General features: G+C 39.2%; 15 protein-coding genes and 1 long non-coding RNA gene across 17 annotated transcripts; 9 read left to right on the top strand and 7 right to left on the bottom strand.

Annotated features, from left to right (window-relative positions):
• The first annotated feature begins 38,677 nt into the window (after positions 1-38,677).
• Positions 38,678-39,655, top strand: LOC129738303 (uncharacterized). The gene has a single exon (XM_055729488.1). It carries the CDS (start codon positions 38,678-38,680, stop codon positions 39,653-39,655), a length of 978 nt encoding a protein of 325 aa, XP_055585463.1.
• Positions 39,656-47,322: 7,667 nt separating this feature from the next.
• On the bottom strand, positions 47,323-48,432 carry LOC129739694 (glutaredoxin 3). Its single transcript, XM_055731192.1, has 3 exons — positions 48,191-48,432; positions 47,708-48,124; positions 47,323-47,631 (listed from the first exon to the last, which is right to left on the bottom strand). The coding sequence occupies exons 1-3, from the start codon at positions 48,238-48,240 to the stop codon at positions 47,451-47,453; spliced, it is 648 nt and encodes a 215-aa protein (XP_055587167.1). The 5' UTR covers positions 48,241-48,432; the 3' UTR covers positions 47,323-47,450.
• Positions 48,433-50,040: 1,608 nt separating this feature from the next.
• On the top strand, positions 50,041-50,531 carry LOC129744316 (40S ribosomal protein S28). Its single transcript, XM_055736798.1, has 2 exons — positions 50,041-50,383; positions 50,447-50,531. Exon 1 carries the CDS (start codon positions 50,122-50,124, stop codon positions 50,317-50,319), a length of 198 nt encoding a protein of 65 aa, XP_055592773.1. The 5' UTR covers positions 50,041-50,121; the 3' UTR covers positions 50,320-50,383; positions 50,447-50,531.
• A 231-nt stretch (positions 50,532-50,762) lies between these two features.
• Positions 50,763-53,725, bottom strand: LOC129744303 (uncharacterized). Its single transcript, XM_055736773.1, has 4 exons — positions 53,235-53,725; positions 52,999-53,168; positions 52,564-52,908; positions 50,763-52,494 (listed from the first exon to the last, which is right to left on the bottom strand). The coding sequence occupies exons 1-4, from the start codon at positions 53,246-53,248 to the stop codon at positions 51,218-51,220; spliced, it is 1,806 nt and encodes a 601-aa protein (XP_055592748.1). The 5' UTR covers positions 53,249-53,725; the 3' UTR covers positions 50,763-51,217.
• Positions 53,726-65,197: 11,472 nt separating this feature from the next.
• Positions 65,198-66,066, bottom strand: LOC129744325 (uncharacterized). Its single transcript, XR_008736890.1, has 3 exons — positions 65,743-66,066; positions 65,435-65,684; positions 65,198-65,372 (listed from the first exon to the last, which is right to left on the bottom strand). It is a non-coding gene; the product is annotated as an uncharacterized LOC129744325 (long non-coding RNA).
• A 311-nt stretch (positions 66,067-66,377) lies between these two features.
• On the top strand, positions 66,378-69,266 carry LOC129744297 (uncharacterized). Its single transcript, XM_055736760.1, has 4 exons — positions 66,378-66,478; positions 66,549-67,158; positions 67,258-67,647; positions 67,704-69,266. The coding sequence occupies exons 1-4, from the start codon at positions 66,465-66,467 to the stop codon at positions 68,919-68,921; spliced, it is 2,232 nt and encodes a 743-aa protein (XP_055592735.1). The 5' UTR covers positions 66,378-66,464; the 3' UTR covers positions 68,922-69,266.
• LOC129744310 (uncharacterized) lies at positions 69,257-71,482 on the bottom strand. Its single transcript, XM_055736785.1, has 4 exons — positions 71,322-71,482; positions 70,723-71,151; positions 70,084-70,639; positions 69,257-70,020 (listed from the first exon to the last, which is right to left on the bottom strand). The coding sequence occupies exons 2-4, from the start codon at positions 70,931-70,933 to the stop codon at positions 69,540-69,542; spliced, it is 1,248 nt and encodes a 415-aa protein (XP_055592760.1). The 5' UTR covers positions 70,934-71,151; positions 71,322-71,482; the 3' UTR covers positions 69,257-69,539.
• An 872-nt stretch (positions 71,483-72,354) lies between these two features.
• LOC129744284 (kelch-like ECH-associated protein 1B) lies at positions 72,355-87,724 on the top strand. Its single transcript, XM_055736735.1, has 5 exons — positions 72,355-72,512; positions 84,376-84,763; positions 84,834-85,091; positions 85,149-85,831; positions 85,947-87,724. The coding sequence occupies exons 2-5, from the start codon at positions 84,428-84,430 to the stop codon at positions 87,253-87,255; spliced, it is 2,586 nt and encodes an 861-aa protein (XP_055592710.1). The 5' UTR covers positions 72,355-72,512; positions 84,376-84,427; the 3' UTR covers positions 87,256-87,724.
• A 324-nt stretch (positions 87,725-88,048) lies between these two features.
• Positions 88,049-89,057, bottom strand: LOC129744290 (28S ribosomal protein S11, mitochondrial). The gene is made up of 4 exons (XM_055736747.1): positions 88,734-89,057; positions 88,430-88,661; positions 88,299-88,364; positions 88,049-88,237 (listed from the first exon to the last, which is right to left on the bottom strand). The coding sequence occupies exons 1-4, from the start codon at positions 88,919-88,921 to the stop codon at positions 88,130-88,132; spliced, it is 594 nt and encodes a 197-aa protein (XP_055592722.1). The 5' UTR covers positions 88,922-89,057; the 3' UTR covers positions 88,049-88,129.
• A 1,934-nt stretch (positions 89,058-90,991) lies between these two features.
• On the top strand, positions 90,992-96,304 carry LOC129739693 (BTB/POZ domain-containing protein KCTD3). 2 transcript variants are annotated; one of them, XM_055731189.1, is made up of 7 exons: positions 90,992-91,311; positions 91,677-92,002; positions 92,065-93,033; positions 93,092-93,211; positions 93,737-93,754; positions 95,029-95,297; positions 95,358-96,304. In XM_055731189.1, exons 1-7 carry the CDS (start codon positions 91,256-91,258, stop codon positions 95,931-95,933), a joined length of 2,334 nt encoding a protein of 777 aa, XP_055587164.1. In that variant the 5' UTR covers positions 90,992-91,255; the 3' UTR covers positions 95,934-96,304. The 2 variants fall into 2 exon arrangements, with proteins under 2 accessions (XP_055587164.1, XP_055587165.1); XM_055731190.1 differs by lacking the exon at positions 93,737-93,754.
• A 159-nt stretch (positions 96,305-96,463) lies between these two features.
• LOC129739692 (WD repeat-containing protein 36) lies at positions 96,464-99,640 on the bottom strand. Its single transcript, XM_055731188.1, has 3 exons — positions 99,157-99,640; positions 97,834-99,089; positions 96,464-97,694 (listed from the first exon to the last, which is right to left on the bottom strand). Exons 1-3 carry the CDS (start codon positions 99,441-99,443, stop codon positions 96,502-96,504), a joined length of 2,736 nt encoding a protein of 911 aa, XP_055587163.1. The 5' UTR covers positions 99,444-99,640; the 3' UTR covers positions 96,464-96,501.
• Positions 99,641-102,539: 2,899 nt separating this feature from the next.
• Positions 102,540-106,757, top strand: LOC129744270 (uncharacterized). Its single transcript, XM_055736711.1, has 2 exons — positions 102,540-103,424; positions 103,497-106,757. Exons 1-2 carry the CDS (start codon positions 102,687-102,689, stop codon positions 106,755-106,757), a joined length of 3,999 nt encoding a protein of 1,332 aa, XP_055592686.1. The 5' UTR covers positions 102,540-102,686.
• Positions 106,758-111,330: 4,573 nt separating this feature from the next.
• Positions 111,331-112,539, top strand: LOC129744276 (pre-mRNA-splicing factor ISY1 homolog). Its single transcript, XM_055736723.1, has 4 exons — positions 111,331-111,455; positions 111,517-111,539; positions 111,642-111,802; positions 111,860-112,539. Exons 1-4 carry the CDS (start codon positions 111,453-111,455, stop codon positions 112,486-112,488), a joined length of 816 nt encoding a protein of 271 aa, XP_055592698.1. The 5' UTR covers positions 111,331-111,452; the 3' UTR covers positions 112,489-112,539.
• A 60-nt stretch (positions 112,540-112,599) lies between these two features.
• Positions 112,600-115,719, bottom strand: LOC129739690 (protein phosphatase 1 regulatory subunit 21). The gene is made up of 6 exons (XM_055731187.1): positions 115,114-115,719; positions 113,873-114,385; positions 113,527-113,813; positions 113,320-113,461; positions 113,138-113,245; positions 112,600-113,073 (listed from the first exon to the last, which is right to left on the bottom strand). Exons 1-6 carry the CDS (start codon positions 115,165-115,167, stop codon positions 112,984-112,986), a joined length of 1,194 nt encoding a protein of 397 aa, XP_055587162.1. The 5' UTR covers positions 115,168-115,719; the 3' UTR covers positions 112,600-112,983.
• A 4,618-nt stretch (positions 115,720-120,337) lies between these two features.
• LOC129740265 (uncharacterized) lies at positions 120,338-120,865 on the top strand. Its single transcript, XM_055731872.1, has 2 exons — positions 120,338-120,548; positions 120,616-120,865. Exons 1-2 carry the CDS (start codon positions 120,436-120,438, stop codon positions 120,839-120,841), a joined length of 339 nt encoding a protein of 112 aa, XP_055587847.1. The 5' UTR covers positions 120,338-120,435; the 3' UTR covers positions 120,842-120,865.
• Positions 120,866-122,047: 1,182 nt separating this feature from the next.
• LOC129739689 (ADP-ribosylation factor-like protein 8) lies at positions 122,048-126,556 on the top strand. The gene is made up of 4 exons (XM_055731186.1): positions 122,048-122,622; positions 124,259-124,413; positions 124,488-124,649; positions 124,714-126,556. The coding sequence occupies exons 1-4, from the start codon at positions 122,500-122,502 to the stop codon at positions 124,832-124,834; spliced, it is 561 nt and encodes a 186-aa protein (XP_055587161.1). The 5' UTR covers positions 122,048-122,499; the 3' UTR covers positions 124,835-126,556.
• The last annotated feature ends 14,282 nt before the right edge of the window (positions 126,557-140,838 follow it).

The raw sequence follows: 140,838 nt of genomic DNA, 5'->3' as shown, positions 1-140,838 counted from the left end.
AGATCTCAAGAGCAGAAAAAATGTAGGTATCTCAAAAACAAAAAAAAAGGCAAAACGACGCAAAAAGATTCATCGATCATTGGATTGTCGTTTCGCAGGAGGACCACAAAAGGCCGAGGTACCGTTCCGGGACGCATGGCAACGCCGTAGACAAACGGGCATCGCAGGACCGACATCAAAAGGATCCAACCCAACCACATTTCTCGGTCGGCGAAAAATCCTTCAAAACGCAATAAAATCATAATTCGTATCGAATACACGAACGGCTATCCTAGAATCCTAGCTAAAGCCGGAGGCGAGCGGTCTGCAAATTCGGTCAGTTCAAAAAGGGGATATTTTTTTTTCCAAAATCCGAAATCTAGATGGTGATCGATCATTTATTTTTTGGATTTGGAACGCGCGCGTTTTTTTTTTTTTATCTCGTCTTCTAGAAAGTGTTTGCAATTATGGTGAGTATTGTGGAATCACTCGTAATCCGTCACAATTAGATGCAGTCTGTGAAGTGTACATCGGAATTGAATCGTGATTGCGAAATAATGCTACGCCCGAATGCCTACCGACCACGCCACACTCCATAACCTACTCAAAAGACGAATCATCAGCAAGATGGATAGAATAGGTACGTCATGGAGTTGAATGATGGATTCCTTTAACGTTTTGCTAGGTCTACGAACACCTTCATCAGATCTTAAGAATTGAATGTGTTGCATTTTTCAATTGTGTTCTTTGAGTCTTTGAGTCGAGAAGAAAATTATTTCGCCTTATATTCCGATCAATAGTTTGCTTTCCGAGAGAAAAAAAATTATCACAAAATAATACTTTTGAGACATTCTTATTTTAGAATGGAAAGCTTGGTTTTTTTAAATTTTAGGTACTCGTTTAAGGCTTTTAAAAATAGTGAAAACCAACGTTTTTGAAACGGATATTGTTTTTTCCACAGTAGCAGATTACAGGCATATCATGATTTTTTTGCAAAGATTTGGCAAATACATAGTTTAATATGCTAGGGACCTTGTTACGAGCAGGAACGTTACAGGATGCAACAGATGCATTTTGTTTGAAATTGTTTTTTTTTACAAGTTTTGTTATTTGTAACTTTAGTTTAGATTTTAATGCATACCCAGTGAATTTTTGCCTCTGCAGCTGCCCCGATAAATACCGAATTCCAGCACGGTTTCGTTAAGAAAAGATCGACTGTGACAAACCTGATGTGCTATGTCAATGAATTATACACTGCAACTGCAAAGTGGATTCGGTATACATCGACTTCGCCAAAGCCTTCGATACAGGTTCCCCACAGCATTGCGGAGAAGAAACTAGAGCGCTATGGTTTTTCTACATGGGCAACCAGATGGCTGCACTCGAAGGAGTAGGCGTTGAGCCGTGGGGAACGCACGCGTTTTTCTTCGCTCGCGAATTTTTTTTTCTAATTTTTAGTTTTTCTTGTGATAAATACAAGAAAAAGTTTTGAAAAATATAACCGAAATACAGTTGAAAACGGTCTGAGTCACAATGTGAACAAAACTACCAGTCGAAGAAGGATTTTTTGGTTCTATCATGGTTTTTAATTTGTGCTTTCCGTTCGGAAACCATTTCACAGCAAAAGTGATGCAAACCTTCGTTGGTGCTCCCCATTTCAGTGCGATTGTTGAGATCAGCAAAATTCCTTGAAAGAGATATGAGTGTTGGGTGTGTTGGAATAGTTTAAAGGTTCTATAAAAGAAGAATATTTGAACATTTTGGTGGAAAAAAGATTTCATGTTGGAGCTCGAAGAAAATTTTCCAGATGTTTTCATAGTCAGTTATCTCAAAGACGCGACGATTGTTTTTAGCTTACTGTGATCTGGGAAAAATCTGCTACATACGTAGTAAAGTGGTCACAAAGAATCGGTACCTATGTATGTATGTATGTATGTATGATTCCCCCATCGGTAGCAAGGTCCTGCCTATGTCTGTGTGGCTTGGCCTTTGAATTGACTTCTCGGGCTTCCACGGCCGATGGTTCGTCGAGAGAAGGCATCCAACCCTCAGAAACCTACAATGGTTGGCAATCCACTCCGCTTGCAATAATTGCTTTGGGTTATCCCCAGATGCATTCCCTCTAGTTCCCAATCCCCGATATGAAAATATAATTCAAATACAAAATAATATTCTACATATATATAACATGAAAATTACCTGATACCTGAAAAAGAAATAATAGTTAACTTGAAGGGCAGTAAGTTTTATGTGAAAAATACTTTTAGGTTAAAAAATTTAAATTTAAAACAAAAAGTTTGAATAGTAGTTTGCAGTATTAAAAAACATAAAAAGTTTACAAAGAAAAATCAACGCTGTTTGCTGTCTTTTTGAAATCAGATTCAATAATTTCGATGAAATAAAAAATGTGTTTCAATAGTTTTTTTTTATTAAACAACATAAAAAATCTTTTCTCTTATTTAAGATGAATAAAAATGGAGGTTTCAAAACAAGGAGAAATTTTTTAACTATTGACATAACTAATAATTATTAGTTAAACTTCTATTCTACCAAACAAAAAAAAAGGAAAACATTTGAACTTATGACATCACTAATTATTAAAAATAAAACAATATTATTTAAAACTTTTTATTGTTGAATAGGATATAATATTCGTTTTACCTAAAAATTTCGCTTAAATTTGCACAAATTATGTAAAAATCTGAAATGTAAAAGTTTTTATAATCCATCAACTTTTATCTGATGATTGTGATAAATTTTTTGTTAATATTTACACATTTTAAAACGTAATATTTTAGCTAGACCCTTAGCTTTACAGCATTAAGTTTTAAATAATTTGAATGACAATCGACAATCAATCTAATTTTTTTCTTGCGTTTCAGCTATATCTTGACTCTTGGGTAGGGAAATGATAAATCATTTTAGATAGTAGAAAAACCAAAAAGCTAGTGTAATTTCTCGCTTTACAAACATTTGATTTTAATTTTTTTTCTAACAATTGCAATAAAAAAAAATCAACAAAAGAAAATTTTGATGCTAGATTGGCTACGTCATATAATTGCCTCAACTTATGAGGTGAACAATAAAGTAAAATAGATGGAACGCTCTCACCAGTTTCGAGCTTTCCTTCGTTGGAAATTTCCCGCTTGCTGCGATGGATTCGAACACGTTCTGGGCTGGGTTTATGTAGCGCACTCACTTCACCTAAAAACGCAAACGGTTCGAAAAAAAAACATCAAAGCAATCCGCGCTTAGCTACCGCTTCGTCATAGCAGCAAAATCGAAATTACACACGCGAACGTGCGGAGTCCATTTTTCGAAACCGCATTCTATTTCATTCTCAGAACGAACACGAAAACATTTTCTTTTTTGATTCTAATATTGTAGAACTTTGTCACACTCATCAATCTTCGCACAACATATTTATAATCGAACAACACAATCTGACTTCCGAAGCTACCCAAATTAATAACACAACAGCCGACCTGGCAGTAACGAAAAAACGAACCGTACGCGACAAGACCACGATTGCGTCTGTCACAAAGAATCGGTACCTATACCTACAGAAAAAAAAGTTGAAGATTGCTGCCTGTCGGTAGTGATATTCAAAGCTGGCGAAAGTTTTTTAAATAATTTATATGAAACGGGAAGTGAAATGCTCTTGTCGTTTTCATCTACATATGACGCTGTGTTTTGCTGTTGACACTTTTCCAGTTTTTTAATCTCATGTATCCTACGGAGAACATCACAAAGATAGGTATCAATGAAAATTTCTATAATCATACACTTTAAAATGATGTTTAAGATTTTAAATAGATTTATTTTAAACTGAAGTTTTGATTTTTCATAGTAAAAATCTATCGACTGGTTGGAATAAATTGATTTTCAATTTATTTGTTTTAATTTTTCGTTCATTTTGAGAAGCTTAGTTTTACAACATAATGTGTTGTTTTTAATTTAATTAATGATGACAAATGTAGAGAGACAAATATTTCTATCATGTAAATGTGTGTTCATATGTGTATGTATTCTTTTTGGCGCTGAAATCTTTAGAATGGAAAAATTCTAAGGATTTCGATGCTGTATTAATAATTTCTCTGCTCTTTCAAATCTTTTCAAAAGCGAGCAATGGCGCTATAACCATGGTCGATGACCTGAGATGAAGGTACAGGGATCCAAAATTAAACAGTGTATGATGGTTAAAGAAGAATTTCTTTAATTATTGTATTGTTAAACTTTGAACTTCATGTAGAAAAACCTCATTTCCATCCCCTGAAGGAAGAATAGCAAGGCCCTACACCAAGGAGCATAAAAATATCTTAGCATTAAGGTTCCAACGAATTAATATCAAATAAACATGGGAACGTATGGTACTGTTGTCCACGTTTCTTCCTCCCCTGGTTCCAGTCGTCTCTGCGTCCAATACTGCACAGTGAGCCCGGCCTAGATAAGATGAATAGTGAATGTATTTTTACTATTCACCGGGATGCTGACAAGATCTGGCTGTGTACGTATCATAAGCATAAGCATGGGCAACCAGATGGCTGCACTCGTACCTGATGAATCGTCGAGGCTTCATAAACTTCCGTGGCACACATTCATCGGTGTTTGATATGCCGTCTGGAGTCCCACATGGAAGTCATTTAGGCCCGCTTATCTTTGTGCTTTTTGTAAACGACTTGGCAACCCGTCTTATATCTTCAAAGCTTTTTAATGTTGATGATCTGAAATTCTACAGAGTAATTGACTCAATTGTGGATTGCGCAGCGCTTCAAGAGGATATAAAAAGGATATTGCTCTGGTGTGAAAGAAATGGAATGAATGTTTTTTTTTTGTTTCGATTATAGTCGTTTTACCAAAGGAATGAAAGTGAATGCCGAAAAGTGTAAATGTATAAGCTTTCTCAGAACGAGAGCTTCAGTTGCCTTTGACTTTTGACTATTCGTTCCGCAACACTACACTAGAAAAAACGACCGAGAAAAAAGATCTTGGAGTAACATTCGATCAAAAGCTCTCTTTCGCTCAGCATATGACAACAACAACAGCAAAGGCTTTTGCTTTGTTCGGATTGCTTCGCCGAAATTCTTCGAGCATTAACGGCCCTTATGCTCTAAAAACTGTATTCTGCTCGCTCGTACACAGTGTCTTGGAATACGCCGCACCAGTTTGGACACCTTATCATAATGTTCACATTGAAAGAATTGACACGGTCCAGAAAAGATTTCTCCGTTTCGTATTGCGTCATCTGCCTTGGCGAGATCCCGTTCGATTGCCACCGCACTCCGATAGATGTCGCTGAGCCAGAGGAGAACTTATCTACAACGAATGTTCGTCTATGATAACATTACGAATGCTATCGATTGTCCGCAACTGCTTCACTTTTTGAACCTACACGCACACAACCAAAATCATCCACTACAGTACAACGATGCTGCCAAGTGTTTGATGAAGTTTCTTATTTGTTCGACTTCAATGTATCCAAAGCAAAATTTAAATGTTTGATTCGTGAAGTAACCTGATTTTAAGCCAATTTTATAACCTTATTTATGATCAAGTTAAAACTTATTGTCAGTGTTGAAGAGCCTGTAATAAAAACAAAAGAGACGCAATCTGATCCTTTTAAGAATAAATCATCTAGCAACCCCGCTTTCATTTGAGCGCAGCACTGCTTTGCTTCAAACTTCACATGACTTCAATTTTTGTTGCGTTTACTTTTTTCGGAAGTGGTTTTTGGTCTAGTCTGCTGTTTTACCAAGCTATTTTTTGATATTGTCATCAATTAAAAAAGTGCAATCATGGAGTGTTTGGCAAAAAAATTGTTCTAACAAAACCTGCCCCGGATTTAAAAATATATTTTTCTTCCGGTTCCCGACTGAGCCAAAAAAACGGGATAAATTGCTCGCATTCTGCCATCTTTCGGAGTATTCTATACTGGAATCCGCAACTCTCATTGGTAAACTCCGCTGATTCGGGAACATCTTGTGCAGTCAATGAAAACTCAAAATTAAAAAAAAAATATCCTACATATTTATCATTAAATAAAATCATAACTTACCAATTAAGTACCAAGAAATAAGTCCTTGAGAATCTAGCTTGTAATTGAAATAGAGCATCCAAAAACTGTGTTTTGATTACCCTTTGTTTAGAGATATGAATGATAATACTTTCGCTACCGCCGCTTTCACAATTCCAAATTTCCCAGTTTGACAAGTCTTTTGCTCGATTGGAATGACACTGACAGGAAATCGAAAATTCCAATCGTGACATTTCGTCTCTTTTGTTTATAGAGGCTCGTTAGTCAGTATGACAACACAGTCAAAGACATGAAATAAAAATAAAAGGTGTGTTCAACAGAACTCAATCGAAATCAATTGAAATGGATTGACAGTTGATCAGCTGTTTTTCCAATTGACTTCGATCGATTTCTATCAGGCTGCTGAATGAAGCCAGACACCAATGCAAATGCGCTTAGTTTGTTTTCATTTTTTATTCGGCTGCGCGCTTCAAGCATTCGTTCACAAATTTTGCGGACAGCAAACGCTGAGGCTGAGATGCGACGTCGTGATCGCAACCGGAATTCATCTAGACGATCGGGAACTTTTCTACGAAAAGTATGACGATGACGATTATGTGCTCCGAGCCAAGCGGCTGAGAAAGCTGCTGAAGGAGTGGCAGAAAACTTGGAAGATACCAAGGGCCAAGGATCAAAGCAAGAAGGAATGGGTTTCTATGTTGGGTTCACGTACCGAAATCGCTAACCGATTTAACAGCAAGGCCAGTATGTCTATCGCGATAAAGTCCGACGGATGTGCGAACAGAACAAATCGAGTTTTGTTGTTGCTTATCCGGATTTGGCGAACAACCAGCATGTTTTGGACTATTTTCTTCCAGAAACACCTTTTCAAATATTGGAAATTAATGATAAAGTTGTCAGGGAAATGGTGTTGAGCATCTATCCCACATACAAACATTATATTAAATATGTCATCATGATAAAAATAAGTTGCCGAAATGTCATTTTTACCGGTTCACCGGTTATTTTTCAAAAATGTGTACCTCCATAATTATAAGTACACTGTATATAGAAAACTCGACCCTGGCAGATTAATTCTAGAATAGAAATAGATAGAAAGTTTCGAGGAATAACTATATGCAAATATCGTCCCTTCCCGTGTCAACAGCAATTAAAAATAAATTTCTTCTGATGTTCAAAATATGTATTTGTGCGACTTCGATAGCCACACGAAATCACCCACCGGTAACTAATCCGCTCCGATACAGACTGATGACTGTGCTGTAGCTCGTGCGCATACTATTGTAAGTCGCCAATGAGGGAGATTCTTATGCCTACCCTGAGAGAATATGCTTATGCATTCATTCGTCCATAGGCGTTCCACACAGTATTCAGTATTCATTTTAATCTTATCATATTAAATTTCACTTTTACTTCGGTGCAGAAACTGCACTGAATAATGCTACTAAAACTGCATCACTGACATAGCACCTCTGGTTCATCACCGCAGACGAGACATAGACCGACACCACTTTCACTAGCACCTGCACGGCCCACAGAAACGAAACACAAAATCAGTTGTTTTTGTCCCTAGCAATTCCCAAGCAACCAAAAGTCGCGTTTTTACTCAACTCCGAACTCCGAAGTTCACATTTGGCTGAAAAAATGTATTACGGGAACTTCAGGTGACTCTTGTCGCGTAAAAGTTACTCAGGAACTTCCATCGCCCTTTGAAAGGTTAAACTATCGATAACGGAACTTCTAAGCGCTTTTAATGGAACTTCTTTCAAGAAGGTCGATAACGTTCGCGTTACATTCCAAAACGCACCATTAAGATACTTGAAGGTGTTTTAAAGAACCTATATGGGAAATCTAAGCGACATGTCAAAAATGATTTTCAAGAAGGTCGATAACGTTCGCGTTACATTCTAAAGCGCACCATTAAGATACTTGAAGGTGTTTTAAAGAACCTATATGAGAATTCTAAGCGACATGTCAAAAATGATTTTCAAGAAGGTCGATAACGTTCGCGTAACATTCTAAAGCGCACCATTAAGATACTTGAAGGTGTGTTAAAGAACCTATATGGGAATTCTAAGCGACATGTCAAAAATGTCTGTCAATTTCTTGTCATGGTATTTGTTTTGTTTATATCTGTACTGATATTTACAAATGGAATTCAAGATTTTTTCGAATTTTTCTTATAAATGTTAAATAAGATATTCGAATAAATTTTTGATGATGCGAATTTTTGTTATGATTCATATTGTGTACTGAAAGTCCTTTGAACGAAATAAGGTACCTTCTATTGACCAACCCACTCAATCATCTCAAATGACATTAAGTTTAAATACTAATCATTACAGTGGCAATTAGCTATTGCTGGATTGGTCGAGAGGCTGGCGAGTTTCATTGCAACCTAGAGAGCAGCGGTTCAATTCTCTAGGCGTGTAAGCAGCTTTTGTAATCAAAACAATATAATTAAAATCAATGAGATAGACCATGATAGACCGGCAACCTAGCAATCTGACATGTGGTTGTCAGAGCAATCTGTCAATTGGATTTTTTTTTTCGGCGCATAGAAGTTTCTTGACATTCTCTTAGAAGCTGAATAGCGTTCTCTACAGCCCCCTAAACGAACTTGAAAGTAGCTTTAAGAACTTAAATTTTGGGCTGATTAGCATTCTCTTCAGACACAAACGAGAGCTGATTAAGCTTCTATGGAACCTTTTTAAGGGAATTCTGGTTGCTTGGGTTACCACCCAAGCAACCAAAAGTCGCATACTTACTTTACATGGCATTCAGAAGTTCACAATTGGCTGAGAAAAAAGCTCTAGGAGACCTTTAGGTACCCATGTCCCTTTAAAGTTGCAAAGAAGCCTTTAGCAACTTTTGAAAGATAAAGATAATGATAACGGAACTTCTAAGCGAATTCAACGCAACTTCTTTCAAGAAGTTCCTTTATGTTCGCTCAGCACATTCTTATGGACCATTGATGGTTCTTCCAGGGAGTTTAAAAAAACTTGTGCGACTTTTAAGCTACTTGTCAAATTTTTCTGTCAAAATTCATGGTGATGTTTACGTAAGGAAATCGGAATAACAATCTCCGAAGAAGACAAAATGGAAGGGGATTTTAGTTAATTTAAATATTCGCCAGGGGCTATTCGGATTACACTCGCACTCTCCCGGAGGCCCAGCCAACTGTTGTTGGCAAGAAAGTTAATTTTGATCCCCGAACGACGGCATTTGTGTGTTTCAAAAACGATTGTTAGTTTTCCTAATGAGATTTAATAAAAAGCTGATGATGAGGAACTTTTCTAACATTTTTTAACCCACCGAAAGTCCCATAAAAATAGAACAAAATAAATGAAATATCCTGAAAACTCATTCACAAGCGAGCTATGGAATATTCCCTGGTAGTGTAATTTAAATATAACTTTAAACAGTAGAGTAGAGGATGAGAAGGTTTGGTCAAGTGGTTGACAGGGAGGTTCCTTTGCAACCTAGAGGGCAGCGGATCGATTCTCAAAGGGAGACAACTACAATTGTGATAATAAAAAAGTAAACATTTAAAATCAACGAAATAAACGGCTAGACCGACAATCTAGCCATCTGTCATCTGGTTTTCAGAGCAATCTGTCAACCGTGATTTTTTTTTTCATCACCTAGAAGGTCTTTGATTAAGGGTTGCATAGAATTCTCTTCAGCAACTGAAACGAACTTGGAAGTCTCTTTAAGAACTTAGATTTAAGGCTGATTAGCATTCTCTAGGACCACCTGCAGAAGCTGATTCTATGGTACCTCTTTAGAGAACTTTTGGTTGCTTGGGCAGACACCATTCCAACACTAAACTACCGACACAGCACGACTGGCAGCACCACCGACTTAGCACGAGTGGCACAGCACCACCGACTCAGCACCCGACAGAAAACACCGAACCAAATGACACCACACCACTAACACGCACCACCAGCACAGCACCTCTGGCACAACATCACTGGCACGGCACCACCGACGCTGCACCGATTGGTTCCAGTTTCACTTGCACGAATCATGCTAACAAAAGTTGAAAACAAATCAAATAAGCTGTTTTTGACAATAAACAACTGCATTTGTGTTAGTGCGATAGATACCGATAGAAACGAATCCTGCTCTCGGGCTTGATCGATTTCGATTGGTTTCGATCGATTCCGATTGGCTTCATTGAACGTCAATTGGATTAGTTTCGACCAAAACATTGGTTGAGAGAACAACCATTTACCAATCGAAATCGATTGAAACCAATTTCAATTGGCTATTGAATGGGCCTAAAATAAACCTTGATTTCCAGCAAAAAAAAAATTGCTGGAAACGTCCAGCAATACAAATTTTTGCTGGAAACCAGCAAACATTCTCCGTCTTGCTGATTTTCCAGCACTTGATCTTCATTGCTGAAAAACCAGAAATCGATCTTTCAAACTCGAATTGGTTTTCGTTTTGTTTATTATTTTTCGTAGCGCGTTTACACCCACATTCCAGCAATGAAGCATTAAAGGTTTCAAATAAAGAATTTACAAAAAATAGTTTTTATTTTTATTTCAGATGCAGCATGATGTCCAATACTTGGCGATAAGCGTCCAACCAACTTAGATACTAAAAATATATTAAATTTTGTTATAAAAATTTAAATAAACGTCGCTCAAGAAAACTAAGCAAACAATTTTTTATTTCATAAACATGACTATCATGGAGGTTTAATATTGGAATTTAAATTTAAAATCCAATCTTGAATCCCAAAATTTCCGGTTAAATTTGGGAAGAAAAAGTAGGCGTGTGCTAAACCGGCAGCACGCGTTTTTTTTCGGCTGCAAATATTATTCCAAAATTGTAAAAAAATTTCATAGATTTTCGCAATTATCATTATCAAATTCGATTTTATTGATGTTGGTGAGCTAGTGAAGTCGTTTGTTTAAAAGTTGAATGTCAGAGATGTTATGAAAAAAGTGCTGTTATTCAAGAATCATCCGTTAATTTCAGCATTGGATTGTTGACAGACACTAGAAATTTGAAAAAAAAAATATGGTAGTGCTTCTAACATTTGCTGGTAAAAGTCAGAGAAGACAAACAGAAGATGTGATTCAAATCGTAGGATGAGTGCTTATTGGGATATGGACATGGCTTGAAGGATTACGACGGTGTCTTCAAAATTGACATCTCGGGGAAGCTCTGGCAGGATATAGTTGACGTACTGAGCGTGCGACGGTGTGTCCAACTTCCTCAGTAGCAATTGAACTTTGGCAGCATCGTCTAAGTTCTTGGCGTCCGATTCGAAGAGATCCGCATACCGGCTGTACCATTTGTCGAAAGTGATTCCATTTTCCGGGTCGAAGGAAAACTCGCTGATGTCCGTTGCCAAGTGTTTCCAGTGTTTGCTCTGGGCTGCTAGGTGGTGGGGTTGGCTGGGCTAGCTTCTGGAGGAGCGCCGCCATCTGGAGTATTGCTTCCCGAATATCTGCCATCGCTTCAGGTTCTTAAATCCTCGTCGCCAATTTGTTATGTCTGGACACAGAATGAAACTAGTTTATACTGTAAACTATTAGTTGTTACTTTATTGAGAACAAAACTTAGACTAACTAAGCTACTGACAATTTCAGGGGTTTTATATGCACCAGCTAGTAAACGATTGCTGTGATCAAACATAAAGGAAATTTAAATGTGTAATGATTGCCTTGATCTAACACATAGGACACTTGAAATGTGAAAAAATGTTAGTGCTTATAACATTTGCTGGTAAAAGTCAGAGAAGACGTACAGACGATGTGATTCAAATCGTGGGATGAGTGCTTATTGGGAGTGTTTGTTAGCTGATGCGGATTTTGCTGCTTAGATCCTGGTGAGCTTGTTCCTGGCACTATTTTTAATTACCATCTGTATTTCGGATTCCAAATTAATCTTTGTGAAATGAAAATTATGTAGAGAAATATATCAAATTTTCTATGTAAGTGAAAAAAATTCGAACTGGGAAACAAAGGAAAATAGTAGCAACTACTAGTATTGAGATTTTTTTTTTTGCAATAATGCTATACAACAGTCTAGTAACGCTAAGCTTGCTGCGGCTATATCAGTTCGTTTTTTTGCAATTTTTAGTATAGTGATTGTAGCCCAATGTGGTGGAAAGAAGGTGATGAAGAAACACGCACACTAAACAGAACTCGTTATTCAAGAAGTAAAAAGGTAAACAAAGCCTACGTCACTTGCCAGGATGTTTATGTATCCTAGGCGAGAATCGTAAACAGCAGTTGGCAATGATTTTTTCTCTATAGTTTTCGCTGTTGGTTGTTTGTTTGGAAATGCAACTGACGTCACGAATTGTCATGGTTTCAATGTTTACAAAAAAAAACTTTTACTAACACTTACCACGGGATTTCCATCGCCACCTGAGATGTGTATACAGGTTGATTGTAGCCTGCGATAAAATTATTAGAATGCTTCATTTTACGGTTAATTTAAATTTGAAAGACAATAGAATTGCGATTAATGTAAATGTAGACAGGCTTGATATGTTTTTCAGTTTTTGAAATTTATTATTATGTTTAATTGTTGTATCATATAAAAAGTCAATGATCTTTCAAGTACTATTCTTGTTAATGATGGAAAGTGTAGGGAGGAAAAATAATTCCATCATATAAATGTGTCTATGTATTCCTTTTCAGCGCCAAAATCTTTTAGAATGGAAAAATCCTAAGGTTTTCGGTGCTGTATTAATAATTTCTCTGCCCTTTCAAATCTTTTCAATAGCGATCAATGGCGCTATAGCAATGGTCGATGACCTGTGGTGAAAAAACAAGGATCCAGAATTAAACAGTGTATAATGGTTAAAGAATTTTCTTTAATTATAGTATTGTTAAATATTGGACTCTATGTAGAAAAACCTCATTTACATCCCTAAAAGAAAAAATCGCAAGGCCAACATCAAGGAGCATAGAAATATCTTAGCATCTATGCTCCCAACGAATAAATATCAAATGAACATAGAAAGTTATGGTACTGTTGTCCACGTTTCTTCCTCCCCTGATGGCTCCAGCCGTCTCTGCGTCAAATACTACACAGTGGGCCCGGCCTAGATAAGATGAATAGTAAATGCATTTTAACTATTCTCCGGAATGCTGACAAGATCTGGCTGTGTACGTATCATAAGCATAAGCATAATTTCCGGTTATTTTTGGTAAAAGAAAATGCTGATTGCCAGCAATTGACTTTGCTGGATTTTCCAGCAATCCAAATTGCTGGAACGCCAGTGCGACAAAATCCAACTTAATTGGGGAAGCCTAAATCATCCTTACCTCACATGAAATTCTTCCCTAATTACTTTGTCATCGATAACTATTCTGTACCAATTACTTAAAAAAAATGTCTTGGAAGAATCGTTTAATCATGTACGTGAGCTACCAATCGATCATTGGTCCTTTCAAATAACGAAATAAAAACCCTCAAAAAATCCTCCAGCCTCGTTACTGTTGTTGGATTAAAAAATCCACTCTCATCAATGTCGCCACCCAACTGGCAATCGAGGGAAAAGCATCTCAATCCGAAGGATTATCAACACCCTTTTCTCGGGGTGGCATTCTTCAATTAAACCTCTTGATGAATGAGTACCGTAACGGCACATTGTTGGCGGCAAAAGGACAACATTATGTAATCATTACAACTGAACATTTCATTCAGAAACAACTCAACGCGAGAGGGGAACAGTGCCCATCGAAGGTGAGCCTACCCGTAACTAATTCGATTTGGCTCACCAAAAGCAAAAGAGGTTACACTTAAACATCCCGCATACTAAAAAACTATAGCTCAAACAGTCTATACGATTCATGTACAGCTCCAGAAATAGTGATTGTCTCTGAAAAAGTAGCTGTTATATTAAACTTTACTTCGACAACGTTTAAAACGAAACATGAACGTTCATGTGAAATAGTGATGGTATCTGGGAAGGTGAACCAATGGTCTGAACGATTTATTTCAATTTTTCTCTAATTGTAAAAATGATCCCGAACCGTTATCCATAGCGTCCATGCTTTCTGTCAAACGCACGTCGAAAATGAACGGAATGCGTATCAGAGATGCCAAACGATTTTGCAAAAATTCAGTTGAAATTTATGAAATCATTAATTTTTTTTTATATTCTTATGCGACTGTATAGAGTAAATTCAACGACGTAAATCTCGGAAAAACTGACTGAGATGCTGAGATATGCCATAACATATTTATATTGCAAATATGTTCACGAAAACATTGCTGAAATTCTTTTTCCCACTTCCGTTGTCATTTTGAAAACTTTTTTTCCACCCTACAAAAAGCATTTTAAGCAGTATTTGATTGAGGTCGGGCAACATTGTCTGAATTTTAAGTCTATATTGATATGGCAGACTGCACTCCAAAAAAGTTATTTAATAAAATCAACTTTTTTTAGGCATTTTTACCTCGACTCAATACTTGCTTATCTTGTTTTAAACTCATGTATCTTTAACTAATATAAATTATGATTCAAAAAATCTTAATGATAAAAAATGTGTTTTTGAAAAATCTTTTCACTTGGCACCACTGATTGTTTGCAGCCCTTCGCCACGCCAGCCATGTTTGCCGCGGTTTTGTTTTGCTTCTCGACGGAAACAAAGTGACGAAATTTGCAAAGAAGTGCCATCAATTTCGGAGATTTCGCCGGTTAAATCTTCCGAATCCGTCTATTTTTCCAAACGATGATAAAATCAAGTAGCCAGGAGGCGGTTTTGGCGGTGCGATGCAGGTCAAAGTTTCAACACCGCGGCAAGGAGCATCGGGCTGTTTTTTTGTAACAGGTAGGTCATAAATTTCATTGTTTTTTCATCATTCCAACGAAACTATAGGTAGCAAAAACTAAATTAGTGAAAGTATCTTAGATATAGTAGAATATTGAGAACAATTTTATTTTTTCTTTCAGGCTATTGCTGCTATTGCTGCTAATTTCGGCACAAGTAAATGGACTGTGGAAGCGATCAGAAACGGACATCCGACCCCTGATGGAGGAATAAATTAATGTGTGGAATTTTCATTCATAATGTATAAGGTATGCAATAAGATAATGATTATGCAAATAAAATGATAACCCGGAAACTTTTAGTTTTTTTCAATCCGAAAACTCCAAAATGTGTTCATATGTGTGCGTGTTATTCACGTACGGTTCCGAATAACGTACGCATTACGTTGGACGATATTTACGACAAATCGTGTTACGACTTTTACTGAAAGTGTTTATTTATAAAATAACTTCAAGAATTACTTTAACATTTACAGTTTGAATATCAAATTATGGTTTCCATGATCGATTTTTGGACGATATCTAAACTGTTTGAAGAACGGTTCTTCCATACAAGTGTCTTAACAGTTCTTAACAATTACATAACCTAACGACATATTTAAAATAACATCAAATCAAAATTCACGATTCAAGGAATGTATTTTACTATATCAATAACCGTTTGCTAAACGTTTTTTTACGCTTCATCAAATCGTCGTTTGACTTCTTCAGGTAACGTTTGGTTATAATCATTGCTTATGCGGGATGTCCTCGTCGTTTGATTCCGATTTGATGGTCCTTCAGTTGTGGTCTAGAAAGCTATCTGATGACGTGGTGTGACCCATTAAAAATGTATTCCAAAATGTCGCAGAGCATTTCTATCGAGTAAGATATCCGTTTGTGAACAGAAATCTTAAAGAAGTGTTACTCCAGCGGAGCGAAAAATTTAATTAGTTACACCAACCCCCGGCTGAGGATCCTCGACAAGGAAGCTAGCCTAGCACCAGAAAGTGGTGCAATATTAAAGCTGGAAAATGCAATAAATTTCCCTCGCCGCAGCAGGAATTGATGCAGTTTTTGTTTGAACAAAATGACGTTTACCTCCACCAGGATTCATCCAGGTAGATTCTATTATCCTTTCCGGCTAGTTAATCTTGTGCTATCTTGACAGCCACCGAGTCGAGGGATGCTGAATGACGATGGTCTCAAACGGCGAGCTCGTTTATCTAATTTTTTCTGCTAAATTTCAGCTTGATAAATGTCGCGCGAGAAGATGATAAAAGTGAAAGCGACGACGGCGAGAACCTTCTTTCTGGTGCGGTTGCATTCGAAACCGCAGATCAACGCCACAATGCTAAATAGGCATCAGGCAGAAGGACCACTCGAACGAACGAAAGTCACAAAACCAGGATCCTATCCTTTTCAGGCGGAGCAAGAATGGGAAAATGTGGTTGTGGAATTGAGAAAACGGAAAGGGATTGTTGCGTTCTTACTTGCCTTCTTGAGTGAGGAAGATAAAGGCAAAAGGACCCAGCAAGAAAAGACGAGCGTCAGTCTGTCTGGCCAGGCGAATAATGCCATCAATGGATGGCATCGAGAGGTGTTGATTTCAATTTTATCGGATGGCCTACCTACTAGAAGCATCTTTCTTTCGTCTTTTTTGTTGGCTCGGATTAAAAGTTTTTGGGAGTCCTAATTAGAAATTTGCAAATTGAATTCAATGATTAAGAATTTTCCTGAATTTTAGTTCTTAATGTGAATTCTATTTCTGATTTTGATTGTAAATTTTGGTTCTTAAACCTGATCCAGATTCTGAATTTGATTCACTAATCACTAATCACTAATCGTACTTCCACAGCCAGAACTTATGTCCGAATCCCAAAGAATAATAAAAGTGAGTTACTATTCTTCTTGTCTTTGTTCATGCTTTTTATCATTTTAACATAAAAACATTAAAATGATGAAAAACATAAAATGGTTGGGCCTACCATGGAGCAGAGAACGCAGAGACATCTGGAACACAGGAACAGAAGAAACGAGGAACCAGTACCATACGTTTCGAAGGGCCATCGTTGGAAGCATGCTAAGAAAAATGCTTCTTGATGGAAAAACCATGCGTTATATGAAGTAACTCCACAAATCACAGGAGAGGAACCCAGTGGCTGGAAATGATCCATTTTGTACACAGAAATCACAAAACCCAAGAATACATGCAATTTATTGAAGTGTTGTAATAAATATAATGATTTTCAAATTCTTAGATTTTTTCATTTTCATTGAATTGTTTTGGATTTCGATGTACAATCATTTCTGGTCATCGACCAAGGATAAAGCGCCTTTACTCGCTCTTGAAAATAAAAAAGAGAATAGGAAAATATTAAAAGAACATAAACCTTTCGAGATCTGTTACGAACTCTAAAGGTTTTTTTTTTTAAATTAACCCTTATAATTTGTAACCGGTTGGTTACAAATCGTTTGATTTTTGTTTTAATTTTGTAGTTTTGTTTGTTTATCTCTAGAAAATTCATGTTCCTTGTCAAGTCTCACAACAAGATAGCACCACAGTAGGCTACATTTTACTGCTGGCTGCTGTCAACTAACAGAGGAGGAAAGGAGGAATACTTGGAAAATGAAATGAAAAAACCGAAAAGGAAGCTTGCTTCCGTTTTTCGATTTTCTTCTGTACCAGGCGTCCTTGAGTGTAGTCAAGTTTCTGTAAAGTGTTTGTGAACGTCCACGGAATTCACCCGAATACCGGTTTGATCTCTTCACGGTTCGGCCCGCAGACCCTTTGTGGTATCGCGCCTAATACGTAAAGGACCAGCATCTTCGTCCTCTGGTTCTGCGGATCCCTAATTATTTATTTATTTATTTATTGTCGTCAATCAATTGTAGACCGTTTCATTTACAAATACGTTTATAACTAGTTATATACTATGCCTAATTAATCCGGAAGAATTGTTTTTTAAGTTTATTTCTGTTCATTGTAACATCTAGATTTTCATAATACATCTTATAGCAGGACATCATTCTTAAGGAGGACTTCCCTTCTCGGCCTGCCCGGATACGGGGCACTCTCGTGGGCAGGCCGATTAATAGCCAACGAAGGAAGACGCCTGCAACGACCGAGTCCAGCAACGCCCGCTGGCGCCGACGGTTTCGGCCCCCCGTCGATACGCCCTTAAATCGACGGCCCTCCTGCTTCCGGAATTGGATTTCCGGAACTGCGACGTCGCGACAAAACAGCAACAGCAGATAACACGCCACAAGAAAACTTTAAATAAAAAAAACCATAGAAACATGAAATTTCCGATTTTCTGTGTTTTATCCGTAAAAGTCCTTGGTTACCCAGTAGCCAGCCGGCCCTGAGGTTCCGTACTCTTAGAGTACCTTGCCTTGGCTGGTCTAGCCGCTGCTAATTTATCAGTAACAAATTGAAATAAATAAACTATAATAATAATCTCCAAATTCAAAACTTTAAATTGGTTCAATTGTATCCTGGTCACCAAAGCTAAAAATTGAACTTCTTGGAAGAATTTTCAAACCAACCAGCAATTGGTAAAAATGAAGCATATAATATAACACACTCTACTATGAATGAACAAAATTCTGCAAATTGCTATGCCAGAAATCGATTCCCTGCAGTCGATAATATTGAAATGAAGCCTGAAGCTGGAGAATTAAGGGTGGAAACACTCAGAATCTACCCTTATTTAACTTCATGTAAGGTAAAATAAACATCATGGAATGAACTCACCAAATAAAAGTAAAAGATCTGGCCTGTGTTAATTGATGATGAATTCCTCTTTCCAGTCTGCTCTCAATGATTTCCAGTTCCGTGCAGTACTTTAGCGGAACGCGGCTCGAAATATTCATCCTGCCTTGACGATCACACTTACTCAACTATTAATGATTCAGACAACCATAATCAAACCACGCGGAAAACCAAATCGAAGAGCAAAGACGACGACCTGAAAGACGACAACACAAAAAAAACCGTCCTTTTTCGATCACCTTCGGATTTTCCATTGTCATCCAGTGGATGCACCCCAAGATTTGACTTGTCCACTTTAAGGCATCTTTTATCAACACTCCCAGAGCCTTATATTGTTAATTCTCAATATAATTTCACCAGAAACACTTAATTTTCTGAAAAAATCGACGGACGAGATTAAAAACGTGTGCACTGCGTTCAAGCCAAGGCCTACTCCTTCGTGATCCAGATTCTGAATTTGATCAAGTTTTTTTTTAATAATTTTTAATTCTGAGTCCAGAGGTCCCTGATACCCGAGGACTAATGGAACACAATATTAGCATACATCTTTCACAACTCCTAGATTGGCATCATTTTGTGTCCATTTCAGCTGCCGAGACGTCCTTCCTTAACAACCAGAAGCTAGGACAAATTATTCGCATGTCGATGAAAAAGAAAGCTGAACCCAATCGTTTCGTACCATATGTCCGTCGATTGTGTTATTATTTTTTGTATTCAAAACTGACGGACTCGGCAATAATTCTTCTCTACCATTTCCAACAAGTAGGTATGAATAAACACGTCATGACAAAGCAATTGAACTGAACCGAAGCAAATGCCGTTTTGACATTTGCCGTTTCGATTCGCTCTCTTTACAGTTGGGTTTGCTCGATTGTTTAATGTTGTCATTTTCGTTTTTGAAATGCAAAGTTTTTCCACATTTTTTCAGTCTCTGTTAGGTTTGTTTTTTTTTTTACTTCAAATTTTTGCAGCTCATTGGATCTCTAATCTGTAATCAGATTTGGCCTGTTTGCTTTCCCGATTTTCTTGTTTTTCATTCACACCTTGGGTGCCTTTTTTTCTCAAAAGTCGCCCCGATACTCTTTGATGTTTTAAGCTCCGCTTTTGGCATGATGTCGTCCATTGAAGGGCGGCGAAGCAATTGGATGAAGAGAGTGGACTAAATTAGGAGCCATAAAGTGTTTATTTATGAATGGGGATTATCTCGTCACCAGGATCAACCTCCTGCGGAGTGTTTTTTTTTTGGTCCTGAGTTAAGCTCCCATTCAACCTCTCGCTGGTGTCGGTCCGTTTCATTGACCGGTTGATTTGGAATTTCAGGGACCAAAATTGTCCTCATAGGTTGACGTGGAAGGTCTGGTTAATTTTTTTAAACAAGATTACCGATTTTTATGGGTCAATGCAAATTGAATGGAAACACATGTTTTGTGTTGTAAGGAAGCCTTCGTCATCTGAAGTCAATTAAGTCTTCAATTCTGAGCAGAGCACGTGGTCGTTGCAACGTTGATGTCTTATGAAATTGAATGCGTGTACATATTTTGAAAACGATTTATTTGATCGTCATACTTTCAAAGAAAGAAATACCTATGTACCTACCTATATGTATGTACCTAAGGGTCCGGCGTCGATTGTCCGACGCATAGGACCAACATAATAGATCTCCACTGCTGGCGTTCCGGATCCAGCGCCTTCACTTGCTGCCAGAGCTTCTGGACCTGCCTCTTAATCGATGCCCACGTGGATTCCAGTCAAGCACCTCCTAAAAATCTTATTTTCAGCAGAGAGCAGCGTGAGCCCAATCCATCTCCACTTACTTCCCGAATCTCGATTTCTAGTGCCTATTGATGACACCGGTGATGTAGTTCCATGTTTGAGATCCAGTGACCAGGCTACGAAGCGCGGATGATACTCCGCAGGCAGCAATTCTCAAAAAACTTGCATCTGGCTACCAAATTGCTAGAAGCACTCTACTTTCTCAATCTCTGGCCCAGCTACCACGAAATTGGAAGGATTTTCTGTGCTGATCTCCATCGTCTTGGTCTTTCCGACATTGACTTCAAGACCTGCTGCTTAGGAGCTTTTGGTGAGGTCATCGAGTTTGCTGTCTTTGGGCGATCAAAAAAATATCGTCTGTCAGGTTACGGTCGTTCAGTTACTCCGTTGTCTTAGGATTCCACGACAATTCTCGGTTTGGCCTACAGTTAATCGATCCAGTTAAGATCTCATCCATTATGATCAAAAAGAGTAGCGGTGATAAAATAATCCTTTGTGGCATTGTAATTTATTATTTGTGGCTATTTAGTTGTGAGCGTGTAGTGATTGTGTTAATTCGATCCAACATTCAATGTTTATAATTAAGAGCGTAATACCTGTCAAACGAAAACACATGTGTAAACGTAAACAAATAAAAAAAAACCGAAACAACAATATTTCACGTAATCAGTTGCATCCCGAAGCCGTAACCTATAAAGGACCGGGTCGTTCCGCGTCGGCTGGAGGTGAGCAAAAACAATTAGGATGAAAACGGATCGGATAAACATCCCTTCATTTCAACTCCCAGACAACGGTTAGCTCTACATCACGCTACAACATCCAGCCCCGAGGATGAACAGGTCAAACCAAGCAGAGCCGAAGGTTGCAGACTGTGCTGATAAATAGAATCGGTTGATAACGGATGATAACCGAGTGAATGACAAAATAGCGAAGGAAACCTTTGAGAAAATGAGATACATTTTTGTTTTCTACAAGGTCATTGTTTGGGATCTAAAATCACGTCACGTGAGTCGATCAGCTCAGCCGGAACAGATCCAACAGCCAAATCCGGGCCGGGTGATACTTCCGTGATACATAAACTAATCGCAACTTCCTTCCATTTAGATTATTTGTCACCTAGACAACATAAGGATTGTATCCAAAATAAGTTATAAATATTTTTTTTCATTGTATTGATGATTCAAACAAAGAAACAGTTCGTAAGTGTTTTAAAAAATTTATTTATACCGTTTATAAAGAAATACAAGTAAAAAAGTAATTATTGGTAATATTCTCGGACTTTCGACTTGACGCGTTTCATTAGGTTTTGTACAGCTGATTGATCACATTTCTTGGCCGCAGCATTGTTAGGGTTCATTTACGAAGATGTTCCCAACCGACGTCACTGATATTTCTTATACTTGCGGTTAGCTTAGCACACTTGGCCGGATGATCAACTTTTTGGGCTTCCGTTGAATCCGGGACACGAATTCGTAGTTTCTGTGAACTGCATTGCATGGCGGATGTTTTCGGTGAATGGCATTGCAGGGCGGATGTTTTCAGTCCCATTCCGGTTATCATAGGCTCTTGTCCGGCGTCCCGGCAGAGCCCACGATCAGCAGTTTGAGGTTGCCAATCGAGGCGACCTTCGCAAAGCCAGAGTGGTAAATCGGTCGGATGTAAGGTATTCAGATCGCTTTCTTCTGTCCGGATTGGCTTTCGGCTGCGTCGTGTGCTATTAAGCGAAAAATACAAAAAAGGCCCCTTTGGACCTGCCAAAATAGGTTATGATATCTGTGACGTCTTTTTAATATGCACGTGTTTTACAAATTTTTGTTTGTGTTTTTCATGTAACAATTTACCTTTGTATATCGTGTTTCGTCGAATTTTCTGTACACTGTACGTGGTCCTTGTACTTTTTACCACCTTTTACCTAATTTAACGTTTATTTATTAAGTTTTAATATGCTATCCTAATCTGACAACATTTATACCAACCGTACTTTTTATTTTTTTTATTTTCGATATTCTTTGTTAATTTGTAAGGTTTAATATTTCCTTACTTTATCTGTAAAAAGTAAAATAAGTTTTAAAACATTTACACCACACATTTTTGACTAAATTAATGTAACTTTACACGACGCGCAATTCTTTTCTCCAAAACGGTCACAGACAGAAAGAACGGCTATGCAAAACCGATATTTGAAAAAGCTTAGAGATTTTCGACCGACAAACCTACCACGATAAAATTACACGGATGTGTCGCTCTCCGGGTGATAACACTTCCTCGCGGTGGCACAGGAGTCTATCCAACGTCCATGAGCATCTCTCGCGAGAAAAGTGGCTGAATACTTGGTTTAGGAATCCGGTGTATAGAAGAAATCCCTGAGAGCCCTTGAGTGTCGTTGGCTTTGACATTTCTGAATTGAAGTCATAATTTTCAATGTGTCGAAGACATCTTTTAGATAGGCAACGAACGATTACTGAAAACTCTCTTGACGATAGCCCTATTTCGTTCTATGGGTCGAAGCTGGGGGCAGTTTGGTGGGTTAATATCTTTCTCAACGAAATCTACATCGTTATCCTCAAACCATCTAAGAGTGAAATCCGTAGTGGACTGACGCCAAATCCGGCCAAAACAATGGTGGAGTCGTATGTTTCTTATATAGTGGCAGCAACCTTTCCTGCAAACACTCCTTTTGGTAGATATCGGCATTTATTGTTCCTTTTGTAAAGAAACTCGCCGACTTCAATCCGCAGGAGCAGATTGCCTGCCACACAAGCACTTTCTGGCCAAATTTTTCCACCTCAATCGACTTCTCGTGGTCACTCACATCCTCCCCAATAGCTGCAGTGTAGAATTGTAGTCCCGGAAGAGTACTGGAATCCTCTTTTACTTAAGTTTCATCGTCCATGAGAATGCGCTCATCTGGCTTCCGCAAAATCCGATGATACAACTTCCGGGCTTTGGTTTTTACTCGTGATTTTTGTTCAGCTGTTTGTTTGGACACTTTCTGCTTCTTGTATGTCTTCAGGTTGTTCCGCTTCTTGATCCGCTGTATCATTCCGATCGATGGCCCAGCTTTTTTCGCCAAATCCCGTATGGACATCGATCGATTTCGGTTGGTGATGTTGATTACCTTACGGTCCAGATTTGGGTCAGATGGTCCTGGTTTTCTGCCTCTTCCTGGCAAATCATCGAACGTATAGTGTTCCCCGAACTTGTGGATGATGGATTTTACGCTCGCCGGATGAATGCCGAAACGTTTCGCCACTTCATTCATCGAGATGCCCTTCTCTCGCATCCAAGTGACACACACGAATTTGAACTTCTTTTTTAATTCGCGACATTTTGGGAGAAACGAATGTTTTAAATGTAAACAAAGCGCTGGTTCAATCTTGACAGATCAAGATGCTACATACAGATGAGCACAGTTGTGCGCGTTCACGCGTTAGTAAGTAGAAGGCTCAAATATGTATGTATGTATGTATGGATTTGATGTATTGGCCTAGAGTGTTATACTCTATAGGCCCGTTCAATAGCCAATTGAAATTGGTTTCAATCGATTTCGATTGGTAAATGGTTGTTCACTCAGCCAATGTTTTGGTCGAAACTAATCGAATTGACGTTCAATGAAGCCAATCGAAGTCGATAGAAACCAATCGAAATCGATCAAGCCCGAGAGCAGGATTCGTTTCCATCGGTTTCGATCACACTAACACACATGCAGTTGTTTACTGTCAAAAAACAACTGATTCTGTTTGTTTTCAATTTTCAAGTGTGAAAGTGATGGCAGTGGGCGGTGCGGTGTTGGTGGTGCTATGCCAATGGTGCTGTGTGAGAATTATGCAGTGTAAGTGGTGTCATGGTGTCGAAGCTAGTGTGTCAGTGCCGAAAACACCGTGCCCGCAATCACCGAGGAGGAAATAGTGCACAATAAGGCCATGAAGAAAACCGTCGGAGGAATGCACCCAAGCGGTAGAATGAAAGTGTAAATCAAATCAACTGCTTTCCGGCAGCGGAAAAGATGCCCTCAATCCAGTCAGTGGCGGAGGTGCCGTTGCTGCTGCTGTAAAAATCCCCACTGAGAAGAAAAGTAACAAAGTGATTTATGTAATGTGAAAAAATCCTATGATTTTTTTTATTATATGTTTTCAGAGCTTCCCACCGAGGGGAGAAATAAAAAATTTAGAATAATGATGAATTTTATTTTATTACATTGTGAAGAATCATGTTGCAGGTATTTGTTTTCCAATTGGATTAATTTGAGATTCACTCATAGGTGGAACTGATAGTTATTTCCTGGGTCCGGGCACTTCTTCAAGTCGAACGTTAAACTTTCTTATTTGTCATTTTCCGCTTGTATTGGTAAGAATTTGCCTTTGAAATATATTGCCAAAATGATAGATTAATTACAATTTGCTAGAGAAAACCGTCTTTTCAAATTCCGAACGAAGCTGATATAAAATGACATCTGAGAACACTGCGCCAGCACGTTAGTATTGGTTAGTGGCTGTTCAATCAACGGCCGGATAGAAATCGATTGAAGTCAATTGAAAAATCAGCTGTGCAACTGTCAATCCGTTTCAATTGATTTCGATTGAGTTTCGTTGAACACACCTTATATAACCACTGCACGAGAATAAGTCGAATCAGGTCGAATCCATGATGGCTCTAGTATGGTGATCTCATATGCCAAATCGCCATTCCGCCATATTGAAAAAAGTTTTGACAGCTGGCTGTAGTGTTTACGAAAAAAGGGGTCCAGGGATGCCAGGTGTTAGAGATAAAAAATCAGATGGCAAAAAAGTGTGTATGTGCACAAGCCAATCGTAAACGAAAGATCAAAAGATTTAAAACCGTACTGGGGTTTAGTTTATTTTATTGTATTTAAATTGAGTTTTCGGAAAAAAGCAATGATATGAGTATATTCAATGAATTAATTTGTATTCTAAACACTTTTTTATAATAAAATTTCAATACAGTTTGGTCTATCCGTATGTTCCGAAAAAGAAAATTTTTTCATTGACCGTTATGATAGAAAGGATCTTATTAAGGGTGGAACAAACAACCAAAACCCTAAACCGGATATTGCTTGTTCCTTATTCTTGTTACCTTATCCAAAGAGCTATTTTGTTTCCCTCCAATCGAAAAGTGTTGGATGAAAATAAAAGTAAATCGGTTCTGCTAAAGGAATGCTATAAATTCTGCTATTGATAATTTTCATGATTAAATGATAAACGATTTTATGATTCGAAATTTTATTTTCAAATAACTGTTGCATCATGTAAATACTGCTTAAGCCTTTTTCAATATACTACTTGAGTCAGTTCAGAGGCGGTTCCTGCGATACGCGCTTCCAAATTTACCATGGAATGAACCTCAGCGACTTCCCTCCTACCATGACCGATGTGGAATCTTGAATATCGAACCAATCGGCTCACGTGTTGTGCTGCTTCGTCGTTTGTTTATATTCGACGTCATATCCGGGAATATAGATAGTGCCAGTCTCATCGAAAGGATACCGTATCATGTCCCATCTCGTTCCCTAAGAAATTTCGAGCCGCTAAGATTAAACAATTATGGAAGAAATGAATTTTATAATCCATTTGACATCTCTTGTACATTGTTCAACCAAGTTTATGTGTATTTTGATTTTAATAAAAGTAAGGATAGTTTTAAGCGTAGTTTAAGTAACCAGTCTGTATGATATTAAGTTATCGAAGACCGTGAACAATAAATAAATAAATAAAATAAATAAATATTAACATATTCAGTTAATGTACCTTCACCACCACAAACGAGCAGCGCTGAGCTGGAGCTTTGCTGCACTTGAGGATGACTAGCAATTGGACAGCATCACCTGCAGAATCCTTCAGGGGCTCAATCCATTCCGGACAATCAACAGTCTGCAGTGGATCGAACTGATTCCCCAACCCACTCATCGGACTTATCGTCATGCTGCTCAGGCGCCTAACGTTGCGCCTATTTTCCTATTTCAGCTCATCGGTCCCACCATTCAAAAGTGCCAAAAACTTCATCTGATTTTCCCAAATGCTACCCATCAGATCCGGATTACTCGATTGGATCTTCTGGAGCAGCGATGGCAACAGACGGGGGTCCTCCTGAAGCAGCTTTTTCATCTCGATGAAGATCGGATGTTCCTGCAGGAGGGCGCTTCTCGGACGATGGAATGTAACGCCTCGCCATGTTACCATCCGATTCGATGACTTTCTGCTGCTTCTAGATAGCTCTTGAAAGAAAAAAGTGTTGGATAAGCATAAATTTGTCATAAGTAATGCAAAATTAATGTTACTAACCGCTACCGACAAAGCTGGCACCGTCGTTTATAGGTCCAACTTCTTCCAGCTTTGCTTACTAGCCCGGAGCTCAGCCGGAAGATTTTGTTTCTATTCTATGAATTATATTTGCAAAAATCAAGGCGAAATCTTTGTCTAAGCAATATCTTGGTGATTGGCAAAACTTCGTGTTTTACAAAAAATCAGAGCACCTGGCATCCCAGCCAGCCAGCAGCCAGCCGAACAGCCAGCTGTCAAATTTCGGCTCCTCCTCCGCATCCAACCCTCGTCTACTTTTTGCCAAAGAGAGACCACCATATCTAGAGGCATCATGGTCGAATCTATCTGATTATTCGAAGACACAGTGAGTCTAATACGAGTGATTTTTCATTAAATTGAAAATCTAGCTTTTTCTAGGAAGCTTATCACTTCTTTGATTCTTGATTCATCGAAGTTTTTTATCAGATCGAATAGATTATTACATCTTTCCCAATCGTAGTGGTTACGAATATGATTGTATTGTATTCAGTGGAAGGCTCAAATATGTTTATAGTTAATTTTCGATACACTCCTTATTCTATATATGTGAAAAACAAATTTTAAAGTTGTTTTGTGAACTTTTGCAGCAGTTTTCTGTGGATTCTTAAGATTTCATACGACGTAATGAAAGCTCACGCGAGAATTTTTTTTATCTTCGGCTCCACCACTACCCGTCACTTTGGCGGCGGCAGTGCACATCAGTTATTACCGTCGCATCTGGGCACTCTTCATACCCACTGAGGCCTTAACTAAAGTTATCTTGGCAGGTGGATCCTCGGTGAAAATCCTCTTTGTTGCGGGTTTTTGTTATGTCTTTTTGGTCTCATCCCACTTCTGAAATCTGCAGGATGCCACTCAATAGGATGACTGAAGTTGGATTCCGTTTCACGACTTTATTTGATCATGTTTCAAGAAGAACTGTCAAGATTATACCTAATATTTGATGGCCTACTTGTTTATGCCATAAATCCTAACTCCTACAGTATCCTGATGGCCAGTTCCTTTAAAAAACTTTATTTGCTTTATTGAGAACGAAATGAAGAATTCTTCAAATTGAATATTTTGAACTATGTTTTTATGAACGCCACTGTAAATCCACACACTAAATTGCTATATTAACGGAACTCTTTTAATTTTACTACCCTTTACTTTTCATAGCATATCATAGTTATCAGATATTTTTGAGATACCGAATGGCATAAAGTAATTTCGATTTATAATTATTAGTCTGTGTTATAATGTTCTATTTTTTACTTTTTTTTTCTACATTGTTGAAGACACCATATGACCATATGTCCTTAGCGTCTCCTCCCTGGATATTCTTCAAAAAATCCTTAACAACAGAAACAACCTTGTCACGGTCAACAAGGGCTTTGCCCACAGAATTGTACCACTCCATTTTAATTGATGTAAAACGGATCGAGCTCATCCCACCAAATCCCGGTGTATGCTTGCATCTTGCAACAACCCATCCGTCTGCTGCTCCTGAAATTGGAATGACGCATCATCATCATCACCAGAAGCTGCGTAGCACAGAAACTTGACCTATTGTTGAAAGAAATTAACTTTTCAATTTTGGTTCGTTTTGGCAGGAAGGCATCCCATGGCAAGAAGGCGGTCATGCAAAAAAAAAGAACCGAAACTAGAAACAAAACCAAACAGTCAACACAGAGAATGGAACTGCTTTGCTCAACACCCATTTTCACCTATTATCCGTCGTCTCGTCGGCAGAATTCGATTGTTAAACCGCCGCCGGATTGAATTGTTGCCGCCGCTTTGGCTGCGCAGTTTTTCATTGACGTTAATGTGAAATGTGGCAGTTTTCGGCAGAGAAATCGGCAACACACAACAATGGCGATGCCGCACCATCCGAGCAGAGGCGGCTCACTTCTCTGTGACACCTATGGGCCATATCAAAGGCCCTTCTCGTATCCCTGGAAAAAGGGCCAAACTGCTGAAGAGTATGATTATTACTTTCTTTTGTCACCTCAACCATGCTTCTGCCAACATCCCGAACGTCCGCCCATAAACGGTAGTGCACGCAATTGGCCAAGGAAAAAAAAAATTTCGGAAAAGTTCAAACAAGAACACGGCTCAGCTCCCCGCAGCGACCTGTCGTTATTTATGTTTGTTTTCTCAAACTTGGTAAAAAAAAATCTTAACGCTTTGTGCTGTTTGCAAAAATCACCTCCTGACCGGCACCTAAAACAAAATAATTGATGAAATTTTCTGACTGTTCACCGGACTTGACTTTGATGTGGTGGCGATTTTCCCGATTGATCTACCGACGATGAACCACATTTTAACTTTTTTTTACATAAATACTAGTTTTAGTCATTTTTATTCTTTGATGAAATTCGTGCTTTTGCGTAGTTGACAAACAGGCGTTGAGAAACCTATTCCGGTTCAACTGTACACTAATCGAAAAGTCTCGGTGGTCGATTGATTGATTCAGCACTACACTTTAATTTAAAGATCACATAGTAAATACATAAAATGTACAGTGAAAACTTATTCAAGTTTACAAAAAAAATAAGAGAATAAATTTAGTTTTCATTTGATATTTACAACATTTCCATAACGTTTGAAATCATTCCTCCATCATGCCCCCGAAGCATAAAACCCTACAAATCTGCTCTCCCTGCCCATTAGGCGCAACGAAATGGCCTCAACGGTTTTCCAGCATGGCTGCCGCCGTTCCCTGTTCGCAATGCATAAAAGACCAGAGGAACAAAAACCAACCCTCGACGACCAGTGGGTATGCCCAGCCGAAGTTCCGATAGCTCAAATCCGCTCCCAGAGAATTGGAAGGGATGAAAAAACAATCAACTCTCTTTCCGTTATTTTAGGGGCGCTTGATTCGCGTCTTCCCAGCAGCAATCAAAGGGAAACAAATGCCCGTTTGCCATCCGAATCAAAAATAATTGTTACCGCAAAAGCAAACCCTCGACAAATGTTTTCCAGCTAACCAAAAACCAAATCAAATGCTGGATCGATACTGGGAGCATCTTGATAGGGTAGGCATTAGAAATTTCCATTTCACATGCAGATAAATCACGGCAAGGCATCTTTTCGCCCTTTAGAGAGCGTCTTGGTGATCGGTTGATCAATAAACCGCAAAAGGGCAAACGGTTCTCGAAAACAAAAAACAAAGTAAGGGAGATGGTTGCAAATTAATTTCCTTTATCTCTTGTGGTGCTCAAACAGCATCCTACGGAAGGTTCATTAAGAATAGAGCCTTCCACGTTGGGTAAATTTCCTTTTTGCAAAAGAAATTACGTAAAAATCTGATTCTAAAAGGTACCATAAACAGTACCAAAAAGATTTTGCGTATAAACATGTGAATAGATAGGAGGAAGCCCCTATTACTCGCATTGGAGGAAATGTGCTTGACTTTTAGAACCCATGCGGCGCATCAAGCAGAGGAAAGGACATTTCCCACCGCTCTACCTCAGCGGGGCAGAATGTGTCCCATCGAGACATTTGTGTAACCGACTTACATCTAACTATAAACATTGCGTACGTACTACGCAAACGTGTGAAGCGCCCGCAAAGATAAAAGAAAAGCAAATGATTATTATTGGAAAAATTAGCTCGGGAAACAATTTGCCAAGCGCTCTGCATGAGACCGAAGCCCTCCGATGCGACCAAAAACTGATTTCTCTAAGCCCTAACCTTTCCAAATATAAACCATCAACACATTGAATATCCAATCGTCTTCAATCAAACATAGTACATACCTACAACATTATCAAATCTAAAGCTGAAGTTAAAAACTGATCCATCAAAACCGAATGTCGGTTTCGTTTCATTCTCTTTGTTCAACTCTTTCCCAATAAATAATTTTCAAGCTGTAGATAGACATATTACTACAAATGATCGATTCGATTACCTTGATACCCTTGCTCTGTTAAAATTGTAATTGTAATTGTAATTGTAATTGTTTCTTTATTCAGTGACGATAGCCTTTTTGTAAAATTACATTGTATCAGGTCAAGGAGATTTCAGTGGGAAAGCAAATAGTACAATGGAATGAATAAACACTATTTTTAGCTAACAATGAATATAAAACTAATCAAACAAAAACAAGTATTGGAGGTAATTTAAATTAACAAAGGAGACGAAAAGAAAAAAAAAAAAAGGTGACTATTGCAGCAAGAGTTTGTATGTGGTTTTGAATGTGTCATATGAGGGCTTTTCCTTGACGGAGATAGGCGTTCCATTCCAGAGCGACGCCCCAAAAACAAGCACGCTTTTCCTTCCAGATGTACCATGCCTCGGAATGATGAAACATTGGGTCCTCTCTTGACGTCCTCTTTGCAGATGTTGGGTAACATATTTTGGTATAATGTTGTGATAGGCTTGTCGCATAAAGCAGCATATTCGGAGTTGATAGTTGGAGTCCAGCTCGTGACCAAGGATGAGTTTCCGAACGCGTTGAGTCGAGTCTCTGCCCCGGAGGTTGAAAACAAACCGTACAGCTGACTTAAAACACATATTTAGTCGCTTCTTGAGAGCGGCTGTTAATCCAGGATAATAGATAATGTCGCAGTAAGTCAGCAAAGGGACTATCACGGATTGAACCAGTTTGAGGCGAGTAGGTCGAGATAGTACGGAAGAGAAACGACGAAAGGTTCTGAGGGTACCAAAAACCTTTGCTACGACGTTATTCACTTGCTGGGTCCATGAGAGGTTGACGTCCATGTAAATTCCAAGGTTCTTGACTGAGGTTGAAAGTGGTACAACTTCTCCTCTAAAAACTACTGCCACGTTCGGCACAATTGTTCCGGTTTTACTGAACACAATGGCTTGGGTCTTTTTCGGGTTCGGTACGAGACAGTTGTTATTGGACCATTCCACGATTCTTGTCAGATCTTGATTAACTTGCTCGATGAGGTGGTCTACTTCGCCAATAGAGCCAGAGATGTAGAGCTGTAAATCATCTGCGTAGAGATGGTATTGGCATTTCATCAAAGCGTTCGGTAGACTATTGATGTACAGGCAGAAAAGAAGCGCACTTAGACAAGAACCCTGTGGAGTGCCATCGATGAGCTCTCGGTCAGTTGACAGGCTCGTACCAAGACGTACAATTTGTGAACGACTGTTCAAAAAGGATGATATGAGGTCTGAAGCTTCGCTTGTAAAGAAAAACTCGTTTTCTAATTTACTTCTTAATAGGCGATGATTGACGCAGTTGAACGCCAAAGAGAAGTCGACAAGCACCATGACTGTACAATCTCCTTTATCTAGACCGCTATAAATGTCATGGGTAACCTTTGCGAGTGCGGTAGTGGTGCTGAAATTTTTTCTGTACCCAGACTGATGCTCAGCAAGAAGAGGAGGTGTAGAACAGTCAATATAATCAGTTATCTGGGAAAGCATGACTTTTTCGAAAATTTTCGATATTGCTGGTAACACACTGATAGGGCGATAGTCTTTGGGTTGCGCGGGAGCAGAAATCTTAGGGATAGGAGTAATAAGAGCCTTTTTCCAGATATCAGGGAATGATTTAGTATCGACTATGGAGTTGAAAAGTTCACAAAGGATGGGAAACACAAAAGGACACAGGAGTTTCACAAACGAAATAGGAATCTCGTCGGTACCAGTAGCGTTAGAATGTATGTCGTATATTTTGCGACTGATTTCACTAGCATTAGTGTGATGAAAGCTAAAAGTTGGTCTACGATCGACGTGGTTTTGTACCGGTGTAGGATGATAAGTACTGATAGGTGGTAGCATCTGTCTGTGACCTTCAGAGAAGAATGTATTCAGTTCTTCAACGTTCCCTTCGATACAGGAAGGGTTGTCTTTAGGGTTGTTATGTACACCTTCCCGTTTAAGATTACTCCATAAGGTTTTAGATGGAAGTTTGTGATCGAAGTTTTTATCTGCGTAGCTTTTTTTGGCAGTATATATCAACGACATGACTTTGTCACGGTGTCGCATGTATTCTTTCCATAGGCTATCATTTCTTGAGCGATTGGGATTTCTCTGATACAGAGAGTAGGCAAGGTTTCGGACTTTGATACATTGCTTTATCCTGTTAGTAATCCAGGGAGTGCGCTCATCACGCAGAGTAACGGGTCTTTCAGGAGCGTGTCGATCAAGGAGGCATCTAAGACTTGTCGCAAGAAATTGTGCTTTGGTGTTAGGGTCAGTCGAGGCATGAAAAGGTTCGAAGTCTAGAGCAAGAAAATCAGCGTGAAGTTGCGTATTGTCTATGTCGCGAAAACTTCTCAATAGTTTTGTTTGAGGTGGTGGTCTATGTGTTCTAATATCGGTGAGTAAAAATACTACCTCGTGATCTGAAACTGAGCTGCCTAGCAGAACTTTAGATTTGACGACGTGTTCAGGTGAGTCAGTTATCATGAGATCAATTGTAGTAGCACTAGATTCGGTGATACGTGTGTAATTAGTTGGAAGCACAGATAGATGGAAGGTAGAGTTAATTTGACGCAACGCTGATAGGTTAGCGGAAGGTTGTTGGGAAGATACGTTAATATTGAAGTCGCCAACTAAAAACAATCTGTCAAACTGGTGATCCATGAGATCAAGTAGCAGTTTCTCGTAGCTCTGGCTAAAAAGTTGATTTGAGCCTGATGGGTTATAAACCACAACGACACATATACACAGATCATTCACTTTGGCGAGCACGGCGAGGTATTCAACACGGCAACTGATGGCAACGTTATTATCGAAAACGGATTTAAGAATAGTTTTAGCCCTAATGCCTTTCTGAATGTAGATACCAATGCCACCACAGGTTTTTGAGCGTCCACGAGAAGCAGGAAGGCAGTGTTTGACAAAATTGTAGGACGGTATTCGGATAGGACCGACAGGAGAGGAAACTTTCATCAGTGTTTCGCTGACAGCAAAGAAATGGTAGTCATTTCGATCGAGCAGAATTTTCATGCCATCAATGTGATTTTCTAGACCACGAACATTTAGATGACCAATGCGTAGATTAGAGCGATTCATGGGGAGTGTTTAGGGGAATGTCAGGGGGTGAAGAGCTGTCATCATGAGAAGGGGAAGGGGGTCGGATTTCAGATTCAGCATCAAAGAAAACTGAAGACTCATCCTTAGATGAACGGTTTCCGATAAGTTCGGTGAGCTGTTCAGTACTATTGATTCTAGTATAACTCTGCATTTCTGGTAGTAAAATGGATACTCTGTCGTTTCGGACAAATATAGACTTGATGAGTTTTTTCTGTTTAAACCGGAGTGCAAGGTTTCTTATCAAGAACGAGTTATAAGACAGCATTTCATTTATAGTAAACCGATTCTCAAGAGGAAATCCGATCCGTAAGTTAGATAGTTTAGCTTCACTAAACTTCTTAAAATAGTTATGCAGGACTGTTTCCTTTGCAGCATGATCAGAAAAAATGACAATTATTGTTGGAGTTAACGTACGGTCAGTCCATTTCGACGGGGCACTTTTAATTCGGAAACAGTTAGATACGTTTGATGTAACATCTACACCAAGGATAGCAAAAACCCTCTCAACAATTAGGCGCACACTTTCTCCTTCACAGTATGGAATTTTGTTTATGGCAATTCTGTAGCAGTTCATCGCGTTGGAGCAGGCTCCCGCAAGTTTGACACCGGATTCAATTAGTTTTAACTTTTTACCGATGTTTTGAATCGGTTCATTGTGCGCTACAATGTTAGATGAACGAAGGGAGGCATTTAATTTACTCAGCAAACGATCACACTGCTTTTTATTGAGAGCACGAGAATCTTCAAGTTCTTTTTGTAGTTTTTCAAGTTGGTTAGCTAGCTCGAGAACTTTTTTCTTTACTAATTCCAGCTCATCACATAGCACAGTATCAGTCGAAGGCTTAGGAATCAGATTACCACGTATTGAACAGTTTTCACAAAAGAACCAAAAGTTCTTTAAATCGGAAACTTGGGAAACATTAATCTGCGTACAGATCAGGTGGAACCACCCTAAACAGCTGTCACAATTTATCCAGTGAATGACTTGCGCTGTACTTCCTTTCTTCTTTTTTCCTTTGGCTGGAATTGATGAACTTTTACACAGGCCACAAATTTAATCTTTTCCCATGATGAAACAGCTTCACACACTGACAAAATAATCGACGGAAACAGGTATCACAAACAACAGAGTCGGTCGATCAACAGTTAACACATATACATGTTCGAATCGCTTTTATAGTCAATGCACTAATACACTTTACGACCAACAACGGCCAAATGGCGTCTAGTAGCGGAAGAATTAGATTTTTTTTAAAGCCCTTTCCCAGACTATGCAGGCCTCGGACCGCTTCGCATCCACTTTAGAAGGAACGCCCCTATGGAAAAATTGTTTCACAACACTTTCCGATAACGGGAAAGTTGCAAAATACGTAATTAAACACGATTTACGCGGAGCTAAAAGTCGCGAACTGTATCAATACCAGTGCTGCCAATATGCTTCTAAAGCTAAACTAATTTTTGTCATTTTTGTCATTTTTGTCATTTTTGTCATTTTTTTCGATTTTTGTACTTTTTGTGATTTTTGTCATTTTTGTCATTTTTGTCATTTTGTCATTTTTGTCATTTTTGTCATTTTTGTCATTTTTGTCATTTTTGTCATTTTTGTCATTTTTGTCATTTTTGTCATTTTTTTTATTTTTGTCATTCTTGTCATTTTTGTCATTGTTGTCAAATTTGTCATTTTTGTCAATTTTGTCATTTTGTCATTTTTGTCATTTTTGTCATTTTCGTCATTTTCGTCATTTTTGTCATTTTTGTAATTTTGTGTCATTTTTGTCATTTTTGTCATTTTTGTCATTTTTGTCATTTTTGTCATTTTTGTCATTTTTGTCATTTTTGTCATTTTTGTCATTTTGTCATTTTTGTCATTTTCGTCATTTTCGTCATTTTCGTCATTTTTGTAATTTTTGTCATTTTGTCATTTTTGTCATTTTTGTCATTTTTGTCATTTTTGTCATTTTTGTCATTTTTGTCATTTTTGTCATTTTTGTCATTTTTGTCATTTTTGTCATTTTTGTCATTTTTGTCATTTTTGTCATTTTTGTCATTTTTTCTTTTTCGTCATTTTTGTCATTTTTGTCATTTTTGTCATTTTTGTCATTTTTGTCATTTTTGTCATTTTTGTCATTTTGTCATTTTTGTCATTTTTGTCATTTTCGTCATTTTTGTCATTTTTGTCATTTTTGTCATTTTTGTCATTTTTGTCATTTTTGTCATTTTTGTCATTTTTGTCATTTTTGTCATTTTTGTCATTTTTGTCATTTTTGTCATTTTTGTCATTTTTGTCATTTTTGTCATTTTTGTCATTTTTGTCATTTTTGTCATTTTTGTCATTTTGTCATTTTTGTCATTTTTGTCATTTTTGTCATTTTTGTCATTTTTGTCATTTTTGTCATTTTTTGTCATTTTTGTCATTTTTGTCATTTTTGTCATTTTTGTCATTTTTGTCATTTTGTCATTTTTGTCATTTTTGTCATTTTTGTCATTTTTGTCATTTTTGTCATTTTTGTCATTTTTGTCATTTTTGTCATTTTTGTCATTTTTTGTCATTTTTGTCATTTTTGTCATTTTTGTCATTTTTGTCATTTTTGTCATTTTTGTCATTTTTGTCATTTTTGTCATTTTTTGTCATTTTTGTCATTTTTGTCATTTTTGTCATTTTTGTCATTTTTGTCATTTTTGTCATTTTTGTCATTTTTGTCATTTTTGTCATTTTTGTCATTTTTTTATTTTTGTCATTCTTGTCATTTTTGTCATTGTTGTCAATTTTGTCATTTTTGTCATTTTTGTCATTTTTGTCATTTTTGTCATTTTTGTCATTTTTGTCATTTTTGTCATTTTTGTCATTTTTGTCATTTTTGTCATTTTTGTCATTTTTGTCATTTTTGTCATTTTTGTCATTTTCGTCATTTTCGTCATTTTTGTCATTTTTGTAATTTTTGTCATTTTTGTCATTTTTGTCATTTTTGTCATTTTTGTCATTTTTGTCATTTTTGTCATTTTTGTCATTTTTGTCATTTTTGCCATTTTTGTCATTTTTGTCATTTTTGTCATTTTTGTCATTTTTGTCATTTTTGTCATTTTTGTCATTTTTGTCATTTTTGTCATTTTTGTCATTTTTGTCATTTTTGTCATTTTTGTCATTTTTGTCATTTTTTGTCATTTTTGTCATTTTTGTCATTTTTGTCATTTTTGTCATTTTTGTCATTTTTGTCATTTTTGTCATTTTTGTCATTTTTGTCAATTATGTCATTTTTGTCATTTTTGTCGTTTTTTTTTTATTTTCGTCATTTTTGTAATTTTTGTCATTTTTGTCATTTTTGTCGTTTTTTTAAAATTTTCGTCATTTTTGTAATTTTTGTCATTTTTGTCATTTTTGTCATTTTTGTCTGAATCAAAGCAATCGAAAGATTCCTTTTAATTCAACCACGGTATACCGTGGTTGAATTAAAAGGAATCTTTCGATTGCTTTGATTCAGTTGAATCATTCAACCAAGTAGGCTCATACCACAACAGAGTCATTTTTGTCATTTTTGTCAATTTTGTCATTTTTGTCTTTTTTTTTTCATTTTTGTCATTTTTCCATTTTTGCCTTTTTGTTATTTTTTTCATTTTTGCATTTTTTGTCATTTTTGCCATTTTATCCATTTTTGCATTTTTGTCATTTTTATCATTTTAGTCAATTTTGTCACTTTTATCATTTTTGTCGTTTTTGTCGTCTTTTGTCATTTTTGTAATTTTTGTCGTTTTTGTAATTTTGGTATTTTTGTCATTTTTGTCATTTTTGTCATTTTCGTCATTTTTGTCATTTTTGTCATTTTTGTCATTTTTGTCATTTTTGTCATTTTTGTCATTTTTGTCATTTTTGTCATTTTTGTCATTTTTGTCATTTTTGTCATTTTTGTCATTTTTGTCATTTTTGTCATTTTTGTCTTTTTTGTCTTTTTTGTCATTTTTGTCATTTTTCTCATTTTTGTCATTTTTGTCATTTTTGTCATTTTTGTCGTTTTTTGAATTTTCGTCATTTTTGTCATTTTTGTCAATTGTGTCATTTTTGTCATGTTTGTCTTTTTTTCATTTTTGTCATTTTTCCATTTTTGTCTTTTTGTCATTTTTGTCATATTTGCATTTTTTGTCATTTTTGCAATTTTTGCCATTTTTGTCATTTTTGTCATTTTTGTCATTTTCGTCATTTTTGTCATTTTTGTCATTTTTTTTCATCAAGTCCCACTGTGCAATTTGATTGTTTATTGTGGTATAGATAAAACCTCTTACTTTGTATCGAATGTTAGCGTTGATCTTGATTTGGTTTAATACTGAATCCAGTCTTTTTCAATTTCGGAAAGTGTCGAGAACGTAAATTTTATCGGGGTTTCACAAGAAGTACACTACAAAGTGAAATATCTCTGAAACTTGTTCCGAATAGGAAAAATACACATCGCATTTAGAGTACGCCATATTGTCTGGCTGGCGCCACAGAAACTTGCACGCAAGTTGAAGGCGCAATCGATACTGATAAGGATTATAGCACAATATATGCACTTTTTGGGGTAGGTAGCAGGTGACTGCTACCACTAAGCTTAGCTCCTGTTTAATAGCCAAGCAGTGCAAAACTTACATATCGCAGAAAATCGAGCCACTAAGAAGAAATGGCCTCCGCCAGCGGAGGTCCCCTAGATGGACCTCTTGGAAGCAGGTTTCCATCGTTTATGGACCAGAACAGGGAATTCGGTCGAATTATCATCCTCCAAATGACTGGAATCGATGGGCATACTTTACCCAAAAACCCGTTTGTAATAGGCGAATCGGTCGAAAAGGCAGTTGGTAGTGTCGAATCCGCATATAGCGAAGCCTAAGGTACAAAATACACCATAAAGACGAGGAAACAAGAACAGGTTGACAAATTGCTGACTCTAAAATCTCTACTCGATGGCACTAAGATAACAGTTAACTATCACCCAACTTTAAACTTCTGCAAGTGCGTCATTTCATCGTTTGACCTAATCGAAATGAGCGTAAAGGACATTCAGGAACAACTTGCAAACCAAAATGTTTCAGACGTTCGCAGGATAACTCGTTCGCAAGACCGTTTAAAAATCAACACCCCCACACTTATTCTCACCTTCAAACAAACAACCTACCCCGAATACGTGAAGGTAGGACTGCTACGAGTCGCCACCAGAACATACTATCCCAATCCCATGTTGTGCTATCAATGCTTCGAGTATGGACACTCCTCTAAACATTGTAAAGGACCGAAACGTTGTTACAACTGCTCAACAGAACATCCGATTACAAAGACTGATGAAACTGATAGCACTACCGAACAGTCCGAATGCGATAACCCTCAATTTTGTCGCAATTGTAAAGGAGAACATAGACCAGGCAACAAAAAGTGTGAAGTTTATCAAAAAGAAGCCAAAATAATCAAAATTAGAATCGACTCCAACATCACCTACGCAGAAGCTCGAAAACGAGTCGAAAACGGGCAAAACAGTTACGCTCAAGCTACAGCTCAAAGCCGAATCGAATCAATTAAACTTGACGAACTTATCAAGGAAAACAGACGAAAGGATGAACTAATCTCAAATTTGACAATCAACAACAAACAACAGTCAATGCAAATCGAAAGGCTTCTTAATGAAATTAAAAATCTAAGAGAAGATTTAAATGTACGATACGGTAACAACAATACAGAAACCACAAAAGACAACCAGACTGTAAATAAAACTAGAAGCCGATCACGAACTATTAACCCTGATAAATTTGAGCAAAGAAACGAAATCAAACGAAACAGAGGAATCTCACAAAGACGAGTAGCTACCTCTATCAGCCCTCCAATGAAGAAGACTTCCCACATGGTTACTCAAGATCAAGAAAACATGGATACGGTTGCTCGGCAAACGGATATGTACGCATCTGACACGGAAACTCCTGAACTAACTGCTCGAACTCCTCATGGCGGACCAAACCGAAAAAACGATTAACGATCAACATAAAAATAAATTCCGTCAAACCGTCATCGATAATACTCTTACATCCAGCAATTCACACACCTACATGCCTATAAATACTCAACAACTACGTACGGAATGGCTTTTCGAAAGAAAATCCATCCGGGACGTCATACCCCAACCCGTAGATGGTGAATCTTTCAAACAGGCCAACCGAAACGAACCATCTGAATCACCAAAGCGTAGCCCAATTCTGACCCCGACCAGAGAAGTACCAGAAACACCTGAAGATCCTCTGGCGGTTGTCCGTTTAGGGCAACCTGCCAATACACAGGCAAGTACCGTATTATATTTTTCAACAGAACAAAATACCAGTGCACTCAATCTTTTAGACGAATCCAACAACGAAGATCAACCGGAAATCAGCTATGGTCCCGCAGCGAACTACTCCGACGGAGTCCTACTGCAGAACGAATCCAACCAACACAATGTCAAACGTCGACTGTGTCTACAATGGAACATCAACGGGCTGGCGAACAACCTAAATGACCTTGTACTTCTAACTGCTCAGAATTCCCCAATGGTCCTTGCACTCCAGGAAACTCATACCAACCCCACCGAAAATCTAAACTCTTGGTTAGGAGGACGTTATTGCTGGTACACCAAACATGGAAGTAATAGCTGGCAGAATGTCAGTATCGCCGTTCTTAAAACAATCCCTCATTCAGTGCTGAGATTGGAAACACCTTTACTGGCAACAGCAGTCAAATTAACCGTCAACAACATTACAATCGTCTCAGTATACGTTCCCACTTCAAACCATCAAACCGATTTCGAACAAACCTTCCGTGGTTTGATATCACAAATCTCAAGACCATATCTCATACTAGGAGACTTTAATGCTCATCATTCGGAATGGGGCTCTCCTAAAAACGACAACAGAGGTAATTCAATAGTACGAACGATCGAGGAAGAAAACGCAGTCGTGCTCAACGATGGAACAACGACTTTCCACCGGGGTAATCAATCTAGCCATATTGACCTCTCCATCGCTTCTTTCGACCTGCTGAACACTATTCGATGGGAGATCAGCTGGGACTCCCTTGGCAGCGATCACCATCCGATCGAAATCAAAACCAATGAAACTGTTCCTACAACCACTCGACGACAAAGATGGATGTATGGAGAAGCGGACTGGGAAAACTTTGAGTATGCCGTTATGGATTCACTTGATCCTTCCCACAATTACTCAATTGCAGATTTCACCGAACGAATTCAGCAAGCGGCAACTGCAAATATTCCCCGCACCAGTAGTAAACCCGGAGTAAAAGCTGTTCACTGGTGGAACAAGGAAGTAGAACAGGCAATCAAAACTCGACGGAAGGCTCTACGAAAACTTCAAAAAACACCTAAAGATGACCCAAGACGTATAGAATTTCTAGAACACTTCAAAAAGGCAAGAAACGCTGCTCGTAAATCTATGCAAGAGTCCAAGCAAAAGTCGTGGGAGGAGTTTTTAGATGGCATCAGCCCAGACAGTCCTATCTCAGAATTGTGGCGAAGAGTTAATTGCTTGAGCGGTAAAAAGCGATCACGAGGAATTACTTTGCAAATAAATGATAAATTGACTGACGATGCACCAACGATCGCGAACGAATTTGGCAAGTTTTTCCAATCGCTTTCCGCGAACGATAACTATAGCGAACAGTTTTTGAAATTAAAAAAAAAGGACCGAGTTTCAAATCAGCCCATTTCATATCGACAACAGCGATACTAAAGATTTCAATCAACCGTTTACCATACAAGAGCTTTATTATGCCTTAGAACACGTGAAAGGTTATTCCACAGGTTCTGACATCATAGGATACCCGATGCTCAAAAGGTTACCTTTCACCGGAAAAAAGGTTCTTCTGAACTGCATCAACGAAATCTGGACAACTGGGATTTTCCCTGACGATTGGCGTAAGAGCATCGTTATACCTATACCAAAAAATGGACAAGACCATGGTAAAGTAGAGGGATATCGTCCCATAAGCCTCACTAGTTGTATCGGTAAAATAGCAGAACGCATGGTAAATAGGAGATTGACTACCATTTTAGAAGAAAATGATTTACTCGATAATCGTCAATTCGCTTTTCGGAAAGGTCGTGGATGTGGTACCTATCTCGCTTGCCTAGGGGAAGTCCTAGATGACGCACGAGAATCAGGCCATCATATCGATATGGGAATTTTGGATCTATCCAAAGCATATAACCGCGTTTGGAGGGATGCCATCCTGAAACAACTGATAAAATGGGGACTTAACGGACGGTTATGTGTTTTTATAGAAAATTTCTTATCTAATCGCTCATTTCAAGTTGCAATCGGCGACTCACTCTCGCAATCTTTTTGCGAAGAAACTGGAGTCCCACAAGGGTCGGTTCTCTCGGTTACTATTTTCCTCATCGCCATGAACAACATTTTTGTTAATCTACCCAAGGACATGTATGCATTTTCTTATGCCGACGATATATTACTTATTACAATTGGGAAGTCTTATATAAAAACTCGTAGAAAACTACAGAACGCTATTCGCTCCGTATCTAAGTGGGCAGACGAAACCGGTTTCGTGATATCAGCCGAAAAAAGTTGCATCTTGCATTGTTGTAACTCGAATCACAGAGCACACGACCGTGTAGTAAAGATTAAACAAAATGTAATACCTTTTAGAAAGGCCGTTAAAATCTTAGGTGTTACTTTCGACAGATCATTGAGTTTCAATCGACATTTCGAAACAGTAAAGAACGAGTGCCAAAGCCGACTGAGATTGTTATCGGTAATAAGCAACCGACATCCAAATAACAATCGACACACAATAATTCGTATTGGAAATAGCATACTGACCTCGAAATTACTCTACGGTATTGAAATGACCTGTCGTGGTTTCGATCAGCTAGTCTCTACACTAGCTCCCATCTACAATACGATCATAAGAAAAGCATCAGGACATATGCCAAGCTCTCCTACCCACTCTTATGATCGAATCTGGATGCATACCGTTTATCCTGAAAGCAACCCAAACCTTAACGAACCGAACTGTTGGGTTTCTAGGGAAAACAAGCGGAGAAGAACCACATCTACTACAGCACACTAATAGCATACTCACAAAACAATTTGCAGTAAACTTGCCTGAGGTCGCTGAGACACCTAACGTACGTGACCGACTTTGGAATCACCCTCCACCTAGGATCGACTGGAGCATCAAAGAAAAAGTACGCGCTGGAGATAATCCCTCAAAAATTAAAATAATTTTCAATGAACTGATAAACCGAAAATACAAGAACCACGAACGAATTTTCACCGACGGATCAAAATCTGTAAACGGAGTTGGCGCTGGAGTTTTTTCCTCAACACACTCAATTTCTTCTAAGCTAGAAAATTCATGTTCGGTTTTCTCGGCTGAAGTTGCAGCTTTGGTTATTGCTGTAAACTCGATCCCCAATAATGAAATCAAAGAGTATGCTATATTTACCGATTCAGCAAGCGCGTTAAAAGCGTTTGAAACTGGCCGATCGAAACATCCATGGGTTAAAGAGCTTGAATCAAAAGACCTTTCGAAGATAACATTTATCTGGATCCCGGGACATAGCGGAATTTTGGGCAACGAAGAGGCCGATAAATTAGCTGGAGTCGGGCATAGTATGAGTTTCTGGAGAAGCAATGTTCCTGGGGAAGACCTAAAACTATGGATTGATAAAATTGTTAAAAGTTCTTGGGAATCAAGCTGGAACGAGGAGAGAAATTTGTTCACTCGAAAAATTAAAGGTACTACTTCAAAATGGAAAGACAGAGAAAAACGGAACGAACAGCGCGTGCTTTCGAGAATGCGTGTTGGGCATACGAGAATGACCCACTGTCACTACACAGGTGCAGGACCAAATCAACGACCCGAATGTGACAATTGTGGGACTTTCCTAACAGTCGAACACATATTAGCGGAATGTCCTATCTACGAGCATCAACGAATTGCAAATGATCTACCCAATGGAGTGCGAAACATATTAGCAAACGAACAAGGAATCGAAGACAAATTATTGGAATTTTTAAGAACAACGGAACTATTTAAGTGTATTTGATTTATGATTTTATTGATAGTTACTTAATTGTCTTTGCTCTATCTAAAAGAGGCGAATGAATTATAAATTTAAAGTCTCTTTAAAAATAAATAAAACAAACAAACAAACAAAACATTTTTTTCATTTTTGTCATTTTTGTCATTTTTTTCATTTTTGTCATTTTTGTCATTTTTGTCATTTTTGTCATTTTTCTCATTTTTGTCCATTTTGTCATTTTTGTCATTTTTGTCATTTTTGTCATTTTTGTAATTTTTGTCATTTTTGTCATTTTTGTCATTTTTGTCGTTTTTTTAATTTTCGTCATTTTCGTCATTTTTGTCATTTTTGTCAAGTTTGTCATTTTTGTCATTTTTGTCATTTTTGTCTTTTTTTTCATTTTTGTCATTTTTGTCATTTTTCCATTTTTGTCTTTTTGTTATTTTTGTCATTTTTGCATTTTTTGTCATTTTTGCAATTTTTGCCATTTTTGCATTTTTGTCATTTTTATCATTTTTGTCAATTTTGTCACTTTTATCATTTTTGTCGTCTTTTGTCATTTTTGTAATTTTTGTCGTTTTTGTAATTTTGGTATTTTTGCCATTTTTGGCATTTTTGTCATTTTTATCATTTTTGTCATTTTTGTAGTTTTTTTTTCCATTTTCTTCATTTGTAATTTTTTCGTTTTTGTCATTTTGGTCCCTTTTTTAATTTTTCTGTTTTTGTCATTTCAATCGTTCATGTCAGTTTCGTCATATTTTTTATTTTCGTCAAAATTGATAAATTTTGTCATTTCTTTAAAAGTTGCCAAGCTGAAGTAGGTACAGAAAAAAAAATCCAAGACATTGCCATCTTTTCTTCAAATATTTTATTTTGTTTGTTCACATGTTAAATTGACCAACTCACGCCAATGTGCTAGCTATACCAACGTGTGAATCGAAACCCTCAGGATCATAGAGCTCGAGTCTTGAAGTCTGCGATAGTCCTACACTACCGTTAGTTTAAGGATCATTCCTCAAATCTCAACACAATTCCGGATGGGATCAAAGCTGGACTCCAGGTGGAATATAAAGGAATAAAAACTTGTACATTAGACTGCCCCAAATGACACGACTTTTGAAAAAGTTATACGCTGCAGGCTGAAATTGATCCTGGGCCTAGTACAAGATCTCATGCCAAATTTGGGCCAGATCGGACCACGGGAAGGGGTCGCTCAACGAGCCTGAAGTTTGTATGGGATTTTGAGACATTTTGTTCGAGAGGAACATGAAAAACCAGTTTTTCGTCAATAACTTTTGTCTCCTTCGACCGATATCTTTCAAAAACGGGTTTTCTTAAAGCCTAAATTATGACAAATATTTCATCCGAAGGTTGCATTTCACTTAAACTAAAGATAAAAAAGTTATTAAGCTTCAAAAATTGGTTAACTTTTTTGAGGGTGATATTCATCACTGTTTTAATGAGGCGAAAAAAGTTCGACCAGAACACTCAATGTGAAATGCATGCCGTTTCGTCAAATAATGACCGATTATAACCATTGTTGTTGCGCTCAATTGCAATTTTTGATGTTTTCATAATATTTGAGTTTGAATGATATTTACTTGATAGTTCGGAAAGAAGTAGGAGCGGAAAATGCTTGACAATTAAAAAAAATATTGCATAACCACAGGGGCTTGGGAACATGACCGGAAGATTTGTGATGCCAATAAAAAAAAATTTCGAAAAACAGTCACATTTACAGTCTTTTCACGTTTTTCTATAATTTTAGCTGTAGTTAAAACCAAGTACTTTATTTGGTTTAGAGGGTTTTTATATAACAAAAAATAATGAGGTTGACACGTGAAGTTATTCAAAATCTTTTTTTTATTCAAAGAGTAATTAACAAAATTCAAATTTTAAGCACAACATTTCAGATACAATAATTTTTATTGGAGATTTGAAGTTTTTTCGATGTGCTTCAACTACCTTCAATAAAAATTGCAGTTGTTCTTAATTTTTGGTTATTTTACCATTAAATTCCGAAATCAATGCAGCACCTCTTTCGGCACAGTCGTTCACTACGGTTACCATCTTTAAAATCTCTCTGGTTTCTACATAGCCTCGGTTTTGATCCCAATTGCTGGGATTTTCTTTTAAAAAGTCTTTTGATAAACCAGTGATTTAAAAAAAACTGCTTTTTTGAGAAAAAAAAAGATCCCAAGTTAGGTAGAAAAGATGAAACATAAACCCCGCCCAAAGGCGAAAATATGTACAATAGACTGCCCCAAATTTGAATGGGAGCTAAAACCTATGAAATATTATGCGCTGCAGGTTAAAATTGATTCTAGTTCTATTAAAAGATCTCATGCCAAATTTAGGACAGATCGGACCACGGGAAGGGGTCGCTCAACGAGCCTGAAAAATCTATGGGATTTTGAGACATTTTGCTTGGAAGAAACATGATCAACCTGTTTTGCATCAATAACTTTGGTTCCCGTTGGCCGATTTTTTTCAAAATCGGTTTTTCTTAAAGGATGGTATTTATCACTGTTAATGAGACGGGGTGGTCGAACATATTGACGCCTCATTAACGGTAATGAATACCACCGTAAAAAAGTTAGCCCATTTTTGAAGCCTAATAACTTTATTTATCTTAACTCTTATCGAAATGCAGTCTTCAGACGAAATATTTGTCATAATTTAGGATTTAAGAAAAACCAATTTTGAAAGAAATCGGCCGACGGGAACCAAAGTTATTGATGAAAAATGGTTATTTTACTGGAATCACAAATCGTCCAGTCATGTTCCTAAGCCCCTGTGGTTATGCAATAGTTTTTTCAATTGTCAAGCATTTGTCCGCCCTTACTTCTTTCCGAACTCTCAAGTGAATATCATTCAAACTCAAATATTATAAAAACATCAAAAATTGCAATCGAGCGCAACAACAATGGTTAAAATCGGTCATCATTTGAAGAAACGGCATGCATTTCACATTGAGTGTTCTGGTCGAACTTTTTTCGCTTCATTAAAACAGTGATGAATACCACCCTTAAAAAAGTTAACCAATTTTTGAAGCTTAATAACTTTTTTATCTTTAGTTTAAGTGAAATGCAACCTTCGGATGAAATATTTGTCATAATTTAGGCTTTAAGAAAACCCGTTTTTGAAAGATATCGGTTGAAGGAGACAAAAGTTATTGACGAAAAACTGGTTTTTCATGTTCCTCTCGAACAAAATGTCTCAAAATCCCATACAAACTTCAGGCTCGTTGAGCGACCCCTTCCCGTGGTCCGATCAGGCCCAAATTTGGCATGAGATCTTGTACTAGGTCCAGGATCAATTTTAGCCTGCAGCGTATAACATTTTTCAGGTTTTAAATTTCCCATACAAATTTGGGGCAGTCTATTGTACATGCCATGCCAGAGGAAGTATTTAGGTACATATGCCTGCTTTCTGATCGCTCATTGTAAAAATTCATCGAAATTAACAAATTCGGTCGAATGATGATGATCGTAAAACGAAACGAAAAGATAAATAATTCTGTACCTATTCAAATGAGGACCAAGAGAAAACTAGATAAAAATTGTAAGATGGACAAATAAAAAGGCATTCTATTTTTCTAAATCATTAAAATCTATATCGTCACTTATTAGAGTAATCATAACGAAACATATTGAGCATACTGTCTTGAAGCTTTCCATTCAAACACAAAACTCAAACCTAAGACAAAAGCACCAAAGAATTTCTAAGCAACATTTTATTCAGCATTTAAAGTCGCTTGTAGTTCTCCGGCAGTCAACAACTCTTTGATGATATCTAAACCACCAATGAGCTCGCCCTTCACGTAAACCTGCGGGTAAGTCGGCCAATCCGAGTATGTCTTCAGTCCCTGTCGCACCTCCTCGTCTGTTAGAATATCGAACGTGTCATACTGAACCCTAGGGTTGGTCAAACAAGGAAGATGAATTAGAATTTCAAATAAGCTTCTTATTGATGGTACTTTCTAACACTCACCCAGTTTCGTTGATGATAGCTATCAGCTGCTTGGAGAACCCGCATCGAGGCGTGTTACGATCTCCTTTCATGAAGATCATGACCTTCCCCCGGTTGATAAGAGCTTTGAGGCGATCTTCCAGGGAGCCCGCCGCACTTGATGGAGCTCCTCCGAACTTGCGACATTTGGCAGTCAATGCCGCAATGTCCACTCCGTCGATGCGATCTACGGCTGAACCAGATTTGAAAAAAATAACCGTTGGTACCGCATCGATTTGATGTTTCAGGGAAATTTCCGATAGCTCCTCAGCCGGAACATCCAAGAACTGTAGCCCACTGAATGTCGCCTGTTTGGACATCTCCGATAGTACCGACAGGATTTGTTTGCACTGTTCAGCCCATTCAGCACTAAACAGCACCACGGAGACGGAAGGAGCGCTGTAAGAGGATGTACATGCGAGAAGATTAATTATTTAACAATTCTACTGGATAGTCATTTCTCACCTTATCAACTTCTGATACTGTTCGGCACTGGTCACGTTTGTTACGGCCATGGTGTTACTGCAAGCGGTTCCTATTTTCACTAACTTTATATCACCAAATTTTACGAGAAAAAATAAAGATTTCCAGTGGCTCAGGCAGCGGGACACTTCGTTCTTGTTTCCGCTAAAGAAAAAATAGAAATTTCGAGGTAGTTTCGTGATGGGACAACATTCGAATTGGACTATAGCACAATAGCGCCTTGCGGTGCAGTTTCAAAGATGATGAATAATAAAGATTGGAAGCTAAGCCAAGATACAAAAACGCATGAGCTTATAAAGTTGATTGTTTTTAAAGACAAATTCAAATGTCACGTTTAGAAATATTTTTTCTATTTATTATACCAAGTCACCTTCATCATTAAAATCAACTTTAAAATATTCAAGAAATTGCCTTTGTTTTCAACAATCTTTCAAATGACAAAAAACTAAACAAAAAATTTTGATGTTTTGCGCTTTATTGACAGTTCCACGCCCGTTGATAAAAAGTTCACGAATAAATTTTAAAAATTGTGTGTAAATCTAGCGTAACATTTAAAAAGGGCGAAACTGCCAAATGTAAACAAATCGAGTTAACGGTCAATCCGGATGCACGCGGTTGCACTTTACCTATCAAACGCGGTTTCATCTTAAAATAACTTAAAACTTTCAAAAAATTGATAAAATTCAATTGGGCGAAACTTCCTGTTGATGCATTTTCGTTGGAACGTGAAGTTACGCCTATTCAAAATGGAGTGAATTTTTCTATTCGTGTAGAGCCAAAAGGCGTAACTGAGTTGACCGTGTGTGACAAAACGGCCTAATTAGTTTTTGCGTGTAGGATGAATGGGCGTAACTTCAAAACCAAAACAAAAACGGCCGATCAATTGGGCGAAACTTGCAGGCGTAACTGAAATCGAAAACAATAATAGGGCGAAACTCGAAAATCTCTGAAATTACGAGAAAAAAGTTAAAGTTCTTGATAACCATCGAACAATAAAAGAATATAATGCACATTTCTTGATTTTGTTGAACAAAAAGTGGTCGATTTTATAAATAGGATGTGAATAGGTTTTCCGAATTTTCAAACGCGTTTTTCTCGTTTCGAGCTAACTGCTAGTTTCGCCCTTTTTAAATGTTACGCTAGAAATCACAAAAAAAAATCCAAACCAATAATTCCGACTTAGATTTTCTTATGTTTTGTATGCAAGTTCGATGACTGATTCGTGTGGTTTAAAGGATGAATAACGCGAGAGCGTTAAAATCCACTACAAAACAAAAACAGCTTCGTGTGCGAGAATGAGAGCTTACCCATAATAAAATACAATTGAAAATAAAGACGGTTAAATATTATTTGATTGATTAAATATAATTGTGTTCATCTCATATACATTAGAAAAGATTGAATCAGTTATTTGTTATTTGTTGATCGTCAGCTCAACGAAAAACGATTCTTAACCTTCGTTGAAACTTCAGGCTTCGACTTGAAACAAGGTATGAGAAAGATACATATGACATCATTCTTTCAAGAAGAATCGTTTAGAGCAGCCTAAACTGAATCAGTTCACTATAAAATTTCATGGCGGAAGCAGGATTTGGCTAAATTGTAGCGGTTACGACACTTCAATCCTTTCGTGCGGGATTTTTATAATTTAAAACAAAATGAACAATACTTTTAATTTCAGATTATTTTAACAGTGTTATTGAACTTTTTAGCACTGGGTGTAAATACCGGAAACGGAGGGCGCCTCTACTGTAAAAGCTTTCAAAATGACGTCTGAAAGCTTTCGATCTACTGTGGTACTTCAAGTCAGAGAACTGTCAAATCGCTCAAAGCTGATTGTTTCTTTTCCAGTGTTTTGTCGCAAGTGACCGCACGTGTGTTTCCGCTTAACTCCGTGAAAACCCCAGAAAACCATGGACAAATCCGTTGTGCTAGCTCGCGTCACCAAGGTCCTCGGCCGTACCGGTTCCCAGGGCCAGTGTACGCAGGTTAAGGTGGAATTCATCAACGAACAGAACCGTCAGATCATCCGCAACGTTAAGGGCCCCGTGCGAGAGGGTGACATCCTGACCCTGCTCGAATCTGAACGTGAAGCCCGGCGACTACGCTAAGAGGATTTGCAGGAATCTGCGCTTCTCATGGCAAATTGTATTTGAGGATGGTTCCATGACTACGGTAAGCGTTTTTTCTTTGTGTCTTTGAAACATCCAGTAATTATTATTTCCTCTACTTTTATAGGTTAGAATTGAAACATCAACAAACGGATAACCGTAGTTGTCTGTAAACTCGTAATTAATAAAATTAGTTGAAAAACTAATACAAACCGTTCTTATAATTCCTGATGACATTTGAGAGAAACACTTATTGAATATCCAGGTAAGTCTAGTAAGAAACAAAATTTGGAGGTAGTTCTAGAGTTGCGCTCGTTTCGTCAGCAAATCATATCAGGGTCAAGGAAATGATTATTATGGACATGACTTATTAGATTCTGAACACGCAATCAACTAACAAAACTAGGATAGGAACATTCTAAACTGATATTAACGGAAGTCAATTTAAAAATGGAAATTTTAATTGTTCTTTATTGATTTAACGTCACCCTATCGATACAAAGTAAGAGTCAAGGGACAAAATCATAACTATGCTATACTATTTTTGGCATTTCTTAATGTCGTCATCCAACGACGGTAAACTAGATTGAATCTCCTAGCAGCACTTATTTTGTCCGAAAATTTACCGCAATTGGTCTGTTTCCCAACATAAAAAAAAGTTCATCCGACAAGGCCTATATGTTCAGTATTATTTTGTAATTTTTAATTGATTATCTATTACATAGCCTGTCAGTTACAACAATAAACTATTAACTCAGATCAAGGAGAACAATTGGGAATCTATACAGTTGCGTATTGGTCAAATCGCCTATGAAAGAGAACTTAATTCAGACCTTGCAACTTATATATCTATAATAATTGGTCATTACAGGGAAAAACAGTTTTGAACGAAGTTAATTTAAGAATTGAGTTCTAGATCTCCTTCCATTTCCACCTGAACCGTTATAGTTCCACCTGGTTCATCCGAGGACACCAGAGAACAACTATTATCACGATCGATCTGCGGATTCTCATTTACGAAAACCGATTCCCTGTTCAGATCTGTCTTTCGATCAATCTTTACTGCAGCTGCCTTTTTGGCATGCGGTGCTAAGATGTTGAAGTACATGTACTGAATGATGTTTTGCTCCGGTGACAGGAGATAAGGCGGCTGTTCCAGGTATTCCGTGATGCGAAATTCGCCTATCATATCGAGAGCTTGCTCGATATATTTAGTCGGTACTTGTAAATACGCAGGCGGGTTTGGAGGAGTTAAAAGCCTAGGCTCAATTGGCTGTGGTATGATTGATCCGCTTGTTGGTTGAATATTCTCTTCTGACGGAGAATTATCCGATGTGTCTAGCTCAGCATCGGCAAAATTTGGTGTGATGCGTTTATCAAATTTCACAGCAGTCGCTTCAAATGGATAGATACCTGCGTTCCGAAAAGCAATCTGTATCCGATATTTTGTAATTCCGGTATCCATTGCATCTTGTATAAGCTTTCCGAAGTTATTAACGGTTATTGTTAGCGGTTTACGATCAACGGTACAAATTCCGCAGAACGAATCCGTCAGCACATTGCTGGGTTTGAATATGGAAGTATCTTTTGGTTGAAGCACGTTGGAGGAATTTTCATATAAACCTACTATAATAATTCCTAGCTCTTTGCAAAGGTCAGCAGCCAACCTGGCCGCCCTGGATTTAAAGCCCTGAATAAAATACAGGACTGGAAACCGTACCTTTTCTTTCTGTAGCGCGGGAACGAGTGTATCGAGAATATAAGAATGAAAATCTGCCGTTTTCATTAAACCATCATCCGTTTGGTGTATTTTCCAACCAATTGGGAAGGTATCGGCAATTTGTTTTGACATTCGTGGCACCGGCAGTGACACATTTGCCGGGTATATGGACCCTTTGGCGCTAAATGTAAACAGTACTGTCGAACGCAACGTATCGTTTGGGTTCACTACTTTAGTTTTTGGCATTTTTAAATGTAATCGATAGAATGTTTCATCGCCGTAAAGGATTCGAGTAGGATCATTCAATACATCTTTTACTTTTTCTTGTTCGAGATAATCACCAATCCTTTTAAACCAGTCCTGGATGTTTTTCTCATTTAGCGAGGAATCGGTAGATTCCGGCGTTAATGTAATATGTTCATTTCTCTGGAGAAAGTTAGCGAGCCATTTTCTACCTGTTTATGGGGAATAAAGCAAGGTTCCTAAATAAACAGCTACATATATGGTAAAGAACGTTTCCAAACCTGGCATTCCATTGCGAATTTTTTTTTCCGTTGCCCTTGGTTTTTTATCTAGCATGTCCTTCGCGCGCTGGCTGATTTCTTTCTTAGTTACGGGAAGACCGCGGCTTTGTTGTCTTTGTACCCATTGTGCAATCGAGCTCTCTTCCTGAAGTGAGAACCGTGTGAACCCTTTTTTGCCTATAATACCTTTTCGCTCAGCAGCCAATCGGTATCGAAGCGTGGATCGGGGAACACCGGACATCTTGGCCGCATAGTGAATTGTATAACGTTTGGCCTTTATGCCGGCCAAAATCTCATTTAGCATATCCTTGGAATGTTTTTGTTTATCTTTCTTTGGAACATGTTCTGAAAAAAGCAAAGTTATAGGTTATTGACTTTATTCATTAACTCGAAATTACATATTCAAAAGGAAAATAAAATCAGGAATTTTTATACCAGCATTGCTGTTGCCCTGCATTCCTTCGTCGGAAGCTAGCAATGATACAGAATATCCGTTGGAAGTCAAGGCCGTACCCGTTGTTACTTCTTGGGTAATTCCATCATTTTCCTGGTAGTCGTCCGGTATCATTAACTCGGGATCCGGTTTTATTTCAGCATCGGAAAGCCTGCGTTCATAACATTAAAAATATATATATATATATTTGTTATAATCTTCCACAATTTAATCTTACCAGGAGATGTCCATGTTTTCGTAAAATCACTGCTTTTTTGTTTCGTTTGTTTTTTTTTCTGCTGAATTTCGATGCACCATAGAAACGAAACAAAAACAGACGAGAAAAGCAAATCTAGAGTTTGTTTTGATTAGGTCGTATGAACCAACGTAGTCAAATTGGAGTTATTTACTGCAAACGATTGAAAAACATGTAATCTACGTCAGGTAAAAGTTTGGTTTCATTTGATCAATAGATAAATTTTAGAACATGAATTAAAATTAAGACGTAGGGTAGGTGTACCCTCCTCCGTCGTATCCCTCTGATTCGTCGCAATTCAAGAATGCATGTTTTAGAGCCGAAAAATCACTTTCCACTTTAATCGGCTACTTCACATGATAAACTTAAGCTTGTGAATTTATTTTCTATCACAAATTTGTCACTTTTAAAACTATTTCTTAATTTATTTGATATTGAAATTGCGAAGTGAATTCAATTATTGACGCACTCCGCCATATTGTAAAACGAACTTAGTGATCCCCCCAGCGTGTTTCTTTGTTTTATCGCTTCCTGTCAATGCATATAACGATCAAAATCATAAAATTCGACAGAAAAGTGTTGAAATAAAATTAGAAAAATGATTTCAAACTAATCTGAACTATATAAATTTGTCAATATTCAATTGAAATCGAATCACTTGGGCCCCATAATTCGTCGTAATTTTGCGACAGGAATAGGAAACCGTTTTGCAAGAATTGGAATTAGACCGGTTCATTTTTACTATTTTTTGCTGAACACAGTCGGACTCATAGAGAATGAACATAATGGATTTCCAAGTAATCACAACACAATACAGTAATTTTGTTTATTTTAAAGCAAGAAACTTGATGCGCTGGGAGATAAGTGCAAAAAGTCTATTTATATTAATAAATTCCTTGAATGTATTCAGCATTGCTTATAATGCATGGTTTCAAATAAACAAAAAATTGATGGATTTGTTTAGCTTAGTGGTTGGTGTTTTACAAATTATTTACTAACTGTATCGTGCATAATTAAATAGACGTTTGGGTGCACGCAAGAATATCTTCAACTTTCACATTTCTAACGTTCAACACCAATGACATTGTTTCTTCAAAATTATTTCATATTTTAAGATTTGATTATTTTTGGTTCTATTATATGATGACACTAAACCTTTCCCAAGTATTTGAAACACGAGATAAATCAATTATTTGAAAATTAGACTTTTTAAACTTCTTGCATTCAAACTGCAATATCTCACATACGACCAAACGCTTTGCTCTACAGCAGGGGTTTTCAGATCATTTGCTCGGCGGAGCATTTTTTAAAACCAAATATTTTGGCGGAGCACCTACATTTTTTAAAGAATGAAAAACCCGAGTTTTGAAAACTTGATAGTATTTCATGTTTAAATAGGATGTGTCCTGTCATCGTAGTCAATAAAATCAGTAATGAATGCGGCTACGCTTTGAATAGTCTTGTTTTTATTAACAAAATATGTTTCATCAAAAGTTAATGATTTCAATAGAACAAATACGTTTTCCTCGATTTTTCAAGCTGTAACAAGTTTGGTGAAATTGGTGTCAGTTGTAGCCTGACGTCTGGTTCCGCGTTTAGTCGGGATCGGTATTATGTGTTCGTTGCGATGTATGTGGAAAATCCAGACTCACATAGATAAGTTGTGAAAAACGGCCGAAGAATAAGTTTTGCTTGAATTTAAAATTAATCTTTCAGTAGACACTCATACTCCTCCAATGACTTTTTGTATACGAATCTTCCTGAAGCTTTGAATCCGAAGTCATATCTATCAAGCATTCATATTCTTGCGATGATAATGATTCTGGTTTCTTTGACATAAAAAAAGCCTGTTCCATGCATTTAAAGTCTACGATCTTTTTATTATTTTATGATATTATTCGGGAAATTTCGCTGGAAGCTGAACTAATCCTGCGGCAAAACATTGTAATTGTAATTTTAAATGACTTCACTAGATACGTGGGCCTGTTAGTTTAAGTTCACACCAAGGAAAACAAAAATAAATTTATCAACGACAAGTGTTGTGATTGTCATAATTCTTGGAAATTTTCGGATGATAACTTCAAGGTTATTTCTAAGAATGCTTTTTAAATTCGGAAAGCTGTCCAGGTTGCGTTTACCTTGCATTGAAAGACTGAAGTCATTCTTAATTCAAACAGGCGAGACAACGTTTTTCTACGAGATAACCAGCGATCTTCGGTAGGCTAACCATCTCTTCGCAAAACGTCTTGAATTACCCTGAATTTTTCGATCGAGCCTTAATTAAGCTGATTATTTTTATGCTTTCGTCCAAGACTTCCTTCCAAGATAATGAAAGTTTCTTCATAGCGAGTGCATGTTCATGAAGGATGTAATGACTACTACCGCAATTTTTGATCTCAGCCACGACTCCAGCAGTATTTCCAACTATAGCTTTCGCACCGTCCATACATACATCTATACAATTTTCCCTTGGAATATTGGCAACAGTTTGCAAAGCAACAAATCTTCTTCGAAACATTCAGAACCTTGATAGCGAACAAATATCATCAGAATTGCTAGTCCTGCTACATCTGTGGATTCGTCAAGGTGCATGTCGAATTTTGAAGTTCTCAATCGCTTTCAACATCTTCAGCCATGTCACAAATTCGGCGAGAAACCGTGTTGTCAGACATGTGAATCGAATTCACCAATTCCACTATTTTATTATCAACCATGATACGGACCACTTCTTGAATACAAGGTTTGATTAAGTTTTCAGCAATAGTATGCGCTTCTTCAGCTTTTCCAATCGGTAGCTCACCAAGTACGGCGCAAGACCAGCCTTTTCATTGAGTGTTTTGCACACTCAGTCCTGCAACACAACGTTGTTCAATCAAAGCAGTGCACTTTAACCATTCTTTGGCCACATCCCTGCAGGGATTCAGCCGCCAGAAAAATCAAAGTAAACATAACTTATTCGTTCGTATTATATGCCTTGTGATTTTTTTCCCATGTTACGATAAAAATGAAACGATAAAAAATATCAGAGTTTTTCAAAGTTAGTTTATGATTTTCGTTGTGTACGTCGCGGAGCACTTTCAAAAGCTTCGCGGAGCACCAAGTGCTCCGCGGAGCACGATCTGAAAACCCCTGCTCTACAGAATGGTCACTGAGAGATCCTTGAAAACTAAAACTAAAACTTCTACAGTTTTCAGAAATTCTCTAAATGGGGATCAACTCGAGGAAAAAATTTCAATTCCTGGACCGAAAACCTCGATTTTTATTGAATCTTTACGATGCATGGAAAAACGATGCAAAAAATTCCCGTTGAAGGTCAAAATGACAAGAGAATTTGGATAAATGGATCATTTAAACTTTGAAATAAAAGTCTCTGGTTTGGATCTCAATACAAGTTTGGATAAAAAATCGGTAGATATGATTTTTTGTACATATAGTCGTTCATAATTCAACAAAATCAAACCCGCTTATATTCTGATTTCTACCATATAAGTTTTAATACTTGACTCATGTTTGCTGCATTTTTATAAATTCCCAGTGAATTTTCAACATAAGATGTTTTGTCGTTTTTGACATATTACAATTTGAATGAAAAAAGTCGATAAGTTTAATCTCAGTTGGATTACTCTATGTCATTTCCCAAAAATTTGAACCCAAACAACAAAATGTTAGAATAACGAAGTGTCAATTTCCAAAAAAAAAACATTTTTGCAAAAACTTTTATCGCTCGCGAAAAAACTCGAATAGATGAGCTGAACCAGTCTAATGCGCATTACACGCATCAACGTGGCGTTGCTTTGTGTCGATATCATTCGCCAGGGTTCCCACATGCATAAGAATACACATGTTGACAAAACGCAAGTGTGATTCTGCTTCTCCTCAAATGTCTTACTATTCAGTCTCAATGCGTAGAAAAACATAAAGTACTATTAAAAATGTTGATGTTCTTTAAATATATGGAGTTACTGTGTAAATTTGTGCCATGTAATTTGTGAAAAATGTCTGTTTGAATGTTATAAAATCTTATTTTACAGACAAATCCTGGATCATGGCAGCCCTGTCCATTGGAGAGTGTGTTGGTACAAAATACATTTGCAGGGTGGATTCAATTTGTAAGGTCTAATATTGTGCTGCCTGTAATTGCCTTAGCCAAGCAATGGTACCTAGCTACAAAAACGCTACCTTGGGATTTCTTGGCAAGTCCATTTTATTGCGACTTAGATCTCTCTCGAACTTTGCAGTTACCCTGTACGGTTGATCCGTGCGAAGTAAATAATCGCATTTGTATGAACCGCAACCGCAAAATTTCAAATCTATCCCTCATGAGGGAGGAATAGTTTGAGACAATTTCGGTAGAATTGAATAAAAGGTATAATACTTTGCTGCCTGCAGATGCATTAGCCAAGCAATGGTAGACCTGTTTAGAATAAAGCTATCCTAGTTTCATAGCTTATTGCGACTGGTTACTCGAGAGAACTTCTGCTGTTATCCTGCGCGGTTGATCCGTTCGATGTAAGCTGATGCTAATTGCATGAACCGCAACCGCAAAATTTTAAATGTATTTCTGAAGAGGGTGGAATAAATTGAGACAATTCCGGTCTCCTTGTACGATGGAATTAGGGACCTGGTACGACAATGGAGGAACTTGAATGAGAAAAATAAATCATAAATTGACTCAAAAGTACGTAATGGATTGATCTATTTCCTACATAGTTTCATAAAACAGTATTCGAAATATAGTTCAATGAATAAATATCAGTTTCAAATCAACATGGAAGGCAATTCTATTGAATTAATGAAAACAGCTTCCTTAAGCCGTTGTCTTAGGTACATTTACCCTATAATGACTTTCTCATTTTCGAGTGCAATTTGCCGTGCATGCAAAAAGTTGCAAAACCACAATTCGGCGTAGTGGTTGAAGCGACCTTTTGCATTTTTTCCGTAAAGTGCCCGGGAAGTGTACAAAAGTGAAAATATTAATCGGAGGTCGTGATAAATGGTAGTTTTTACTATCTTGGTACAATAGAGGCCTTCAATATGTAACTAGGTAAGTTCAATTAATGTTAATTTTTGCTGCGCAAAATCGCAAATCATCAGTCTCATATTTTACAGAGGCAATCAAAACAACTAGCGACTATTTGGATACTTTTCCGAGCTCCTGGGAACGATCATTGAAATAACAGAACAGCAAGCCATCAATGTTAAGTCGGTCGACTACAATCAATCGTGATGGACAGTCCCTCGCAGCACTGATTCCGGTAATCACTGTATGGGAACTTTCAGGTAACCCTCTGCATACTATTAAGTTAAATATAAGTTTTCCATTAATTTCGATGGAAATTACAAAGATTGAGAAACATCCAATCAATTTAAAATGGAATTAATGTTCATCTGCATAACGACGTTAGCACCAAGTAGGTAATGCAAAATGTCGTAAGTACATTTTCACTGAATATTACTAAACGAACAGCCATATTAAATACATAAGCATGTTCTCCAACTATTTCCACATCTCATACCAGTTTTCCAGACAGCTCTCAGTGTTATTCAAAATACTAGAATTAAAAAAGTTTTCAACAGCGATTTTCTCGGAACATGCAATGTGGCTCATACGACCTAATCAAAACAAACTCTAGAAATAAACACGTTGAAGTGATGCCGTTTAGTTTGATTTGATAAATATCATTTTTGAAATAAGGTACACCGGGGTAAATGGAGGAGAAGAAAAAAAAAACTGCGCACTATGCTATTATTACCCATGTGTTTTTAATATATCTGTAAACGTATTGCATCATGACTTGTCTAATACCGTATTTGTTTATGCCGAGTGTTGCACTAGTGTTGCACTGGTGCACCACTAGGTGCTGTCAAACTGTTTGTTTATTCGGACGGTGTTGCACTGTATGTATGTATGTATAGATCTGGTATAGAATGGCAGAGAGTTTGATACTCTATATCACCACTACGAAGATTTTTTTGTGTATTCTTACTTCCTGGTATAGGGATGTTCATTTTTATTTCATCATTAATTCAACTTTGATGTTTTGACTTTTTTTAAATTTTCATTCGAGCTTTCTCTAGGAAACTAAGGATTTCTCTTAGTTTATCTTCATCGAAATTTTGAATCATTTCGAGAAGATTGGAATATCGATTCCAATCATAATGATTTCTAATGTGATTAAATTGAATGCAGTTTAGGAGTGCGTGTTCTGTTGTAAAATTCGTGTTACATAATTCACATAGCTTTGTGTCTCGAATCCTCATTAATCCCAAGTAATAAGGAGAGTAGTCGTGTCCGCTGATTAGACGGTTTAAAGTTCGAATTTGGAAATTGTTGAATTCGACGTTCCAATACCAGGGTTTTGTGGAGAAATTAGGTTGAAAACCGTAAAATTTGACTCCTTTTCCTTCATCTTGTGCCATACTTTTATACCATACATTAGTGGATTCCAGGGCTTCTAGTTTGAATCGATTATATGCATCCTCAAGTCGTAGTTTGTTTTGAAGTATTACTGGTCCATCTAATCCTTGTTTCGCGAGGATGTCAGCATTTTCGTTTCCGTCAATGCCAACGTGAGAGGGGATCCACTGAATTTTAACCTTCTTCGTTGTTGCAAGCGTACATATATCATGAGTTATTTGGTCGAATTGTTTATTGATAATGTCCTTTTTTATAATTTTACAGGCTGCCTGCGAATCCGTGAAAATAACTGTTCCAGATCTAGCTTCATCAATTTGTTCCAAAGCAACTCTAATAGCTAAGAGTTCTGCAGTTGCGATATTCACTTCGTATGCTAAGGAGATACTAATCTTTGTGTTGGAAGACGCGTCATATATTCCAATGCCACATTTGTTCATCATTTTGGAAGCATCGGTGTACCACTGATCACAATGGCTATAATGATTATTTATCATTTCTATGGCAAGTTTCCTCAATACAGTTGGTGAAGTTTCTTTTTTTCTCATTGTTGAACCAATCATATTGTCTTGAATTTCAACTTTCAGTTCGATTTCTGGTTTAGTTTTTGTGTAAATAGTTTGGAATTCTTGAGCATATTTAATGAAAATTCTTTCCATAAATGTGTATTTTACTTCACTTTGGATGTTTGTAAGGTCTAAGGAGTGTAATTGTTGTGCTATTAAGTCATTACGATGGATATGTAAGGCTATGCGTTTTTTGGTTAAATAGATCCGTTTAAATTTTAAAGGTTCTTCGCCAGCTATGGCTGCAAGAGTGTTCACAGGTGTGGTTTTGGTACATCCTGTAGCAATACGTAAACATTGGCGATTTGTGATTTCTAGCATATCACAGTATTTTTTCGGCGATCCACCGTAAATAACAGTTCCGTAGTTAAGAAAGTTACCGTATAAAGCTTTGTGATATAGCATCATTACTCTTGGTGTACCACCGTATTTGATTCCGCTTATGATTTTGAGCATGTTCTGTTTGTCCAATACTTTTTGTTTTAGTGTTTTTATGTGCATACCGTATCTTAGCGTTTGGTCTAATGTTATACCCAAATATTTATAGCTTCTCACTGTTTCTAATATTTCTCCTCCCATCGTCAAGCAGAGTTGTTTATCACTGTCTTTAAATAGCATGGCTTTTGTTTTTGAGCTATTAAGACGTAAACCCAACTCAGCAGCTGTGGCCATAAAGTTGTCTATTTCGGATTGCATTTTTCTTACAGCTGATTCTAGTGACTTTGCTTTGACGATTTTCAGAAAATCATCGGCAAACTGTAAAGTTGTTACATCTGGGTCGAGATTTGTGTTGTGAAAAGAGGCTGTGTAGATATTAAAAAGAACAGGTGACATTACATCTCCTTGTGGAACTCCTGTACAAATCGTTTGACTGACAATTCCTTGTTGGGTAAAGACCAAAGTTTTCCGGTTATTAAGGAAGTTATGTACCCATGTACATGTATCTTTGCTAAAACCATTCGTTAGCATTAAACTGTATAGCTTTTCAACGTCAACGGTATTAAACGCATTGGAGAAATCGAAGAAAACTCCAATCGTTGTATAGTTTGCTCTGCGTGCTGCTTTGATTAGATTTGTTGCAAAAGTTATACAATGTTCTGTAGACATTCCCTTACGAAAACCGAAGGATAAATTTGGTATGATATTGTTTCTTTCACACGTTTGTTGTATATCTTCCAGAACTGCTGCATTCAAAATTTTTACTACCGTTGGCAAAAGCGCGATCGGTCGACTTGAATTAACTTCATTTGGTGGTTTGTTTGCTTTCAAAATCGGAACTATCTTAATTTCCTTTAGATGATAGTCTAACATGCCTTTGTGCCACATTTCGTTTAGTAGTTCTATAATTTTTGTAGCTGATTGTAAATCTAAATCTTTCAATGCACCGTAGTTTATGTAGTCAGTACCTGGTGATGATGTTGGGGATTTATTTTTAAGGAATTTTTTCCATTGTTGAAAGGTAAGTATTGTTGTTCTTGTGTTATTATCAGGTGGAAGAGGTTCTTTGAAATTTGATGGACCAAAATTGTTGGTAAGAAATTTTAAAGCCATGTCTTTGTTGTGATTGATAGGGTTGTTTTTAGGGTTTGTAACGGGGAGGAATTTTAATCTTCTGACTAGTTTCCAGTTTTCTTGTGAATTTCTTGGATCTATAGACCCAGAGAGCTCTATCATTTTTTCTTTAATATGCTTTATTTTAGATTTAAGAAATTTTGCTGAAGATTTTTTCCATTTGATTAAGTTTTCACTACTGCTGCATCTGTTGTATTCTCGAAGAGAATTTTGTTTTTGTTCATAGAGATCAGACAACTCTGAGCTCCAGTAGTATTTTGGTGTGTAATTGTTTATTTTTTTGTGTTTTTTGGTTATGTCCTGTGAAAGTTTGGAGAGGTCTTTCAGGTCATTGAATTCCCAATGTTTAATAAGTGCCATTTCATCTGATATTTTTCGCTTGTCGTAATAATATTTTTGTCTACGCCTGACACTCATATCGAGGCAAGTTTCGATAATGAGATGACCACTTCCACCAAAATTTTTCTCCAACACTTTCCATTCGGCCATATTGAACATGTTGGTAGAGCATAATGTCAAATCAATTGCACTAGAATTTTGGTTAGTGACTGGGGGAAGAAAAGTAATAGATCCGGTGTTTAGTAACATCAAATTTGAACCGATGATGGCATCATGTACTACCTTTCCCTTGTTGTTTGTGTCTTGACATCCCCATGCCACATTGTGACTGTTGAAGTCGCCTCCTATTAATACTTTTCCGAATCTAGCTATTTCATTGAAAAGTGTTGTGATTGCTGTTTCTAAGTTAGTAATTGTTATTCTTGGGTTAACATATACAACAACTAAAACAAGGTCTAACGTTGAAATTGATAGTCCAAGTGTTTCAAAGTTGTCTGATGTTGACAGCTGAATGTGGTTAAACTGGAATTCTTCCTTTAGGAAAATTCCCACGCCCCCAAAGCCATCGGCACGAGGAGCAAGAAGACGATGGTAACCCTGTATGTTCCATCGTTCTGTTAAAAGTTGATCTGGCTTTACCCAGATTTCGGAAAGTAGTGCTGCGTCGTAGTTTTGGGTGTAAAGTTCATGTGTTAGTTCATTTTTATTCCTGTATAGACTTTGGATGTTTGCTTGTAATGTTCTGAAATCGCCGGTAAAGTTATTTGTCTCCCGGGGATCCCACCATTTTATTTAGCTCACCCATGATACAAGCCGATATATCTCCTCCTGTTTTTCCGTGCGATTTTGCGATAGCTTCTAATTTTATGTTTATTGATGATATTATTTGTTTCCATTCTTCGAATGATTGTTTTTTAACAGATTCCTCTATTTCTTTTTTAAATCTTTCTAACTCTCCTGCCCTATATTTATTGAACAACCCTATACCTCTTGGCTCCTCTTTTTCTTCTTCCATCTTCCTCTTCTTTGTAAATTCCTTCTGGTTTAGTCCCAAAATACTGGCTACCCCAGGTACAATTTCTACATCTACTTGTGATTGGTTTGGTGTTCTGTTTTCTTTTCTTGTTCTAATTCTCTTGTCATCATAGCTCCACTCCTTGCGTTTTTGTTGTAAGTGCTGAGGAAAGTTTTGACCATTTGCTGCTACTTTAGAGTATGCTTCTGCTGGAGTTGGATAATCTTCTGTCGTTCTTAAAACATCAAAAAAGTTTTCAGTTGGGATTTCAAAATATTGTTTCGCCTCTTGATATGTTAAACATTTCTTTGCCATTATCGCTTGAATGTCATTTTCTTTTTTCCATCGTGGACATTCTTTGTCAGTAGTCTTATGATTAGCATTAAAACAGTACATACACTTTAAAATATTACATAGATTTTCTTGCGAGTGTTCGGTAGCACAATTCATACATTTTTCTTTTTTTTCTTTGCAGTTTTTGGACAAGTGGTTATAACGCAAACATTTAAAACAAATAATCGGTTTTCTTATGTAAGGTTGTACCCTATGTATCACAGAATAAATGCTGACGTCAGTCGGTAAAGTATTGCTTCGAAACACTACTCCCATTTTATAAGTAGGTTCCTTTTTCTTGTCTTTCATTCGATGCATTCTAAATACGGAATCTATTTCAACCTTAGCCTTTATAAAATTTTTGACTTCGTCTTCTTGTAATTCCAGTGGGATTCCGGAAATTACTCCTGTCACCGTTACAAATTGCTTAGGAATGTACGATTTGTATCCTTGCAGATTTAAGTTTTGGCAATTAGCTAGTCTGTTTGCGTCTTTGATGTTTCCTACATATACTGTTACCTTGTTCTTCGCAGTCTTCCGGATGTCGTCGATGGATTTATCGAACCCATTTTGGTGAAGTAAAATACCTACTTGCAGCCTGTTCATTACTTTCCTCCTTTCTATATCCGTGTTTTCCACTATTACCCGATATGGTCGACAGTCTCCATTCTGGTAATTATAGTTTTTGTAAATTTTTTCGGTAGTCTTTCCAGGTCCTCCTTTGGTTGTTGTCGCTAATTCTATGTTTTCGTCCTCCATCCTGTCCGATGATTCAGCATTTTCCAATGGTTGCGTCAGGTTATGTATTGATGCTGCTCCATCAGGAGCAGCATCCTTGCCACTCATTTTAGTACGGTCACCAGATATATCACTTGTGAATTTATCACAGATTAAATATCACAGTTTTCCTTAATGACTATTGACACGACAACAATTTAAAATCTTAAAATTTAGTAAAATCTCCGCGTTAAAAAAAAGAACATCCACACTCTATCAACGTAAACATTGAAGTCCGATCGCGAACGGTTTTTTCGGAACTCGGTGTTGCACTGGTTTTGACCTGTCGGAGTTCTGCTTATATACGGACGGTGGCCCCACCGATAATTTTGCCAGTGTTGCGAGAGAGCGTGTGAGTGAGTGAGGTAGCAATACACTGGCGACGATTTGTGTTTGTTTTTGTCGGGTACGGTGGAACACTGACCGAGGGGAGAAAAACAAATACGGTATAAATCTATGGTTTGCTCGCACTCGAAGGGTATTTTTCGTATTATTCAATATTAAATTTTTTATTTTTATTTTTTATAATTTTCAAAGTTAGGTACAACATTTGTAAACTTTTTTTTATTAGTTCTGCAGCACTGCTACTGCATGTACACTGAACAAAATCGGGCTATGAGGTTTATTGGGAATTTTAGTAATTTTGCACTAAAAGAAAATCCAATACTTTTTATCAGGAGACGAAGGATTCATTTTATCGGAATTTCCAATGAATATAATAATAAACCAAATTGATACAATTTATTGTTTTCAATAATGAAATGAATGGTTCTACGATTGCCATTTAATATGCTTTTGTTTTTTAAATGATTTTAATATTTCCTCGGGTATTGATAAGTCATTTTATAGAAATTAATACATTTATTGATTTTTTTTCCACAGAATTTCTTCATTATATTATTTAGAAAAAAAAAACTGCTTCCTGATTCTGGTTGTTCTGACCCGGTAGGTATAAAATCCCGAGTTCCGCCGGCCTCTCGATGCAACTTTTCAGTTCCGTTTTCCGTTCAGTTTTCCTGTTCAGTTTGCTTGATCATGGAAGGTGATGGTGTTCACTTCCCCAGAACTTTGATGTCGTACGACTTAACAACCGCATTCTGCGACTGCAATTACAAAAGATCTGGTTAAAAAATGTATAAGTCCAATTAATTAAACATCAACTTACGGGACGTGGTGTGTCTTTTCCAAAAGTGTCTTGCTGGGGGAGGATGAAATTTCGGAGCGCCTCGTCGTACTGTTCGCAAACAAAAAAAAAACCCAGGCCAGTAGCAGGCGTCATGTGCGGTTAACATTTCCTTTGACCGAGTTCTGATACCGTTAGGCATGGGTCAGCCCCCTTTGTTGTATTTGTCCTCGATGAGCGGATATTCCGGCTTGCCCTCGTCCATTACGAAGTTTGCGAGAGGTTTCACAATCTGGAATTGGAGAATCATATGAAATGAAAAATGTATAAACAGTTATGGAAAAACTTACTGAATATGTGATGCTTTTGTCGGCCGATGCACTTTTTGCTTCTGGTTGTTTCAAAGTGTCTGCTGCTGTCCATGAGTTAAGGAACCATTTTAAGCTTTCTTATGAGTTCTAAACACACAGGCTTTTCACGGTTGTTGAAGCGACTTAACCATTTCCGTAAAACTAAAATGCATAAATTAAAAATCCACAATCAACACCAATTTGCTTAAAAGTTATTCGAATACTTACTTACCATCCTTAATTATTATTTACCTTGAGTTTTGAACAACATTAGGGGCGATAATTTTAACGTTATTCAAATACTCATGGCAAAAATAACGAAACTTAGCATGGCGTAACAATCCGTAACAAAGTAAAAGCATACTAGCACGAAGCACAAAGAATTCCAGTGGAAGTTATTGGATTTCTCTAATGAAATGCATACTTAATCAACCTTTTAGATTTCATTGGAATTACTAATGTTTTTCGCTGAGCTAAGCATTTAACAATGATAAATTATAAAAACCTATAGAATTTATTGGATTTTTTATAGCTTCTACTGGTTTTATCAATAGCGTTTAATAAACCCTGTACATTTAAAATTATTAGATCAATCTGATATATTCTATAGCCCGATTCCGTTCAGTGTAGAATAAAAAAAAAGTAACAATCAAATCAAAATTTGATTGAAGTGGTCCAAAATTCGAAAAACAAAAACAGGTACCTACTGCTTGCTGAACACTATGGAATCTTCCAGGTAAGCAATGGTGATAAATCGAAAAGTTATTTTTTAATGCAATATGATTTTCCAATAAAATCATCTATAGGGAAAACATACAGTTGTATGCTTCCGGCAATCAAGAGGACCATATCTGCAGGCTGTGCTTCGAACGGGCCTACAAACTTTCATCGGTTTTTCCGTACGGAGACAATCCCGATAACGAACTATTCCGCCAAATCAGGGACTTGGCTAAAGTAGATCTAGATCATCTGCTGGACCCAGAATGCTGCATTTGTTCCCGGTGTGTAAAGAGCCTATCGGAGTTTTCATATTTTCAAAGGCAAAGCATGCAGAACGATCGAATCCTCCAGGGGCTTCGAAGCAGACAGCATATCGACGACACGAAGGACAATATACTAGTTCCAGTCGAAAGTGTCATCAAAGCTGGCAGCGAAGAATCGGCGAGTGAAGCGGATCCATTCGAGAATTTCGATAGTGTATCGAATTCTTCCGAATTGACGCAACCGGACAGACGGGTTAACGTCAAGCACAAAAGAAGATACACTAGTTTTGATGTTGGGAGTACTAGTAGTAGCTCGGATGAAGATTACAAACCGACCCCCAGACGAAGATCCCGTACTGCTAAAATCAAGAATACCTCGAAACAACATAGGAACAGCAAATCAGATAACTATCCAGAGGTTAAGGAGAATGAAGTAGGTATATAAGTTAAGTTAAGATTGGAGGCATTTAATTTTCAATTGTATATGTTTGATTGAAATTTTTAAACTGAACTGAACTATAATACGTTCTAGCCAAAGTCGAGCGAAAACTTCAAAGTATATACCTCTGGACATGGCAGTAAGAACATCGTGTTAGGTGGCAATCGCTATCGCAAAACTAAAGTCATCGACAGGGAGGATTCGCGCTGTATTTGGTGGCGTTGTGTGGAGCCCATCTGCAGTGCCAGAGTCTACACCAATGGCTGCGAAAGTGGGAAAGTCTATTGGCAGGAGCTTAATAATAAACATGTTCACGAGCCGGACAATGTGGATGAGTTGATGGATCAGAAAATAAATTACATCGACGAGATTCCCGATATTGAATCGAATGATGAGGGTTATCCCATAGTGATGCCACGGTCACCCAATCGAGAAGAAATTGTTCTGTTTGGAAATCATCAACATCATTTGCTGTTGGAAAGGGTAAACATGCTAATGATTCTTTTTATAAGCTGAATACATATTGAAAACTGTTTTAGGAAGATGGAACAAAAATTTATGGTTGCACTTTGAGATCTTGCCGCTCCACGTTATATTTGTGGAATGATTCAAATTGGAAAGCTTACTGTGGTTCCAGTTCCGACTTTAAGGAAATATTTTTCAATCCAGAACCTAAAACAAATAAGGTTCTTGCCTTCGATGGACACTTTTACTCAAACGGCATGCGTAAATCCATAAACAGTGACTGCTTCAAATGGTACTGCCTTTTGTTTAAATCTCTGAACTGCTCGGCTAAACTTTACACCACTAAACAGAATGAGGTCATGTGTTTGAAAAATCCACAAAAATCTATCCACAACCACGCCAAGGACGCTTACAAACTAGATTCCACGTTAAAAATTACAAAGGCTACGAAAGGCGACTCTCCAGTAATCTCCAGCGATTATCATGTGGCAAAAACATCTCATAATGTAGATTTTATAATTTTCGAAGGGATTCGTTTCACAATCATGCTTTCCAAACCGAATGGAACCAAGTCTTGCATTTGTCGGGAGTCCAATACTTGTAGAGCGGAAATCCTGCTGCTACCAGATGGAACGATCAAGAAGTACATATACCAATACGTTCACGATCATCCGCTTCCCGAACGACAGAAGAGTATCGAGGAGTTCGACTTTTTGATCGAAACAAAAAACGTGGAACAATTTGGACAACTATTCCGCTCTTATAAAGGTTATATGTTCAAGCGCAAAAACCGTCGGAACGACAGCTTTTATTACCGGTGCAACTTTAAACAGTGTCCGGTTTCGTTCTCAACCGATGGCAACTTTAGCTACGTTAAAGAAAATCCCGAGAAGCAACACATCCATGATCTGGTGGACGAACGACAGCGACGGAAACAGTTGCACGCCACCGAAGGCACTCGAGATTACCGTATAGAGAACAGTGAAGAAGGCTACCCCAATTTGGTTTTTGCGGGTTACCAGTACTGTCACTTTTACCACCACAAGGAAGGCTGGCGAGTTTGGCGCTGCTTTTCTGGCATCCGATGTCGATCGACGCTGTTCCAGAGTGTGGACGATGGAACAGTGTTTAATGCCGAACAAGTTGAACACAATCATGACGGACGGATTCATGTTGAAAAATTGCGCAATCAGATGAAAAGAGGCAACGCTGGGCACAGTGACGATGAAGATGACGGAAAAGGATCGAATAGTTCCGATTGCCACGATAGTGCTGAATTCGATTCAGCATAAAATAAAAATGGAATAGTTTTTTTTTTTTTTTGAAAGTTTATTGTTTTCCGTTTGAAAATTGACTCTAGCTTGCGAAAAGAAAAGAAAACAAAGATCTTCTGGCAGGACTAGAACGTTTTTCCGGAATTGGGCCCTATGCACTTCCAAGAATGCTGCCTAATAGGAATGGAAAAAATGTATATTGGAATGATGATTGGAAGCTTTCGGTGCTAAGGCCATTAAAACGATTCATAAAAAAGCTCATTCCTTATTAAGTGGTTAATTTGATTTGATTTTGTTTTTAACAGAATGTGCAAGGATTTCGGTACTTACAAAAACAGAATAAACCATTTTTATTTTCATAAACACTTGGGATTTCATTCATGTAATATATTTTCTTATTTCACAAACGTTTTTAAAATCAGGATTTTTCTTAAAAGAGGCTATGTACAGATGCAATTCAGGCGTTTAACAGTACTGAGATAGCTTTGCTATAAAACTCAACGAAAGGAAACTTGGGATTGAAAGTGTTTTGCTAATCAGCTTTGAACCGAACAATATACCGCGATATATATTTATAAATAGGTAAAACGAAAGGATACGATGAAAGGCGCCTGATGATCGGTTCCATATCACGTTCTAGTTGGTGGAATTACTGTCGGTTAGGATAATCGTGGGCATCATGATTAAGAATATCGTTGTTGTCACGATGAGTCCGATGGTGGAGTTGAGGTTAAACAGATGCCCATACTGAAAGCGACAGTACCAACAATATGCTATGGTAGCCGATAGAATGAACGTTCCGATGTAGATAAAATACGATCCTAGACGATTTCTCCAAGTACTTTCACCGCCGATTTGTTGATCGTTACCATTTCCCGCAACGCCATTACCAAAACCACCTACTCCGTTCGGTGCGTCGTTGCCACCAAGAATGCCACCCGTTCCGACCAGCTCTCCGGATCCCGTCTGGGGCTTCGGGTTATGTATCAGACAGTGAACGACACAGTTATCGAACAAACCACAAGCGGCTAAGGTTTTTGTGTCCGGTTGTAACACGTGGCCATTGAACACCAGGCGGACTAACTTCTTGGCAGCCAGTTCAATGGAAAAATTCCGTCTAAAAACGAATGAATAGGTATTAGTTAGTCTGGAAAATTTGCCTTAAAAAATCTGTACATACTTTTTAAAGTCCCCAATGCCTTCGTTTAAATTCCCTTCTACGAGTTTGGAATCATCGTTGAGAAACTTCAACTTGATTCGGATTTGTTTGGACTCTAAGGTATCCTTAGTTTTGTCCGATCCTTCGGCGAGCTGCCCATCAATGGTATCCGTAGTTGATGTGATATTCGGGGCATTTTTCCGCTGTCGAACACCCTCGGCAACATCGTTCTGTTCTTCCTTCGTTACTGGCTGAACCGGCGCAAGCGTGTCGTCCAAATCCTGGTCCATTTGACGGATGATTTCCTCTGGACCTGGGTCGATTTCTTCGTTCAAACTACTGCGAGTCGTGAGTCTCGACACGCCACTCGGGCCTCCTGATGCCGATGAAGATACTCCGGAAGTGCTCGGGTAAGCTTCCGAATCGCTGAGATCCAGTCCGGTGGCCGATTCCGACGCCTCCGTCAGAATCGATTGGGTGATGTTGTCAATCGACGACGCTATGCTATCATTCTCCAGGTCCAGCTCTTCCGTTTCAGTCACATTGGATATGTTCGACTGTTGCGATGAGCTACGAACTATAATAGGTAAAAAATAGTGACATATTGATAAAAGATTTTTTTTTAATTTGATATCAATCATTAGCTTGAACTCTTCTTACGGATATTTATTGTAACTGGCTGCTGGGCGATCCGATTCAGATGGTGGAGATTGTTCTCGATGACTAGAACGGCGGCCTGTGATTGGGGACGATCCTCGCGGACGTAAGTCGAACGCCAGCCCAAATAGATGACGATGATGGCCAATAGAGCAATGGTCCACTGGTCCAGCAGTTCGTCCGAATCGGTTAGAAAGGGCAATAGGCTAAACATTTTTTCATCGATTTATAAAGCAACTTGGCCAATGATTATCCAGACAAATCGAGTGTTGGATTGTAAGATTTATCCCAAGTGATTTTCTTCCAACGCGTATTGCCGACGTCAACCTATCCCTTTTCCTGTTTAATTAGTGATTATTGACTTTTTGGTTGCGGTACAAATTTGTTTGCTGCTGCGCTGAGGTCACCTTGCAAATTGTTTGGCAGGACATTCTGTAGTAATCGATGCATGTAATTTGCAATTCCATTCACATCAGAATAGAAAAGAATTGTGGTTAATTGTATTGCCTGGATTGTTCTGTTTTATTATGAATAAATTTAGATTTTTTTTCTATCAACCTGAAAGGTCAAGTGAAAATAACAATAACAAATGTGGTACTTACATAATTTCATACTGAACTGTCTGCTAGTACTATTTACTAAATGCGATGAATGGTAAATTCAACAGGGTACCCAATTAGAAGTAATAGTTTTATAACTATTAAAAAATTGTTTAAAATTTTGTGAAAAGAACAAAGATGTTTTACTTCTACTGACGTATGTGTTTTTGTATTTTTTTCATTGTTTTCTTCGTTGCAAATGTCATGAAGTTCAGAAAATCACAGTTGATTTTTTCTATTGGTAACCACATTTATTGCAAAAGTGGCTCATGTCGAATATGGTTCATTTTAAACTTTTAATAATTAAAAGTTTAAAATGAACCATATTCGACATGAGCCAAATAATCAATGAGTGTAAATAAGCATCTCCAGAATAATTATTATTCTGGAGATGCTTATTTACACTCTCTACGTTTGAAGTCCTATATTATATTCTTTCCTTTAAAAGCAGGGAGAGATCCTAAATCATCGTATAAACATTCACTGAACGCATATACTCTCATATAAAATGTGTTTTTTTTTTCTCGATAAATTCTCTATAAAGAATGCAAGGAATAGCCGATGGGCGCGCTCGCAATCCCGGTATACAATTTAAATTTTAATTCCCATATGTTAAACAGAGAATCCAATAGGCTTCCCTATAATACCACTCAGATTAGCTGTCATTCTTATGGAAATAAAAAAAAAAAGCAAAAGAGCAAGAGCTTAAGCCACTTAAGCTTTATTTTTTTTAGCAGGTCTTATCCCAACCTATATACACATCTTTCCACCACATTGGCCTTATCCCAATACATAAGAAAATAGTGTAAATTTAAACCCGGTATTCGCAGCAAAGCTCTAAGCGTGTACTTGATAGATGCTACCAAAAAATGTCAAATCCATCAGCTGTTTCAAGCATCTCTTCTTTCTGATGTCATTCGTTTGGCAATTTTCTTTTCACTTTTTCGCACATTCGCGCTGTCATCGCTACCAATAATTCGTATTTCTCTTTTGCGCTGCGTTCCGTCATGCGAGAAAGATGAGTGCCCATCTCGCTCACAAGCAGCCAGTTCGATATTTTCAGTGTCGCGAAAAAGTTGTAAACACAGTGCTCCTCGCAGATAAATTAGGCTGTTTTATTTTAATCCTTCGTTGGATTTTGTCCAATCACCACACCCTGTTCATCCCGAGCTTGCCGCCGATCCGATAGCAAAAGTAAGTGGATAACTTTGTCCAGCTATGTATGTTAAATTTGAATATGAATGGTATTCACGAAAAAGGAAACCTGGTTTGTGCGTTTTGCTCAAGTGGTGCGCAATGTTGCAAATTTTTAGCACTTCTGAGCTAATCCAGCATGAGCAAGATGTCGGAAGTGAAATGACCCAGTTTGAAAATGTTATGTAAAATAGAGAAGAGATAAATTAAGCTGTTTCTGGCAAGATTAAAGCGAAAACTCGTATCTCCACACGCAGTTACTTGCTTATGAGTCGGCAGTATCGTTGGGTAAATAACCGAGACGAGGAAACAAAGTTTGGTCAGTGAGATCTTGGAAACACAACCTACTTCCCGATAATATGGAAGCTCGTTCCTGATATACGTGACCAAAATAAGAGCAGACCAGTAAACATTGGGGAAAATGTACAGGTACTACAACGGGAATATTCAATCATCACGATGATACATCATTTTCGTTGGTTATTTTTTTGTCGCTCTTCTCTGACGCAGTCACCCGTTTTGTAATAAATAAACGAGAAGGAACGAGAATACCTTTTCCGCGTAGGGTAACAGCCCTTGTTGCTAACCCCGAGCCGGGGGTTAATTTTTTCTCTTACGATGACACGTACAAAACCAAAGCATAATTTAAGGACTTCACCAAAAGTGGACTGTTTATGGCTACGGTCTTCACTACAGGCTCTTTCGTTTGCTGCAACGAGTTACTAACTGGTCTGCCTTTTTTTTTTCGAAAGACTGAAACAGCCTCAAGAGTCTACAGAGCAACAAGACTCGTAGCAGCAACAAAGTCTATTGTTTATGCAAAAAAAAAACCGTCCAATGAAGATGCTTCCTCAGTAGACAAAATTCAGTTTTTTGGTTTTATTTTTGACACTTTATTTTAAAAGTGACTTTTCCTTTTTTTTTTAATTTTATAAACTGTTCCATTTATGTTGTATTTTTCTCGAGATTCCTTGTTCATGTAACAATCCGTCAGAATGTGCTGCTGGGCTTATTTGATGGACATATTTGGTCCAGAATGGTTTTTTGGAATGATTGCATGGTTTAAGTGCCATCGATGTTACAATTACCAAGTCATATGACAGGTTTTATGGATCGTACAGCGTTTTGAGCTGGAACTCTGGAGTCAAAAGATGATGTAGAGCTGTTGCGTGCAATATTTCCACATTTGTCTGCTTCTTAATTGCCGTGTCCCGGCACCCAAGTGAAAATAGTACAAGTACAAAGTTGTGAGAAACAAATATTCGCGAAAAATTAAAGAAGCTAAAAACCAGTCTATCCAAGATGAGCTGGAGAGACGCAAATGTAATGGAAAAAAAACTGTGAAAAACAATAAAAAGGTTGATGAAGTCAAATGGTACCAGGACAGATTCGGGCTCTTTCAACGGAGTTAAAGTCACTGACGAAAAAAAAATAACAGAGAGGTTCAGTGACTTCTTTATTGACAGCGTCATGGAAATTCAAAACAGCATTCCGGCAAGCTCTAATGGCTACGTAGATCAGAGTATTTACAACAGTGGAGAATTTTATACATTCGAAATTATCACTAGTCAAGATTTTGACGAAATAGTAAACGATATGAAACCCACAGCTGATATCGAAAATGTCTCCCTTAATTTTTTTTAAGAATTCATTGCGGTATTAGCCAATCCGTTGAGAACTGTTATAAACACGAAAAGTGTTCTAGAGTAGTTCCCATAGAAAAACAGAAAAATGCACAAAAGACGACGTTTTATCGTCTATAAACATGTTAGAAATTAAAAAAAAGGTGCTAGAATTAGCAGTAAAACAGTAAAAATGCTCTATTGAATATGAAGACTTATTGATTGCTGAACAATCTGGCTTCGGGAAGCAGCATTCAACTGTATCTGTAGTTAGCTTGATACTTCGAAATTGGAAGATTAATATTGAAAACGGAATAGTGGCTGTGTTTCTAGACCTCAAGAGAGCATTTGAAACTATTGACCAGTTACTGCTGTTAGAAGTTGTTAAAGTTAGAGTCTTTTTAGCCGTCACCACCAGGGTGACAGAAACAAAAAAAAAAAAAAAGTTAGAGTCTTAGTAAACAGTTGAATAGATGTTTCTAGTATGTTCATCATAACAACCATAGTAACTTGTTACTTTGTTACTACTGTAAACAGGGTCTGGCCTATAAATAGGAACGAATTGTATTTTATAAGTTAGTTCATAATAAACCGTTAACCTGAAAACATCAAAACTCTTTAGAAGTGTTGGTAAAAATTGGCATCAATGGTACGGTTCTAAGCTGTTCAAAAATTATATGAAGAACAAAATGCAACAAACAAAATATGGTTCATCTTACTCGCGATACAGAGAATATAACCTATAGGAGTTCCCCAAGGGAGTGTGCAAATAGCTTGCAGATGATTCAGTCCCCTATTGGAGTGGAAATGAGTTGGAACTCGTTGTACAAGAAGCAAATGCTGATTTAAAAAATATTGCAAATTTTCAAAAACACAGAAAATTATGTCTAAATCTTGATAAAACCAACTGGATGATTATTGAAAATCGAAAAATAGGAGTAAGTCCTACAAGTTATCAATCGAGGGTTGTGACTTGTGAGATCGAAAGGCTTCGTCAAGTCAAATACCTAGCTCACATAGACTACACAATAAAAAAAAATTGCCGTAAAATATGGTGTACTTTGTAGATTAAGTAGATATATGACTTTCTGGTCGAAAATAATCTACGTTAAATCTGTTATTATGCCACACTTCGACTACTGCGCTACAATTTTACTTCATGCATCTGATACATAAATAAAGCGCCTGCAAAGAATTCAAAATAAGATCATGCGAGTAGTGATACGAAGTAATCGATACACACCAAGTACATTAATGCTCGACATACCTCAATGTTTGTCAGTGAAACAGAGAATTGTGTATAACAGTTTGATTTTTATGTTCAAAATGAAAAACGGGAGATTACCGGCTTACTTAATGGACGGCTTTTAAGAAACGAGTATTACAACGCGTTAAACAGACAATTTGAAAAAAAAATGACTGGTCCTAAAAATATGAACCTTTTTAGGATCATAGGCTAGTGATGAAGATCTGATGAAACACCATATATAAAACTGTACGATGATGGACATACGCAGGAGTTAGACAAACAAGTCGTACGGAATCTATCAAATTGCAAACAAAATAATCCATAGGACAAACTGTCCTTCCCACTTCTAAAGAAGCGTATGGTGTAGAGGAAGAACCCAAATGGGCCTGTGAGACCATCACAAAAAAAATCGAATTTCATTGCTGAGCCGGTCAAAATCAAAGTGTTTTGATTTCTGTTCGCTTCTTGAGCAGCAGCATTCGAAGCATACGCTTCAACCGAGAAAATGGTGCATTCACTTGATAGAGCACAGCTGATTTTCCTTGGCGATATGTAAATTCTATATATGTTCATGGCCTAAGTATCTGTTGGTTATGTAACTTCGGAAGGATAACTGATCGATGACTACCTGCCTGATGCTCTTTCGTAGAGTTTTGTCGATTTTCGGCTTTTTATCGTACCATAAACGGTCAGATAAACTGGTTAGATGTTTGGTACAACTAAGTTGGTGATTGACTGGAAAATATGCCTAGATCTATCGATAACAGATGAACACCGGTCGATACCTTTCTCAACTAATCGAATTCCTAGTTATGTAACACGTTCGTCGCCAAGCGTTACCCGCTCCAAAAATGTCCAAATTTGCAAAGCCAAACTTCAACAGGAAACATAGTTTCGGTTCCAAATTTCGGCTAGCTTGCTTCATTCAGCATCACGTATGTATTTTTGACATTCCGCAAATTGACTGTACACAATCAACAATCAACATGGAAGCCCAAAGAAGGGAACAAATCTGCACAGTTTTTTTTTGGAAAATCCATTGTGGTCTGCATCTAGCTAGCTAAACAGCTCAAATTGCCGCGTTATCAAAATGGTATAAGATCATATTGACCACGATTCGGAAGCCTCAAGCCAATCGTCGGAGTGGAACTGTCGATCGGAAACTGCTTGGTAAGATTTTGAAGACGATTAGGAGGAATTCCAATCTGTCGGACCGTGAATTGGCCAGAAAATCCGGTGCTGCCCTTAGTACCGTGAAGAGAATTCGACTCCGAGAAGCGATCAAGTCGTATTGAGCTAGCCAACAGCCAAATCGGACCATAAAACAGAATAGTGTGGCCAAAATCCGTGCTTGGAAGCTATACTGAACAAGTTCGACGAGTGTCTTCTGATGGACTATGAAACCTATGTTAGTAGAAGCCGAAATGGTAAGCAATCAGATTCAGATTATGGTCATGATCTTAAAAAAAAAACTCAAAAAATATATCCTTATGTGCAACGTATAGCTTCTAACTTAAGCTTTCGGACACTAAGTTAAATTTTGTCTTAGCATTCCGTAGCTAATCTAGGTACATTTTTTTTTCCTAAGCATGTTTTTCGAATTTTTTTCTTAGACTTTTAATAACGTAAAACTGAAGCGTTTTAGGTGAAAAGGTCCGGGAAACATATTTGAGTTACATTTCAAGGTTTTCAAAACTACAAAACAAAATTTTGTAAAAATCGGTTAAAAAACAAGAGAGATATATTACGGTTTTAGTCAGGAGTGTCGTCAAATTGACACTCCAGGGACTGTAAAGGGTACAAATTTCAGGGGCGGATAAGGGTTAAGACTGGCAGGAAAAACATAATCGAATCAACCAAAAATACAGCAACTGCCAGGCTAGCTTTCCATCCTAATGCGTATAATACACAAAGTGGGGCGATGAGTTGCACATTCCTCAAGCGCTACAACTTCGGATGGAAGATATATTTCAGTCGTGCGTTAGAAATGTCGCTACTTGGTCGCAAGTAATCTTGTACAAAGCCACGCGTCGTTTCCAATCGTTTCGAGCAAGTTATGTGCGAACAATTTGCGTGTGTTTAAAACCGTGACGTTGCTCACTGCCACCACCCACCAAGTGGTGATATTTATTTGAACGCATTGGCCAGGGCGAGTTGCTTTTATATAGGAACGATTTGAAACTATAGAACAATGCCTAGATTAATCTTATCGGGTAATAACTGTTCTAGTATTTGAATTTTTTTTTGGTCGTTCTGTTAGTAAAATATAACTGTCGAATTAGCAAAACATGTTGCTTCTTATGGCATCATCATGACTAGCAAGATTGGTTTTTGTAGCCTCGGGGGTGTAAAACCCGTAATCATAATGGCACCTCCGTAAAGTGACGCGAATGACCTAGTAGGGAGCAATCTTCGAAAATCTTCAAGATTGCTATTACGTTTGATACACCTACTAGTAAACCTAATAAGAAATAACGCGACAGCAACGAGGGATTGAATTGAGATGATTGATTAACAGGAAATATGTATGTGCTTGGTGTATACCCACTCTCACTCCACAGAAGATAATTTTCGAGAATGTTGCGTTTGTTTATTGCAGTTCTGTACAACGACACAAAGTACATATTAAAAATTGATAGCTTTTTTCCCTAACATATTTATAGAAAAGCAAATTATCTGATAATTTTTACTATCTAACTGACCCCCAATCAGTGTATGCATATCGTCAGCTCGTATCAAAACACCCACCAGAACAAATTATAACTATAAACAGTCATCGTAATCGTAACGTACAAGTCCAGCTGTAAAGTGGACTGCGACATTTTAAACACTCCACCAACACTGTAGACGTATACCGTACCTACATGAAGAACTTCAGCCGGTGTCTTCAAATTACAGTCTTGTTTGTATAAATTTTTCCCCTTCTCCCAGAACCTCGCCGAGTCTCTGCACGATCCAAGTGTGACAATAATCTTATCATCATGTGGAGCGGTTTCCCCAAAGCTCAACTCGACGAAGCCACGAAAAGGTGCTTAGTCATTCTGACACGACGAGAGCGCGCGCGAATTGTCTACAAACAGACAAACAGAGCCAGTGCGTTGGACCTTCATTTGTCGTGGCTCAGCTGTAGGTAGAACCGGCTTAGGTATATTAGCGAAACAAGCGTCACGCCGCTCGCTCGCCGGACAACTTCAATCAGCGATAAATTTTCTCCAACTTCCATTGAAATGCGACTTAATAAACACCCAATCGGATTTTGCATCGGATTGATTATGACGCATTGTTTTTTGTTTATTGTATAAAAATTAACAGTTCAAATTTAGATCCTAATGGTAACTTAATTATAGGTTACAAATAAAAATTTACATATATCTATATGGTTCTTGACTTGATTAATACGTTTCTACGGAAAACATTTCTGGGAACGCCAAAGTCAAAGAACTCCGAAAAACGATTAAAGGTTTTTAAGATACCTATAAGAGCCATGTGGTTTATCTATAGGTGGGGACAACAAGAGTACCCTTGCACGAGTGTGAGAATCAGTTTTTTCAATGTTTTGATTGCTACGTCACAATCGTTCATGAGCATCTCGACGTTGAAGTCGCCATTCATCGACGACATGCAATGTTTCATGTGATATGAAAAATCACAATCAAAGCACCCTTTTATTTACGCTTTTTCTTCCTGACGCTCAATACGGCGACGCTATGAGTTCTAAATAATAAACAACTTTATTTGCGTCCCAAACATTCCTTCTAAAATGTTTCTATGGCTACATTTGGACGCCTAATACTTGACTCCATGAAGGCGTCGCGTTACGTCACAATCGTTCATAAACAACTGTATGGATACAACGAACTAATACTAAAGTTTTTGTTTGTCCCCACCTATAGATTAACCACATAGCTATAAGAGCACTGTTAGATCCATAGTTATTCAGCCGAGCGGGAACGTAGAGTTGCAAATTCTGGTTTCTCGCGGTCGCACGTTGAGAGGAATAGCTTCCAGCTGTAAACGGCAGTCAATTCTCGATGTAGATCCGCAACGACCGTAGCAAGTGTAGCGCTTCTTCGGACTTGAAGCGTGTCCAAGTCTTTCAGGCGGTAACGATTTTCATAACTGGGTCAACGAAAAGGATCTTGCCAGTTCAGGTGTCGAAGGGCCTATCGCATGAAGCGCCGCGGGATAGCCCCGATTCGTTTAGCTCCATTCTGGTAGAAAAGGCACCAGAGAGCAGAAGTATACCCAAGAACGTAACGGACTTCACTTCAATATAGGCTTTTTATGCGCAGTACACATCTTTAAATTCCTTTGCCACGCCAAACAAGAAACAAGATTTCTAGAGACTTTGAGTACAACGTAGTTCGTGTGAGTCTTAAACTCAACAGTTGATCGAGAATAACACCGAGCGGCATAAAGAGGGTGCTGCTTGCGAGAAAAAGGTATGATCGAGCATTTACTGCGATTTGTTGTCGCACCAGTCAGCAAAAATTTTGAACTGTCGATGTCGTCTTTACCATTTATAGTGTGTTACAGTTTCAAATCATCGGCTTAAGCGTGTTTTAGGCCATCGAGAAGCGAGAGAACATCATTAAAATAGATAACAAAAATTATTGGTCCTAGATGGCTGCCTTGCGGCACTCCGGAAGCGCCAAGAAACTGTCTCGAGAAAGATTCCCCAGAATGAACGGATAACCGCGAGAGCAATCTCGTGGTTAATTTTATCAAATGCAGCAGACAAATACCTATGTATAAATAGCATCGGTTTGGGCCCTCATGGCATAGCTTTCTTGTACAAAAGATATGAACGTCAGTAAGTTTGTGGTTGATCGTTTAGGCATGAACCACGGTAATTGTGAATATCTTTCTTATCTCCCCTTTTGTAAACAGGAAACATATATGCTTCTTACCACAAGACGGGAAAGATTGCGCGTCCAGTGATACTTGAAAGATGCGCCTGATAGGTGTTAGCAGATGAGGCATAAACCGTTTCATAAAAGTAGCTGTATTATAAAGGGCTTACCGTAGACGAAGCTACGAAATAAATAATGCTCGAAAATTTTAAATTTGAGTTTACTTTATAGTTTTTGCAACATTTTTACCCACATTTTCATTCAGATTCTATTGCACTTACGGCATCCTCCATGAAGGCGCTGCAGCGCACTGAGTGGCCACGAAGCTTTTCATCCTCCGCCTTGGTGTGGGCAAACCTCCTCTCGCCGCCTCCGGCATCATGCCACTGATGGTTTTACCGCTGGTGCGACGACCGCGGATGCAGTGATTACTCCACTGCCGATGGTAGTGAATGGCCAAATGCCACAGTTGATTAAACCACTGCAGGTGCAGTGCGAGATTGCGGCCGGAGCTGTCGATGATGTTGAGTGGCTAGTCACCACAATTGGTACTACGACTGCAGGCGCCGTAGAAACGAATCTAGATGATGGTGCTGAATGGCTGAATACCACCGTTGATGTTCCCACTGCGGGCCGATGACGGGGTGTTACCACTTGCCACCTTTCCTCCTGCGAATGTAGCGAGAGATTTGCAGCAAGAGCTGCCGGTGATGTTGAGTGGCTGGTCACCACAATTGGTACTACGCCTGCGGGCACCGTAGACTATGATGTTGTCACCGCGGGCGCGTTCTAGCCGAGACGAGGCAGGCAGTTGTAGCCGAGACTCCCGGTGATGTTAAATGGCTAATTACCACCTTTGATGTTGCCAGCGCGGGCGCGTTGTGGCAGAGGCGAGGCAAGCAGTTGCAGCCGAGACTTCCGGTGATGTTGAATGGCTAATTGCCACCTTTCCTCCTGCGAATGTAGCGGGAATCGACGAAAATTTCGTCCCCGAGGCGAAGGTGCTTGAAGATGGGATAAAAAAAAAGGCCGCCTGTGTTGAATATAAGGCGTTTGTTAAAGGAAAAGGTTGCAGGCTTTTTTCCGAAAGTGGCGTCTTACCTGAGCGACCCTCTTGTTCTTTTTTTCCGAAGCCTTGAGCTTCCTTCTTGTTCGAATTCACCCTTTTAGGTGGGTGTGAGAACACCTAGAGGCCGATTAGTTTAACAGGGTGTCTCACCTTTCAGTGGGGCTCTGCCCTGTTAGCTTTTTCCGCGAGCACGTGACGCGTGGCTAGTATGCGCCTTTTCGGAGCTAAAGCGAAACATACCTTTTTCTTTCAGTTTCGTGCTGGGAAGCTGTCGTATCCTCTACGGGTTTCCTCGGATTTTTCCCGTTCAAAACACTGCCGCGCTACACTTCGCTCTCGTGGCGATCTTTTTTCTTCGTACCCGGAAATGATAATGACATTTCCCGGGTTTTCCACCTCACGCTAAACTCGTGTATTTTACACGCCGTGTATTTTGTCGTTTGTTTGGGTAAATTTTAACGACACGCTATGAATTATCAACATGGGGATGGGTTTTTTGGTTGCCAAATTATCGTATCATATCATTTAGGACTAGAATCAACTTATATTAACTTCAATTGTAACAGCTGGTATCCCATCCGGGCCCTTAGAAGTAGAGTAGTTGAGTATGGCTGTTGCTATCAAGATGGCTGCATCGTCGACGAGAATACTATTTAGAGAAGAGCCTAGAGGTGAAACATTACTCACAGCCCTGGTCAGTTGTTCTGCAGGAATTGACCTGCTTGTGAAAATGTTCGAAAATTTCTCAGCGAACAGTTTGCAGATTCCAGGGTCAGTGCTAGCAATATCGCCGTCCAGGTACATGTGGCCCGGAAGTCCGGATTCTTTTCGCTGGTTTTTGACATACTTCCAGAACGACTACGGACTGTTCTTGAAATATCGCTGGCAGGTGCGATAGTATCAGAGAAATCTAGTTCATCTTTTCAATTGGTAGAGAGAGATAGCTACAAAGTCGGCATTCTTGAAATCATGTTAGAAGGATCCCGTTTTATCTGCGAGAGCATCATCGGAAACATCGAGTGAGATTACTAAGGCGGGGTGATGTGAGATAGTAAACGACCGTTTTCATTTTCGATATTGTTGATTTGACGCAGTCGCTGTACTTAAGCTATCTAATGCCGTATTTTTTTTTACTCTGGTGGTCCACTAGTTGTGCACTAAGTGCTGTCAAAGCGTTTTTTTTTCATACGAAGATGACAGCAGTTAGTGCACCACTGGTTTTCTCCAAGATAAAAACAAATACGGCATAAGAAGATGTTGGAGGATGCCGAAAACGAAAAACGTATGGAATCCGGAAACAGAAAACCACTTCGCGAAGAACGCCATTTCAAGCCGGGCAGGTTGAAATCACCAGTTACGAGTATATTATCTTCGGGAGAGCACACAGAGATAATTTTAGTGAGGCAGCGCGAGAAAGATTCGGCTAACACCTGGTCTCCGGAGCGATCGGGAATCACGTACACTTCAGAAAAGGGTTAGGCTTAAAAGCGGCACGTTATCCAAACAAACGGGAAAATTGTGCCAAATTTCACAGCAAGTAAGTAACACTCCATGACCGGTTGAATTTTTGCTGTTTTGGTGTCGCATCGGAAGACTGCATTGTCTGGACTAATAATCTGAATGGAAAGCGTGTGGTCGTTCAGCCATATTTCAGTGAAGGCAACGATGTCATAGCTGGAGCATGATGTAGCAAGCAGGTAATCGACAACACACGAATTTACGACGCCGGCATTCTGATAGAGGAAACTGATGGAGTCAGAGGATCAGGGTGCAAGACGAGAACGACAATCACAGGAAAAACAGAATGGTGTGAAGAGGTAGTACCACCTGCAGAAGCTCTGCAGCGTGCAGAGTTGATAAAATTACGGGTTGTATAGAGATGCCTCGATGCAGCTGTAGGATAGCTTGGAAAGCGGCCGGTAGACCCAAATGTCGACTTTTGGATGGATCAAAAACATAGTGAGGGGGATTTCTTCATGACGCAGTTCCTAACTGGTTACGGACGTTTCATGGAATACTAACAGTGGTCTCTGCCCAACCAGCGGTGAATAGTCGAGACGCCGGAGCACCTGATGTTCTGCTGTCCAATATTTGAAGAGGTACGCACGAACATGCCTGCCGTCTGTGCAGAGGATATGCGAAAATGCCAATACTTGGCACGTGGTCAACGACAAGTACACTCGGATTATGACGGGTACATTCGGATCATGACTATCATGAGAAGTTGGAACCAGCACCAGTCCACGACCGGTGTAGATTGACTCCATCGTTGGAATGCAACCGAACATAGCAGTAGCACCCGTGGTCTCAGAGTATCAAACAGTGGAGAAGCGGTGACTCACCGGAATGCAGTCCGTAAATAGCTTTACCACCTGGGTAATCGACTAATAAAAAAAAGTCGAAACAATAAAACAGTCCCGATCGTATGCTTTGATAGGCTCTAATCCAGGATAAGTGACTCTCGATTGGCACACGACGGAGAAAGCCGCGGTGCCGAAAACCTTATTTTATTTCGTCAAAAGCTCAACATGACTAGGATTTGTAACATGTTGGTTGTCCGGTTCGAAATTCAACTTTCAACCATTCTTCATCGATTCCACTATATGTTACAAATACTAGTTATGTTGAGTTATTGGCGAAATAAGATTCCGTTCACGTTCATTTTCAGAACTGTAAATGAGCCTTAATATAGCCTGTTCCCACTAGCAATCACAAGAAATATTTCACTCGCTCATTTTATGATACCCACATCCACAATTGTTATCAATTCGGTAGAAAGCGGACTTCGAAATGTGTACCAAACATAAGCGATTTGACTCAATTCCTTAGAATTTTCTTGATAACAGTTATAATATAGGCATTGTAATCTTGTCTTTCATTTACTAAAACAAAAGAAGGGGTATCTATCACCGTAAAACCAACTCTGTGGTATAATGAGGTCATTGACATTTATGTGATTTGCTGGATATTTATACGGTTAAATGAACTATGGGATGCTTCTTTTGAAGAAATGTACAAATCTACAATCTCTTATCTTAAAATTTCAATGTTTCATGCAATTTTTCCACAGACATCGGCGCTGGAGGAGCAATCGGAGAGCACACCACTCTAGGGAGAGGCTTATGGAAACCGCAGCAGATTTCTTCAATGAACATCCGGGCGATCCGGACGGTCCCGGTGGTTTGGGTGGTGGATTGGTCGACGACGGCTCCACGACGACACGAACTCGCGAAGAGCTGGGCGACATGACATTTTTCATGTCCAACTACGCCAAGGAAGCCTTGAAGATGATGTTCATGATGCGTTCGCACCACATGCTAACGGATGTCACGTTGGAGGTTGAACAGGAAACGTTCCAAGCCCACAAAGTGGTTCTGTCGGCAGCGAGTCCCTACTTTAAAGCCATGTTCACCGGTGGGCTAAAGGAGTGCGAAATGTCTCGGGTGAAGCTGCAGGGGGTTAGTATGGATAAAGAAAGTTATGTTGCTTTAATTAAGGGTTTAAATGTTGATAATCAATCTTTTCTAGGTGTGTCCTACGGCGATGGCTCGAATTTTGTTTTTCATGTACACTGGGCATATCCGGGTGACGGAGGTGACCGTTTGCCAGTTGCTTCCAGCCGCTACAATGTTCCAGGTTCCGAACGTGATAGAAGCGTGTTGCGCTTTTCTGGAACGGCAACTTGATGCCACGAATGCGATAGGAATTGCAAACTTTGCCGAACAACACGGTTGTGAAGCTTTGAAACAGAAGGCCAACCAATTCATCGAGCGCAATTTTACTAAAGTGAGTTTCTTGAATCGAATTTAGTAAAAAATACATAAATTTAAAATTTCTTTTTAGATCTGCCAGGAAGAAGAGTTTCTGGAACTATCTGTGATACAGTTGATTGCGCTTATCCGAAAGGACGAACTAAATGTGCAGGGCGAGCGAGACGTTTACGATGCTGTGCTTAAGTGGGTCAAGTATGACGAAGACAACCGGTACCCGAAAATGGAGCACATTTTGTATGCCGTCCGGTGTCAGCTGTTGCCACCTAACTTTCTCAAAGAACAAATGAAGACGTGCCAAGTGCTACGTCGAGCGCCAGCCTGTCGGGAGTATTTAGCCAAAATCTTCGACGATCTTACTTTGCACAAAAAGCCGCAAGTGAAGGAACGCAAACCAAACACGACTCGTATGATTTTTGTGGCCGGTGGATATTTTCATTACTCGCTGGACATGCTCGAAGGCTACAATGTGGATGACAAGGTGTGGATAAAGCTACCCAAGTTGACGGTTCCTCGTTCAGGGCTGGGGGCAGCCTTCTTGAAAGGGACGTTCTATGCTGTAGGTGGAAGGAACAATTCGCCTGGATCATCGTACGATTCCGATTGGGTTGACCGGTACAATCCTATTTCGGAAACGTGGCGTCCCTGTTCACCCATGTCGGTACCCAGAAATCGAGTGGGTGTGGCCGTCATGGATGAGCTCCTATATGCCATAGGAGGCTCAGCAGGATCGGAATATCACAACACAGTAGAATAGTGAGTATTAGGTAGCACTAGTTGAGGCAAAATTTGAATTTAAATTGGAATTTGTAATAAATACTAAAATGATTTGAAATTTTGAATGTCAAATTAATCATCTACCTCCTTTCAGCTATGACCCGGACCTGGATAGATGGAGCTTGATCAAACCCATGCATTCCAAACGACTGGGCGTAGGCGTTGCCGTCGTCAATCGGCTGCTGTACGCCATCGGAGGGTTCGATGGACGCGAGCGACTGGCTTCGGTCGAATGTTATCACCCAGAAAACAACGAGTGGATGCTGTTGCCGCCGATGAAGTACGGCCGTTCGGGTGCGGGCGTTGCAGCACTCCATCAGTACATCTATGTGGTCGGCGGATTCGATGGTACACGGCAGTTGGATTCGGTCGAGCGTTACGATACCGAGGCCCAGCAATGGGAACTGGTGGCGCCAGTTCGAATTGCCAGAAGTGCATTGACGTTAACCGTGCTTGATGGAAAACTGTACGCCATGGGTGGCTACGATGGTCAGAACTTTTTGGCCATCGTCGAGGTTTACGATCCAACAACAAACGCTTGGGAGGAAGGGACTCCACTTACTTCGGGACGGAGTGGCCATGCTTCTGCGGTTATTTATACGCCTTCCTGTAGAACAAGTTACACGGAAATTCAAAATATAGGAGAGACCAAAGGCCACCAGGAGAAGGATCCCGACAACGGAAGTGATTTTTTCGGTAGTCAGCGTATGGAATGTGAAGCGTCAAGCTCTCGAAGTTTAAATTCAAATGGAGGAAATAACGTAGGAGGTTATCGCAGTCACTGTGAAATCATAGACGACCCTATGTTCCTACAAGAAAACAATGTGCATGGTGATAAGGAGCTAATGCAGGCTATGGCCGTCAATGTAAACCAGTCATGTTCCGATATGGATCAAACAGATAGTGGAAGTGAGACGAGCGGTTGTGCCTATGCTATCGAAACCGATTCTAGTCATTGCGATGAGTGTGAAGATGACGGTGATGGGTCAATTTCTTTAGACCAACCTCTGCCGCCTTTAATTCCCTTGCACTGCGTCTTGCCAGTCAAGAAAGATCTCAAGTTCACAGACACATGTATAACATTATCCAGAGCCCAATGTAAAGCTAAACGAAAAGCCTCTAACGGTTGGAACGAAGAAAATTGCCCTTTGATTCGTCTGAAGCGACAAATTACTTGCTTCGTATCGTCTATCGTTTCACCATCTCAATCAAACCATTGCCTTACTGGTGCTGTAGATACTCGAGAATTGCAGGAGCAAGCGCCGTCAACATCTTCAAATTCGCTACCATGTAGCAACATTTGTTCAGATTCAGAGAATTCAGAAACCACTACTAGCCAGCAGCAAGCCGACAGCACCAAGTGTTTTCTCTCGAGTTGGCAACATACAAGGCGAAGCTCTTGATACGTTACTGCTTTAGACAATAGTTTACTATTAACATTCTTGCCAAGACAAGCAAGTAAAAACAAAAGGCCAATTTGCATTCAAAAATAGAATTCCTTTATCAGGCGCAAATTTGAACCGAAACATTCCTCCAATTGGTAATTACAGTAATTGAATGCACGGTAGTTAGTACGAATTTACTAAAAAAAAAAACAAGAAAAAGTCGTCGAATTAGTGATAGACATTAAAAGTTGAAACACAATCAGAAGAACTAATCTTATACTATGTATAAGTTTAGTTTGTTTTGCAGCACTTGTACTAATTGTGTGTAACCAATTTTAATGACTTATTCAGAACCTGAGAGTTTTATCGAAATAGTGGCTCTCAACTGTAAAAATATTTTTCTTCGATAAGTTTTATTCTTTCTTTTGTTGTGTTTACGCGTTAGGAAGGTCAGAAATTATAAAAATATATTGTAAATAAAACTATGGTACAGCATTTGAATCAAATCTATGTCCATTTTATATCACAAAAACTTCGAAGATTTGTATTGATAGACAATCCCGAAGTCTTGATCAGTTCAAATATCTACTGTTTTTTTAGTGCCCATATTATCATATTATGTATTATCATGTCACATTTAAAAGTAACATCATTCGAAGTACGACCACCAATAGTCTTACACAACAACTGTGGAAATGTATATTTCACAATAAATTGAAGACTCGAAACTCAAAATTCTTCCATTAAGAACCCATTTTTCAAAAAAAAAAATGTTCAAAGGCTTTCGAATTGACTCAGAAAACGATAGAAATCTGGTAATGGAAACCGAGTTTCACTATCAAACAAATGAAAAACTAATGGAAACGTAAAACGTTACAAAATACCATTCCGTTTATAGCTTGCGTTGTTTCCGGGGTCGGGGAGGATTCCACGATACTCTAGTTGCATCCGTAATAGAAACTATGTTCATACCGGCCATTTCTAATCCCTTAATGGCAGACTGCAAAATAAAAATGTTTCTTAATTTGATTTTTTTTTTGAGGATTTTAACCAGATTTTACCATTCGACCAGGCCCAAGACCTCGTACTGTTACACGGACCGTTTTGTAGCCTCTCTCGATTGCTTTCTGTAACAAAAAATATGCGTTCAAGGAAGGTATTATAACGCAAATCAACCGAATGTGTAACTCACACTGCTAATACTAATGGCTGTTGCCTGAGCTGCGATGTTCGTTCCTTTGCGGGTGTTTTTAAAACCCTCGATACCGCAGGATCGGATGAACTGGGGCGTCCCTTTGGGGTCACAGATTGTTATGATGGTGTTGTTAGGTGACACACGAATGTTGCAAATCGGTATCTCGTTGAATGGAACCCCATTGAACAGCGCGGTGGGGGTGTTTGCATCCGGGAAGAAACGATCACGCCTGGGTGTTAACAAATAGTTTATAAACAAGTAGGTACATATTTAAAAAAAACATAAGTTGTTTTAAACTTACTTGTTGATTAGGGTATCGATATCAACGGATCGTTCGCCGACAGTGCCTTCGTCCTTGTCGGGCATCGAAGCCAGCATGGCTTTCCGATCTTCCACCTTGAACAGAGCGGCACTTTGGTGAATGGTGCGGCGACCGACTACCGACCGGAAGATACCGACCAAAGAGGCCGCCAACTGTGGCACTGACATCGTCGATCTCACTTCTACGCTAATGAAAGCTTGTTGGAGAACCGAAATTCCGGATTAAATCGGAATTTAAACCTGATGGAGAGGCTCCGGCCTTTACGCAACAATGTGAACACAAACTGCACGAGCAAAACACGGGAGCTGTCAAAACGAAACAAAATCGGACCGATATACGCAAACAACAAAAATAACGAATTTTATGCATGTATTTTTTATCCTTAAACCCTTTTGAAAACTTTTGATTAATTTTTAAAAACAAACAAAACAGTTCGTATTCGATTTTGTGACTACAGGCTACAGGTCATGCGGTTCATTCGAGGATATCATTTTTAACCTTTTTAACATGCATCTGAGGAGAAAAGGTTTAATATCTTTAATTTTTCAACAGATGAAAAACAAAACATACAAGTGGAAGTTTAAGGTTTTATGTGAATATAAATATAAATAACAAAACAAAAATTAAAATGAATGGGAAATAACTTCAAATTCCAAAATTGCTTGTTAGATTTCGAGTTAGGCTATAGTTTCACGTTAATTTTTATGGGCTTTCAATTCAAAGAGCCAATTGAAATTTTTCAGGTTTAATTTAAATTTAAAATTTGAACATATTTACATCAATTCATAAACATCAACATTCAAAATGTATGCATGTCCACGAGGATATTGCCCAAACCCTCAACACTCTTTGTGGACAAGTTAATTTCAAAAACTCTCCCATCATAAGTTGTCCAAGTGTTACACCCTCTTTATTATCTATCAATTTGTAAACGACGAAAATTTCTTTTTATAAACGGGTTGGAGTTGAGCGGTTTTTAAGGGATTTCTGCTAAATTTGGCTGAATGAAATTCCAAACTGTTTGTTACCGATAAGTTTTTTTTTTGTAACATCTTTATTTGGCTCATACCTTTACGATTTGAGGTGACAGTTGTCGGTACCTTTTAGGTGGTGACGAGTAAGAAAAGAAATGAAAAATAAATTATGCTGCTGCAGCCTTGTTGACTTCGATACCAGTGCTCGGCATTCCTTAATCCCTATGATCTATTGGCGACTGAGCTGTGGGCTTATGATTTCCGGCATGTCACGGTGGTAACCTCGGGGAAAGCACCTAGATCGGCAGCACTAACTGAAAACAAAACAAAAAACCGCTTATATCTTGTAAAATGACACAAATCGGAAGCTGTTCTGGCCAAGCAGTACAAAAGAAAAATCACCTTACTTACTTGAATCCGTCTGTTGGACACCGGTTGGTTGCAGCAGCAGCTGTCGATTGTTATTTTTTTCCCTTCGAGTTTCCGGTTTCAGCTTTCTCCACTTAGGACGCACAAAAATGCCCGTTTTTTTTTTCTTAAGTTGCTTGCTGTTACCTTATGACTCGTTGGTGGCCTTTTACGAACCGGAATTCTCGCTACCAGCTTCAAAAATCAGTTTGGAAAATTCGAAGCGCGAACGAAAACAAATCAATTAAGAACAAATTCTACCATTTTGACAGATGTGTTCATTCAGTCACTCACCTCTGTCACTTTACCCACATCGACTCCGGGAATAAGGTGACAAAACTCACGGTGACTCCGAGGTGAGGTGACAATCGTCACGTCACGCGCGGCGCAGAATAAGGGCCATTGTAATACCGTATTTGATTGTTCCACTCGCTCAGTATTACACTCAACCCCACAAAAACGAATACAAATCGCCGTCAGTGTATTGCTACCTCACTATCCACTCCCTACATGCGCATTCGCAACACTGACAGAATCTTCAGTATTCCACCGTCCACTATATATATAAACGAACTCGAAGACAGCAAAAAGTGGGTTTCGGGATGAATAAGCCACTGTAGCTTAAATTCCCTTGAGAAAAAAAAAAAAAACAGCAAAAAGTGCACAACTGATAGTGACCTGGTGCAAAAATAAACATTAACAAAAAAGTTATAAGATTGGGCATTATGGATTGCCAGTTGAATTGATATTTCACATTTGCTCCCAAACGAATGAACTTTTGTTCATTTTGATACGTCAATCGATTGCCAGCGGATTCATCTTCGGGTCGTTTTCGTTTATTCGTCGAGAAAAATTTCTTCAAGTCGAGTTGGTGTATTTAGTTGATTTTAAATTTTGCACAGTAAAAGCAGTGAAAAAGTCTGAAAATATCGGTCCCAACAATGATTCTTTGCTGATAAAGATAGGTTTTAGCGGAATCGAAAGCAGTTTTGCCTGTGCCTAGCGGAATCTGGTCGTAGACAGCTTAAAGTTGTGGAAGGCCTGCTCCCAACTAGAATTCGAAAGCTGCATCCCATCAAGTGCCAGCAAATAGCTGAACAATCTGCAGTGAAAATAAAGATGGCCTTTTCTAGCCACATCAGCGATATCGTCAATCTCAATGTCGGCGGTACCAGGTAAATTCATACCGTAAAAATTACTTTACTAGATAAAAATCAAATAGTGATTACCCAATTTGGCGATATTTGAGCCAAATCCTTCGAGTTCCTGTATCAAAAAATGAGGTCATTTCTTATGTACCTACATGTTTCGCGCATCGATCGATATTTTGTTGTACGCATCTACTCCTCTTATCTTTCAAAGCATTTATGAATGAACTAGATGTCTCCCGATACATAAGATAAGGACAATAGTTTTACGTTTTACTTTGTTTTGTTTATCGTGATTCCGAGAAACGTAAACACCACAAAGTTTGAGTGTAAAATTTCGATTGGTTTCAAATAGATCTTATCTGAACGTTTACTAATCTGTAACATCCCAGATTCTCCACCTCCCGACAAACGCTGACCTGGGTACCGGACACGTTTTTCACCTCGCTGCTAAACTCCGAACGCAATGGACGTATTTCGAGTCTCCGCGACGAAACAGATGCAATTTTTATCGATCGTGATCCGAAACTGTTTTCCATCATTCTGAACTATTTGCGCACCAAGGAGATTGACATCCGATCCTGCGATATTCGGGTGTTGCGACACGAGGCGGAATTCTACAACATATCACCATTGATAAAGCGGTTGATGCTTTGCGAGGAAATGGATCAATCGAGCTGCGGGGATGTGTTGTTCTATGGATATCTACCGGCTCCAAGTGAGTATCTGCGCATTCCGTCCGAAGAATTTTTGAAAACAATTTTTTCTTTACTTCCTAAGATATACCCATCCACGAAGCAGTTCTTACGACATCATCCAACAGCTCTGTTAGCGGTGTAACAGCTTCTAATCCTTCTTCTGGTAACACAGCTCAAAACAAAACACAACCAGAGACGGCGACCCCCGTTAATCAGTACGCCCAACCTGGTACATCAGCGGCAGGACCATCGGCAAGTTCTACATCAGGAATATGTCATACTTCATCGAATCCTCGACCAGGCTCAATGGTTCGCGTACCGGAGTATTATCAAAGCTCCGGTTCTTCCGGCAGCAGTGGACGGGGTCATTCGCGTAACTCATCTTGGGACTTACGGGTGTCTTACAATGGTAACGGACGCAATTCCCAATGGGCACCAGGACATTCCCGAACTGCTTCGCTAGATATGATGCGACATCATTCACGGAACTCGTCTGTTGATCTGAATAAATACATTCGAAACGATGTCGGGTTGATTTTCGGACAAACTCAAGCGTCCGGATGGTCCGATCCTTTGCAAGTGCAAATCATTAAGGCCCATCACAACTGGATCGCCGTTGCCTATGCACATTTTGTGACATGTTACCGCTTGAAAGACTACTGTGGCTGGCAGCAGATCTTTGTTTCGCCCTACGTTGAACACACGATCGAGAGGATAGCAATCAATGCTAAGATGAGCCTGGCTAGTTCCGTGGGAGAGCAATCGCACAGCAAAATGGTAGCAATCTCGTACGGCAGCCAAGTTCGGCTTTGGGGAATCTCAGAGGATGGAAGCAAAAGTGATGTAGGCATTTTCAACCTTCACGTTCGGGTGGAGTATTTATTTTTTATCGGTAATCAACTGGTTGCTCTTTCGTCGTCCGGCAAGATTGGCGTCTGGCACGCAATGACCCAGCATTGGCAGATACAAGATTTAGTGCCGATTCTCTCATTCGATACAGCCGGATCGTTTTTGCTGCTGGGTTGCAATAATGGATCAATTTACTATATAGGTAAATAGTGGTTCGTTTTTTATAATTTAATCAATTAATTAAACATTATATTTTTTAGATATGCAAAAATTCCCCTTGAGAATGAAAGATAATGATTTATTAGTGACTGAACTGTACAAAGATCCTTCCAATGATTCAATCACCGCTATTTCGGTTTATTTGACACCGAAAACTACAAGTAAGTTGAACTTTTCTCGTTGAGTTCTTAATCCTTTTTCTTTAAGTTATTTTTGAAATAATTCTTCCACTTTTGGAAACATTGAAAAGGATATCTAATATTTCAACGAATTGTTTGTAAAGCATATTTGATTTTTTCAATAGTTGTCTTAAAGTTTGTTGAAATATTATTACCCCCTTTAACACAGTAGAATCTCATTCGCACCACTGTCCCTCCTTCACTTAATGACACCGCACATCCAAAACTGGGGCAAAGGGGTTATAAAAAGGCACATATAAACACCACTACTTGCATTCTACACTTTGAAACCACTACGATACCGGGACATAGTGAAACATTACACGCGCACTCGAAAATGTCCAAAAAATTTCATCATTTCACTCATCAGAGAGCCGGTTCCGTTTTATTCATCAAAGAGAAACTTCTGCGAAACAGAACAAAAAAATCTTAACTTTCATTCCTTCGGGTTCTTTTTTTCTTCTATTTTCGTGGTTCTCTTGCTATTATTTGACCATATCGTGTTAGCACCAGGATCAAAGGAAGGTAATCGTCACATGTTTACTTTATACTATTTTCTTCACAATCAACCGCTCTGTACACTAAATTCAACGCCATGAAAGGGATAAAGTTAGATTTCTACCGATTGTTTTACTTATTTATTTTAAGCAATAACTGTACGTCTAACTGATCTGTCTTTTTCAGTAAATCTTTGGAAACATAAAATTCTTTTTCAATTCTGAAATATTGTATGGAATTTGGTTCAGGTAGACGCTTTGTACCTATTTGATGCTAAACCAATGCCAATTCAAAAACAAAGTCTGAAATGTGAAACTCTGCTGAGTTTTCTTCGTGACAAAGCGTTGTAAGCTCAAAACGTGTATATCATTCGTTCGATTGTCTCATCCAAAGGTTTATTCGGGATGGATAAGTCAATGCTGCTTAGAGAACCTGAAGAAATGTATGCGCTGCCTAAAGGCGTTAAATATTGACGGCTTTGTATGAAATATCTTCCGTAAAATACCTTGCGTAACGATGAAAGAGATAACATATTGTATTTTATTTGGGTAAGGCGACAAACATCAGCCGAATTAAGCATCTGAAGCATTATGGTAGACGGAAAACTAGATAATACTAGATTTGGAAAAATATTTCATTTGGAAAGTTTAACTTCTCCTTTCGAAGCTTGTGCACAGGTTGTTTAACAAGCGTCAACTTTTTCGCATAAAAGTATTCAAGAAGTTTGGTTGTGAAAGATTAGGTAGTTTGTGCACAAAGACCAATTGCAAGTCTGCTTTCAACATAACGCAGTTTGAACTCGCCTCTAAACACACGCTCTGTTTCTGGATTTTTGTTTGTTTTGTCCCATGTTTCGCTTTTATCGAAGTATTATATTTTACGTGCGGTACTGTTTAGGATGTTTTTGTTCTGCTTCTCTTTTTTTTGAATACTTTATACATATTAGAAATATTACTCTGTCAAAAAGTACCCGAACAAACGCAGGAAACGCAGTAGAACAAAAAAAAAACAACACATCAGTTTGATCTGCGGAAGCAAATTTAAATTAACACATTCTCGAACCATTAAAAGTAATTCAAGTAGTGGTGCTGGCATGTGTATCGTGAGGTTTTGTTTTTCGAATATTCCCGTAGCCCGGCAGAGAAGTTTCAAGTCTTACTATTCGTGGACTTCGAGGCTTCTCTCCTGTTCCGTTCCATATTTTGTTGTGTTATTTGTGACAATTCGTTTTGCACCCTTCAATGCACACTTTTTTCAACCAGTCAGTTACACCGCAAAGCTAACGATATTGCTCTTTACAGGTCTCTCTGGCAATTGGATTGAAATAGCTTACGGCACCAAATGCGGATCGGTGCGAATCATAGTGCAGCATCCGGAAACAGTCGGTCATGGACCGCAGCTATTCCAAACATTTACGGTACATCAAAGCCCGGTCACAAAGGTGACACTGTCGGAGAAATTTCTGATCTCGGTATGCAGTGAGTACAATCACGTGCGAACGTGGCAAGTAACCCGATTCCGTGGTATGATTTCCACCCAACCAGGTTCAACTCCGGAAGCTTCATTCAAGGTAACCTTCGAGTTTAAACTTTAAGCAATCAAGTCAAATACTTTTGTTCACCACAAACAGATTGTATCACTGGAAGCGGTCGATTCTACGTACAGCTACTCAGCTGGCAATGACTTTGGGCCATTCGGTGAGCAGGACGACGAACAAATGTTCGTACAAAAAGTGGTTCCGGATACCGATCAGCTGTACGTTCGACTGGCCTCGAACGGGGAGAGAGTGTGTCTCATAAGGTCAATCGATGGAACCACCATCACTTCATTCTGCGTACATGAATGCGAAGGTTCCGCTCGAATGGGTTCTCGACCGCGACGATTTGTCTTTTCCGGTCACTCCGGTGGAGCAATCCAGATGTGGGATCTTACCACAGCCTTGGAAATATTTAAAAAGAAAGACCAGCAGAAGAAAATTGTTGGTGGTCCGACGGCGGATGAATTAATCCGATTGCTGGACCAATGCGATCTGAGTAATAGCCACTGTTCGACACCGTGTATGTCCCCATGTCCGTCGGCCCTTTCTTCCAGTGGAGCCACCGTAGCTAGACTGAAACCATTCAATGTGGCGTTTTTGAATCAATCTGCCGCAGCAGCTGCCGGACCTAGTGGTGCTGCTGGGGTAAATCCGGAACAACCGAACTGATTGACGTCCAGACGACGAAAAGGTATTTGAAATTGGTTGTGCTGCCAGTTGCAACATTTACGAAATTGAGGTGTATTGAAATTCAACGTTTGAGGAGCGCCGTGGAAGGCGAAGGTATATGGAAATAGTTGTAAACAAATCTGTAAATGTGATTTTATCCCTTAAATGATGAACTAACATTTTTATCTCTCGTTTCACTTTGAGCAATGCCAATTCTCTAGGAGTTAGTCGTTTTAATTTTGCACTCAATATGCATTCGAAATAAAAAAAAACTATTTATCATTATGCTATCGCGTTATCTATTCAAGTTGAATCCTATTCGAGCAAGTAAAGAGAAACCTATATTTTTAATAAAATATTTAAAACAAAAATGGTTTTAAATTCGTTTCTTCGAACTGTTGAAAATCGGTATACCTTAATGTGAAAACGATATGTTATAGAATTGTGATAAGAATGCATCTTATACAGAAAGAGAGAGACAGAAAACGACTGACCAAGGTGAAGTTCTTTCAACAGTTAAGTAAGCCGTATCAAGTTCCAACAGTGTTTTATGTAAATTTCTCAAACATTAGGCGTTAAAATTTCTTAAGCTACTTACCACGCCCATTCCGTAGAGCAGTCGATCCTCGAGCAGTTTCCATCCCTTGGCCTGCGCAACTTCCAGCTCATCCAGCAGTTCCCGCAAGTTCTCGTTATCTACCACGGTGCGTCCGTGACTTTTCAGGAACACACTCAACCAACTCTGAGCCAGCTCGAAAGCATGTTTGGATTCCAGCATCACGATCACCATTCGCAGAAATCCGGTCATTATTGAAATGCTACCGTTTCCACCATCTAGCGGGCTAAGGTTTCGAATCTCATAATCGATCATCGAAGGGCCCAATTTGGTAAGATGTTCGATCGGCTTGGCAAAGCTCTCGTCGCCAACAGCTAACGATTCCTTCAGCAGTTTACCAAAGCTGGTCAGATGTTCGATCTGTGTCGGTTGGAATATCTTCGAAGATTCGTCCGTCTTTTGGTTAGAGTCTGCGTTTAGGTCAAACTGGAAATCCAATCCCGAAACAGTAGGTAGGAAAAAGGGGGCCGATTTTGGTTTCTGCGGTGCTTGTCGTGGTCGATTGCGTTTCTTGATGATATCTAAATTCAAAAGGTTTTGCCAACGGGAAGCAGCTAAATTGGACATAGTTATCAATTCCTGAGATAGCTGCGGAGGACTTTCGTAGCTCATATTGATCTCATCCATGGCTTCCTCCAGATTATCAACATCCATCACTGTGTCGTCCAGTAAGACCGCCGTGTTTTCATCGTTGATCGTAGCTGGTAGATCCATCAAAGGAGCTTCCGAGTCCGGTTTGATGGCTTTCATAGAAACGTGAGTGAACAGCGTCTTGTTTGCCCACAGGTAAATGCCACGGCTGTCAACATAGCTGGTGGCCAAGAAGTCTCCAGTCGGTGACATGGCCAAAGAAGTACAAATCTGAGGCATCCGGAAATGATCAACTAGATATGCAGACGGAATATCCCAAATTTTGATGGTACAATCACGACTTGCTGTCAGCAACCATCGGCTGTCTGGAGAGAAGCACGCATCCGTTATGGGTCCCCGATGCCCCAGAAAACGCCGTACCACAGCACGGCTGTCTGCATCTACTACGAAAACGGAAAAATCTTCCAGTGCTATAGCTATCATGGCACTTTCCCGGTGAGTGCAAAACATCGCTATTGGTTCCTCCAATTGCTGGGTATATATTGGTTTGTTACCTATAAGTGGAAAAAATAATAAATAAAATTTATACTCTGCCTTCATTGAGGAATTTTATTGAAGGAATGTTTTCTGACAATTCATAGGATAAATTCATAATAAAATAAATATTGAAAACTTATTGAAATTTCCACCCACCTGTTGGCTTGAAATGCCACCATTTGAGTTTTCCCTCAGCACCACCGGAAACCACAAATTGGTTTAGGTTGTCAATCGAAATTCCCCTCACGGCCATCGCATCATGCGCTGCCGGATGACCATAGCTGGCTCGATGGATTCCACTTTGGATGTTGAAACGTTCTAGATGGCCACTGCTGTACCCGATGGTAACAAAATTGCCGCAATGACTGAGATTGAGCGCAGTTACCGAAACGCCGAAATCGGTTCGATTTTTGTTCTGAAATCTTTCAGGGACAAGCTTCAGCTCACCCATGCGGCACTTGTCGAATGACCAGGTCGTTACCTGCACCAGCCCCGAGTGAGCAGCTGCAATGCTGTCCCATTCCTTGTCCCGGGTCAGCTCCGATGTGAAAAAACTGATAGGAGGCATTCGAAACGGGTCTTCGCCATCTTTGCTACGATGTTTCTTGGAGGCCTTCCTATTGTAGCTCGCTTTGCCAAGACTTTTATTCAAAGTTTCAGAAATGGTGCTGAAAATGCGCAAAGATGAATCTTCTCCAGATGAAAGGATGTTTTGTCCCGAAGAACCGTGATAGCGGATACACGTGGGAGGAGCTCCATGGCCTTCGCGAATTCTAAGCAAACGAGCTCCTCCGTCCGGAAGGTCAAAGATCCATAGTTTCATAGAATTATCCGGAGAAGTTGTCAGCAGAAGAGGTTCATTGGCGAAGCATTTCAAAGTCGTTATCGATTCATCATGAGCCAGAAGAGTTGAAAGGATAACCTGGTCCTCTAGGTTCCAGAATGTGACTTGACCGTTCGTACTCGACGAGGCCATAATCGGATGACCATCTGTACGAAAGGTGATACCGGTAACTGGTCCCCAATCTTGGCTTAGTTGCATTATAACTTCCTCAAATTTTAAATTCAACAAAATAATCTTTCCATCTTGCAAACCAATGGCAGCAACGTCTATCGCTGGAGCCTGCTCCAAAATCGCTACTTTACTTCCCAGATTCTTAAAGGTGTGAATCAAGGTTGCATTCTTTATATTCCACAGTTGTAAATCACCCTGAGCGCTTCCAAGTAAGATTTTGTTTTTATAGGATGCTGGATGCATTAGCGCAGATATCTCAAATGATTCATTTTTGAACGGTATCTCGAGGTAAACCTCTTCCGTTCCAACGAACCAAATCTTTAGCAAACTGCTTTCGTCTATAGAAATCAAATGCTTTCCGAAAGGCAGCAATAAGTGGACGGATCTTTCGTGTCCCCTGAAAAAAAAAATAGAATATTTACATGATATTCAAATAAATTATGTATATCATAGAAGCCTTTTACCGATAGACTTTTCGCAGCTCCGTACTGGACCGCCAGCCATAAATTACATTCCCACAGGCAACGTAGGTTAGGAAACCATCGGCCGCCAAACAACTGATTGGTTCCGGGTGCAGCCCACCGACCCGAATCAACCGAAAGCTATTTGCTCCGTACACGTGAAATGACTTGCCCACGCAGGTTGTTATAACGTTTTCGTTTCGCTTTTCCACATAACGCACATAAGCCGGGACGTGGTTGCTCACAAATCCGAGGGCCCGGTTCGGCTGAAATATCACACTACCGCGCATTACGATCACTCAAACCGCTTGGTTTTCTACCGCACTGACTCGAGAATTTCACAAGATTTTGTCAACTTCGCGGGGGTTAAATTTTTGATGCGTACAGCTTGTAGTTTTCAACTATTTTCAAGATTTAAGACCGATTTTTAGATAAAACAGCCGCACATTTTTTGGTAAAACAGAAAATAAACACGCGCGTGCACGTGTTGTTGTTGTTTCATCTAAACACTGAAAAAAGTATTGCGCTAGTTTCGAAGTTTAAAGTTGAAAGTTTTTTTAGTTCAAATGTTAGTAGAACTGGCAACCTTGGTACGGAGATCGGACAAACGTCAACGCGTTGGCGCCGAAAAAGAATTGTCATTGTTAGAAAATTGATCGAAACTGCGACACGTTTTTTCCTGACCTGGCAGTTAGTTAGTTTTTAGTGAATAGTTTTTTTGAGAAAACCGTATGTATTGATTACTCGTTGTTCCGATCATTCTTTAATGTATTTTGTTATAGTAGGTGGAATCTATTTTGCTAGTTGCGCGTGATTTGAGTGCTCGCGGGTTTGTGAGTCGGAAGAGGTTAGGTGATAGAAATTCCTTACTGCGCAATTTGCCACTAAAATATTGTATTTCCTTTGATAGTTTGAGTGACCGTTCGATTGTTCCGGTTAGGTGTACCGGGTTGAGCTCAATTAGAGCGGTAGGAAAGAAAAAGCGTAAGTACGCAAGAATACTTGTTTTGTACCCGATGATAAATATGATTTTCGTCCATTAGCTTCAAATAGCCGGTGATATCCGACGGTTTAGGGTTGCCAGAGCTAGAGCTTAGGGTAAACGGCGAAACTTATTTCTCGCGTGAGCTTTCATTACGTCGAATGAAACAAAATTTGAAAAACTGAGATATTCACTAAAAAAGCTTCATTATAACATTGGGTGGTATGAAAAAAACTTAGTAATTGCTTTTGCTAAACTGAATCGAGCAGTCGAGCAGTCGCTTAAAGCAATTGCTTCGGTTGTTATGAATAAAGTTTTTTTGACAGCTGTTTTCTCAGTCAGGAGCTTTTACTTTTAGAACAAGCTAGTTTGGTATGAATAAAGCTCAAATCTGAAGCAATTGCTCGACAAATCTCATAGCAATTGCTTTATTTTCTAAGCATGCTCGGTAGCAGACTTTTCCAATGAAAAATTCTTCAATAACGTCATGAACTTATCAAATTAGCAATATTTCACTTCAAAACAATTCAAAAAGGTATTTCCAACATGGATAAAGAAAAGTCGAAGTGATAACCCAACTTTTTTCATATTCCTGTCGTTATAAAATCCGTATAACATCACTCGTCTAAGATGACAATAAACAAATCAATTAGTAAATATTTCAAATTAAAAAAAATCCGGCTAAAGTGGAAGAAGTCCCAATTGGCTCAAAGTAAGAAATAAATTGTAATAATTTAAAACATTATACAGATCTCTCATTTTTATATAATTTTTTATAATCCTAAGATTAAAAAAAAATCTAAATAAAAATGCGCGCCTATTGCCTATTTTTTTATACATCAGATTATCCCGATCCGAATACATGTGGGAGAGCTTATGATAAATATTAAAGTTAGGCCATTTTTTGTTTGACAATATTCGAATATGTATTCATTTTTCTTTAAACATCAACATACGAGCACGCATTAACAAAAAATTTCGGTCGTTCTTACACCCACCACCCGCTTCGTCGACTTCAAGGCTGCTTTAGCCGTACTTTTCAATTTTCTGATCGTCTTCTTTCATTTTACTTTAGAAAACTTCAGATTCTGCTGGTTGGATAGCTCTATTATTCGAAGCAAAAGCTATGTTCTAAGACTTTAGTACACATCCGCTAAGCAAATGTTTATTCATACCAAACTAAGCAAATGCTTTGGACTTTTGCTTTGATTGATTTCGAGCTAAGTAAAAGCTACCAAAGCAATTGCTAAACCTTATTCATACCACTAATTATCTACCTATGTGATTGATAAAACAATCAATTTAAACCCTTTTAATATATAAAATTTAAGACTTTCAAAATGACGAATGAAACAAAACCTTGATTGCCAAGTTCAATGTTGCTTACGTCCCTTCTTCCAAACGGCGAATGTGCAGAGGAAGAAAAACCTAGCACTTTCGCTATGGATTCCATGAGCAAACAAGTGTACACACGTAGAGGTTATCAGAATATCAACCTAGCAATGAATATTATTTCAGATTCTTCTTTTCAAGCGTTCTTAAATCGATACTCAAGCAGGCTTTCGAACGCTGTAAAATAATGCAGCAAGGAAAAGAAACCGAACAGCAGCAGTAGCAGCAAACCTAACAACTAACTGCATCAGGCTGAGCGGCAGCAGCCTGCTGCTGTTAGTCACCCAATCACCCGATTCACACTTTTAACACGCATTCACTTATAAATTTACCGCTGCACTCGACAACTCAATAAGTTAACATTCACTATGCCGAGAAAATTGAAAATTTACCGGTAATTGCCTCAGAAACATTTGGGCGTAAGTGCAAGTTGAACGAATCAAAGGACGAATGAGACAAATTTCCCCTCCAGCTGGTCGGCAACAGAAAACTGATCAGCAGCAGCGAGCTGGTTTGACCGATCGGCGATGGCGCACCCGATTCACACATTTCATTATGCATTTACTCACCAATTTACCGCTACACTAGATATTTCACTTATTAAACAGCTATTACGCCGAGAAAATAGAAAATTTTCCATAGTATTTGCATCAGAAACATTTGGGCGTAAGTGCAAGTTGAACGAATCAAAGGACGAAAGAAAAGAGACGAATGAAACAAATTTCCCCTCCAAACGACGAATGTGTTCAGACGTATGAACGATTTATGTTTTAATATGTCGTATGTTCCTATATGATTAAAAAATAGCTCTAAAAATTGCAAAAAAATAAATTCATAATGTGGAATATCTGACACAATTAGTTTCCATGAATATTGCATATTTTTTGAAGGGTTATCGGCGAAGGAATGAAAATAGGATTTGAAAAACACTCTTCAAATTTCAGAACCGATTTTCTCGGTTCGGTGTTTCTGTTTCATTCGACGTAATGAAAGCTCACGCGAGATTTGTAAGTTCATAAAAGATTGTTTACATTATCACCATTTAATAATAAATGTATTTACAGTCGAGTTCGTTCGCATACAACGTACTACGGAACAGTTTTTATTTCCCACAAATCTCGAAAATAAAGCTGCAACGAGCAACCTAAACCTGGAACCGATGATGGAAGGCCCTACCGGAGAGCTGTTCAACTGCGTGACATGTCGCCGCCCGGATTCAGCGCAGAGCATGGTCGCTTGTGACGAGTGTTCGCAATGGCAACATTATGGATGCGCCGGTGTTACGGCTACCATAGCCGATCGAAGCTGGCTCTGCTGCAGATGCGTAGCTAGTCACAACGCAGTTAATTCGACTCAAACCGGCAACATAAACTCGCCCGAAGCACACACAACGTTTGCTTCAGCTCGCGCCGCTGAACGTCATGATAATACCACCGGTCCAATAAGAGGGAGACAGGACGATCCAAATTTCGGAAGACTTCAATCCTCGTCTAATTCGAATGCCGGATCAGTCGTCTCAGTCAATGCTATTGCTCATCTTCGTTTAAGGCACCTGAAAGAGCAAAAGGATTTGGAGGATCAAAAAGCGGAACGGGATCGCGAGTTTCTCGCTAGAAAGCAGCAGCTAGAAGCAGAAATAGCTCTGGAAGAGCTCAATGAAGGATGTGATCGTAGCGTAGGAGGAAAAAGTCATCGAAGTATCGCCGGTTGGGTGGAACAACAATGCGGATTCGTGCATACTTCTACCCCAGTCCAGCAGAAACCCGAGACAGTGGCTCCAAGTGCGAACCCACATCCCGCCATCCAACAGCGAGAGGAGCGGCAAAGAATGCAAGCAGTTATTCAATCAGGTCAACAGATTCAACCAAGCACTGCGCCAAAACAAGCAGAGATTCCAGTAAGAAATCCTCCCCCAGCTATAGCACCGGGCCCAAGGAGCAATTATCTTGATTCGAATCCACGTTTTCAGCCAGTGGCTCAGAATCCAGTTCCACCTGTACCAGTGAATCCGCTAACATTGGCACCGCCGAGCTCGTCGCAGTTCCCTGGATTTCCAGTGATGAATAACCCCTACGGGGCGATGTATTTTCCGAATATTCCTGACATGCCGTCATCTGGTGCTGATTATCAGTTTGCGCACCCTCAGGGAGGAGTCTTTATCAACAACCCAGTCAGGCATCCGAACTTTGGTTTGAATGTACAGCCGTGTGCTTGGCAAGCATCCGAGCAGCACCCGCCTACAGTTCCACCAACAGTGTCAGCAGATTTGGGTAAAGGATTTCCTCATGCTACAGGTCGCATGATTACGCCACAGCAACTGGCGGCGCGTCAAGTTGTCTCTAGAGACCTCCCCAAGTTTTCCGGGGACCCACTCGAGTGGCCCATGTTCTTGAGTGCATTTGAATCGACAACGGCCATGTGTGGCATACAACCCGACGAGAACCTCGCTAGGCTACAGAAGAGTCTTATTGGTAGCGCTCGCGAAAAGGTTCAGAATATTCTAACGCTGCCGGATGCAATCCCGGAAATTATCGACATCCTACGAGCCGAGTGTGGAAGGCCAGACCAAATTGTATACTGTCTGCTATCCAAGATCCGGAAAACCGCTCAGCCATCTGTGACGAAATTGGAGACGCTTGTGACGTTCGGCAGAGAGGTACGCAACATGGTGACGTACATGCAGTCAGCGAAACTGAACACCCATTTGGACAATCCACTATTGCTGGCAGAGCTTGTTGCTAAGCTTCCACCCGACTTGCAGCTACAATGGGGTATGAAGTTAGCAGCTCTTCCGGAACCATCGCTTGGCGATTTCTGTGCGTTTGTGTCGGCTTATCGAACAGCGGCATGCAAGGTGAAATTGACGTCGGATGTTGGTCTGAATGAAAAAGCCACAAAAGGTGTTGTGAGAAAGGAGAAGCCAGTTTATTTGAACGCACATTCCGCCTCCGTGTCCTCAGCGCCTGGACCACCGGCTTCGAAAGTTACTCCGGTGCTAAAGCCGTGCCTGATGTGCAAAAGTACAACGCACAGAGTCCGAACTTGTAAGCAGTTCGAAACGTTGCCGCTCGAAGAGAAGCTGAGGTTCATCAGTGAAACGGATATGTGTAAGCGTTGTCTGGCGCCGCATGGAAGGTGGCCTTGCCGAAACAAGCAGCCTTGCGGGATCAATGGATGCCCTGAGCCCCACCATAAACTGCTACATCCAGGAAGTTGTTCGACTCTCAAGAGTCAAGGATCGGAATCTTCGGTATCGGTAACTGCCCATCATCAACACCAGCAAGGCACCACTTTCTTCAAAATACTTCCCGTGACTCTTCACGCGAACGGGAAGTCGGTGTCCACATTTGCTTTTCTGGATGACGGATCCGACCTGACGCTGGTCGAAGACGAACTTATCGACGAACTGGGCTTGGTGGGCGAAAGAATTCCGCTTTGCTTGCAGTGGACTAGTAACGTCACGAGAAGTGAAAGTAACTCTCGTAAGGTCGAGATAGGTATCTCGGGTGCTTCGAACAATCGCATCCATCAGCTGGCGAACGTAAGAACCGTTGAGAGCTTGGAATTACCGAAGCAGAGCCTGGATTATGAGAGTCTCTCGAACCAATTCCCCCATCTGAGTGGACTTCCCATCAGCAGCTACCGGACGGCCGTGCCACGAGTTCTTATCGGTGTCGATAATGCCCAGCTCAACTTAGCTTTGAAGAAGAGGGAAAGATCCGGAGGAGAACCTGTTGCTGCTAAATTTCGCCTCGGATGGGCAATATTCGGTGGAAGACGAGCACCTGAGACGATAGGTAGTGCTTTTGTTCACGTCTGCGAGTGCTCCAATAGCCGCGAGCTCCATGAAATGGTCCAGCAGTATTTTGAATTCGAAAACCTGGCGATATCCGGATTGAATCCGCCCGAATCCGATGAAGATCGACGGGCCAGAAGATTGCTCGAAGAGACGACAGTTCGTACACCATCCGGAAAGTTCCAAACTGGATTGCTTTGGAAAAGCGATGAGCCGGTTTTTCCGAACAACTTTAGCATGGCAGTACGTCGACACGGTTGTTTTGAAAGGCGCTTGCTGAAAGATCCCGAACTGAAAACTAATATTGACAAACAAATCAACGATTATCTACAGAAGGGGTACGTTCACAAAGCGACGTCAGACGAGCTCCGCAACAGTGACGACAGAAAGATTTGGTACCTGCCAATCAGCGCAGTGCGACATCCGCGCAAGCCAACGAAGGTGCGTGTAGTCTGGGATGCTGCGGCTACGTATGGAGGAACCCCTCTGAACTCCCAGCTTTTGAAAGGGCCGGATTTGGTGAAGCCGCTTCTATCTGTCCTCTGCCGATTCCGACAGAAACAGTATGCCATCGCTGGGGACATAAGGCAAATGTTCCACCAGTTGATTATTCGTCCGGAAGATAGGAACGCACAACGATTTTTGTATCGGGAAAATCCAGAAGCTGCGCTCGACGTGTACATAATGGACGTCGCAACGTTCGGGGCAACATGCTCCCCGTGTTCAGCACAGTTTGCTAAGAATAAAAACGCCCAGGAACATAAACATCGCTATCCGGAAGCTGCTGAAGCAATCGTTGACAACACATACGTTGACGATTTCCTTGCGAGCTTTGATACAATTGAAGAGGCAACGAAACTGGCTTTGGAAGTGAGTTTGGTCAACCGATCGGCTGGTTTTGAGATACCTAGTTGGCAGTCGAATTCCGAACACCTCCTGAAACGGGTTGGGGTGACTACTGGAGATGAGATGAAGAGCTTTGCCATCGAGAAGACGACAAAAACCGAAAGAGTCCTCGGCATGATGTGGGTACCGAGTGAAGATGTGTTTGTATTTTCGGCGGATTTCCGAACAGATCTACTCCCGTTGCTGTCTGGGGAAACGCGACCAACAAAGCGGCAAGTGTTGCAGGTAGTCATGAGCCTTTTTGACCCGCTCGGAATCGTGGCCTGCTACACCATACATGGGAAAATTCTCATCCAGTCCATCTGGCGTTCGGGAATTCTGTGGGATGATCCTATCTGCGACGACGACTTTGATAAGTGGCAGCGCTGGATCAAACTGGCACCGAAGTTGGAAAATGTAAGAGTGCCACGTTGTTATTTCCCCAACTACACTACCGGCAGCTACAATTCACTTCAGCTGCATGTGTTCGTGGACGCCAGTGAGCTGGCCTACTGTGCTGCGGCCTACCCAAGTAACCATAAGCACTAAAGCTTTGCATTTTTATAGCTTTACACCAGCATTCAAGGGCTAAATTACACTATATCAGCACATCAAGTGCAATTTTGCATTACAACAGCCCTTCGAGTGCTATGCTGCATCATTTTAGAATTATACCACTCTTTTAAAATGCAACTACCATTTTATCAGCTTTGCACAATGCTTTTGAAATGCAACATAGCTCTAAATCAAAATAACAAATGCTATATTTTCTAAGCATTAAATTGGCATCACACAAGCTTGCTTTAAGGCTTTTTAGCACTATGTAAGTACTACAGTGGCATTAGGCCAAAGCACATTAGCATTGATTGATGCTGAATCAATGCAAATTCAGGGCACCAGTTGCTAGAAATTTGATTCAAATAGGGCTTATTTTTCAAAGATTTAACGTGGACCTGATAGGATCACAGGCAGAGTCAATGTCAAATGTCAGAACCATATATGTCATGAGTTCGATTCCAGGTCATTTTCAGCTGAAAAATAAAAAAAAATATCATGTAGAAAATTCAACCCGAGAGATCCCCTTAATATGCATAAGCGAATATGAAAATAGTAACAAATTCTGTATCATGGCAGAAAAATGAACCAACCAAAAATCCAAAAAATATTTTTTTTCCGCATGGTGGAACCTCATTTGAACGCCATTTGCATTTTCCCAGCATTTTGCCCGCCAACGCTGTATAGCATCAACCAATGCTAATACAGTGCTTTTATAGGGTTATACCAGTTTCTGCACTAAAGCAGCAGTTAATTTCGCCAAACCTGCCTCACAGAGCTAAAATGGTGCACAGAATCAAGCTCTATAGCTGACGTTAGAGCAGAATTGGTGCTAGATTTTAGTGCTTATGGTTACTTGGGTATTTTAGAATCGTTGACGGAGATACTCCCCGCTGCGCTCTGGTGGCAGCTAAGGCCAAAGTTACACCTTTAAGACCACAATCCATACCTCGAAACGAGCTGGGCGCTGCAGTGATTGGTTCTCGGTTGCTGAAGTCTGTAGAAGAAAGTCACTCACTGCAAATTACCGAAAAGTTCCTGTGGACCGATTCTTCGACTGTTATGGCCTGGCTCCGTGCGGATCCGCGAAAATATCGCCAATTTGTCGGTTTTAGAATAGCAGAAATTTTGACGAATACTTCGGTGGAAGACTGGCAGTGGGTTCCTTCCCGTGACAACATAGCCGACCAAGGAACCAAATGGGGTAATGGTCCCAACTTCGATCCAGATGGTTTGTGGTACAAAGGACCCGAATTCTTGTACCAACCAACAGAGGAATGGCCGAAACAAAAACCCTGCTTGGAGTCACCCAAAGACGAATTACGGTCGGTAAACGTTCATCGTCAGTCTGACGATGATTTTGTAGTCAACATGGAAAGTTTCTCGCGGTGGGATGGGCTACTCAACCGAGTTGCTTATATGTATCATTTCGTGCACCGCTTCAAGCGCTTCAAACGGGAACCGGTGGAATCTAGTGAATCCTGTGGTGATCTGAATCGTGATGATTATGTGTCGGCGGAAGCAGCCATTTGGCGGGCTGTGCAGCGACAGGTGTTCGCGGAAGAAATTCAAGCGCTTAGAAGCAGTTCTGAGCTTTCATCGAAGCAGTGGAAGCGTATCGGCAAGGGAAGTGTCCTAGCGAAGCTATCACCGGTGATCGATGAGTCCGGTGTTCTCCGGATGGCGAGCAGAATCGACCCTCAAGCGGCTTATTATTCGTTCGACTTTCGAAATCCTGTGATAATACCAAGAGATCATCATGTCACCACTCTTTTGATCCTGCGATTTCACCAAAAGTACGGCCATGCCAATACCGAGACTGTACTGAACGAGCTCAAGCAGCGTTACTACATCCCCCGGAGAGAGCCAGCGTGAAGAAGGCGATTAAAAGCTGCATGTGGTGTCGTGTTTATCTGGCTAGACCACAGGCTCCAAAAATGGCCCCACTCCCCCAGCCCAGGGTTAAACCCTATGTACGACCGTTCACCTTCACAGGGCTGGACTACTTCGGACCACTGCTGGTCAAACGAGGACGTAGCGACGAAAAAAGGTGGGTCGCGCTTTTCACCTGCCTCTCGGTGAGGGCGTTGCACCTAGAAGTGGTGCATTCTTTATCGGCAGAATCCTGCAGGATGGCAATTCGGCGGTTTATCGCTAAGCATGGTCCTCCTCAAGAGATATTCAGCGACAATGGGACGAACTTTCGCGGGGCAGCACGAGAGTTGGAAGAAGAAACCAATGCAATCAATAAGGAGTTAGCGAGCTATTTTACCAACAGCCATACACAATGGCACTTTAACCCCCCTTCTGCCCCCCATATGGGCGGGGTTTGGGAGAGGAAAGTCCGGTCCGTGAAGGAGGCGTTCAAGACTCTCTCGCACCATCAAAGGCTAGACGATGAAGGACTGCGAACATTGCTCTCGGAAGCAGAATTGATAGTCAACTCCCATCCGCTGACGTTCGTGCCGCTGGAGGATCCCAAGGAAGAAGTGCTGACTCCAAATCATTTCCTTTGGCTAAGTTCCGGCGAGGACAGCAAACCACCAAGGGTACCAATCGACGATGTTACACCTCTTCGACCAAACTGGAAGGTTATTCAACACTTAACAAACCAGTTTTGGAAGCGCTGGGTGCAAGCTTACCTACCCAAGTAACCATAAGCACTAAAGCTTTGCATTTTTATAGCTTTACACCAGCATTCAAGGGCTAAATTACACTATATCAGCACATCAAGTGCAATTTTGCATTACAACAGCCCTTCGAGTGCTATGCTGCATCATTTTAGAATTATACCACTCTTTTAAAATGCAACTACCATTTTATCAGCTTTGCACAATGCTTTTGAAATGCAACATAGCTCTAAATCAAAATAACAAATGCTATATTTTCTAAGCATTAAATTGGCATCACACAAGCTTGCTTTAAGGCTTTTTAGCACTATGTAAGTACTACAGTGGCATTAGGCCAAAGCACATTAGCATTGATTGATGCTGAATCAATGCAAATTCAGGGCACCAGTTGCTAGAAATTTGATTCAAATAGGGCTTATTTTTCAAAGATTTAACGTGGACCTGATAGGATCACAGGCAGAGTCAATGTCAAATGTCAGAACCATATATGTCATGAGTTCGATTCCAGGTCATTTTCAGCTGAAAAATAAAAAAAAATATCATGTAGAAAATTCAACCCGAGAGATCCCCTTAATATGCATAAGCGAATATGAAAATAGTAACAAATTCTGTATCATGGCAGAAAAATGAACCAACCAAAAATCCAAAAAATATTTTTTTTCCGCATGGTGGAACCTCATTTGAACGCCATTTGCATTTTCCCAGCATTTTGCCCGCCAACGCTGTATAGCATCAACCAATGCTAATACAGTGCTTTTATAGGGTTATACCAGTTTCTGCACTAAAGCAGCAGTTAATTTCGCCAAACCTGCCTCACAGAGCTAAAATGGTGCACAGAATCAAGCTCTATAGCTGACGTTAGAGCAGAATTGGTGCTAGATTTTAGTGCTTATGGTTACTTGGGAAGTTCACAAGGTCGACGTGGAGACTTGCGACGGATCTACTCTTCAAAGACCAGCGGTAAAGGTTGCTCTGTTGGACGTGCAGGAGGAGAGTAAAGTCGATTGACTACGACGTTACGGGTTGGGGTGTTAGTAGAACTGGCAACCTTGGTACGGAGATCGGACAAACGTCAACGCGTTGGCGCCGAAAAAGAATTGTCATTGTTAGAAAATTGATCGAAACTGCGACACGTTTTTTCCTGACCTGGCAGTTAGTTAGTTTTTAGTGAATAGTTTTTTTTGAGAAAACCGTATGTATTGATTACTCGTTGTTCCGATCATTCTTTAATGTATTTTGTTATAGTAGGTGGAATCTATTTTGCTAGTTGCGCGTGATTTGAGTGCTCGCGGGTTTGTGAGTCGGAAGAGGTTAGGTGATAGAAATTCCTTACTGCGCAATTTGCCACTAAAATATTGTATTTCCTTTGATAGTTTGAGTGACCGTTCGATTGTTCCGGTTAGGTGTACCGGGTTGAGCTCAATTAGAGCGGTAGGAAAGAAAAAGCGTAAGTACGCAAGAATACTTGTTTTGTACCCGATGATAAATATGATTTTCGTCCATTAGCTTCAAATAGCCGGTGATATCCGACGGTTTAGGGTTGCCAGAGCTAGAGCTTAGGGTAAACGGCGAAACTTATTTGTAAGTTCATAAAAGATTGTTTACATTATCACCATTTAATAATAAATGTATTTACAGTCGAGTTCGTTCGCATACAACGTACTACGGAACAGTTTTTATTTCCCACATCAAAGAATAAAATTTATTAAATAAATTTTAATCCTTTCGTTTCAAAAATGATTATTTTGAATCAAACTATCTACATTAAAAAAAGCGGAATATCTCTGTTTCAAAAGAATAACCAAAATCAATTTGATTTTAGTTTTGAGTTTTTTCTGAGTGCAGCAGCTGGTGATGGATTTTCTGAACTGGCAACTTTGTTAATGTTCATCCGTTCATCATAAAGCCATAAATGCCATGAACACGTACACGCGTTCATTTTTTGTTTTCTGATGTTTTGTTTACCGCTAACCGGATTCAAAACGTTTTTCGGTTTCTCTCGTTTTTCCGCTTAATTATATTTAAAATATCGTGTGTATAGTAATTTACAACTACGAAAATGGTAAGTTTGCTTGAGAATATTGTTATAAGAATTAAATTACTTATAAATCTTTGTTTTACAGGCTCGTAACGCCGAAAAAGCTATGTAAGTAAAAGCTATTCTGAAGTGCTTAATATTTTCCCTATTTTCCTAAGGAAGTTAATTTTTTTTTATATTGATTGTTTAAATCTGACCAAACCATTGCAGGACCACATTGGCCCGATGGCGAGCAGCAAAGGAAGCAGAAACGGGAAAAAACGAGCGTCGCCCTTATCTGGCATCTGAGTGTCGCGATCTGCCCAAATGCGAAAAATGGCGATTGGAAATCATCCGGGAGATTTCGAAGAAAGTGGCCCAGATTCAGAATGGTACACAACTTCTTTAAAGGTTTTTTTATTTGTACTGATTTTCTTTTATTTGCACAGCCGGTTTAGGAGAGTTTAGGATACGGGATTTAAATGACGAAATTAACAAATTGCTTCGGGAAAAGCGACATTGGGAGAATCAGATTTCGGATCTAGGTGGCCCACACTACCGACGATATGGACCGAAAATGTTCGATGCTGAAGGTCGTGAGGTACCGGGCAATCGAGGTTACAAGTATTTTGGGGCTGCCAAAGATCTGCCGGGCGTTAGAGAACTTTTCGAACAGGAGCCTCCGCCACCTCCGAAAAAAACCCGAGCCGAACTGATGAAGGATATCGATGCGGATTACTACGGCTATCGGGACGATGATGATGGGATTTTGTTGCCGTTGGAGGAGAAAGCCGAGAGACTTGCAATCCAAAAAGCCATTGAGGATTGGAAAAAACATCGTGCAAGTGGCACACCGAATGAGGAGGAACCGGACGAAGAAGATATTTACGGGTCAGACGCCAGGATTGCATCCGATACTGACCGGCAGCAGAAGGATGACCCCATGGGATTGCTTGGTCCCAGATTTACCGCACACGTTCCTGTGCCCAGTCAGAAAGATATCGAATCTGCGCTGCTTAAGAAACGGAAACTCGAGCTGATGAAAAAGTACGGGATAGAAGACGACGAAGATATGTAAGTAAATTCCAATGTTGCGTTTTGTACAATAAAAGTATTCTCCTGAGGACAACGATGGAGTAGTGATTCCAATTTCGAAACAAGCCGTGTTAGTAACACAATAAGTTGCACAATTTATTTCTTATTCGTCATTCACAATATATTCATTCAAGTAGTTTGATATATGTATTAGGAAATTTTTCTTTTACACACATGTAGGTAGGTTTTGAAAAAAAAAAACAGATTATAATACTCTATCGTTGATTTTTTCGCTAATTTTACTCCTTCCAGAAGGAGTGCAGTATTTCTTCTCTCAAATAACATATAATATAATATAGATAGGGCGGGGACAAAACAAAGTAAATCAACAAGTTTCTCACGATCTTGTTCGCTATCACTTCGGCGAAAACAAGTTCGGTTGACGCTGATGATGCACGCACCAACCAAAAGTAGATATTGAAGTAGTTGTGTTTACACAATGCTGGACCGATGACTTGCAGACGATCGGTTGCATGCTTTACTTGCATTTGGCCAGCTGATCGCTCAAACTTATCACCTGTTCGGTTAGAACGCTGATCTGTTCCTCGTAATTTAGACGGGTACGGGCCTGGGGATATAAAAAATACGTATTTATTACTCTTGTTAGTTTAAGCTAATTTTTTACAGCTTACCAGTTCATCTTCGATGATACGGTATCGATGCTCCTCGCCACGCTTGGCATCGTCACTTTCTTTCAGTCGATTTTTCATAATTTCCAGATGAGATTGCAGTCTTTGAGACTAGGTGATCAAAAATTGGAATTAATAGAATTGTTTTGTAATTAAGTTTCCGGTGGATCTTTCACGCAAATTACCTCTAATAAATGCGAAGTTAATTTGGACTCGGCCCTACATTTGTCATGGAACAGCTCGCCGATGCTTCTCGTGAACCGGTCGACCAGTTGTTGTTCCCTTAGCTGAAACTCGCTCTGAGCCTGGTTGTCTGGGTCAATATTTCTTAAAAAAAACAAATAATTTTTTTAACTCGCAAGATTTCCGAAGAAATTTCCGCTGTAACTTACTTTTCAGCAATTTCCCTAGGTATTTCGTCCCTCTTGGATCCCCCACGTTGACTAGACATTTCTAGCTTGATCAGCTCGTACTGCGCTCGCCAATGGCTCAGTTCTTTCTCCAGGTAGCCTATCCGGTCGTCGTAACTGGCGCTGTTATTATTACTGCCGGTGGCATGCCCAGCAGCACCTCCCATTGCTCCTCCTGGCGCTGTTGCTTGGCTGGAATTGCTACTGAAGTGATTGTTGAAGTGATTTTCCATATCAGCAGTCACGCTTAATCCATCTTCACTGCCGATCTAAACAATTAATCTCGTTATTAGCAATTTGGAGTAGGTGTTAACTTTACAAAACTTACCGTACTAGCAGCTTCGGAAATTTTCGCTTCCAACTCAGTGTTTCTCAGCGAGAGTGTTTCGAGCTCTTTCCTCAACTTCTGTTCGGTGCTGGCTTGCTGTTGCAGCTCCCGGTTCAGTCCGTCTAGCCTCAGCTGGCACTGCCGAATTTCGGCATCTTTGTCTTCGAGCGCAATTGCCAGTTTGGCATTTTCCACAATCTTTTGCTGTAGATCTTCGACTATGACCATGGCATCGGCACTTCCACTTGACGTCGTGGACTGACCATCGCCGCCGCCACTTCCTGCTTTGGACTTTGACCCCTTGGCGGTGTGTCGTTTTTGTTCCTGCTCGAAATCCGTCTGCAAATCGGCTACGCGCCTTTCGAGTTGCTTGTTCCGAAAGCCAAGGCTGTCCACTTCCTGTTCCGATTTGCGGAGTCTGGCTTCCTTGGTGCGCAGGGTTTCACGAAGGACCGAACTTTTGTTCTGCTCCTCTAGCACGGCGCGCTTCAGAACGCTGGCTTGGGCACGAAGCTGAAAGAGGAAATAGAGCTCAAAGTGTTGAGGGATTCGCGCAAAAATAAACCAATTCGCGAAAAGCAACGACAGAGTAACTGATAAGCGTGTGATGCTTTTTCATGACGCCCTTAATTCGCTTGTGATAAGCTGTGGTTGTATTCATTTTTTTCATTTCTTCTATTATCTTCTGCATGGTTTTGAATAATATTGTTCAGGTTTTATTTAGGTTGAGGTTTAAGATCAGTTGAAAAAAAATTATTTAGGACCGAAAAATTGTTTATTGTATATTTATTTCATAGACAAGCATTTTTAAACATGTTTGACAAACTTATTTCGATTATTGCTCTACATTTCAACAACTACAAAGATATTAATGGAGCTGGAGGGTTACTAATAAATTTAAAGAAAATTCATTGCTCATCGGCGTGATGCTCATCGATTGCTGTATTTCATTTTAACCCCTGAATTCATACTATCGCATCAGTGACATACATATTTTCATATAAAAAACAGCGCCTTTCTATAGGCAATGCAAAATACAAAAGAATACATTACGAAACGTGAGACTTGTAATGAAAAATATTACAAACGCATTCTGTACCGAAACAATCCAAATGCAATGCAAATTTTTTAATTTATATTTCTAATTAAAAATATTTTTTCTGGAACCGATTCCACTTGTTTAGAAATTTTATAAAATTAATTAAACATAAACAGGTACAATTCGATACAGATATATTTACCTTAGAGTATTCTGCGGCAAGTTTCTGATACTTGGTTGAGTTATCCGGTTCCATTTTTCCTTCGCTTCGATCGCTCGACAACTTCACAATCAATCAATCGGTTCCGGTTCCTATGTTGTTACGTGTGAAGCCAACCCAGCAAGAAAAGATTGATAAAAAAATACACTCCACAACACACTCCTTGATTACGATTTCCGCCCAGCGCTAGTTAATGTATTATACTTCCTTCTATTATTGACTACAGCAGTTGCCGACAAAGCAGTGTGAGGAGCACTTTGCATATTGGATTACGACGGCCACCATCAGCGATAACTCAACAAACGACTTCAAAATATTAAAACTTTTCTCAACTTTGGCTGGGTTACGGTCGCGAAAAGTATTTCACCGTTAGTTTTTCATGATCGCGGAATTACACGTCGTGGAAATCGAACCTGGATTACTGTTCGCTTCACACTGGCCAGGGGGAACGCTGGCGTATGGTCCGTTGGGATACGATCGAGGCTTTTTTCACGGAGTTTCCGGGAAATTGTTCTGTATTTCGATCAGTTGGATTGGAAGAAAGGGAAAACATTCGCAATCGCTGAATAAAAGTTTTTTTTTCACATCCAGCTGACAGTTCCGCGATATAAAAGTCAAATGATGGGTCGCAATGTATTTGTATTTAATGATTGAAGAGGTGCGGCCAAACTGGTAATCGCATTTCAAAATTTTTGTTTATTTTTTTTATTTCTGAATAATATAATATCTAGAGTTTGTTTTGATTAGGTCGTATGAGCCACATTACATGTTCCGAGAAAATCGTTGATGAAATTATAAAACACATTTTTTATTCTAGTATTTTGAATAACACTGATAGCTGTCTGGAAAACTGGTATGAGAAGTGGAAATAGTTGGAGAACATGCTAATGTATATAATATGGCTATTCGTTTAGTTATAATCAGTGAAAATGTACTTACGACATTCTGCATTACCTACTTGGTGCTAACGTCGTTATGCAGATGAACATTAATTCCATTTTAAATTGATTGGATGTTTCTCAATATTTGTAATTTCCATCGAAATTAATGGAAAACTTATATTTAACTTAATACTATGCAGAGGTGTTACCTGAAAGTTCCCGTACAGTGATTACCGGAATCGGTGCTGCGAGGGACTGTCCATCATGGTTGATTGTAGTCGACCGACTTAAAATTGATGGCTTGCTGTTCTGTTATTCCAATGATCGTTCCCAGGAGTTCGGAAACGTATCCAAATAGCCGCTTGTTGTTTTGATTGCCTCTGTAAAATATGAGACTGATGATTTGCGATTTTGCGCAGCATAAATTAACATTAATTGAACTTACCTCGTTACATATTGAAGGCCTCTATTGTACCAAGATAGTAAAAACTACCATTTATCACGACCTCCGTTTAATATTTTCACTTTTGTACACTTCCCGGGGCACTTTACGGAAAAAATGCAAAAGGTCGCTTCAACCACTACACCGAATTGTTGTTTTGCGACTTATTGCATGCACGGCAAATTAGCGCGATGCAAATAGTCGTAAAAACCAAATTGCACTCGAAAATGAGAAAGTCATTATACGTCTTAATTTTAATTCATGTTCTAAAATTTATTTATTGATCAAATGAAACCAAATTTGTTCCTGGCGTAGATTACATGTTTTTCAATCGTTTGCAGTAAATAACTCAATTTTGACCATGTTGGTTCATACGACCTAATCAAAACAAACTCTAGATATATTATATTCATCCTATGACTGATTGGAAAAATTGATAAAAATGACAAATTAAATTTTGTTTTTAAAATGATAAAATCTAGCGTAACATTTAAAAAGGGCGAAACTGCCAAATGTAAACAAATCGAGTTAACGGTCATTCCGGATGCACGCGGTTGCAATTTACCTATTAAACGCGGTTTCATTTTAAAATTACTTAAAACTTTCTAAAAATTGATAAAATTCAATTGGGCGAAACTTCCTGTTGATGCATTTTCGTTGGAACGTGAAGTTACGCCTTTTCAAAATGGAGTGAATTTTTCTACTCGTGTAGGGCCAATAGGCGTAACTGAGTTGACCGTGTGTGACAAAACGGCCTAATTAGTTTTTGCGTGTAGGACGAATGGGCGAAACTTCAAAATCAAAACAAAAACGGCCGATCAATTGGGCGAAACTTGCAAGCGTAACTGGAATCGAAAACAATAAAAGGGCGAAACTCGAAAATCTCTGAAATTAAGCGAAAAAAGTTAAAGTTCTTGATAACCATCGAACAATAAGGGAATATAATGCACATTGTTTAATGTTGTTGAACAAAAAGTGGTCGATTTTTTAAATAGGATTTGAATAGGTGTTCCGAATTTTCAAACGCGTTTTTCTCGTTTCGAGCAAACTGCTAGTTTCGCCCTTTTGAAATGTTACGCTAGAAATCACAAAAAATGATAAAAATGATGACGATATAAAAATGGCGACAATAAACCAACCTGTTTGAAAATCTCTAACGGCGTGTTCGTAAACTGATTTGTTTGGGTGATGCATCGATTTGTTTGGTAGATGTCAAATCACCTTCCAATGCTTTTGCATACAGTTTGTTTAATTTACGAACGCCAACATCGATAGAAAAAATCACTTCGATAGAAAAAATCAATTTACGAACACGCCGTAAAAGAGATGAAAGAATGCAATGAGAAAAATGACACAAGAAACAAAAATGACACGAACAGAAATGAAAATTACAAAAATGATAAAAATGACAAAAATTATGAAAAATAATAAAAATCCCAAAAAATACGAATATGTCAAAAATACAGAAATTAGGTAATTTCCGAGGGTCAGCAGGTATAATTTTGCCGTATGCTTGGATAACAAGCCTACCCCTTTTCTGAAATAACAGACTTCACGATTAACAACTTTTGTGTCATTAAATAAATGTATTTCTGAATAAAAAAAATTATTACCAACGGAATTTCATAGCATTAAAAATTTGTTTAATTCTGCCCACAAGTGCACCCCTTGAAGTCTTTCATATTTATAACAGTTTGACTGACACTTGCTTCACTCAGAATAAAAACAACCCAAAATTAAGAACGCCCGGGCATCAAAACAAAGATTAGGTGCTGTTCTTAATTTTGGGCTGCTGTCAACACCCCAAAATAAAAGTTCAAGCTTGAACTGACTGCCCCAAAAACTTATCGTTAGGAATTTGTTTCGTTTCTTGGCGCCATGCTGTTTACTTTTGTTACACTGAACCTCGAAAATACCCAAACTTGAGAACTTTCCCCGCCAACCCGAATGAAACTCCCTCCCTACAGGTTTGGCTATTGGAGGCATAACCCAAAGTTGAGCTCTTAAAGGAGAACTCATCCCCCAAAATCTGATACCGCAATAAAATGGAAATCAAAATAAAAAAATTACTGCAGGTACGGGAATCAAACCCATACCTGCAATGGCTTTGCGATTACCATTTCAAGATGCTAACCACTCGACCACTGAAGAGTTGTTGAGAGAGGCAGCTACATCATCGTATATGCGAGACTTTCTGCGAATGAAGCGGGAATAAAAGTTATCCCCCAAAAAAAACAGTTCTTCGCTTTGAACTTTGTAATGGAGGGTTAGTGGCTTTTGGTAGCCCAAAACAAAATGGTTAAAATTAAGTTTCATTGAGGCAACCGTTTGATTAAATCCCCACACTTCCCCGTTAATGTGCGTGTACTTACATTGGGATTTCACAGCCACGCCAGGATAGTGCCCGATGCTGTTGGTTTTCCTGCTGCTGGTGCAACACTTCCCATGGCAGATGTTGTTGCGTGCCGGATGTTCTTGCTGGAGATGTTGTTGTTGTGCGACGCACGATCTTGCCGTGCGGGATGTTGTTGCTCTGCTGCTGGTTCGACGAGTTCCGGCATTTCGCTGCTCTGGAGCGCGCCGAAAACCGAACGTCTTTCTCCGGAACGTGTGAGGATTCCAATACTTCCTCGATTTTAACCTGCGAAGATCTTTTCTCGTTGGAAGCGGACGGTGCTTTGCTTCCTTGGGCGCTCCACCGGGGCTGTGGCCATGTCCTCCGGCGGCATCCTTCTTTGTCAAACGGACACTTTTTTCCACGGCCAAAAAGGCAATTATTCCGGCCCGTACCCAGAGCCCAACTCGCATATCGTTTGGATACAGCTTCGGAATACTGATGCAAATCCGCTTGTGTTCTGACCAATCGCGGATCTGGCGTTCGACGGTGCAGTACACTTCCAAGCAGCGGCTACACATGAGATCTGCCGGCTGCTAGCAAAAGTTACATTGCTTCAGCATATTCATGGCTTCACTCATTTTCGTTTGTTTCACACGACAAAATATGCGTTGGAAAACGGCACGAGGAAAAAAAAACCTTTTGTTCCGACGCACCTTACTCGCGCGCTCTCGCCTCGAAAACTTCCCGGAAATTGCCGTGACAGCTTCTTTCACCTTTAGCTGATTTCACCCCGGTCTGAGTATTTTTTTTAATACACGCTTGTTATTTTTGCGTTTGAATGGGTGAATCTTTATTCACGCTCATTTTTCTCTGCGTGGGGATGGGTTTTTAAACGAAGTTGCCAATATCGCTGATATCATATCAAATAAAACGTTACAGTGAAAATCGAATGTAACAACTTACCCCCCAAACCTAAATCTGCCACGATGGAGGTAACAGAATAAGATGCGCTTACAACAAAACCCCCCAAAAAAACAGTTCTCTGCTTGAAGGACAAGTTTGGCGTATTGACAAGCTGTGATTTTTTCACAAACTTAAGTTGTCAATCTTGAACTTAGGTTTGGCGGGTGGCAGTTCTCAAGTTTGGGTATTTTCGATTTTCAGTGTAAAAACTTTTTTTCCAATGAAAAAGGAGCGAAAAATCGTTGGTAAGCTATTAAACAATTAGTACAAACCAGGGGGGTGACAGCCCTATCCTTTGTCATTGATTTTGACAACCATCAAAATTACGGGCCCACGATTTTGTGGGCCCATAACAAACCTGACATTTTGCTGTCAAGGAACCGGACTAGATGTCAAATCCTACACTGCAAAAAATCGACACTTAAATCGTATGTTTTTCCACACATACGCTCCAAAAATTGTTCTACATATAGATTTCATTTGAGTCGAATAATATTTACATATTTTACACATAATTTTGATGTGTAAAGAATATATGGTGTGACTTTTTTAAATTAAGCGTGTAAAATTGTCAACAAATCATCGAATTTTTCTGTCGATGATTTCAAGTTTTCAAAATTGCGCAAATTAAGTCAATTTTGAGCAGCCGCCGCAATGGAGTCGGAAAGAAAAAAAAAGGAATGCCACCGAACAAGGACGGTTCTCGACCCCTCTACTTGCGAAGTTGGATCGCGGCCAAGTACAACAGCTGGGCAGATCGAACAAACATCTGCTGGTCCAGATCTCGCCGAAGGTAAGTCCTCATTTCTAATCGCAACAAGAAAACAAAATTAAATTATAAATTTCGCCCTTCCTAACAGGATGCCGGAATTGAACGGTTCCTATGCAGATTATCGGGAGCTGACTCTCAATGAGCTGCATCGTCGACCTGATGTGGTGATGATCAACAACCGCATCGCCTACAAACACAAGGAAGTTGCGTTGTGGAAATTCGAGCATCCGGAGGAACCAGAACGGGAGCTCAAGGCTCGGAGTAATCAGTGTTATCCAAAAAAAATGTGTGAAAATAGTAACAAACTAGAATAAAATTGGCTTTGAACGTACTTGAAAGTGTTTATGTGTTTAATGTGCAAATAATTGAAAAATGATCTTTTAAAAGCAACAGAAAATTTTGTCCATTGTTTCTTATTCTTCTTTTGTTGATTTTATTTGACCAGCATTATTTTTTTTATGTGTCGGTACACTTAACCATTCTATGTTTTTTGCTATATGTGTGGCACATAATCTTTATATGGGGAACAAATTGCAAAAATCTATATAGGCTCACACATAGCCACAATGTGTCGATTTCGTTGAGTGTAGAGAATTGTGAATGATTGCAAACTAACACAACAATCATTCTGGTTCATCATTGGTTGAAATTTTGACTTTTTCAATTCTGTACTGATTTGAGAGGAAAACACCATAAACGTTTCTCCCGATGGATAGAAAAAAAGAAAGAGATTCTCGTTCGCAAGAAGAACCAGATTGTCATCCCCCTGGTACAAACATTTTATTATAGTAAAAAGTGTAATTCAAAACCATTTATTTTAATTTCCAGATACATCAGTAATTGAAATTTTGGAAGGATTGGAGGAAATTGCAGGAACGGATCAACAAATTGAGCGGGGATACCACAGAAATATAGAAAGCTAGGTGAGTGTAGAAAAATTCGTTAACAGAAGATTTGTGAGTAAGTTTCAACATGCAGTTGAATCGACAATAGATTATTTCTATATTTTATATCATCAACAACCCAATAAATATGACGTTACTTTTGTCTTAATCATGCTATTGCACATTGATTCTAATATATTTCTTCTTTATTTCCCATTCTCATTACAGAGCTCGAAAAAAATCACTATGGAAATTATAAATAAGACCCCAATAAAAAACAATGAACAGAAAACTATAGTAAGTATACTTACAGTCATAATAAAAAAAAAACTTCAAACAACGCATTTGTCTTTTTTTAATGAATATATGTCCATTTGAAATGCTATGAGCAGCAAATAAATATCGTTTTCTCGTCAGAATGGCTTTCTCAATTTTGGGGTGTGAGAAAGAGCCCGATTCTCAAGTTTGGGAAAACCCCTCCGAACTTATTTTCGTCGGGAGCCAGTTTCATCCGATTTTGCGGCATTTCAACTTGGTTTTGGGTTGTAGCCGCTTAGAGTGTTGTTTTTTTTTTGTTTCGTTTTGACAACTCACCAACACACACGCAGATGCGGGCGCAACTGTTCGAATTTGTCGCGCTGACATGACAGTGCTGATAGTGCAAAAAGATAGAACGAAATCATTCGGTCGGAGTGAAAAAGTTTTGGGCAGCAATTCTCGGAACACCTATCGGTTGGATTTTCATTTGTGGTCCGGAAAAGTGTTCGGTTCTCTTCGTTCGACCGTTTAAAGTTGATTTCGTGTGGATCGAATCCTTGAGTTCACCCGATTTAGCTTTGTAGCAATTCGTCTCCAGCTGCTTCCAGCTCCTCTTTCAGATTTTCTATAAGCCACCCCTCTTCTAATCTTGAAGCAAACAACGAGAAAACCAGGCAGACAGAGACATTCCTACCTGTAAACAAAAGACATTCACCAACCATCCGTTTCGAGGGCATTCGTTGGCAACTGATCGTCGATTGCGGATCAGGCTAGAGTGTCATTTGGTTGATTGTCCTACGCACGGAAGGAAGAACAGAACAAGCGGAAAAATGTTAGCCCTCATCAACCGGATCCTGGACTGGTTCAAGAGCCTCTTCTGGAAGGAGGAAATGGAGCTGACCCTCGTCGGATTGCAGTACTCGGGCAAAACCACCTTCGTCAATGTGATCGCCGTAAGTAGCTTTCTAGTTTCTGTATAATTCCGGATTTTGTCAGATTGATGAAAATGTTTGAGCAAAAAAATGACATGTTCATGAGGGTTATAATTTAGATCGAAAAAAGAGCGATGATGATTCATTGGCATCATGGCTTTGTCCCGCATTTGGATTATGATTAGCTTGTTGTTTGAAGCGGCTGCTGCTTGCATCAATATCGAATTTTTCAAAGAAATTAATGAAAAAAAATGACTGAATCGATTGTTTTAACTAAGTATTCATAAATTTCACATGTTAAAATTTGCAAAACTATTTAACAAGCACTTAAAAGATTTAAGGTTCCGATCGATTGCGCTTATCTCTCAGCTCAGCTGCTTTGGTTTGTTTAGGTAGCGTTAGCTGGAGATTTCGAAAGTTGAGAAAAAGGGAATCCACAACATAAACGTGTTAATCTTTTCTTCGTTATCAGTAACACTCAATGTGGAAGCGATAACAGCCGGATTACTGCGTAGGAAATGAGACTGGCCAAGGACAGTTTTCTGTACCCAAATAGCAGGATTCTGTACGTTGATAGGAGGATAAATGTTTGCGTTGCATGATGCATTCATGTGCAAGTAAGGTAGTGGGTCTACGGTATCAAACTTTGATAAAGTGCAATCAGTACTTCTTAGTTTAAAAACATGAGACATTTTTGATTTAGCGATGATTCAACTGAACTTGTGCAAAAAATGTTTGAAAATGTTAGTCGTTCTGTTTTTTTTTAAATTTTCCATTTGTTTTTGAATCATTAAATGTAAGATGTAAGATTGTCACATTGAATTAGCTGTTCAAATCAATGACGAACTAACTGCTAGTTGAGCATTAACATTATTTATTTGATTTAAATCAGTTGGGTCTAATCAAGTATGCTGATGTAGGAGAATATTCTGGCGTTGTTGTTTCAAATTCCGGTATCAGAAGTAGATTTCCTGACCCTGACCCTATCGACAAATTTAGTCTTCAAATTTGGCGAAATAAACCAATAATTTAAAAAATGTAAATTGATCCGTTGGAAGTATTTAAGTGACTTTTTTCAACTCGCCAACGTGCTTCCTCTAACTGGTACCTTTTATGAGTAGATAACTTCTCAAGATAGCTAACGCTAAGCTGTCTCTCTAAATTGTAGATTCTCTTGCACTTTCCACCTGATTTTCTATTCCATTCCGTCAGCTTCTCGTAGCTATAAAAACATGAATATTACGTACAAAAGTGTGATTTTGATTAACTGTGGATCCCTAGTATTTCACATTTTCATAAATCACAAAAATGACAAGTGATATGCATAATCTGATAAAATATACATACATATAATCCAGGATATCAACATCCTCCAGAATCGGTTTTTAAATCGTGAGCACTGAAAATGCTGTTTTCTTGTGACTTACATAATTTTTTTGTCCACGCATCATTATCATGCAAGTTTAATTCTTTAATCCATACTTTGGTCGTTTCGTACTTTGAATACTTACCAGTTATGTTTCTATTTGAAAATCCCTTTAGTTTTTCTTCTTTCTGATCTCTGATGTGAGTGAGTGAGAAATTTTCTGGATCCTGTTCTACAAAAGTGCATGCAAGTTTTAACGAATCCAATTTACCTCTTTTCAACCTCAAACAGTCCGGTCAGTTCTGCGAGGACATGATCCCCACGGTCGGTTTCAACATGCGCAAGGTGACCAAGGGCAACGTGACTATTAAGGTATGGGACATCGGCGGTCAACCTCGGTTCCGTTCCATGTGGGAACGGTACTGCCGTGGCGTCAACGCTATTGTGTAAGTGCCACCTACATCTAATTTTGTCATCACAAATGCTAAATGTACCTTTGCTGCTTGAATGTTCGTTACAGTTACATGGTAGATGCAGCGGATCTCGATAAGATGGAAGCTTCGCGGAATGAGCTGCATTCGCTGTTGGACAAACCCCAGCTCGCCGGAATCCCGGTGCTAGTGTTGGGCAACAAACGAGATCTTCCTGGTGCCTTGGACGAAACTGGACTGATTGAGAGAATGTTAGTTGCGACATGCTGTTGACCTTTCCTGAATAATTTTAAACTTTATAATTATTTTTTGCAGGAACCTATCCAGCATACAGGATCGAGAAATCTGCTGCTACAGCATCTCTTGCAAAGAAAAGGACAACATAGACATTACCTTGCAGTGGCTGATTGCCCATTCCAAAAGTCAAAGCCGCTAAAGCTGCCACCGGACAAAAGCCTGGTGAACACGACTCTGTCTGAAGTAATGCCATCAATAGTATCAGAAGAAAAATCAGCCACCCACACACCAAAACATCATACAAACACAATTTCATTCGTAAAACTACAGAAGCACGAGTAGTGTTGTGTACTTTGTCCTGTTTTTATTTTATTTGTATGAAAGCGTCATCCGACGAACGAAAAGTTAAAACCTTATCATATACAGAACGTCTCGAATCTCAATTCTAGTTCAAAATTCGCGACAGGGACCGTTCGTTCTATGTGACTGAAAACGATCGTAATGGGATTTCAAAGATGACGATGGAATAATTCAAACCGTTAACACACTAAGGTGAAAAATATGGATCAAACCACATTCTAGGGGATCACTGAGAGTACTGGCGCAGAATCGGAATGTCTTCAGTACTGAGAATGAACGTAAGTTATAAAAGTTTGAATAGTAGCAACATGATTGGGTTATTGTGTAAGAATAAACAAAATATAAGTTACAACAAGATTCGATAAAGCTAATCAAAATCAAGTTTCAAAACCGCCAAAAACAGCCTCACTTTCGAATTGTATAAGTAGTAACACAAATTTTGCAAGGGACTAGTCCATCTGTATTTTCTTCACAGGTTGTTTGCTACTCGCGAAGCACTAGAGAAAACTACGGATGGATGAGTTTGCATCTTTGTTTATTTGGTATTTAATTCAATAGCAACAACAAATATTGCAACCTAGATTTTAAATCTGCCTCCATACAGTGTTGTTAGAAGTTGAACTCAATAGAAACTAAAATAAAACAAATCAAGCAAACGTGTGCATGTGAATGGCTGAATGTTGAACGACACTTGTCAAAAAAAAAAAAAAAAACTACATCTACACTTATCCTCCAACCTACAATTCTATTGAAAATAATCTGGAAAGAGTTTCGTAAAATTTTAAGTTGTGCAAAACGAATGCCTGAAGCAGCGCGATGGTTTGGGTGGGCGAATATACGAACATGTGAATTGATGACACCTACAATTGAAACCTAGTAAAAAAAAGGAGTAACAAATTATAGCTACACAATATTCCCTAAAATGGTTAAGAAAATTGAAGAAACACAAAACCTATTCAAGAACTATGCTGGTATTTTTAATGTTAAAATCAGACAAAAAGTCATAGAAATGGATTGCAACTGATTCGATTTTATTTTTATACGTTTATTATGCTTCTATTTTATCTTTTTGTTCAAATATTCATAAACATATTTTATTTTAATTACACAAGTAACTACCTATATTTTTTATACACCAACCTTCCAGTAGATGCATAGATTATTTAGCCATTAAGTTGTTCGAAGACGAATGAAGCAAATCAGTCGAAAATGAGTCCAGATTTTTTCGGTTTCGCAAGCGGTGATACGTTGAATAATGATAGAACTTTGAAGGCTAATGTGAACAATAAAAACATAAAAGAAACATAAGATTGGTGGAAAACGTACTCTGTTTCTTCACTCCTTTTCCCTTGATCGAGCTCTATCCGCTGGTACAGTTTCATTTCAAACCTGTTTTATTTTAATTGTGAAAAAATCAAAATATTTCTCTGATTTAATTTCATTCGTCTGAGTTAAAAACGAACTAGCTACACTTATTAGAAAAATCGTTTGTCAAAACTTCTGATTCTTTTCAAAAAATCAGAAATAATAAAAAACGAAAGAATATATTAATTACAGTCAACTATCGCTGCTTATTTTCATTCGAAATTTCTTCAGAAAAAAACTAGATCCAAGTTTAGTACTTGAATAAACACATAGTAAGTGAACGTTAAAAAGCAGCATAATGGGAAAAATATAAAGTGAAATATGAAACAAAAACAACCTAAACAAATAGGCTAGTAGAAGAATGTTGAAATTGAAACTAAACATTAAAAAAGAGAAAATAAAATGAAAAGTTAGAGGTGGTTTAGAACAACAAACCAAAAAATTAACAAAATACAAACCAACTAATGAAACTAAGAATGAATATGATTAAACGAGTAATTATCGAAAACAAAACCTTGTACTGTATATAATGACAAAATATGATAAAACATTAAAAATAAAAAAAAATAAAAATTATTGGTTGTTTTTCAATCATTGCTTCGTAGAAATTGCTGTAGGAACTTCATCAACATAAGTGTTGTCAAAATATGGTGTACATATTTTGTAGTTTGTGGTCCGTAAAGAAAGAACGCAGTTAATTAAACTAGAGCTTTTTACTCGGGGTCTCTGCAGTTTGGAGGAATTGAACTGACTAACAAAGTGAAAAAATTCAAGTTATAGATTGGCGATTACTCTCAGGATCACAAGCGATCAATCACAAGGAACTACGGAGTTGAGAGAACCGAACGGAATCTAGGGCCTTGGTGAAGATATCTGCATGTTGATCCTGCGTTCGAACTGGTTTGATACAGATGACATCGCTTGCGACATGGTCCCGGACGAAGTGATGCTTCACGTCGATGTGCTTCGTTCTTCGGAATTCACAACTCTTCGCCATGAACATACACCTCTGGTTGTCCTCGAAAATTGTTACAGGACCGCCAGGTTCTCGCAAATCTTCCAGTATGCCTCGGAACCAAAGAGCCTCGGCTGTATTATATGCTCAATTTGCATCAACGTATCAACGGGGGAATTGACGATGAACGTTTGAACTGCTACTTCCATGTTCGTGTATTTTGGAGATAACGAACGACGCGCTTCAGATGCTTGAGGGGGATTGCAGTTGGATGTTGTTCATAACGGGCCAAATAATCAACCGAGTAACAGATGTCCAGACGGACACACAACATGATGTACATGAAACCACCTAGTAGTTCTCTGTTTCAGATCCATTTCGATCTACGGAAAGACCTTTCTCCATCGGTGTCTTAACAGGGTTGCAATTCTCCTTACGGAACCGCTGGAGAAAAGGTTCCGCTCTTGCGATAGTTCGAGTGTGCCTGTTTGCTAGTCATAATCCACTTTCATACCAAGCAAGTTTTGCAGCAATCCACAGTCGGTCTTAGAAAACTTCGATGTCAATTGAAGTTTTAATTTCTCGATAGACGCTCCGCTTCTGCCAGCGATAAGTAAATCATCAACGTTCATAATTTAGATCAGCTCATCGCCCTCGTCCATCTTGGTATACAGGCAATAGTCGTGCCTGGAGCGAAGAAAACCCATGTTGATGATAAACTTGTTTCTCGTTCCAGCACCGGGGAGACTATTTAAGTCCGTAGAGAGACTTCAGCAGCTTTCAGGTACCGTTATGAAAATCTGTTCAGTGAGATTTCCATGTCAAACGACGTTTGTACTGTACTGTACGGTATGAAATTGGAAACCATGGTGTACACCAGCCGCCAGAACAACATGAATGATGGCCAGCTTCGCCACAGGTGTGAATGTTTCCTCGTAGTCCAGTTCTGCTTTCTGAAGATAGTCCTTGGCAACCAATCGCGCTTTGTATCGGACCGGCCTGCCACCAGAATCTAGCTTGATGCGGAAACCCCACTTGGAACCACATCTTCGAATCATCTCGGCCTTCGATTTCAGCATACTTAGTCGGTGTATCTAGGAGAAACGAACAACTGGTAGTTCCCTCGTAACTAACTAAGAAAGTAATCATGAAACTTACCGGGGAGCGAGCGCTCCCTTTTGTTGTGCCTTGCCGACGTTTGTCCCGGGGGTTCGTGGCGTTCTGTGTGCGAGGAGAGCGTAGAAAGATATCCGTTGTCTTCCTCTTCGGCTTGTTGAAAGTCTTAATGACCACTCGTTTCGTATTCGACTTCAATGACTTCGTCGGAGCAAGCTTCATTTTCTTCTTGCCGATCAGGGCGAGTCAATTCCCTCAGTTTCCCCTTCCGGCTCGTACATAGTTTATTAGTATTGGCCGTAGAAAGAACAACCACTTGGGTTGAAAGTTTTACAAAGAATGAATGAATTCTATTTTTCTTGCTTTTATACTATTTTAAATCTATTAAACGATTGCTTTGATCAGAATTAATTATTTTTCTATGCAGATCTCGAACGAAGAAAAATCGCGTTTCGATGTGCTTGGTTCTCCTCTCAAGGCGATCACTTCCAACCATCTTGATGGTACTCTGGTTGTCCTCGTAAACGGTGGTTGGATCCTCAGTAGCCTCGCCGATTTCCCGTACAAATCGCTGCAACCAGATGAGCTCTTGGCATCCTTCAGCCAACGCGATAAATTCAGCTTCTGTTGAACTCAAGGAAACGCAGGTTGGTTTCCGTGAGCCCCATGCAACTGCACCGCCGCCGAAGAGAATCAGAAAGCCAGAATTCGACTTCCTGTCACGGCAATCTCCAGCCCAGTCGGCGTCGACGAACATCTTGAGATCAGCCTTTGATCCTCCGAGCTGAAGATGATGACCCTTTGTTGCGAACAAGTAACGCAGTCTTGCTTCGGTCCAGTCTTGCTAAGTGGGACAACTTGATTTTTGGGCCAAGATTGAAACGCTTACCGCTATGTCAGGACAAGTATGAACGGCGATATACAGTAGACCACCGATCAAACTCAAATACTGTTGATTGTTGTCCAGTTTGTTCTGCTCTTCCTTCTGCTGTAGATAGCCGACATCCAGGGGCACTTTGGACGGCTTGGCGCTTTCCAAACCGAAACGGTTCGTGAGTTTCCGGATGTATACTTCTTGGTTCAGTCTGTATCCGGTTTCAGTCTTCGTTATCTCGATCCCAAGGAATTGCTGAACTTCGCTGAGATCCACGACGACAAAATAACTTTGAAGTAATTTGAAGATGGTTTGGATTTCCTTTTCAGTTGGGGTGACGATAATCATATCATCCACGTAAACTAGGATGAATTCTCGATTATCATTCCGCATGTACAGGCACGGATCTAACTTTAACGGCTTGAACCCCATCGCCTTGAAGACTTCGTCGACCTTCTGGTTCCAGGCACGTGCGGATTGCTTCAGGCCATATAAGCTCCTCCTTAAACGGCATACGGAACGTTCGTCTTCGCTGTGATAACCTTCCGGCTGGCGCATGTAGATGGTTTCTTCCAGATGCCCGTTCAGGTACGCTGTCTTCACATCCACGTTATTCGTCCTCCAGCTCGACCACGGGATTGTGTGCGGCCTCAACCACACTGTCTATTGCATCAGGTATCGGTAAGCTGGCTTGGAAATCCAGACTGACGACTTTCGGTTGATGGCTTCTTGCAGGTACCATTGGCTGCGGATTTGAGTACTCTGGCTCGCTAATTATTGTCACATCTCGACACTTGAACACGTCGTTTGTAATCGGATTGTACAAACGGTATGCCTTGGTTTCCGTTTCGAATCCGAAGAGAACTGCTTCAAACGCTTTCGGATCCCATTTTTGCCTTCGCTGCTTGGGCACGTGCGCCTTCACTTTCGAATAAAAAACACGGACGTGGGACAAATTTGGCTTTCGCCCACTCCATCCCAGAACTGCTTCGGTAGGTTTGCCTCAAACAAGAGACATATGGCCTTCTCGACGATTGTACGGTTGAGTCTCTCCGCCAGCCCATTCTGTTCGGGGGTGTAACTTGCTGTCGTCTGGTGCGTTATTCCGAGCTCTCTCAATCGCCCTTGGAACAACCTGTTGATATAGTCTTTTCCGTTGTCAGTACGAATTACCTTAATCTTCCGACCAGTTTGACGTTCAGCTTGGTTGTAGTAATCGTTGAATGCCCTCAGCACCTCCGAATCGGTTTTCTTCTCCAGGAAATAGATCACCGCCCGCCTCGTCTTGTCGTTGGTGAAATATATGTCGTACCGATGTCCGCCGATGGATGGCACCTCCATCGGCCCACAAATATCGGAGTGCACAATTTCCAGGACCTCATTGGCACGACTCCCCTTCTTCGGAAAAGGTAATCGCTGTTGCTTACCCATACAGCAAACTTCGCACGATTCTGCTCCTTAATCCGTGAAATGGATTCCGGATGCAAGACCACTTTTCAGCTGCTTCAGGCTGCTTATGTTGAAATGGCCCATCCTTCTGTGCCACGTTTTCTGGTCAGTTGATGAAACTGCAACGGCTGCCATTTTTGTTTGCTCAGAAAATTTGAACAAACCACTTTGGACATCGTGCTCGCCGGTTGCTATGGTAACTCCCTCTGGATCGATGACTTCGACGCCTTCATTTTGAAACAGAACCACGTGGCCGCGTTTCACAATTTGACTGACGGATAGCAAATTGCTCGACATTCCGGGAATGAATCTTACGTGATGTATTGATATTGGGGGACAATCCGGTGTACATTTTGCTGCTAGCTTCACTGTTCCGGTCGATACGATGTTTATGTTGGCGTTGTCGGCTGCCTTCACCACGCCGCTGGCTGGTCGCACGTCACTTAACACTTGCTGATCCTTGGTGAAATGTTCTGACGCACCAGAGTCAAAATACCAGCTGTTGTCGGATTCAGCTCTGGTTTGGATTCAGCCTGCGCTTGCTTCGATTTCTGGGGAAAATTTTTCCGAACGCCGTCTTCTCGGAGGGGGAGTGAATTTCTTGCAGAAGCTTGGTTTTAATACTGTCGCCAGTTATCGGAGTCCCTGAATTCTCGAGTGCAAGTATCATGGGTCGGAATTTTTCCGGTAAACCGGTCCACTCCTCGGTAATGTCGAAACCAACTCCTCTGAGTTGGTGAGCTGTGGACACGATTTCGTTGACGTAGGTTTCCATGGTAACGGAATTTTCGAGACTCGTGGTAATTAATTTTCTCAGGAGCCCGACACGCAGCGCCAGACCGTTATCCTCGAAAGCGGGCTCCAGTTTCGCCCAGACTTCTTGAGCTGTCCTCGCTTTCTTAACGTGGACGTAATTTTCGGTTTCCAGCAGGATGATTTTTAGCACGCGCCTTCCGATCCTTCGCCGAATTCACCACTGGTCGGACACCGTCAGCATCTGGTTCGGGCTTAACCACCTCCCAGAGTTCTTCCAACTCCAGAAACGTTTCAACCGCAAACCTCCACGTGGCCCAGTTGCTCGCCCAGCCAAACGCTCGATGGATGGTAGGCTCGATAAATTCTGGACCGGACCGGTGTTGCTTCCTCCTGTGGTGGCCATTCTTCTAAACTTGCTGGGACCAAAACCTATTAGTATTGGCCGTAGAAAGAACAACTACTTGGGTTGAAAGTTTAACAAAGAATGAATGAATTTTATTTTTATCTTGCTTTTATACTATTTAAATCTATTAAACGATATCTGTGATCCGATTTAATTATTTGAATGGAACAACACGCCTGCTTCTTCCGACATAGTTGAAACTTTTGTTGAAAAAACTTGTTCGGGCTTGCTTTCACCTTAAACCGCATACGGAAAGACTGCTTGTCGAAAACAACGTCTCTGACGACCAAGAACTTTAGCATCTGCTTGTCCCAAAGTCTGTAGCCATTTGCTTCGTAACCCACAAAAACGACTTGACGACTTCGAGTATCTAGCTTCCGTGAAACTTTTGCATCCAAAAATTCGTATCTTTTCCAATGAAGGTTTCTTTCCAAACCAAATTTCCGCCGGGGTTACGTTGGTTGCCAGCGCTCTCGTAGGACTTCTGTTCATTAAATATACGGCGGTTTCCGCTGCATCGGCCCACATATGTTTTGGCATGTGGACAACTAAAGCGGAAATCCCCAAAAACGCAAGCCAGTAATCCATCGGGTTCCGTTGCTCTGTCGAGGAGTCTGCGGAGCGCAAGCGCTGCGGGCAACACCCAGAGTACCAGCTGGAAACTGGCATCCACCACGAGGAAAACCATAACCGCCAAACCGACTCATCTCGATCTGGTTCCAGAGGGTGTTGTTAGATCCCTTCAAACGGGTTCGTAAGACTTCAATCAACTACCCTCCGGTTCCAGCAGGTTTCGGTGAAATTGGGTTTGGGCTTGGTTTTAAATTTCGGTTTTTCCCAAAGAAGGCTGTGTAATTTTCCTCGGTTGCTTGGTGATGTGCTTTTTCTTTTACTGCCTGGCCTAACAACCGTTGCTTGGCAACCTCCCGTGTAAGTTGATCGTCATCAAGGTTTTCCAGCGCGCCGTCACTAATGGATCATAAGCCTCGGGAATGGTTCCAAACAGCATGATGACCTTATCCGCTTCGGTTAAGGTCCCTCCGACCACTTGCAACTGCCGGACAAGATCCTCGTAGGCGACCAGATGCGAACGCATTGAATCACCTCTTCGCATTCTGAGACTTCCAATCTGCTTCCTTACCAGGTTCTGTGTGGCCAGTGACTTCTTCGCGTAAGTGTTTGTCAATCCCTGCCACATCGTTTGGCGCCGTTGGTTTCACCCGGACGACTTCGAGACAATCGTCCCCGAGAAAGCCAATGATGTAGCTTCTCGCTTTTGGTCTTTCTGGGCAAACCTTCCTGCCTCAGCCGGTTCCGCCGGCGCTTCCAGATCCAACACGTGATCGATGCCCATCCCTTCCAGAAAAGCTCAAACACGAAAGCTCCAATTATGGAATCCGGGATCTCCGGTATATTGGGGGATACCGTAAGCCGGATCGTTCGAGGTGGCCATAACCTCTTGTAGTTTGTGGTCCGTAAAGAAAGAACGCCGTGAATTAAAAACTAACATCTTTATATTTGGGGTCTTTACAGTTTGGAGTTTGGAATTGAACTAACAAAGTGAAAAAATTCACGCTACAGATTGCCGATTGCTTAGATCTCAAAAAAAAAACTTTACTTCAGTTAAGTTTTGTAATTTGTACAGTGTTGCCAGAATCAATTATCGTTTTTTTTAATTTTTTTTTGCCTTTTTCATAATTTTTTTTAACTTCAAGTCGTTTTTAAGAGTCGCCTCAGATTTGTCAAATTAAAGTGGAATTTTGCACAGTTTGTAATATTGATTAGTGTATCAATATTGGTGGATGTAAGTATAGTGAATTTTCGGCTTTAGGAAACCTCCATACAGCTAAGGGCCACCTCAGAGCACACTCGATCTTTTCTCCTGCATTCGGATCGATTTCCTGCTGGTCCAACTGCTGAAATTACAGGACAGAAAAACGATGTCACCTCAGATTATACATGTGATGGCTGTCCGGAGTTTTGAACCTGGTAACTAGCAGAAATCCTATCTCGATACTCGGGAGTTGAAGCGTCACGAGACTCAGGAGGTTTTACAAAAGTGACCAACTTTCCTGTGATTCGAGGAGTTATCAACCCGAGTGGAAAAAATTGCACTCTCAGTGTGTGCATTATTTTCATTAGGCTCATAGAAAAGGCTGAACAGCCTTCTTTTCAGATTCAAAATTAGACTTCAGTAGAAGTCCTATCGATTAGAATTTAAAACATCTTGAGATTAAATGGTCGGGATTCGACCAGATCGAACTGAACGCCATCAGCAGTTTTTTAGAGCCACTTGAGTTTAATGTACTAATATTTTAAACTTAAGACATAATCTGTAAAACTTATCAACCAGAATCAATAGTTTATAACCCCAGAAACACATCCCAGTGAATGAATTTACTTGTTATGGTCTCGCAAACGAATGACATGAGTTTCAAAATCTGCTGTTTAAAAATTTTCTCGTGGCCTTCAGTTCGATCTGGTCGAAGCCAGGTCAAATATAAGCTTTCAATTTCCCTGTTTATTGTTACTAGGCCTAACAGGAGGCACCATGTTCAATTTTAGGCCACTAGGCTAAATCAGGGGTAGGCTCAACAAAGTTCATGTTCTGGAAAAATTAAAAAAAAAAACACTTTATTTGCTCTATCTCTTGCATTGTGCGAATTCGTGAAATGTTCTTTATGCAAAAAAAAATATTTAGGGGTTGGAGAAAGTTATCTCCAGTTTAAGAGTAAACAATTCGGATCATGGTTTTCTCTTTCAGACCTCGATTTGTTTTTTTTTTTCAATCAGTCGCATCCTTTTGGCAGTTTCTATGTTTGGGTGAACATAATTAGATTCGTAATTTATGCCTTCGTACTACACTAGCCCCAACTTAGCAGGGTAGTTGATGGCGGAAGCCAAAGACTGAGGAGGGTTGGAAACAAAACTAACTAACTGCCATCAAACCGAGCTCCAATTAACGATCACTATCGGCTAATTTGCATATCCAATCTATCGATTCTCCCGACCATAGTGTTGTGTGGGTTTTTGAGATGGTCCTGATGCCATTTGCAGGCGCTTTGGCTGACTCCTATTCTCGGGGGAATGTTTCAAGGGGGGGTCTGAGGAGCGGCCGGATCTAATTAAATAATTATTATCAATCAATAGAGATTGTGACTTCGATGGTTTGTAATTGTGTTTGGACGTTTTCGTGTGTGTGTGTGAATGTTTGACTATTTCTGATTGCGACTGGCGGATTTGGCAGAAATCCCAACCGGCAGCAGGCAGCAAGTGGGTCGTCGGGGGTAGTTTGGCAATTCGTGAAAATGAGATTTATGCCAAATAAACACGCATGTCTCGCTGTTGGGTTGAAGTCCGCCGCCCACCAACCACACAAAATGGCAACTGTTGACTCTGTTCAGGGGACGTCGGGAGTCCCGGGACAAAGTGGTAGTGTGTATTGGATAAATCCACCAGTGCATATTTATTCTGTCGTCCGATAAGGAGTTATCACGATCTCAGATTGGAAAATGGCTAGTTAATTGCGATGTTGATAACATTAAATAGAAACAAACTGTTGGTGTTGAATGTGCCGAAAATTGGCACTTTATGTTCGTGAAGCATGTCTCGAATTGAAATGTCGTAATTTCTGATCGCAGGTCAGGACCAAACAGATCTTTGCAATTATGTACATACGTACGGCTTGTAAAATTCCTATACTGAAAACTGTTAATTTCAAACACTGAATTGTTAATAAGCTACCTACCTCAAACTTTCCATTTTTGAAACGGTTCATCCCATCACTGGTGATAAAAAGTGGATTGAAGGAAATGTAAATTGCCTCAATCATCTCGACTCATAGAAGAGAGATCAAAGTAATCCATGCTTCGGACACGACGCAAAATTTTTGCGCTCCGCGTTTCCGCAAATTTCATAATTTTTTCCCACAAAAGTGGTTTAAATTAGCAGAAATTTTGAATTGGACTGACATCTTTCAACAATAATAACGCTCACATACAGAAGTTCAATAGATTGTGCTATTTAAGTGAAAATAAAATGTGTCAAATTTGTTTCATGTTGAAAGTTTTGTTGTAATTTAGGCTAGCGTTTGGCAAAACAAATCGAACATGATTTAAGGTTCTGTGGGAGTTATTGAAAAGTACAAACGAGTGCAGTAAAATACAGCAATCAATACGCCTGAACTTGTTCTATTCTGGTGTTTAGGTTACGCTCATAATAATTGGTCTCCAAAAATCGAAGAACGATTGGCGTTTTGTCTGCATTGTGAAGTTTGTATAAGAGAGTGAAATTGGAAAATTATTTAGAAAGTTTTTGGCCGTCATTTTGAATTTCCCGATAAAACGCCGGAAGGTCATAATTCGGAAGACGTGAAAATTTTGCTCGATGTGAAAATTGAAAAAGTTGGTCCAAAACATTAGGAATTTTGAAGTTTTGTTGCTGTATCTGGGAATGCCGACGAGTTCGTTGATTTGCGCCACCTAGAATTCCGGTGTGTCCAGTGTGTCCGGTGAATTATCCAATCCTCAAGAGTCTTCAACTGAGTATCACTGAAGCACCAACCCCTTGAACCACTGGATTGTTTGCACTGCAGATGGAGGTGAAAGGATGTACGGATTAAAAGCTAAGTACTTTTTTTCTTGTTTATTCGTACATTGCATTTTAGGATAGTATTTGTTATATTGAACTCTCCTACCTACAAATTTTTCAATATGTACATTTTGTTATTTCTACACACATAGGGTAACGGACTTATTTTGGACCGGGTACATATTTTGGACCACCTTGCAGCTTTTTTCCAATCTTTCTCTCATAAATCATGCTTATCATTAAAATTTTGAACAAATATAGTTAAAGCTATTCCTTATGATTCTAATGACATCTAAGTTTCCAATTAAATAAACTGATAAGTGATAGAAAATTGAAAAGAAAATTTTGATTTCTGACAGTTGGACCAAATCAAGCCCGTTTCAAGAGGACGTGCCATTATTGGAGTCAACTTTGAAGAAGTTTTCTGCCTAGCTGTGATGAATTTAACAACTACAAACATGTTCACAGCAATGATAAAACACATGAAAACTAGTTAGCAAGCTTGAAGAACCAGAAAAACTTGTTTTTATCGTAATTTGACCCATGTCGAAAATAGGTCCAACTTAATTCCTCAGGGACTTATTTTGGACCACCCAACATAACCTGAGTATTTAACTTGCTGTTAAATGTCCATGAACGTAATAAAACGTTGTACGGCGATATGAAAAGAATTATGCACACTATAATAATCGCTTATTTTAAATAAAATTTGGTCTTTTTGGCATTATTTTATTTTATCAACTCGCTAAAGGGCAAACCCGCCTTAAGAAGGGGTTCACTTCAATTGGCATAAAACCAAGTCAATCATTGTTTTTACTTACTGTTTGTGTACTTTTCTTCAAACCACGTTAATCTTACAATCTACATTAATGGCAACTGTTTGATAAGCAGTTGTCGAAAGCTACAGCTTAAGAACATGAGAATTGCTATTTTTTCAGCCCCTGTGGTTATGCAATCTATGAAAAAAAAACTGTTGAAGAATTTACTCCAACAATAATTTATTTTCGTTGGACCAAAGGTTTTTCAAAGATAAAACTGAACTTTTGCGAATTTTTCAACAACAAAAATCTGGTTAAAGATGGTTAAAAAGATTGCATAATTCTCGCATATTTTTATCATTTTTGAATCTATGTATTCTACAGAAGCCAAACCAAATCCACTAAGGTTTTGGAAGTCAAAATGCATCAATTGATGTCGCGGAGTTGTTGATGTCAGACATTACTAACGTTTCATTGGGTCGCCTGAAGGAGGTTTGCGTTCCAAAAATTGGTCCTAAAGATACAAAAAACGAATTTCGTCGAGAATACAGTGTGCTGTCGGAATTTTCAAAACATTTAAAACACATTATAAAACGGAGGAGTTTTTCTGTTGTTACTATATTCTTATCGAAAATAACTGTTTTAAAGCACAAGAAGTAGTAGAAAAACAGATGGTTGAAGTAGGTAATATTTAATAAACAAAGGTACCTAAATAGAGATTGGGGGAAAATTAAAGAAAGTTAGTCCAAGAATTGATTAATGTGAACAACCAAAAAAACTCTACAACAAGTCTCTGTCTGTCTGTACTCTGTCTACAAGTTTAAGAAAGGAAAAGATTAACTGAATTATTCTCATAATTGCGCCTCAATCGTTGTCATAAATAAACAAAATTTAGAAAAAAAAACACTTAGGGGGAAGTCGTCTATGGCCGGACATCGCCTATGGCCGGACAACATAGATTTTTCGAAATCACAATATCCTAATAATGTTTTAACGCCATGAAAATAAAGTAAATGGTAGCCTGATATGATGTTAGAAATAGGGTAATCGAATCTGAAAAGGTAAACCAATGATAGGCATCTAAAGCTTTTGCCTAGTAGTACGGAGAGGATCGCCTAAACTTTGCCTTTGTATTGAGGTCAGTTTTTTCGGCTTGTAAAATTTGAACTGCACATGAACGACATCGTTGATTGGTTATCTTTCGACCACAGTAGATATAAGATAACAAAACGGAAGTTCAAACGAAATATAAGGAAAATGAAAAAAAGTGCGATTTCTCTATGACCGGACACCAAATTGTTGTCTATGACCGGACAAGAAAATATTCAAAATGATAGATGTTTTTAACTTGAAACTTTCATTTTTTCATCTCTATAGCACCCCCAAATGGTTAGCAGAAGATAAGGGTTCAATAATGAAACTATTTTGGTCCTCTGAGAAACTTAAGGTTTTGCTGTCCGGTCATAGACAATTTTTCTCTTGTTTTTTCGAAACAAATGTTTCATTCTGGTTTTTCAAAAAAACTTTTATGACTGGCTTCATAGAACGTTCAATATTGGAAAACATATATTCACAAGACCTGTGCAAGTGAATTCAGTCATTTTGCTACGTTTTTGTGCCATTGGTGACAACTTTGGTGAAGTAATTCGTAGTGTCCGGCCATAGACAACACTTTTGGAAATGAGTGAAAATTAACATGAAATGATTTCTCTTACCGCATGAATATGTTGTAAATTATTTTTTTTCTAATATAGTTAAGTGATCATAATATTGATACTCTTCAAATCAGTAGAGGAACCAATATTTACAAAAACCTATTTTTGAAGTTATTGCTTAAAAACCTTAAGTGTCCGGTAGTAGACGACTTCCCCCTATTTAGTTTAAGGGTGGTCCAAAATAGGTCCAAAGGGTGGTCCAAAATAGAAACCTGGTGGTCCAAAATACCGACCAGAGTTATGATCGAAGAAACGAGTTTTTAGGCTTAAATCTTGTTACTTTGCAACAAGCGACGATATGTTTCGATAGAAAAAGTCTCGATCTTCTTAATGAATGGATAAAGCAGTCAAAAATTGTAGCATGTACATTTTTATTTCAGAAAATAGCATAGGTACTTCACAAAGCGGTCCAAAATTGGTCCGTTACCCTATTTCTCAGTTTGAGGAGATGAAAACTGCATCAGTTTTGCACACATGCAGGTTTTTTTTAAGTTTTTATTTTTTTTTTAAATTTTATTAGCCTATTATTTTTTTTATTGTTATTGTGTAGGAGATGAAAACTGCATCAGTTTTGCATACATGCAGGTTTTTTTTTTCAATTTCATTTGGTATTAATTTTTTATTGATATTGTAGTTCTCGATCTTTTAAACGCACAGAAAAAAGGTTTTAATCACGAGAAAACGGTCTATTTTTTTTATTCTGAAGTGATGAAATGGATTTTGTATGATCATAATATTTTTATGATCTTGTTCTTAAAAAGTGTAATAAAATTTACTTAATAGGATTTTTTTAAATCTAGCTTCTTGAAGCGCATAGTAATTTGAAAAAAATCATTAGTCGTACCTTAACCCGTAACAATCGTCGTTATCCTCGAAGTACAGAATTGCAGCTCGACTCTCCCAGTTTCCAGGTAAGTATAGTGGTTTTTTCAGCAGGTAAGTATGTGTTCCAGCAGGTAGGTATGTTATACTTTCAGGTTTCCTCTCGTACAAAATCAACGCAGGTTTTGGTAAGTACAACAACACTCTATTTCAACTAATTTATTTACTTAACAACTATACTTTTAATTTAACTTAATAATTTAACTTTCACAGGTACTATGCATAACAATGTTTCTTCTCGAATCAACAACACGAACAGGAGTTTACTTTGGAGGTTTGAGTCTTCGATGTCCAAGCAGAAAAACTGAGGCACGTTTCCAATGCGATGGGCCTTTTATAAACTAAGCCTCCCGGAAAAGAATCTTCATCATCTTGGTGTTCGTGATGTTCGCTGACGTTTTGATGAAGTTGACAGTTGACCTCATGTCCCGTTAGTGAAAATATTTGTTTCAGGAACGGGAGGTGGTGGTTTACCCAATTTCGTGTTCCACGAACAATCATACTGATTAAACACGAATATAAAATCGTGCCAACACAAATTTATAAAACCTGCACTTTGGAAAACGTGAACGTGAAGAGATAGCAAACCAATATCATTAATTTGTTTTACTCCTAAAATAAAAAAATATAGTAGGACTGGATTTAGTTATTTTGTTCATTACCTTAAATTCACCTCACTTATAGTGAAATGAATTCAAGTTCTCGGAAAATATTTTATAGACGAGGTCAAGCTTAGAAAGTGACATTGAGTGTAAAATATAAATAATTATGCCTACCAATTCTGAACTTTACAACATAACTGCATTTAATTCATTTAGTTTGTTAAAATTAGAGGCCGGTTTTCTTTTAATTATTTTGCTTGGTTAAGATCGAATATGAACTTTAAGAGAAAGTTTAAAATTAAAGAAAATTTATCCATGTAGGAAATTAGAAGCAAAGTTTTTAAATAAGTGGTTCATCACTTACCAAGGTGATTTCCA

Source organism: Uranotaenia lowii, chromosome 1, assembly GCF_029784155.1.
Source record: "Uranotaenia lowii strain MFRU-FL chromosome 1, ASM2978415v1, whole genome shotgun sequence".
In the NCBI taxonomy this organism is placed as follows: domain Eukaryota; kingdom Metazoa; phylum Arthropoda; class Insecta; order Diptera; family Culicidae; genus Uranotaenia; species Uranotaenia lowii.
Note: the sequence above shows the minus strand (reverse complement) of the source record. Positions and strands in the feature narration are given on the sequence as shown.

Excerpts from the sequence above, each read along its gene's own strand:
- LOC129744284 (XM_055736735.1), top strand. The coding sequence starts at position 84,428 with ATGGAAACCGCAGCAGATTTCTTCAATGAACATCCGGGCGATCCGGAC. Across the intron at positions 84,764-84,833 it reads CTCGGGTGAAGCTGCAGGGG|GTGTGTCCTACGGCGATGGC; the intron begins GTTAGTATGGAT and ends AATCTTTTCTAG. Across the intron at positions 85,092-85,148 it reads TCGAGCGCAATTTTACTAAA|ATCTGCCAGGAAGAAGAGTT; the intron begins GTGAGTTTCTTG and ends ATTTCTTTTTAG.
- LOC129740265 (XM_055731872.1), top strand. The coding sequence starts at position 120,436 with ATGCCACCGAACAAGGACGGTTCTCGACCCCTCTACTTGCGAAGTTGG. Across the intron at positions 120,549-120,615 it reads TGGTCCAGATCTCGCCGAAG|GATGCCGGAATTGAACGGTT; the intron begins GTAAGTCCTCAT and ends CCTTCCTAACAG.
- LOC129739689 (XM_055731186.1), top strand. The coding sequence starts at position 122,500 with ATGTTAGCCCTCATCAACCGGATCCTGGACTGGTTCAAGAGCCTCTTC. Across the intron at positions 124,414-124,487 it reads CGTGGCGTCAACGCTATTGT|TTACATGGTAGATGCAGCGG; the intron begins GTAAGTGCCACC and ends TGTTCGTTACAG. Across the intron at positions 124,650-124,713 it reads ACTGGACTGATTGAGAGAAT|GAACCTATCCAGCATACAGG; the intron begins GTTAGTTGCGAC and ends TATTTTTTGCAG.
- LOC129744276 (XM_055736723.1), top strand. Across the intron at positions 111,540-111,641 it reads CGTAACGCCGAAAAAGCTAT|GACCACATTGGCCCGATGGC; the intron begins GTAAGTAAAAGC and ends AAACCATTGCAG. Across the intron at positions 111,803-111,859 it reads AGTGGCCCAGATTCAGAATG|CCGGTTTAGGAGAGTTTAGG; the intron begins GTACACAACTTC and ends TTATTTGCACAG.
- LOC129744303 (XM_055736773.1), bottom strand. Across the intron at positions 52,909-52,998 it reads GCAGGGCAACAGCAATGCTG|AACATGTTCCAAAGAAAGAT; the intron begins GTATAAAAATTC and ends TGCTTTTTTCAG. Across the intron at positions 52,495-52,563 it reads AATTCGCAATGGAATGCCAG|GTAGAAAATGGCTCGCTAAC; the intron begins GTTTGGAAACGT and ends CCCCATAAACAG.
- LOC129744316 (XM_055736798.1), top strand. The coding sequence starts at position 50,122 with ATGGACAAATCCGTTGTGCTAGCTCGCGTCACCAAGGTCCTCGGCCGT.
- LOC129744290 (XM_055736747.1), bottom strand. The coding sequence starts at position 88,921 with ATGTCAGTGCCACAGTTGGCGGCCTCTTTGGTCGGTATCTTCCGGTCG. Across the intron at positions 88,662-88,733 it reads ATCGATACCCTAATCAACAA|GCGTGATCGTTTCTTCCCGG; the intron begins GTAAGTTTAAAA and ends GTTAACACCCAG. Across the intron at positions 88,365-88,429 it reads CAGCCATTAGTATTAGCAGT|AAAGCAATCGAGAGAGGCTA; the intron begins GTGAGTTACACA and ends TTTTTGTTACAG.
- LOC129739692 (XM_055731188.1), bottom strand. The coding sequence starts at position 99,443 with ATGCGCGGTAGTGTGATATTTCAGCCGAACCGGGCCCTCGGATTTGTG. Across the intron at positions 99,090-99,156 it reads GAGCTGCGAAAAGTCTATCG|GGGACACGAAAGATCCGTCC; the intron begins GTAAAAGGCTTC and ends TTTTTTTTTCAG. Across the intron at positions 97,695-97,833 it reads GTGGCATTTCAAGCCAACAG|GTAACAAACCAATATATACC; the intron begins GTGGGTGGAAAT and ends TTCCACTTATAG.
- LOC129739690 (XM_055731187.1), bottom strand. The coding sequence starts at position 115,167 with ATGGAACCGGATAACTCAACCAAGTATCAGAAACTTGCCGCAGAATAC. Across the intron at positions 114,386-115,113 it reads TTGCCGCAGAATACTCTAAG|CTTCGTGCCCAAGCCAGCGT; the intron begins GTAAATATATCT and ends TTCCTCTTTCAG. Across the intron at positions 113,246-113,319 it reads TAACTTCGCATTTATTAGAG|TCTCAAAGACTGCAATCTCA; the intron begins GTAATTTGCGTG and ends TTGATCACCTAG.
- LOC129744310 (XM_055736785.1), bottom strand. The coding sequence starts at position 70,933 with ATGTTTAGCCTATTGCCCTTTCTAACCGATTCGGACGAACTGCTGGAC. Across the intron at positions 70,640-70,722 it reads GCCAGTTACAATAAATATCC|TTCGTAGCTCATCGCAACAG; the intron begins GTAAGAAGAGTT and ends TACCTATTATAG. Across the intron at positions 70,021-70,083 it reads GGCATTGGGGACTTTAAAAA|ACGGAATTTTTCCATTGAAC; the intron begins GTATGTACAGAT and ends ATTCGTTTTTAG.
- LOC129739694 (XM_055731192.1), bottom strand. The coding sequence starts at position 48,240 with ATGGCCGTAACAAACGTGACCAGTGCCGAACAGTATCAGAAGTTGATA. Across the intron at positions 48,125-48,190 it reads CAGTATCAGAAGTTGATAAG|CGCTCCTTCCGTCTCCGTGG; the intron begins GTGAGAAATGAC and ends ATCCTCTTACAG. Across the intron at positions 47,632-47,707 it reads GCTATCATCAACGAAACTGG|GGTTCAGTATGACACGTTCG; the intron begins GTGAGTGTTAGA and ends GACCAACCCTAG.
- LOC129744297 (XM_055736760.1), top strand. Across the intron at positions 67,159-67,257 it reads CAGAGGTTAAGGAGAATGAA|CCAAAGTCGAGCGAAAACTT; the intron begins GTAGGTATATAA and ends AATACGTTCTAG. Across the intron at positions 67,648-67,703 it reads ATCATTTGCTGTTGGAAAGG|GAAGATGGAACAAAAATTTA; the intron begins GTAAACATGCTA and ends AAACTGTTTTAG.
- LOC129739693 (XM_055731189.1), top strand. The coding sequence starts at position 91,256 with ATGGCCTTTTCTAGCCACATCAGCGATATCGTCAATCTCAATGTCGGC. Across the intron at positions 91,312-91,676 it reads CTCAATGTCGGCGGTACCAG|ATTCTCCACCTCCCGACAAA; the intron begins GTAAATTCATAC and ends GTAACATCCCAG. Across the intron at positions 92,003-92,064 it reads TGGATATCTACCGGCTCCAA|ATATACCCATCCACGAAGCA; the intron begins GTGAGTATCTGC and ends TTACTTCCTAAG.
- LOC129744270 (XM_055736711.1), top strand. The coding sequence starts at position 102,687 with ATGATGGAAGGCCCTACCGGAGAGCTGTTCAACTGCGTGACATGTCGC. Across the intron at positions 103,425-103,496 it reads CAAAACAAGCAGAGATTCCA|CCAGTGGCTCAGAATCCAGT; the intron begins GTAAGAAATCCT and ends CCACGTTTTCAG.
- LOC129738303 (XM_055729488.1), top strand. The coding sequence starts at position 38,678 with ATGAGCGTAAAGGACATTCAGGAACAACTTGCAAACCAAAATGTTTCA.